Source organism: Triturus cristatus, chromosome 12 (genome assembly GCF_964204655.1).
Source record: "Triturus cristatus chromosome 12, aTriCri1.1, whole genome shotgun sequence".
NCBI classification, from domain to species: Eukaryota; Metazoa; Chordata; class Amphibia; order Caudata; family Salamandridae; genus Triturus; species Triturus cristatus.
Window position 1 is genome coordinate 377,098,936 of NC_140595.1, and position 144,179 is coordinate 377,243,114.

Consider the following 144,179-nt stretch of genomic DNA (forward strand, 5'->3'; position numbering starts at 1 on the left):
TTTATCCTCTTTCGGTGGAACATGTGCGTTCAGTTCTTTCTGTTGCTTTAACAGTTGAAATTTGTGTAGGTTGGTTACAGAGGGCAAACCTAAAGGGATAGCTTGTCTGGATCTCTCGGGGTCAGAACTCACATCCAAACTGGAATCCGTTGAAGTCTTGTTACGTGGTTTTAGTTGATTTATGAATTGACAGTCCTGTTGTGCCCAGTCAAAACATTTAGCATAGGTCAGAATTCTCCCATCTGCATAGTCTCTTTTATCATCTAAGAACTTGCATTGTTTTTTGATTTTTATAGCGTCTTCATATAACTTAAGGCGCCCCTCAAATGATTTTTGGAACTCAATGACCACTTTGTCTTCTTTGTGGGCATCTAGTTGCGATCGAACAACAATTAGTTTCTCTCTCTTCTTGCCCAGATAAATCTTGGCGTATTTAACTAAGAATTCTAACATTCCTTTACATATTATGGCCATGTATGATGCCCATTCAATTAGGAGTTCTGGGTTTGGGTTCTCATAAGTTGGCCTGATGTTGATCTTGTATATTACTGCACAATTATTTCCAAGGCTTATATGGATACATCAATTCATGTTTTATGATTACTAGCACTGAAGGTAGTGCAGGATTTTTTTAATTTCCATGTACACGTTAGCGGCATTTAATGGCGTGCAATACGAGTGTTTGGTAACTCGACAAAGGCCGTTCCAGCCGAAACGCGTTGTTCTTCTCCAATAAATATACCATTGGTTGAATTGGTGTGCCGCCTCCTTCCTGACTAGGATTTGGATTTACATTGATATTCGTGGCTTCTGCTGCCACGGCTGGCACCGACAAGTCATTGGCAGGTTGATGGCGTGACAGGCAGATTCCTTTGAACTTGTACAGTTAACGCTGTCCCAGCCACTCCAGCAGGGATGCTTTCCGTTTTGGGATTTGCCGATCTTCATTTTGGATCAAGCGGTGAGTGAGACTTGTGCGGACCCCACGGGGGCATCGGATTGTATATATATATATATTTTTGCGTCCAATATTTAAAACTTGATATTTTTCCAAAATACTCCTAACTCCTTTCCCTGGCACAAACACATGTGCCAAATGTGTGATATTGTGAAGTCAGTACAGTAACTATAGTGCAGGCCTGGGCGTAGTTCAACTATGCGGAACTCCGCAAAGTGACAAAATAACTCCTCGAAGTTCCACAAGTGGTGGAGTGCAGTGCGAACTGCCGTTCCCGCTGGTCTTCCTGCCTCTCAGGTAGAAATTCTACCCGAGCGGCAGCTCCCGTGGACTTACTGTTCATGAGCGCGAGCGGGGAAAAAACTCTGCTGCACTAAGCGGAGCGGAGTTTTCTGCACTCCGCGAGCTCCGCAGAGCGTGACGTGCAGAAAACGCCGCAAACTCTGCAAACGGAGCGGAGTTCACCACCCAGGCCTACTATAGTGTCAATGTGATGGACGTATGCTCAGAATTTTGGTCTGATACTTTTCCATGTAATAGGCCGATTCTTACATATGATGTATTGTCTTCATTTAGAGAACTGCAGGAACATTGCTGTTTTGAAGGTCCCTATCAAAGAAATTTTGATTTTTTTCTATCTATATTTTGACATTTGCAAAAATGGGGTATTCATGAAATCCACATCACTGTGGATTCCACTATGTTTCTAGTTTTAAGAAATATCTGGGGTTCCTGCGGGCACAAGGCAGACCCCGGAACAAAATAACGCAGACATCCCCCATGGAATGTCTTCCATTAAAAATTCCCTGATATTTAGTGTATGAATCCCTTATCCCTACTCACACACCTGTAATCCCCACACAGCTCTTCCTTGGCACGAATCTGTTCATGCACAATGGACACTGACAATCATTATGTTCAGTGCAATCTCCTAGTCAGGCACCAGGGTGAGAGAGGTATGGCCCCCGCAATATAAACCTTAGGATGTGTAAATGTTAACAATATATGTTTGTGATATATTTTAATATAGTTCTGGAGTGATACCTGCAACCAAAATACAATACAGATGTGCTAAGTTTAACATCTGTCATGAAATGGATAGTGCACCTTATTGAGTTAGCCACAATGTCAAGATCCATGCTAATAATACATCATTGTTTACGCACCATACATTCCCTAGAAAAACCTACACAAATGGCCATTTCCAGACTCTAGATATTCAGGGCAACATTTCTCTCATTAGTGTTCCAGGATTTATGTTTGTTCATTTGAGACATGCAACAATAGATTAAGTAAATTTGTATAAGAAAATAAAAACATTTCTACATTTTTAATTATATCTTGAGGCTGCAAAGGTATATTAATGAGATATTGTTATAGGGATTTGCCAATACATAGCTCTGAATGTGCTAAAAAACACTTCGGCCAAGATTTACTCAGGGCTTACATCCCTGTAGCGTCACACTAGATGACTCAAGCCCTTAGGTCAGAATTACTATGCCACACAAAGCCACCTTGCATTGTTCTGCTTTGCATAAAAAGTCTGGAGTTACACAAGGTAGAGAAAGTTGCTGCCTTGTATTATTTTGCGCTGTGAAGGCATTCCATAGTTGGAGCATGGGTGTTCCCACACATCCACCCATGGTTTCTGGCTCATTTCCAGATGTATTAAGACTAGTAAACCTTGGAATGTGTCATAATGCTATATCTTCCCAGATGAGGTGTAATGAGCTGAAATATGTTCATTTCTCCTCATTTTTTCCTCTTTGTGTGCCTGCTGATTTCTGTTAGGAAACAGGGAAAAGCCTCAGAGGATGGTTTTGGTGCACGAAGACAATGGTGCTAATTTTATCAACCTGGTAAGGATGAAAATTTGCTCAGGGACTAGAAACTCCCCACAGGTTATGAGAACAAGAGTATGAGGTAACTTCATGTCACAGTGAACTTGTGTTTTCTAATCCATGGACTGTTTTTCAGAAACCACAGTTCAATTAGTACTTTACTCTGAAATTTGAAATGACTAATGTCACATTTCCCTAAATTAGTTTGTTTACACTGAGCAGTGTACTCGCAGGTCCACTGTCCTGAGCTTACCCTTTACAAATCATTGTTACCATAAAATGCATGCTCTTCCATCCAGGGCACGCTCCCTGGGTGGTGTGTTATCCATCTCAAAAGCACTTGACAGCCCTGTTGGAGGTAGGAAGCGGTATGCAAATGCAACTAAAGCACAAGTCAGTAACTATTATTAGACGTGGCAGTGCAACTGAAGCGAAGCAAGAGTGGAACTCCAGGACCTGACAGTACCAAATGTCAACAAGTCATTTGGTAACTCTACTGTGAGCCCACTGAGCTATGGTAAGAGTTATGCCTCCCTGCCCTAACAGGAGTCGTATGCTGCTGTGTTTTCAATGTAGAAATCTTGGATTCAACAGTAGGAATTACCCTTGTTGGGATGGTGCTCTCTCTCTCTTCCTCTCTCTCTCAACCACCTCTAGCTAAATCAATATTATCTATGTACTGCAATCCTGCAAAGCAGCACCAATTATGCTGTTGTTTCCTTTAAAAAACAAGAATAAAAATAAAATATTCTGAAGATCAGTGTCCCTGAGTAAAGATCTGCCACAGGTCACCTTGGATAATAGAGGAGGAAATTTTGACTTCGAAAACTTCAGAACATTTAAGCTTGAGAGTGTACCTGCTGTGTATAAATCAGGTGCACCAGTAGGCCACTGGGTGGACGGTCAGTGGGTTAATGCATATGAGGTGCAATTCTTTGTATTGTCCCCAGGTTAGAAGTCTATGCAAACATGTTTCTTCTAAAGTCATCAATATAACTATTACATTTAGTAATAAAGTTAGGGCACATGGTCACATGGGTGGATAGTTTATCGTAATATGTGCCCACTGCAGTGATCTCTGAGTGAACACAAGTTCATGTACTCAGCCTTTTATATCAGAAATGCCATTTTGAAGTACATGCCTTTGATGATGGGATCTAGTGGGCATGTGAAGTGAGGGCACTGCATCTGCCAACGCGTAGTCTCAGGGCAAGACTTGTAGTTCTGGCTTTCTACATTCTGTTCACCTGCTCTGGGACCTGAAGACACACCTTAGCCATGTGATACTGAGTCAGATATGCAAAAGTGTCAGCAGCCATTAACAAGAACTATCTAATGAGAGGACTGCAATCCACTCTCTGTGTCCCACCTCTAATTCTCGGGGGGGGGGGAAATGTATGAGAACTTCCAGGTTGGCACCAGAACAAGGTTGGCACCAGAACAAGTACTGTTCTCTCAGGTCAGCTGCAGTGTCTTCTCAGCAAAATCGGAAATCCATTAACTTCACACCACACTCTTTCACCGCAAGTAATTTCTGGTTCAAGCCTATGCCATCTGGAGGAACAAATCCGTGTTGCAAGCCTCTGTTTTCGCAGGAATCCGAAGAGGCAAGTCATGCACCCAGTGGGAAGAGCAGTAGAAAGACCCAAAGAGGCTGACTCTCTGTTCAACAAACAAGCTGTCCACAGGCTTCCCTACTCTGCTCCTGCTGGGTGATGGGATGCTTCTCAGTACTGCCCAGCCCAGTGCTGCAACTTTTTCCCACCTTTGCTTCAGTTTTACTCATATGGAGGGGGGGGGGCTGGGTCATGTAGGAGCTGTGCTGGAGTGCAGGGGTCTTGGCATGCGCCTTCTCACTTTGTCTGTCCCGGTGTAGTGTTTGCATGTATTTGTAATTGTGTCTTTATGTCTATGATGTGGAGCGTGGGGTGGAATGTACATTGTCTCCACCAGGTATTCCAACCAGGACGTCAGTTGTAAGTCGAGTCCTGAGCTGGAGGTTGTACTGCCTGGCGCTCACCTGTTTCTTTGTAATAAACCTTACTCTATAATCAACGTTTCCCTCATCTTTACAAGTGGCGACGAGTTGGCGGAAAGAAGCAGCTGGCTATTTAACCCAAGGAGCACGGAACATTTGAAGAGGAATTATCATATTTATCGGCCAGAATTAATTTGGGGAAGCACTTCGTCGTGACTGGATCTGCGCACAAGGAGGAAAATGTTGTGTCGTTCCTTTGGGAGAAAGGGGTTGCTAGTACTTCTAATTGCAACAATGAGCTCGCTCAAGAGGGCGATGAGGTTGTTGTAGCTAAGAGGAAAAGGGTTCTTTCAGGGTGGTTGAGTGAGTATGTTAGGGAATAATTTTGTTTTTGTTTTGCTGGAACGGGGTTTTAGGTATTGTTATTTGTTTATGTAGATATTGTGCTTTTCTTTTCAAAGGGAGGGGGATGTGTAGTGTTCGCATGTATTTGTAATTGTGTCTTTATGTCTATGATGTGGAGCGTGGGGTGGAATGTACATTGTCTCCACCAGGTATTCCAACCAGGACGTCAGTTGTAACTCGAGTCCTGAGCTGGAGGTTTTACTGCCTGGCGCTCACCTGTTTCTGTGTAATAAACCTTACTCTATAATCAACGTTTCCCTCATCTTTACACCCGGGTTAGTTGTTAGGAGTTGCTGCTCCCCACATTGCTACCTACAGCCTTCAGCACAGGGGCTGATGCAGTTGGTACCTATACTGTCATGCAGGGGTGTAGCCAGCGTGTCTTGGGCCTTATCGCAGTGATTGAAATGGGGACCTTGGCCCGTAGTGGCTCCTACGCTAAGGAGGAGGAGCACCGCCTCAATGCTTTTCAGCAGTGTAAAAAAAGGAGAAAAAATTGATAATAAAATAAAATGATAATAACTTGATGTTAATTTTATTTTATTTTTTCCCTGCAGAGGCAGTTTTATGGGGTGGGTGGGGCTGCTCTGCTGACAAAGAAGCAAGGGGAGGAGTGGTGGGCACTCTGTAAGTGCACATGACAGTTTGGCTGGCCGTCTTGGGCCGACCAAACAGTCATGCTCACTTAGCATGTTCACCACCAGGCTGTATTACAATCTGGGTGGAGAACATGCACAGGATCATAGTCCCTGTCTTAGCGAGGAACCATGCGCTCAGACCAATCATGACGCTGCTATGAGCAGCATCGTGATTGGCTAGGAGAGCCTGCGAGCTTCCTGCTTCCGTTTCGGCTAGGGAGAGACGACGGAGGAGATGATATGGAGAGGAAAGTTTATTTATTTATTCTATTTTTCTAAACCCCACCCTCCCGCAACCTCCAATCAGTGCCTGCCGGCACTGACCATGGCTGCTGTTTCAACTGGGAAATATAGCCGCAATAATCAGGTTTCAGTGGGTCCCTCAGGTCTCTGATCCCCAGTGCCACTGCACCTGCTGCACCGATAGAAGGTACTCCCAAGCTCTCATGTGACACTGGTGCTCTGTGAACGCACACACTCATGAAACCTCTCTGGTCCTCAGTCATGGGATGGTAGGGAACTATTAATAAAGAGAACTAACACTACCATTTCCTGTTTAAATGTACTCAAGGGAATCTACTTGTGGGCTGAGCCAAGCCTCTTCACTCAGCTTTTTTTATTGATCACATAGGGTCAAATGCTCTGTCTAGCGAACCCTAGAAAGAGATGAGGCAGGCTTACCTGAAAGGAGCCAGCTGATAAAAAATAACAACTACATTATCTAGATCTTTTATTTCTGACATCTCAACTGCCATGCAAATTCCCTCAAGAAAAGCATGGAACAAGATATGAGAATGCATACAACCCTTTTTAAAGTTTAAACAAATCAATTAGTTCCTGGAGAGCAGGGGCAAATGGTTTCCCAGCAAATGAGCATAAACTTGCATTTTTGTTTTGAATAAAATCACTGGGATTAAATGTGATAGAAATACACTATGAGAGGACAACCTTATTTGTGACAGAAAATAAATGACTTTATTGGCTCCAAAGTTTTCAAGAGCATTCTGCAAACGAATGTATACTTCAAATATGTCAATATCCTTCTTTTTTGCGTAGACTTACACATATTTCATGGGAAAGGGCAATCTTCAATGTTGTCTCCTTCAATAAGCAGCAGGCAGAAAAAGTATGTACTGAAGAAGAGTGAGGATCAATAAGATAGATTGTTTGACAAATGAGCTGAAACATTGCGGAGACTGTGGGAAGCAGATGAATACTTTTGTGATCATGTTTCAAAACACAAAAACTACAGCAGTCGATCAGACAAGCACCGGGAATTCAGGTGTGCAATTCGTCTATTAAAATAATTTTACAGCACATCAAAATGTCAGTCAATCAGACTGACAGAGTGAATGCAGTTTTTTTCATTCACATTCTGCATATACTGAAGTGTGTTGCTGCATCGTGGACCAGGGGCAACACAATCTTTCCGCAATAGAAATATGCTATTTTGACACATGTTCCTGAAAAATAAGTTATTGCTACTTTTTCAAGATGTCCTAGATATTTCACAGAGATGTTTCTTAAAAATAACAAATGTATCCCAAAAGTCATTGCCTCGTGAGTATCATTTATAGCGCACTTCCGGTCTATTTAAACAATTGCTGTAACTTTACTTTTCACATGGGAAACACTTACTATGTAGGAGCACCATAATACATTCATAAGTATTTCTAGTTTCTATCAAGTATGCTCAGTCAGAAATATATTGCCATTTCTCCCAAATAGCTACAACAGCGCTGTGGCAGTCGGCGGTGGGTCCTCTGTAATGGCGGAGGAACGTCGCCCCACTGCGCCAGCAGATGAAAACTAAAATGATAATAAAACAATTTATTATCATTTTATTTTTAAGTGGGTGAGCTGATCCAAGTATAGGGTAGGGTAGGCAATCCTTAATTGACAGTGGCAGGGACTGGGAGGAGGAGTGGTGGGGGCACATGCCGGTTTGGCTGGCTGTCTTAGGGTGGCCAAACCAACATGTGCACTCATATTTCTCCAAACTAGCTGTGTTGCACAGCCGGGTAGAGATTAGGCGTAGGCTCTTAGTGAGCGCCTAAAAAGCCTACTCAGACCAATCCTGGCCCTGCTCTCATGCTGGTTAACAACATGAGAGCAGCGTCTAGATTGGGTGCGGAGTCTGGGAGCATATGCTGGCCCATGGACTTCCGGGAGCAGAGGATCACTGAGGTGGCAAGCAGCGGAAGCAACAGAGAAGTCTTTTTTTTATTATTATTTACCCCGCCCACGCTGCCCCAAAAGTTTGTATTGGCAGCATCCACAACTAGTGGCAGTTTCATTCATTTATGAATGCCAGTCCATTGAAATCATATTTCCTTTGCAGCGAATGCTGATGTTTGTGGTTCATATTGTTATGAACCTGAATTAATTCAAGGCTTTATTGATGGCCTGCAGAGCTCTTCATTTGCTCCTTGTACAATAAAAAGTCTTGTTTGTGCTGTGGGCTTAGAGCACTTCATAGACAAGGACATTCAAATTTGGTGGTTAATTTTTCTCAGTGTAAGAGATCTAGGTCCCTTACATGTTCTTCAAACTCCGTGTGAATAGAGGGACATCCTTAAGGCATGAAATGGCCAACCCCATCACCGCTGACAGACTCGGGACCACCTGGTCTTCGGTAGGGCCCTGACATCTTTCCTTTTATGTCATCTCTTTTCTTCCTTTGATGGGTCTGCAATTTCTTACATCTGCTTATCATTGAAGGTTTTTTTTTATTTCTGTCACCAATCCAGTGGCGGCTGGTGAAGTGTGAAAGCTGTGACCCATAAATAAAAACATAACTTTGCCTGAGGACGATTATCCTGAAGGGGGTTTGGCAGGGTTGTCCCCATGAGAAAATGATCTTTGAAATAAAAGGTAAAATGGTTCATTTTGTAGCACAGTTTCTTCAATAATATGACTAAAAGCAATAGTTTTCACAGGCATTTCTAAAGAAACAATGTGAAATGTATATGAGTATGCCCTTATTGGTCCTGCTGATTAAGGTTCTTAAGCAACCCTCCAGTGCCTCGGAAAGAATATGATACATAGACTAGCGAATAAACACCAGCAAGGAAGATAGCGTCAGAGGTGAAATGGAGTGCAAGTTTAAAAGGTGTGGGTAGGAAAGAGAGGTGGGGCGGAGGAAGAAGATGATGGAGGTAAGCGGCACAAAACAGACTGCGAAGAGTAAGGCCACAGTTGAAACCATAGCATGGGGCCTCTTGGAAACTTTGCCTAAATACATGAGTTTTGGACAACACAATTTATCTGTCTAGGGTGGCAAAAATGATATGTACAGCAGCAGGCAGAGGTTAAATACAACACAAAAGATGTTATGATGTCTTAACTTTGCTAGTGAATACAGTTACCCTCCTTCAGCAATGTCTTCAACTATGAAAGAGTACCTTTATTAAGACCAGTTGCTGCTACTGTGGAATTTCTTTTTGCGGAACAATTTAGTGCATTGCTGGAAACTGAAACAAATACTGCAGGAACCCACAAATTAAGAAGGTGAACATGGAGTCACGTGGTGGTGTAGATCATGGTTCATTTATGACCGCCAAAATGTGTACATCGTTTTTTTAAACCTCAGATTCCTAATTTAGACAATAAGTATAAATACAATGCTTTTAACTTATTCTATAGACCTTCATAACAAACTTTTACAGTTTTCAGAGCACTTTAAAATGAAAAGTCGTACAACTAACAAATATGGCAGCATATTAACTTCAGAAGCAGGTAAGGCTGTGTTTTCCCTGCTGAGATTTAAACTTATGTTCTGTTATCATCTATATGTCAGCAGCAAGCGTTTAACTCACTGAGCCATGCTGCATAGCAAAGCTTCTCCAATTAACTTTATTGACCACAAACAGGCCATATGTTAAAATAGCCGGAGGCTTTGCAGGTCTCAAGGCATAATCTCAGTTAGCTCTGGTGATTAATGATGTAGAGATTTGTGTGTGAGCTGCATATTATAAATTTGAAAACAATTAAATAGTTTGCAATGTTAATGTACCCACTATACATTATTTAGTGTAACCAGCAGGTCATAAGTTATATACACGTACAAAATCTTCATGAGTCACTGCAGTATCTGCTGAGGTGCTTTAGTAACTAACATTTCACACGCTCAAATGCCGCTATACACTGGGCTACGTTAATGTGCCTATGGCCATAGCAAACAGTTGCATGTAATCTGCATGTAATCTGCAAGGACACAGTCTGTGTCAGTTGTGAAGCACTCTTATGTCCTTGGGAAGTTTCACTCTATGTAAAACCGCCAAAAATAAAATATGGATCCTGCCTGTCTCCCATACTCTGACCTCATTCTCCTGGATAAAATATTAATTAATCTTTCATTTTAAAAAGAGATACCGTTCTAGAGGATGAATTGCACAGTGCGAAACTGGGGTCTATCCTGGCTTTCCTGTTTGACCACCCTGTGTAATAGTCAAATAATTTATTTCAGTAATTTTTCTTTTTGTTCATTATCGCATCTGAAATCATCTTCTAATATATGTCTGTTCAGGATGTGCATTGTACTTGCAATTTCAGTGGTTTTTTCAGCTGGAAATCGCACGCATTTCCTCTCCTTTATTGTGCCTTTTTTACACAAGACTTAGGTTCTTATTATGACTTTGGAGGTCTCAGAGCGGGCCGCCATGCTGCCGCCCTACGCCGAGACCGCCAAAGCCATTAAAGACCGCCCGCCAGAGTACAGCTTATTTTTACTCTAACGGTCCCACTGAGGTGCCTTTGAAAAAGGCATTGCAATGGAAGAGTCAAAGGCAGTTCCTGCAGGACATGGACTGTCAAGTCCATTCACTGGAGCAACAAGGGGTGAATGCACACGGGGGGCTCAACAGTATTTTAACCGAAAAAGCAGTGAAAGTATTAATGGTGAGCTGATACGAAGACATGGTTGTGGAAATGTGTTGCCTTTGTTTCTCCCTCAATCTTCTCGATTGGTGGTGACAAATCAGTGCTATTAATAAAACACCATGGCTTGTATTCTAAGCCATTCCAGCCATGTAGTCTATGGAGAAACTTTTTGTGAAATCTCTTAACCTCCTGAATCATCAGGATCTTAGTTGAAACATATGCCTTTTTCCAGTTGGTCAGGACGGCAGAAGATTTCAGAAAACAGCGTTGTCATCAGGACAGCAGCAGGAATATTTCTCAGTTAATGTTTAAAAACACTTAGGGGCATATTTGCGAGCCCCTTGTGAGACGCCCTGACGGCACAAATCACAAAATTAAATCACAAAATCATTTGTGACTGCACAAATTACAAAATCATAGCGCCAATGCAAGAGTGCCTGCATTGGCGCTATACTGACGAAACAGCACCAGAGCCAGGCTAGAAGAAAGGATTGCACCGTATTGCATAAATACAGTGCATTCCTGTGCTTTCACTTTGGTCTCGGGTGGTGCAGCAAGCTGACCTGCTGCGCTGCCCTACGCCAAATCCCCAAAATGAGAGCCATAATTAAATAAATACCACACAAATATTCTGATACAGGAAGACAAAACTACTGCTTTGCTTGCACGTTGCAAAATATTTACAGGGCTCAGGTCCTGCACACACTCTTAGAGCTAGTGTCGACCCTCACCCTTGGCTCTCACTTTGAATCTTTGCTGACTTACCCACCTATTAACTCGCTTCATGCCTTACCTCTCTGGGGCTGGGAATGGTCACACAGAGCCAGACTGAAGGCTAAACAGCTTTCCTCCACTCCGCAATGCGACGTGTCCTGCAGAATCTCTACAGCTGAATTAGTGGTGCGGGAAGCTGTGAACCAGATTCCGTGCAGTACATCATCAAGACTTGAGCTGATACACTGAGCATAATCCAGTGTTCAGCTTGCTGCAGCCTCTTAACTCACCCTTCCCGAATTCATGACTGAGTGGGTTGGGGTCCGTGAACCTCCATGACACCATCCCACTTTGTGATGAGATAGGGAAGGGTGGAGTGCCATTGCTCCATTCCAAAAAATGACTTGAAGCTCCTGGTAGTGCTGGGGTTTAGCCTGAAGTGCTCGGTGGCAAATTTGAACAAAACATCATTAAGAGGTGGAGATCAGCCCAGGAAGCTAGTGTTTTGCCAGGTTGATGACCTCACAGGCCTCAGAGTTGTTAGATCGTCTACCCATCAATTGATTGATGGAAGACAGGCTGGTGAAAGTGCCCATGTCTGCCATCCAGAAATTTGTTGTACCTTGGACAAATGGTAAGTGCGTGAGTGCTATGCATGCATGTGTGTGTGTGTGAGAGAGTGAAGTTATGTGGTTCAGAGTGACTGAGGGCACGAATGAGTGTCACGTGGCCCATAGGGACATTGTCGTTTTTTACTAACTTAGCATGGGAACTTTGCAGCTTGCCTGCTGCTTTGCACATGTTACTACACATCTTTATTTTTTGCAATAATTTCAAAGACTGATTTTACTTGAGAACTCATCGCTGTGTTCACTCTCTGCATGTTCTTGGGATTTTGACTGAACATTATGTGCAAGGTCGAGCAACAATGCCTTGTGTATTTTGTACTGGCCAATCCTTAACCCTTAGACAAAACATACAGATGCAGCTTTTGTTTGTACAGCGTACTTGTGTTTTTAGAGGGGTGCACGAATAGGGTGACACACACTTAGAGAGGGTCATTTCCAGGGAGAAGAGCACCCATAATGTAGAATCTACCATCTATATGCTAAGGTATGGGGTCAGCTGACAAAGCCCCAAGATCTTCTAATATATAATAATACTTCTTCTTAGCAAGGGGAGGGAGGTTAGGCACTATAGCGCTTTCTCCATTGTCTTTCTATGATGACATCTCCCTTCATGATTTATGGACTGATTGCTATGCTGACAATATTTGTACTTTGCATTTCCCTGATTGTTCTGGCTTGTTTACTGCATGTTAGGGCACGTTGGTTAAAATAAATATTTTATTTAGACCTCACGGAGAGGGGGGGTTGGGGATCCCTGATCTTGACCGCTATTATAAAGAGACACAGTTGCGGACTCTCTTAGAATGGGCTCAACCGGAGTCTGACAAGAGCTGGGTCTTCATGGAGCGTGCGCTAGCAAAAAAGGCTGTCTGAAGGGTCCTTTTCTTTGCAAGGTCTCCAGGCCCCACCGGCTGTATGGCTCCCCTGTTGCTCATGCCACACTGAAAGCCTGGGATGCAACAGCTCTCTGCAGTGGTCTGACAACTTTCCCCTCACCTCTTACTCCTATTACGGAGAACCCGGATTTCTCCCCGGGCCTTAATTGGGAGGCATACCGCCAGTGGGACACAGCTGGGCATAGGTCTATAGGGTATTTTCTTTACCTCAATGGTCCCCGATCCTTTAAGGATTTCAAGTCTGACTTCCGCATACCCAAAACGGAACGCTCTAATTATTTGCAAATAAGACACTGGGTCCTGCAACCCCAAACCCACCTAGGAGTTCCTCACTCAATATGAGAGCTGGTTGCTTTCGAAGCAATCCACAAAGCAACTTATCACAGACCTCTGCCACATCCTGAATCCCCTAGAACCAGTGGTCAAGTCAGCGGGCCAAAGACGGTGCAAGGCTGAGCTCGACTGGACCTTGACCCCTAAAGAATGGTCTGTTGTTTATTATAGAGCCCGACACTCAGAGAGTAATACATCTAGCATTGAAACAGCCACTAAAATTATGACATACTGGTATCTTACGCCCTCCCGACTTCACAAAAGCGACCCTGACCATTCCCCTACTTGTTGGAGAGGGTGCAACGCTGAAGGCACACTCCTGCACCTGTTGTGGGAATGCCCTACTCTCACCGCCTACTAGTCACAGGTGCTGGACAAGATTGATAGCCATTTCGACACTATGGTATTATGCTTTCCTTCATATGTGGTGCTGGGAGTATCGGATAGACTAACCTTTCCCCTCAAGTCCCGCAAGGGCAAGCAATTAGGTATAGCATTAGGGGTGGCCCTACAGGATATATTATCACACTGAGGCATGAATAGAACACCAACTGTGTAGGGATGGCTACACCGCTTGTGGTAAGTTCTTGGCATGGAACGCATCTCCTTCACGCTTCAAGGTGGCGGGTCTTCTTTTGCTGATATGTGGTGATCCTTTGTCTCTCTGCCATGCACTGAGTTCCAGGAGCTGTCCTGCCCAAGATATTTATGGCTGCTCCCCCTTCCTGAGATGAGCCACAGCATAGATTAAATGGCACTATTCAACGCAACAGAGTTCTGGGTCTGCTTTTCGTTTTTTCTGTCCAGGCAGGTTAAACGGGGAAGGGGACGGGAGAGGGGAGGAGAGGGTAGGGATAGGGAGGTTCTTTTTTGATGCTCTGTAAAGCAACATGACAGCTGCTGGCCTATGACCTAGGCCTCATTATCTATTGGATTTGTTTGTTGATAACTCAATAAAAAGATTTCAAACAAAAATAAATATTTTAAACTGTTTTGTGTCTCGGTCAGATCTTATAGTGGACAAGTACAAGAGAGTGGGCGAAAAGGTGTGTCTTGTTACCGCGATTACTGAGCGATATGGGAGTGTTGTTTTTTAGGGTGTCGAATCATTTGTTTCTCTGTGAGGGATTAGGAGAGCATGTGTGACACTATAGGTAGTCGGTCCTGGGTCGTGGGTACTACGGTGGTGGGAAGACTCAGTCCCTATACACCAAGGTCCCATTTCCTGTGCATTGTTCTGTATTTGTGCAGAATCCCTGCAACATGAGTGATGATGTAAGCATGTGTGTGTGTGTGTGTATTTTTGTAACCCAAAAATAAAGAGGGCGAAACTCCAGCTCCCACTAGATAGAGCCGCTGCTCCCAATGATAAAAGACAATTGCCTGTTTACGTCAAGATTAAAAAATATCTAAAATCAAGACTAAAAGCATCAATCATAGAAGACATGGATAAAATATTGCATTCTATTACTTTGAAAAGTGATACGAGTAGCAATGTTCTTCAGTATGATTATTTTGTAATCTGTTGAGTATTGCCTCAGTAAGTCATTGTACACTGGATTCAAAATTCATTATTCACTACTCTAAAATAAGTGGTGCACATTCTGAGGTTGTGTTTTTTAAGTTCTTACCTAGGAGCAAATAAAACCTGCATTTTGAATGTAGTGCTTGAGCAGTAATTATCTACTACAAAAGGGGCCAGTGGAAGACAGATAATAGTTCACATTTGTCCCCACCATCCCCCATCTCTCTCTGTCCTCTTCAGAACTGAGGGATACAGGGATATGCCTGTGTTGCAATATTGTTGTCTACCACCTTTTCTCTTGCCCGTTGAGGTTCAGGGAAGGCCCATTAATGACAAGGACTCCCTGTAACACATGGCCTCGGCCTTATTACATCCATTTTCTAAACTGCTCCTTCTCTATGCTCCCCGTTGGGAGTTAGGAGTATTGGAATGGCCCGTCGGATTGTGAGACAGGATGACATCACTGATGAAACCTAACAAGGCGGAAGCCAGTCTGGAGTTGCTTGTGTTCTATTTTTGAGTTGGCCTTGTCTGGCAGTTCACAATGGACTATTCTCATGAGGAGCAGTGGCGGGACTCATTTGCATAATGCTGGCCTCTCTTTAGAGTTGCACAATGTGTAAAAAATGATGGGTTGGAATGCTACCCAGAGCAAGTGTCAATGGTTAGACTATTTGCAAACATTCCTCCCATCATCTTTTGTGTGCTTTATGTGTGTTTTATGTAACGCGTAATGTGTAAAGTGGTCAAGGGTATTACCAGACATGAGTCCTTGCTAACTGCATCCCAGGATGTCATTTATACTTTATTGGAAAGGCTGAAATTGGCCTACTGTTGGTTGTCTTCCTTTCTGGCAAGGGCCTCGTAAGAGCCTTCAGTATGGACTAGTCCCATAAGGGCCAGGGTGAGTACCTATTTGCATAAAAGGAGACAATGTATAGGGTGGCACAGTGTGTGAAAAAGGATAGGTTTGAATACTACCCAGATTGCTTGCCAGTGGCTAAACTATTTGTTAGCATTCTTCTCATCACCTTTTGTGTTTTCGAGGGTGACATGATGCCAAATACTGTCTATTCATTTACTTCAGTTGGATGGTGTTATTGAGTTGAATGATTATGGTAGGATGCCACACATTCTTTTCCACCTAATGCACTATAAAAAAAGGAGAAGGGGGCGTGACCAAGATGGCGGCGCAGTGAGACGTGTTTCTCTGTCTCTCCCTCCGGCCGCCTGGGACAGCGTGAGTTCTGGGTCTCGCTGGGCCCAGCCTGCTGTTTTTTTTAAAGCCTGTAGTGCCGCTTGCCTGGGGGCTCTGCCCGGTTCCCTCCGCGGGCGTCCTGGTTGAAGCGGCGCCGAACAAACAGCGAGGCCTGTGACTAGGCCTGACGCACTGGCCTCCAGTGACGGGCGCTGCCGGACAAGAGAAGCCCCAGGGCAGTTTGTGATCACTGGCGGTGTGTCCGGAACTGCCAAAGCCCCCACAACAAGTGGAGAGCGGCCTGGGTTACCCCGCTCCCTGCCTGAAAGAGTTGCTGGCCCAGTGAACTGTGGTGGGGGCCCAGATCGCGCTGCCCCCCGGGACGTGCCATCGCTGCAAGCCAGTAGGCACCCTGCAGCTACCTGGCCAGGCCCCGGACAGCAGGCCCAGCTTTGGTTGGTGAGTGCTACCCCTCGGTTGGCCTGCCCAGTAGCGCATAGCCTGCTCTTCACGCAGCCCTCATCCTGTGACTTATGGGTTCCACACAGACACTGTGCGCCTTGGTGACCTGCATGAACTGCCGAGGTGCCTATCACTCCGGAGGCCCTTGACTGCTCTTTCCAGGACCTGGTCGCCCTTCGCTTTGGCCCATACGGAGGGGTGCTGGAATGGGGTTGCTGCTGGGAGCTCCTGCGGAGGGGGCCTCATTCCTACCTTGGTGGTCCCCTGCTGGGAGCCTGGAGGTCTCGCCTTCGCCGCTCTGCCTGACTCTGCTGCGCAAGCCCTGGTGTGACGCATGGCAGCGTGGATGGCCCCTGCAGCTTCTGAGCGACCACCAGCCCCGCTGACCCTTGGGGCCCAGCACGCTGAGATCCTCAATGCACTGGACGTGCCTCCCCTGGGTTCTTGAGCTGTGACGTCTTCCATTGAAGCCTTTTCCCACACACAGAGCCCTTCTTGACCCTCACCTGGCCACACCAAATCTCCAGACCTAGCTGCTATACTTGCCGTCCCTGACTTCCCCACGTCTCGCTAACACCATGTCCTCTACCCGGGGCAAGAAAAGTAAAACGCTCCAGGAACTCTTTGCTCGCCCTCAGGGGAGCGCTCCTGCGGACCCACCCGGGCACCCTGGGCCAGCGGTTACACCCAGGGAGGACTCAGGAGAGGAACCGGTCACACAGACCTTTCTAGAATCCTTGTTTATGACCCTCCAAGATGACTTGCACATGGTGAAACGGGAGCTCACGGCCGAGATCAAGGAGGTTCGCAGAGAGATTGATGGGATTGGGGAGCGTGTCGCGACGCTTGAAGACATAAGCGACACACGGGATGCTGAGGTCTCCTCCCTCCAACAGGAGCTCCTACGCTTACACGATTAGCATCTAGAAGACCTGGAGAATCGTTCCAGGCACCACAACGTCCGGATCCGTGGGGTTAAGATGAACGAGGAAGCTGGCAACATATTTAGGTATGTAACTGAGCTCTTCAACCATGTCTTGGGCAACCAGTTGGACACAGCTCTTACGATTGATAGGGTGCAGAGAGTTGGCCCACCTCATCCTGCCACAGCTCCCCCTGCAGACATCCTTGTATGCATCCAGGACATTCGTACTAAAGAGGAGATCCTCCGTAAAGCCAGAGCCCTGCACCCTCTCACATTTCGAGAGCAAACACCAGTCCTCTAGCAAGACCTTGCAGCTATCACCCTCGAAAAGCGCAGACTGTTCCGGCCTATCACCACTGCCCTGCGCCAACGAAACATCACATATTCCTGGGGCCACCCTTTCTGCCCTATCTTTCGATATGACGGCAAGCTCTATCAGTTATGCTCCTTGTCAGAAGCTAGCAGGCTTCTAGTTGTGGACATCCCTGAGGGGGGAGAGGGCAGCGATACCCCGGAACAGAAGGCTGGTGACATGCAACCACGATGGAGGCAGCAGAGAAGGTTGCGCCGCCTTAACCGGCCTCAGCGTCCAGACTCGGTTGAGATCTTAAAAGGACAGTAAGCAGCGTTGGAGACCCTACCGGAGGTCTTAGCACAGTCACAGCCTGGCTGATCGACCCAGACCCTGTTTTCCTATCCATTTTTACTTCCTTCCCGGACGTACCCCGAGGGGGGATGGGGTACACACTTGGCCACATGTTCACCCCACTTCCGTTTGACCTGATCTTCCATGGAAGATGGACTATTACTGGAACTTATATTTTATTTTGGCACCAGTTGTGCCAGGGTCTTTTTTCCGCTTTATCCTTCTCTCTTCTCTCTCCTAGACACTCTCCCCCCAGCTGACACTATACTAGGCGCCACCCGCTCCACTTCTTCTAACATGCCCTGGCGGTCACTGCTGAGCCCTGCCCATGCTGCCCAGCCATGCTTGTATTTGAGGACACCCTACTCCAAACTCTGAATGCCACCATACCATCTTAAAGTTCTCACGGTTAACGTGAGATGTCTGAACAGCCCCATTAAATGGCGAGCGATCTTAACTCACCTGGAAAGCATGGGGGCAGATATCTGTCTCTTACAGGAGACGCACCTGTTGGCGAAAGATTGTCATAGGCTTCGATTCTGCGTTTTCCCGACCCAATTCTTCTCCTCAGGGCCGACTAAATCTGCTGGGGTTGCCATTTTGATTGCCAAGATGTTTCAGGGTAAGGTCATACAAAAGGAGGCAGAGCCAAAAGGTAGAATACTTACTTACCAATTTGCCGTCGGCAGCCACACACTGATCATTGGGTCTATCTATGCCCCTACAAAGGACAGGAACGTTTTCTCCATGACGCCCTGACTGAAGCGACTGCAACCCCTGTACGTAAGATCCTATTGGGAGGGGACCTTAATTTAGTTTTTAACAATGAGCTAGACAGATCTGCACAGTGCACAGGGCAGGTTGGGGTCCTCTCCCGCTCTGGGCTTAGTAGGTTGGAGGACCTCGGGCTAGAGGACCTGTGGAGATATTACCATCCCGGAGAGCGGGAATACTTTTACTACTCTAACGCACATAAGACGTACACCTCACTTGATTACTTTCTGGGCTCTAGGCCGGTCAGGGACTTCACATCTGCCTCTAATATACTAGCTGCCGCACTGTCAGACTATGCTCCGGTAGAGGTGACTCTGACGTTTCCCCCGACCTAACAGCCTGCACGTCGGTGGCGTTTCCGCGATACGCTTCTGCATCGTGTTGATGCTGTAACACAGATACAACACACAATAGAGGACTTCTTTGCACATAACGACAATTCAGACACGCTCATTTTCACGCAATGGGAGGTCCTAAAAGCGGTAGTACATGGCGAAGCCATCGCCATTTCCTCCGCCGAGAATTTTACACACAAGCACAAAAGGGAGGAACTCACGCTGAAGTTTCGCGAATTGGAGCGGATGCACAAGCACACTGGGGTTTCCCGGATCTGGCAGCAACTGAAAGCAGCCAAGGCGCAATTGGCAGCCATAGATCGAGACAGAGCAGAGTACGCAGCACCACACTTATGCCACTCTTTTTATGTTGGCGGCAATAAGTGCGGTCGGCTCTTAGTGCACAAACTGCGAGAGAAAAGGATGCGAGGGGGGTTCAAGAAATCGGGGACAATGGAGGCCAGGCCCATACTGCTGACCCTGCCATAGCAGAGACGTTCTGCACCTTTTATGCCCAGCTCTATGATGCACAACGTCTGGAGCCAGAGGATATAAATGAACACCTGGGCCAGGCAAACCTCCCTACTCTATCTCCCGCGCAGGCGGAATATATCGAACGAGAGATGCGACCTGAGGAGGTCATATCTGCTATTTCCTGATTGAAAACGGCCAAATCCCTGGTCCTGATGGCTACACAGTGGCCTTTTACAAACAATTCTGCTCTGTCCTGTCCCCCTTCCTCACTAGGCTATTTAACTCATTTGCAAACCCTGGCACCAGCCCCCTGACGATGTTAGAGGCGGCAGTTGTGGTAACCCACAAGCTGGGCAAAGACAAACTGCACTGCGGAGCCTACCGGCCTATATCACTTCTAAACATCGACCTGAAACTCTATATCGGTATTCTGGCAGCCTGACTTGCTTCTTACCTGCCAGGGATTATTGACCCGGATCAGGCCGGGTTTATCCCAACTAGGCAAACTAGCGATAATACGAAACGTGTCCTGCACCTCATCGAAAAGGCCTCCCGTATCCCCGGTAATTACATGCTTCTCACTATGGATGCCGAAAAGGTCTTTGACCGCGTCCACTGATCTTACCTGGAGCAGGTCTTAATCTGATTCGGCTTGGGGGAAAAGATGCAGACGCACATCTTCAACTGCTACAGCGGCCCAACCGCAACAGTGCGAGTGAATGGCCATACGTCTAACTCATTCCCTGTTCATAGAGGCACTCGGCAGGGGTGCCCATTGTCTTCCCTGCTCTTTGCCCTATATATGGCACAGAGAGTCAGAGACCATCCCCAGATCATGGGCATACGCTTTGGTAGTGATACCCATGTCATTAGCTTATACGTTGATGATATCTTTGTCACCTTGAACTACCCGGCCACAGCTCTGGGCGCCTTACTTGGGGAGCTGGACCCTTTGGGCGGGCGTCCAGTTTTCAAATAAACATTACTAAATCTACGGCCCTCAATCTCTCCCTCTCCCCTTTGTCACTAGTGGAACTCCGGGATCGCTATCCTTTACAGTGGTCCAGTGACGCAGTTCCATACTTAGGTATTCAGCTGGCCCCCACACTACAGGATATAAAGGCAATCAACTATAATGCAGTGCAGGCCCATATCAGGGCTGATCTACGGCGCTGGAAACATTTCCCCATTCATGATATCTAGTCTGATTCCTATTACAAGATCTTCCTCTACCTACATAGGCTATGGTGTCCGACTGTCCTGTGGGCAGTCCTGACCCTTCTTCCTCGTTTTGTTCGAACTCGTCTACCTCTAATCGCTCTTCCTGTAGGCGTTCTATTTCTTTACGGATCTTTCGGCACATGGCTATTATACAATTTTGTTTATCATGTCTCCCTTCTGATATATTCTGGCTCCATCTTGTAAGAATTTTCATTGCTTCCGGGTCTACCCCCGGTCGGTCTTGATTTCTGATCACACAGTTTATGAGGAAACGTAACAGTTCCCCCTGTATCTCTACTTTCTGGTATTCCATAGCTCTGTAAATACATTCTGGATCTCGCCCTGTTTGGACAAAATGATATATATTATCTAGATGCGCAGTCATTCCTGGTAACTTCGCTAAATACACTGCGGCTCGTCTGATACGCAATGATGCTAGGGTCATTTCGTCCTCCTTTCCAGGCACCGGGTCATATCTACAATCTATAAGAAGTTCCTTAAGCGCACGGGCACTAAGGAGTTTGGGTGTACGTGAATGCGCTGACTCTTGAAAAGTAAGTTTATTTATTCTGGGTGGCGTAGAAAAGATATTGGTAGCTCCTCCCGCGGCCCCATCTGGGGCGTCGGGTGTAAAAGGATTCGTTGAACGTGACACAGCAACTACAGGTGTGGACACAGCCATAGAAGTAGCTGTAGGAGCTGATACAGAAACAGATGTGCTTGCCGGAACTTGTGACTCGATTTGTTGCTGTAGGGATACGGGCGCTGGATCTTGGCGTTGAACCTCCCTGGTATGCGGTCTATGTGGGGCGGAATTAGCATACTCGGGAGCTGCGTCATCTAAATATGAGGAAAGAAAAACATCTTCTGCGGTTCTAGGATGCCCCTTAGGATGTACCTTTATTGGGAACAATGGGGTTGGCAAGTCTTTTGGTGTTTCTGGAGTAGCCTTAGGTAATCCTTCGGCCAGAAGGGGATACATACCATTCATAAGGGCATTTCTTTGTCTGTCTACTTGTTCTGATTTCACTCGGATACCTTCCTCAATTAATAGATTCTCTCGAACTTTATTGGAATTCTCTTTACTCTTCTCTTCCTGTCTACGTGCTTTTTCTGTTCGTCTATGTGATTCTTTACGCCATAATTCAACGGCGTCTTTCTGTGACTGTCTGACTTTCCTTTTCCATAACTCTTCCTCGACTTTCATGATGCACTCTGCATCCCAGGTCCCCGCTGTGGGCCACCTCTGACTTTCTGGTAATCCCTTGGTATAGTCTACCCATAAATCAAGAAATAATATAGCGTCTAAGCCATGTTTGTGATACATAAAGTGCCCTGGAGTGTCCCTAGGAGGAATAGGGACGGCTTCTTCGAGAACCCCTTTTCTGGTAGTGATCTGTCTTAATTTCGAAAAGAGCGGCATATTGAGAACTGACCTTATACTTGATTTTGACCTGATACTTGAATTTGAACAGACTTAATACAATAAACACGATAATGAACAGTCATTCATACCACGATATACAGAACATACTTAAACACTTTAAACATTAAACATTAAACCTTTAACTGAAACAACAATGATGATCGTCTGCATAACTAATCACCAAGCTTAATTCTCGACAATAACTAGACAATAACTAGACACTTCGGAATACTTCGGAATACTTCGGAATACTTGATATACTGCTAAACAGTACAGATACACTGCTAAAACAGTGCAGACCGGATTTGTGTACCCAAACCCGTCTTGACCGGCACAACCTATGTGCACGTCAGAAATGCCTCCCCAGCAATGGTACTCACCGGGTAGCTTCGGAAACGGAAGGCCTCAGTAACTTGAACTTGAACCGGACTGGACTCGACTCGACTCGACTCGTCGGACACCGGGCTTGACTTCGGACTGGTGGGTCTCTGTATACCTCAGATCTTGCTCTCTCAGCTAGGCTCTGGTCGGGATACTTCGCACTTCTCACCGCCTCGTCTGGGTGTTGATCGCAGTCTCAGTCGCCCCCGCTTGACCGGAGGGAGATACAGGAAATCCTGCTGGTACGCGTTATTGTCCGTCCAGCTGTGGCAGGAGACCGGGCCTGCAACGCACCACCGGCGCGTGAGATGAGAAAGTGTCCCTGTTCGGGCGCCATCAAATATGTGGAAATATGGATTTTTCTGGTCAGTTATGTCCCCTATCTTGGACCCCAACAGTTCTATGTGCATGTCACAAGTACCTGTGTGTTCCCTCCAGTTCCAGTTATAAAGACGCAAACACATGTGCGTCCACCGTCAACATGTCCTCTGTCAGATCCGCCATGAATAGGCCGGATATTCCATTCCTAAGTATGAAAAGCCACCGGCTTTATATGGTTCACTTATGCCATTTTACAGTCCAGGCAAGTAGGCCCTGATTCTGTCATCAAACTCTTCTTGCCTTCTGCCTCTGAAAGCCCCAGTCTGAGCCTGCATCTGTGACCATGAACTTTGTCTCATTCTCTGCGCGGCTCACGAAGCCTGACATCAGCCTATTCTCTGCCAAGAACTGTATTTCACCTTCGAATTATCTGCTTCCCCCTCAGCCGATGCATTCCTGCCTAGTAGCTTAAGTAAACATTCTTCCAGTTACCGAGCAAAAGGCCGGCTTCTCTGTCCTCATGCAAGTAATTCATAGCCTTGTTACCATGGAATATTCCTACCCCCTCGCATTTAGTGTAGACACTTAGACGCTTGTACATGCACGCACAGTCAGTATAGAATAGATTCTGTCCGAGAGTCCTTCTTTTATGGATAACATAGTTCTTTAAACATAGGATGTTAGATATGATTTGGGATTAGGTTGACTTGACCCCCCAGACTTCTTGTCTCCACATGTAGAGCTAAATGTCAAGTCCCCTTCACCCCCTAGTTACACGTCAATTACACGTCAGACTGCTGCGCGCGCATCCATGCCAAGTATTATCTTATAGATCCACCTATACATGACATCACAACCAATTATGTTCCTTTTTTCGCCTTATTACACCCATTTCTGGTTACGCAGAACAACTCGTCATTTTCCTTATCAATTGTTACGCCTACTGCATTTACTTCATTGTCATGTATGTACTATAAAAGTCATTTCTTGTCAATAAAGTGTGTGCTTCACTTCCTGAACCTTCGTGGTGACGGAACATTGGGAGCAACCGATTATAATCGAATTAATGGAATAAAGCCCATTCCGAACCTCTAATACCACGGATTCTGCCTCTCATTTTATTGAGCTATTTTACTATGTTCCTGTATCAAATTCAGTCCCGGTAAAGGAGAAATATTTACCACATGATGGCGCCCGAACAGGGACACTTTCTCATCTCACGCGCCGGCGGTGCGTTGCAGGCCCGGTCTCCTGCCACAGCTGGACGGACAATAACGCGTACCAGCAGGATTTCCTGTATCTCCCTCCGGTCAAGCGGGGGCGACTGAGACTGCGATCAACACCCAGACGAGGCGGTGAGAAGTGCGAAGTATCCCGACCAGAGCCTAGCTGAGAGAGCAAGATCCGAGGTATACAGAGACCCACCAGTCCGAAGTCAAGCCCGGTGTCCGACGAGTCGAGTCGAGTCGAGTCCAGTCCGGTTCAAGTTCAAGTTACTGAGGCCTTCCGTTTCCGAAGCTACCCGGTGAGTACCATTGCTGGGGAGGCATTTCTGACGTGCACATAGGTTGTGCCGGTCAAGACGGGTTTGGGTACACAAATCCGGTCTGCACTGTTTTAGCAGTGTATCTGTACTGTTTAGCAGTATATCAAGTATTCCGAAGTATTCCGAAGTGTCTAGTTATTGTCTAGTTATTGTCGAGAATTAAGCTTGGTGATTAGTTATGCAGACGATCATCATTGTTGTTTCAGTTAAAGGTTTAATGTTTAATGTTTAAAGTGTTTAAGTATGTTCTGTATATCGTGGTATGAATGACTGTTCATTATCGTGTTTATTGTATTAAGTCTGTTCAAATTCAAGTATCAGGTCAAAATCAAGTATAAGGTCAGTTCTCAATATGCCGCTCTTTTCGAAATTAAGACAGATCACTACCAGAAAAGGGGTTCTCGAAGAAGCCGTCCCTATTCCTCCTAGGGACACTCCAGGGCACTTTATGTATCACAAACATGGCTTAGACGCTATATTATTTCTTGATTTATGGGTAGACTATACCAAGGGATTACCAGAAAGTCAGAGGTGGCCCACAGCGGGGACCTGGGATGCAGAGTGCATCATGAAAGTCGAGGAAGAGTTATGGAAAAGGAAAGTCAGACAGTCACAGAAAGACGCCGTTGAATTATGGCGTAAAGAATCACATAGACGAACAGAAAAAGCACGTAGACAGGAAGAGAAGAGTAAAGAGAATTCCAATAAAGTTCGAGAGAATCTATTAATTGAGGAAGGTATCCGAGTGAAATCAGAACAAGTAGACAGACAAAGAAATGCCCTTATGAATGGTATGTATCCCCTTCTGGCCGAAGGATTACCTAAGGCTACTCCAGAAACACCAAAAGACTTGCCAACCCCATTGTTCCCAATAAAGGTACATCCTAAGGGGCATCCTAGAACCGCAGAAGATGTTTTTCTTTCCTCATATTTAGATGACGCAGCTCCCGAGTATGCTAATTCCGCCCCACATAGACCGCATACCAGGGAGGTTCAACGCCAAGATCCAGTGCCCGTATCCCTACAGCAACAAATCGAGTCACAAGTTCCGGCAAGCACATCTGTTTCTGTATCCGCTCCTACAGCTACTTCTATGGCTGTGTCCACACCTGTAGTTGCTGTGTCACGTTCGACGAATCCTTTTACACCCGACGCCCCAGATGGGGCCGCGGGAGGAGCTACCAATATCTTTTCTACGCCACCCAGAATAAATAAACTTACTTTTCAAGAGTCAGCGCATTCACGTACACCCAAACTCCTTAGTGCCCGTGCGCTTAAGGAACTTCTTATAGATTGTAGATATGACCCGGTGCCTGGAAAGGAGGACGAAATGACCCTAGCATCATTGCGTATCAGACGAGCCGCAGTGTATTTAGCGAAGTTACCAGGAATGACTGCGCATCTAGATAATATATATCATTTTGTCCAAACAGGGCGAGATCCAGAATGTATTTACAGAGCTATGGAATACGAGAAAGTAGAGATACAGGGGGAACTGTTACGTTTCCTCATAAACTGTGTGATCAGAAATCAAGACCGACCGGGGGTAGACCCGGAAGCAATGAAAATTCTTACAAGATGGAGCCAGAATATATCAGAAGGGAGACATGATAAACAAAATTGTATAATAGCCATGTGCCGAAAGATCCGTAAAGAAATAGAACGCCTACACGAAGAGCGATTAGAGGTAGACGAGTTCGAACAAAACGAGGAAGAAGGGTCAGGACTGCCCACAGGACAGTCGGACACCATAGCCTATGTAGGTAGAGGAAGATCTTGTAATAGGAATCAGACTAGATATCATACTGACTCAATACATCCGATATGTCCAGATAATAACAGGAATTTTCAAATACCTATAATTAATATAAGGTCTAACGAGCATTCGTTCCAAACCGCCGACAAACTACTCCGAGAACGAAGGGGTTATCATTTCCTCGATTCTATGGATGAACAAGATTTAGCCAGGGCAGCTGTCCATTGGGTGGACAGTCCCGGAAAATATAGTGATGATACAGTAGTACGCACATTTTTGAATCTCACCCCAGATGAACAAAGGTTAGCTGGGATTTATATGATTCAACAACTCATTATACTATATCGGAGTCAGCATTCGGACCCTGGTCCCTTGCCTGACATACTGACTGAATTACTTATGAATAAATGGAGAGGTCCAGGTACTGAATTAATTAAAGAAATTCTAGAATCAAGAAAGCAGTATATTCTTTTTGTATGTTCAGAACATGTTCCATTGTCCGTCAAGGAAAGAACTACGTATCACATAGATAGACAGAATCCCTTACGAGAAGTGCACCCAATAAAGGGTGAGGACAATCAGTTTAAACGCGTATTTGTATATACGCCCATATCGAAAATAGAATTGTTACAAATGAAGAAAGTGGTACCCAGTCATGACAAAGACCCAGCGGGTTTTCACCGAGAAATTAAAGACATGTTACTCATGGGAGAGTATACCTACCCCGACATTATGACAATATTAAATGTATTGATGCCTGCTGGCATTTATGAAAAACTCAAGGAAAAAGAGTGGGAGGTAGGAGACCAAAAGATAGAATGGTCAGTGTTAGAAGCTGAAGAAAAGGCCCGAACTGCAGGAGCAGGGCTTGGGGACAAAACTAAGGCATTACCAGGATTACTAGTACAGGTACTGCCGCGTTTATTAACTACGAAAAAGGAAGATTGGGGTACAATTTCAGCCTGTAAGCAGAAGCAAGATGAAGACACTAGTGATTACTATGCCCGATTTGAAAAATGTTTTGGTATAAATAGTGGCATAAAAGCAAGTAGCGAATCATACCCACATCTGTTTGTAACAAAATTAGTAGAAAATGCTCTGCCCCCAGTAAAGAATAGAGTATTAAAATTCGAGAGTACCTGGCAAGGTAACACTCCATCACAAATGTTACAAATGTTACAGTACCATCACAATAGAATTAGAGAGGAACAAGAACATGAACACAGACGCATGAAAGACACGAAAATGAAAATGTTAGTTTCCCAGACAGTTCCAGCTGAAGGGCATAAAAGGGGTATGACACATTCCGATTCAGCAGGACCTGTAAAAGGGACATGCAATTATTGTAAAAAGCCAGGCCATTACGTACACGATTGTCCAGTTTTAAAACATAATATCGCCATAGGTAAAACACAAGAAAGATCACGGCCACTCAGACAAGATCAGAATGAACAAGGAGCTATGCAGCATGCCCAGGCCATGCCAGCCGCACAACAGCCAATACAGTTTGTGCCAGCTGCACCCCCATTGCCTGTTGCTGCCACACAAACAACAACACGACAAATGTATCAGACCGCACAGTATGAATATCCCGAGTATCAGCGTTACGCATGAACAAGCCTAGAGAGGGAAGTTGACTTACCCCTTATTGAAATCCCAGTAGACCAAGAAGGACCTTATGTACATAGTGAATTATTAGGCCAAGATAGAAAATTTCTACTCGATACAGGGGCAAGTCGAACGACCATAAAACGTAGTGAAGTTCCAGGGGCACCCCTCTCAGGCTCACAGAATATTTCCCTTGGTTTTTCAGGAAAACCTATTGTTAATGAAGTGTCACAACCTCTGCCACTTACGATAGGACCTTTGACCCGAACTACAGATTTATTGCTTACTAAATCATGTCCAGAAAATCTATTAGGAATAAAAACGTTAAAAGCTCTAGGAGCTATAATATGTTGTTCTCCGGAAGGAGTAAGATTGTTTTTACGTGATTTTAAAGGTCACTATGTGTCTAGAGACATGGGTCCCCGATTACAGATTTTACCTACACGTCTATGGGCACAAGGCCCTACTGATGTTGGATGCATGAATATTACACCATATCGAGTCACATTAAAGGCAGGAGTGGTGCTACCACGAATGCGACAATACAAGTTACCACCAGATGCTGTAGTGGCTTTACTACAAATCATTGACGAGCTCATTGCCCAAGGAGTAGTTGTGGAAACAGACTCCAATATATGTAATTCACCGATAATACCGATTCTTAAACGAACAGATCCGAAGGCCCCGCCAGTATATCGATTGGTTATTGATCTGCGCGAGTTAAACAAATGCATTGTGCCACAATTCCCTGTGGTCCCAGATATCTCGTCATTACTGACAGCTATTGATTCCGAAGCGACATTCTTCACTGTAATCGATCTCAAGAATGCCTTTTTCAGCGTCCCAATAGATCCGGAAAGCCAATATTTGTTCGGATTTAGTTTAAATGGACGTAGCTTTAAATTCTCACGCGCACCTCAAGGATTTACAGAAAGCCCCAGCATCTATAGCCAAGCACTGAAACGAGAACTTGACAGTATCCACATGCCAGTTAACACTGCTCTGCTTCAATACGTCGATGATCTGCTGATCACCGCCCGAAGCGAACCTGAATGTGAAAAAGCATCACTGACAGTTTTACAATTTCTAGCCGAAAAAGGACACAAGGTGTCCCCTTCTAAGCTGCAATTCTGTGTCCAGCGAGTTATTTATCTTGGACACTCGCTGTCCAAGGAGGGAAGGCAGCTTACACCAGACCGCATTCAGTTAATAGCTAACATGCCAATACCCAAGACACAAAAGGAGGTGCGGGCTTTCATAGGCCTCACTTCATACTGTAGACAGTGGATCCCGCAATATGCATTTCTAGCAAAACCACTCATTCAGTTGACAACCCAGGAGGCAGCCACATCGACTGTTCTCCCTTGGACTCAAGAACATACACAAGCTTTTGAAAGCCTAAAGAAAACTTTATGTCAAGCACCTGTTTTAGCAACACCATGTTACAGAAAACAGTTTACACTCTTTGTTACAGAACGCGAAGGTACTGCTTTGTCAGTACTCACACAGGATCAAGCAGGAGCACACAAACCATGTGCTTATTTTTCTAGTACATTAGATCCCGTAGCTCAGGCTTTGCCTGCATGTCTGAAATCAGTGGCAGCGACAGCTTTAGCAATCAGACAAAGCGATGCCATAGTGTTAGGACATCCATTGACAGTTCAAGTACCGCACGCAGTAGAGGTTCTTGTAAATAGAACACAAACACAACACTTGACCATAGCACGACTTACAGGGTATGAACTTACATTGTTTCAGCCACATATAGAAATAAGACGCTGTAACACATTGAATCCTGCCACACTTTTGCCAGTAACCGGAACAGACCCACTAGCCCATGACTGTATTGAAGTTATTACTGTAACGACAAAACCCAGACAAGACTTGACCGATGTTCCATTGTCAGATCCAGACTTGACATTTTATGTAGATGGTTCATGTATGAGAACAAGTACAGGAGAATTAGTGGCCGCTTATGCAGTCACAACAGATACTGAAGTCATTGAAACTAATCGTATAAATACTTTGTCAGCTCAAGCCGCAGAGCTCATCGCTCTGACACAAGCCTGTATTCAAGCCACGAATAAAAAAGTCAACATATACACTGATTCACGTTATGCATTCGGAGTTGTACATGACTTCGGCGTGCTGTGGCGAGAGAGAGGTTATTTAACTTCCCACGGTGCCCACATTCAGCACGGACCCCTCATTCATGCCTTATTAGATGCAATACATCTACCTACTGCAATATCAATTATGAAATGTAAAGCTCATACGAAAGTTACTGATATTATTTCCCAAGGCAATGATCTAGCCGACAGAACGGCTAAAACAGACTGCTCAAACTCAAACTCCCGACATGACAAAGACAATAGTCCCGATGCCGACACATTGTATGACAGTTAAAGATCCTACTCTTGACGTAATTGACATACAGACACATGCTACACCAGACGAAATAAAGAAATGGACTGAATTAGGAGGGATCCAAACGGACCAAGGATGGATGATGAAGGAAAAGTCTGTATGGTTCCTTCCTGATTCAATGGTCCAAGTTATAATTAACACGATACATAGTCCGGCACATCTAGGAGAAAAAGCTATGCTAGACAGCATTCAACACATTTGGTTTAATAAACATTTACGAGCAGCAGCCAAACAAAAGGTCCGTACCTGTATGATCTGTTGCCAGTTCAACCCAGGAAAAAGTGTTCCCGTAGAACAGGGTGGATTTCATCCTCCTGATCACCCTTTTGAAGTCCTACAGATGGATTATATCCAGATGGAACGATGTCGAGGATTCAAATATGTTCTCGTAGTTGTCTGCGCTCTGTCCCGTTGGACAGAGGCGTACCCGGTTTCAGATTACACTGCCCCGACTACTGCCAAACAGTTGGTTCGAGAATTCTTCCCACGATACGGTTTACCACGTGTTGTTCACTCAGATAACGGCCAGCCGTTCTCATCCGAATTAATGAAACACGTTTCACTTCTGTTAGGTTATCAGTGGAAATTCCACTGTGTCCGACACCCCGAAGCAGCAGGTCTCGTAGAAAGACATAACCAGATACTGAAAATCAGAATGTCCAAAATATGCAGAGAAAAAGGTATCGACTGGGTAGTAGCGTTACCCGTTGCACTCTTTTACATGAGAATGGTAGCACATTCACGAACAGGGCTATCCCCGTATGAGGTGATCTTCGGTAGACCACCAAATATGTGGGGGACGCCTATACCACGCAAAATAACTGATATTGACTGTAATATGCTGACAGATTACTTGGCTTCCTTGATGTCTGCACTACAATCTTGTCGTTCACAGGTAGCTGCAGCCTTTCCTGACAACACTGAGGTGAAACCCCATGACGTAGTTCCGGGGGATCTCGTCTTTGTGAGGAATTTCGACCGAAAGACTCAGCTGGAGCCCAGGTGGAAGACACCCAAGTTGGTTCTGCTGACCACAAGAACAGCCGTGAAGATCGAGGGCCGCAAGGGCTGGATTCATTCAAGCCATATCAAAAAATTTCATGGACAATCCTCGGATATAGACATTGTGCCCTGCACTCCCTCACAGACTGATTCAAAACTTCCTTTGGTGGAAAAAACTGAAAGCGAACTTTACAAAGTTAAGTTAAGGCCTAGGACGTCAGACGGTTTGATTGTTTAAGTCCTCTCCTAGGTGAAGCGGTTGAATCTGTCTCTGACATGTATCCTCTAGACCTGAATCATGAACAGTCGCGAAAAATGATGAAACGACAGGCGTATTGTAAATCACTGCGTAGCCATTGTATAGGGACATTATTAATTTTGTTTTCCTTAAGTCTTTTAATAATTATTACCAGTATGTTGTTGCACATATATTACCCTATTGCCAGAAATGTTCACAATGTTATTGCAGAACATTCTTTTAGTGACTTACCCCCGCATGAATTGTCCTATAGACTTGCGCTGCGCAATAACACTTTCATTAGTATGTTACATCATTCCCATCAGACTAGTAATGCTACTAATTGTTGGGTGTGTGGCCGACTCCCTCCCTATCAGAATTATGAAGGAGTCCTGCCATTCTTTCCACACCCATTTACACACAATGGCTCCTGTGGAACATGGTTCAGTTTAATCAATTCCATAGACTCAGACACAGCAGTTTACCAAGATCATTGGATATGGGGAAACCTGAACCTAGTTTTACTCAAAGTCTGCTACCCTGACAAGGAGGGTCGCCCCAAAGGAACAGGAACTGATCTAGAAAATGAAGTGTATGGATTAGGTAATTTTACACCTAATCTCATGATTCTAAATGTCGTATCCGAAGTTGAGCTAGTCTTACCCACCATGTCCGTATTCCCAGCAAAAGGTGAATTGTGTGTGAGAAAGGTTGGTTCCATACATATGGGCCATAGTCAATGCACTACTACAGTAGAATTCAGTGATCAAGGCAAATCTTCATTCAGAGCTTATCGCCACTCCTACTTTATATGTGGTCAGACTGCATATATGCGTCTACCTCTAGATTGGGATGGTACCTGCTACATAGCATTCCTTTTGCCACCTGTTTTCCTAGCTCCTCCTGATTATTATAGAAATATTCATTTAGTACACAATAGAGAGCGGAGAGATCTCCCAATTGTCGATTATACTGAGACGGCATGGGACAAGTATGTAGATTTCAATAAAGGCATCTTTCCCTATATAGGTACAGTTACCAATAGTAAGCTGATACGTAGATTAACTAGAACCCTTGAAGCAGTAGTGAATGAAACTATTTCCGCCTTAGGCAATTTAACAGAAGAGCAGTCTGCTATGCGGATTGTTGTGCTTCAAAATCGTCTTGTCCTTGACGTCATCCTGGCTGATAGAGGCGGAGCTTGTAGGGTCATCGGATCAAGCTGCTGCGTATTCATACCAGAAAATTCGCCATCTGTATATAAAGCTATAACTCGCCTTCACAAGATTGTAAGCCAGATGCACCAGAACCCAGGCACTTGGACTTGGTCCAGTTGGTTTTGGAATGTGATATCAGCCTGGGGATGGAGAGTTCTATCCTTCCTAGGTATTGGCCTTCTCCTACTATTCAGTTGCTGTCTATGTCTACAATGTGGACCAGCGATCTGTGGTCTGTGTGCCACATCGTGTATTCCACCACCAAGATTTCATTCGTCACGGAAGAAGAAAGAAGAACAAATGATGCTATATGAACAGATCAATGGATTAATGAAGATTGATATCTCTTAACGGGCAAGTAGGGGACAAGGAGGGAATGTGGAAATATGGATTTTTCTGGTCAGTTATGTCCCCTATCTTGGACCCCAACAGTTCTATGTGCATGTCACAAGTACCTGTGTGTTCCCTCCAGTTCCAGTTATAAAGACGCAAACACATGTGCGTCCACCGTCAACATGTCCTCTGTCAGATCCGCCATGAATAGGCCGGATATTCCATTCCTAAGTATGAAAAGCCACCGGCTTTATATGGTTCACTTATGCCATTTTACAGTCCAGGCAAGTAGGCCCTGATTCTGTCATCAAACTCTTCTTGCCTTCTGCCTCTGAAAGCCCCAGTCTGAGCCTGCATCTGTGACCATGAACTTTGTCTCATTCTCTGCGCGGCTCACGAAGCCTGACATCAGCCTATTCTCTGCCAAGAACTGTATTTCACCTTCGAATTATCTGCTTCCCCCTCAGCCGATGCATTCCTGCCTAGTAGGTTAAGTAAACATTCTTCCAGTTACCGAGCAAAAGGCCGGCTTCTCTGTCCTCATGCAAGTAATTCATAGCCTTGTTACCATGGAATATTCCTACCCCCTCGCATTTAGTGTAGACACTTAGACGCTTGTACATGCACGCACAGTCAGTATAGAATAGATTCTGTCCGAGAGTCCTTCTTTTATGGATAACATAGTTCTTTAAACATAGGATGTTAGATATGATTTGGGATTAGGTTGACTTGACCCCCCAGACTTCTTGTCTCCACATGTAGAGCTAAATGTCAAGTCCCCTTCACCCCCTAGTTACACGTCAATTACACGTCAGACTGCTGCGCGCGCATCCATGCCAAGTATTATCTTATAGATCCACCTATACATGACATCACAACCAATTATGTTCCTTTTTTCGCCTTATTACACCCATTTCTGGTTACGCAGAACAACTCGGCATTTTCCTTATCAATTGTTACGCCTACTGCATTTACTTCATTGTCATGTATGTACTATAAAAGTCATTTCTTGTCAATAAAGTGTGTGCTTCACTTCCTGAACCTTCGTGGTGACGGAACATTGGGAGCAACCGATTATAATCGAATTAATGGAATAAAGCCCATTCCGAACCTCTAATACCACGGATTCTGCCTCTCATTTTATTGAGCTATTTTACTATGTTCCTGTATCAAATTCAGTCCCGGTAAAGGAGAAATATTTACCACAGTGCCAGGGTCTTTTTTCCGCTTTATCCTTCTCTCTTCTCTCTCCTAGACACTCTCCCCCCAGCTGACACTATACTAGGCGCCACCCGCTCCACTTCTTCTAACATGCCCTGGCGGTCACTGCTGAGCCCTGCCCATGCTGCCCAGCCATGCTTGTATTTGAGGACACCCTACTCCAAACTCTGAATGCCACCATACCATCTTAAAGTTCTCACGGTTAACGTGAGATGTCTGAACAGCCCCATTAAACGGCGAGCGATCTTAACTCACCTGGAAAGCATGGGGGCAGATATCTGTCTCTTACAGGAGACGCACCTGTTGGCGAAAGATTGTCATAGGCTTCGATTCTGCGTTTTCCCGACCCAATTCTTCTCCTCAGGGCCGACTAAATCTGCTGGGGTTGCCATTTTGATTGCCAAGATGTTTCAGGGTAAGGTCATACAAAAGGAGGCAGAGCCAAAAGGTAGAATACTTACTTACCAATTTGCCGTCGGCAGCCACACACTGATCATTGGGTCTATCTATGCCCCTACAAAGGACAGGAACGTTTTCTCCATGACGCCCTGACTGAAGCGACTGCAACCCCTGTACGTAAGATCCTATTGGGAGGGGACCTTAATTTAGTTTTTAACAATGAGCTAGACAGATCTGCACAGTGCACAGGGCAGGTTGGGGTCCTCTCCCGCTCTGGGCTTAGTAGGTTGGAGGACCTCGGGCTAGAGGACCTGTGAAGATATTACCATCCCGGAGAGCGGGAATACTTTTACTACTCTAACGCACATAAGACGTACACCTCACTTGATTACTTTCTGGGCTCTAGGCCGGTCAGGGACTTCACATCTGCCTCTAATATACTAGCTGCCGCACTGTCAGACTATGCTCCGGTAGAGGTGACTCTGACGTTTCCCCCGACCTAACAGCCTGCACGTCGGTGGCGTTTCCGCGATACGCTTCTGCATCGTGTTGATGCTGTAACACAGATACAACACACAATAGAGGACTTCTTTGCACATAACGACAATTCAGACACGCTCATTTTCACGCAATGGGAGGTCCTAAAAGCGGTAGTACATGGCGAAGGCATCGCCATTTCCTCCGCCGAGAATTTTACACACAAGCACAAAAGGGAGGAACTCACGCTGAAGTTTCGCGAATTGGAGCGGATGCACAAGCACACTGGGGTTTCCCGGATCTGGCAGCAACTGAAAGCAGCCAAGGCGCAATTGACAGCCATAGATCGAGACAGAGCAGAGTACGCAGCACCACACTTATGCCACTCTTTTTATGTTGGCGGCAATAAGTGCGGTCGGCTCTTAGTGCACAAACTGCGAGAGAAAAGGATGCGAGGGGGGTTCAAGAAATCGGGGACAATGGAGGCCAGGCCCATACTGCTGACCCTGCCATAGCAGAGACGTTCTGCACCTTTTATGCCCAGCTCTATGATGCACAACGTCTGGAGCCAGAGGATATAAATGAACACCTGGGCCAGGCAAACCTCCCTACTCTATCTCCCGCGCAGGCGGAATATATCGAACGAGAGATGCGACCTGAGGAGGTCATATCTGCTATTTCCTGATTGAAAACGGCCAAATCCCTGGTCCTGATGGCTACACAGTGGCCTTTTACAAACAATTCTGCTCTGTCCTGTCCCCCTTCCTCACTAGGCTATTTAACTCATTTGCAAACCCTGGCACCAGCCCCCTGACGATGTTAGAGGCGGCAGTTGTGGTAACCCACAAGCTGGGCAAAGACAAACTGCACTGCGGAGCCTACCGGCCTATATCACTTCTAAACATCGACCTGAAACTCTATATCGGTATTCTGGCAGCCTGACTTGCTTCTTACCTGCCAGGGATTATTGACCCGGATCAGGCCGGGTTTATCCCAACTAGGCAAACTAGCGATAATACGAAACGTGTCCTGCACCTCATCGAAAAGGCCTCCCGTATCCCCGGTAATTACATGCTTCTCACTATGGATGCCGAAAAGGTCTTTGACCGCGTCCACTGATCTTACCTGGAGCAGGTCTTAATCTGATTCGGCTTGGGGGAAAAGATGCAGACGCACATCTTCAACTGCTACAGCGGCCCAACCGCAACAGTGCGAGTGAATGGCCATACGTCTAACTCATTCCCTGTTCATAGAGGCACTCGGCAGGGGTGCCCATTGTCTTCCCTGCTCTTTGCCCTATATATGGCACAGAGAGTCAGAGACCATCCCCAGATCATGGGCATACGCTTTGGTAGTGATACCCATGTCATTAGCTTATACGTTGATGATATCTTTGTCACCTTGAACTACCCGGCCACAGCTCTGGGCGCCTTACTTGGGGAGCTGGACCCTTTGGGCGGGCGTCCAGTTTTCAAATAAACATTACTAAATCTACGGCCCTCAATCTCTCCCTCTCCCCTTTGTCACTAGTGGAACTCCGGGATCGCTATCCTTTACAGTGGTCCAGTGACGCAGTTCCATACTTAGGTATTCAGCTGGCCCCCACACTACAGGATATAAAGGCAATCAACTATAATGCAGTGCAGGCCCATATCAGGGCTGATCTACGGCGCTGGAAACATTTCCCCATTTCTTGGCTGGCATGCATTGCAGCCGTCAAAATGACAATCCTCCCCAAACTCCTCTACCTTTTCCAGACTCCCCCACTGGAACCCCCTACGGGGTGGTCCCTCGGATGCAATCGGAGCTAGCTCAGTTTATATGGCAGGGCCACAAACCACGACTGAAGCAGTTAGTGAGTGCCCTCCCTCTGCACAACGGTGGTCTGGGGATCCCGGATCTTGCGCTTTATTTCAAAGCAACACAACTGCAGTACTTAGTCGAATGGAGTCGAGCCGAGTCAGAGAAGCACTGGCTTTTCCAAGATGGAGCGATTGCTGGTACCTTGTTGAGGAAGATTCTGTTCCTCCGGAAGTCACAGCAGCCCCCTAATTTATATGCCTCTCAAGTGACCCACACCACCCTTCGGGCTTGGGACCGGACAAACAGTAATCACAACCTTATGACCTTCCCTTCCCCGCTCACTCCCCTCTTTGGCAACTCCGACTTCGGTCCTGGGTTAGGCGAGACCTCCTTTCCCCTATGGAGAGACTCAAGTTGTTTGTCCTGGGCCCTCTGTACTACTCGAAGGACGTTATACCATTTTCCCAACTCCGTAAGGACTACGGTCTTCCAGATTCAGAACGCTTTCATTACATGCAGTTGCGGCACTGGGCGCTGCGGCCGGAGTTTCAATCCCAGGCCCAAAGATTTCTCACACCCTATGAACGATGGCTGATCACTCGCTCTTCAGACAAGAAACTGATCTCCAATTTATATAAAATGCTTTTATCCCTATATACTCATACCTTTCATGCTGGCCGTGCCAGATGGGAAAGCGACTTGGGCCGAGAGCTTACTAGCAAGGAATGGGAAGGGATATGCTATAGAGCGCGACATTCTGCGACCCACATAGGGCTCAACGAAACGTATACCAAGCTAGCGTACTACTGGTATGATACTCCAGAGAGGCTGAACTAATTCGACAGTACACGTAGCCCCGACTGCTGGAGAGGGTGTGGGAAGGTTGGTACTCTCATTCATTTATTATGGGACTGTGAACACTTGACTGCATATTGTAAACAGGTCCTCGACGACATTGATAAACACCTGGACACAGAGCTTCCCCGACTCCCAGAGTACGTACTACTGGGTGTTCCCAACCCCCTTACTTAACCCTTAAAATCCAGAAGAGGAAAACAGATAGCACTGGTGCTAGGTACCGCCACACAAAACATCCTTACTCATTGAAATCCACACGCATTCCCACACGTATCGGCTATGGCACATCCTGGGTATGGAGAAGATCTCGCTCACTGTGGCAGGCAGGGCCTCAGGATTTGGAGACTTTTGGCAGCCTTTCTTGTCCCTCCTGGCTCAGGACTTTAGGGAATTAACTTGTCCTGCTTATTTGCGCCTCCTTCGCATTGCATCTCCGGAGGCCTCGGCTGCGGACTCAACGCGCTAGAGCCAAGGGTACCTTCCGCACATCGAAGAGCTGGAAGTGGGCGGGAGATACGGAGTGGATTGTCTATTACTCTTTCTTCTTCTTTCCTTTTCTTGGGGTTAGGGAGGGGGCATATCTATCCTTTCCTTGAATTTCGTCTTATTTTGTAAAATTTGAATGTCTTGCTTTCGCTTGGAGTCCTGCGAGGCCCCTTGGGCTGAACGGCCCTTGTCATGTTGCTTTATGATGCCTGACATTTGTTTAAAAAAAAAGATTTAAACCATAAGGAGGGAGAAGGAAAGGATGACCAGTCAAAGGTAAGGGAGAATGTAATGAGGAAGTGAGAGTGGCACAAATTTACTAATATTTGGCAAACATTGCAGTGCATGTAAATCTCCAGCAGTGCATTGTGCGCAACATAAAAATTGCTCACTACCGTATTTATACAGAGAATTGTGCACCATGATTTAATTGGATAGACTCATTCAAAAGTGTTGTTTTAATTGTGATGCTAAGGGTTGTGCTATGGCACAAAAGTAAGATTGGGAGGTCTAGTGTGATGTTTGTACTCAAGGTACACCCTCTAGTACACATTTGAAAGTGATGACAACCACTCAAGGGTAACTGTGTAAGATGTAAAAATTTCACATAAATAAGATGTTGTACATGAAAATACTGTACAATATTCCACATTTCCATTGTTTGAACTTTGTTTTATTTGGTGTAAAATCCTGTGGGTGTCTGAGCTGTTCTTACTCCTTTACTCCCCTTTCCCTTTATTATCTATGAATTCAGTACTACATGAAGCAAAGATATTTGGCTTTTCACGAACTCCACGCCACAAAATATATTTTGTAGAGGGAAAGTTGATCAATGTTAGAATGTACACCACTTTGTGTTACCTAGTATCACTTTGCATCATATAAGCGCCTAGGCAAAGGCATAGTTAATCTGCAATGTGTGGCTCATTCCTGATTTATGCTTACCTTTACAGGTGAAGGATTGCATAATTTTCCAAGAAGTGTTGTCATAGAGAGGGGCATACACAAAATTGGATCATCGATGGGCAGCTATCAATAGCAAATGGTTTTCAGGTTGGACTCAGATAGATCTTGTTATCTATGGCATCATGTTTAACCCCTCTTTTGAAACAGAATCTGTTATTGATGACTACCTTGCTATTACTCTGCACATTATATACGGCTTCCATTCGAAGCCATTAGCGTGAAAGAGCCCTGGATTGAAATCCAGCTATTTTCTTCTAGAATGTAACAACAGTGGGATACAAAACGTGGGAGCTGAGAGGGCAGCTTTGAATAGGGAGGGAAGGGGAGATGCAGTGTGGTAGGTGGCCAGGCATTTGTTTTATATTTTGGTGGGGAGGGGGAGATTAACGTAGAGGGTGGTGGGAGTTAATGGCATGAGGGCAATATTTTCTTTTACATTTTTGAGTGGGTACGTCGAAGCAGTGGTTGGCACATCTTCCGTATTAATCCTCTGTCACTGCATAGATGTTGAAAGAAGGGGTAGATGTTTTGAGGGCGATGCCTACCATACAATTATAGATGGGTAATCAGTGAATAGTGAGGATCACTGATTAGTTCTGAGTGACATCACCTCTATTTGAAGCCATTACAATGAATACATTCTGGATTGAAATACAGTTATTCGCTGCTATAAGGCAACAATAATGGGAAACAAAGAGAGAGCTGACAACACAGCTTTTAATATGGAGGGAGGGAGAGACAAGGAGTGGGAGTTAGTGGGCAGGAAGCCAATTATTTGTGTTATATTATGATTTGTGGAAATGTGGTGGGTGATGGGAGTAGGTGGCAGGAGGCCACCAAGTATTTTTTTTTTCTTTAAATGTCGTAGGCATGTTTTGTATGGCTCACCTATTACCCCTTTGCCCCTGCATAGCTGTTAAAAGTAGGGGCAGATGTTTAGGAGGGCCATACGTTTTATAAAATTATAGATCAGTAAATCTTGTGGATTGTTTTCATCTCTCAGTTCTGAGGGATATCACTGACAAATCGAGCTTTACTCTTGTTGTCTATTTGATGTCAGTCAGAATGCCTTTGTGAAAAGCATTCCCTTTATTTGGTTACCCATGTATAATCTCACATATTGAATACGGCTTCCATTTGAAGCAACTATGTAAAAAAGTGTTTTTGGCAGCATTTTTCAACCAATGTGAAAGCACTACAGATGACAAACGGGGCAGCAGCAGCATATCTCTTGCTCTCACCACATCATGGACGTGAAAAAAGTGGGTTAAAGATACTGTTGCTGCCATTTCTTCAGATATTACATGATGGAGGTATAATGAGCTGAGTACTGCAGTGCTACCTAGCCCATAGTCCGCTCACATCTTGTGGGTATAAAAAGACCTAAAGGAAACTGGAGCCTAACATGAGGCATGGCACTGCCCCCACTGTCTTCTGCTGTCCACCTCAAGTATACAAAAAACAGCAAGTGCCTGTGCTTTCTGGTGGCTTTGCCACAATGACTGTGGTGCTCCAAGTATAGGGACCTCTTTAGCTACCATGATATAACCCCAGGCTCTGGATAATTTTTTGGTTCTTTGAATTTTCTAACTTTCAGTTACCTACCACCAATTATAACTCCATCAGTCTTCAAGACCACAGCCACTTTTTGAAGAGTCAGTTTCTGATCTAATTGTAGAACTTGATATTCAAACTATGTACTCACCGATATTAGGGACTTTAGTATCTTGTCAACATGCTTCCAGCTATGAATAATGAAAACATAAATTGTCAATGTGCATTCTATCAGCCCCAAACCAATATCAAACGGCATGCACATGATATTTTCTACAGCGAAAACCATTAGTAGAGTGAGTGCACCTAACATTGACAATTTTACTGTTAAATTCAACTCACAATTGACCTTGCCTCATCATTCAATACCATTCTCATCTGACATCTGCATGAGATTGGAATCCAAGGTACTGTCCTATGCTGGATAAGCTCCTTCCTGACTGGAAGGACTCAATCAGTCAACCTGGCCCCCTACTCTTTGGATGTCTGCAACCTCATCTGCAGAGCACCTCAAGGGTCTTCTCTCCACCCAACCCTATTCAATACATACATGAGCCCACTGGCAGGCATCATCCACAACCACAACATTGACATCCTATTGTATGCCGATGACACCTAGCTTATTAAAAAGCACTATGGCAACACATTCACATCCCTGTATCCATCAGGTCTAAAGAGACTGAGAGAGATGGGAGATGAGGTGGAGCATTGTGAACTATCATCTGTCTTCCACTGGCCCCTTTCGTAGTAGATCAATCATTGCCCAAGCAATACTCTCCCTCTCAGACAAGAACCCCAAAGCCCAGAACAAGTTTGCTGCCTGCATGAAGTCACCAACTGAATGAAAACCAACTGTCTGAAAGTCAACAACTACAAGACAGAAGTAATGATCTTCAGGAAGGACCAGTCACAGTGGAATTCCACCATGTGGCCTGTTGAGTTTAGACACATATCATACCCCAAAACCCATGCCAGAAACTTCTGCATCATCATCGACAGCCAACTCAGCATGTCCATCACAGCCTCCTGTTTCCACTCTCTGTAGAGCATGAGAAAAATCTTTAAAATGGCTCCCAAACACAATTCGCAAAATTGCCACACAGGCCCTCACTAGCTGACTAGACTACAGGAACACCCTGAACACCTGTACATTGGGATCAGCAACAACTCACAAGATTACTTCAAACCATTCAGAATTCGACAGGCAGAATCACACTCAACTGACCAGACAGATTGCACAGAACACACCACACCTTAAGAAACTCCACTGGCTCCCAATATTTAAACAAGTCAATTTCTAACTGCTCATTTGCACCTTGAAAGCATTCCATAGCACAGACCCATTCTTCCTCAAACTACAAGCAGGCTTCAGGTACAAGACCAGTGCAGTTGACCAGCCTTCCACTTTCTTTTGGCAAAGTGGAAGGCGGTCGACCTGACTAAGGGTGACATTTATGCTGCATCCCTCACCGAGTTCAGGAGTGTACTCAAGACCTGGCTGTTCAAATAGACTCACATCAGTCTAGCGCCTGGATACCCCTCAGGGTAATTAGCGTGCTATACAAAAGGCTGATTGATTGATTGATTTATTGACCTCCATGCTGTGTTTGACCTTGTTTTTAGAGGGAGATCATTGGAAGTGCTCCACAGGATGGGGATAACCCCAGATCTCCTGCACGTGATCCAGCGGCTCCACGAGGGGAATTATGCAAAAGTAAGTTGCGGTGTGAAGGGAGGATTAACCAAGGCTTTTCCCATAAACCAAGGTGCGTGCCAGGGGTGCTAACAGGTCTCAATTCTATTCCTCTTATATATTAACAATCATATTGCCTACTTATTAAGTTTTGCCTAGGACTCCCCAACCCTGATGGGAGAAAACACCGGCACTCCTCTTCACGGATGACACATTGTTGTTGTCCAAAACTAGGAGGGGCCTATAATACATGATTGATAGCTTCAGCCCGTTCTGTGAAGACTTTGGGCTTCAAATTAATACATCCAAGACCAAATATATGATTTACACCAAGAGAGGCAGAGCAAAAGGGGTTATCAAGGTGGGATCTGAACTGTTGGAAAGAGTCTGGGAGTACGATTATCTGGGTATCAGGCTGGACGATACTGGATCACCAAGAGCACCTTAATTTTGAGACATTGAGCTGCAGTCATGCATACATTTTACAAAAAAGCAGCTTGGTCTCATGTTCATCCAAATAATTTAAATTTTCAAAGCACAATCCTGGGGGTGCACTATTTGTGGAGGAACTGAGGGGCCATTGTAATACGAGTGCCTTGAGCACAGCAGAAAATAACTTCCTTAGGGGCCTTTTGTGCTAAGGACAAAGCACACCATTGGTCCCTTTTCACCTTGATTTGGGGATCAACGAGATATCGGTACAGAAAGCATTGAGACCCTTATTGTTCTGGGTTCAGATTTGAGGTACCCATGAACTGTGACACCTGTGACACCTTAGGGAGGGCTTGCTGGAAGTTATTGGGTCCAATTGGGTGGGGAAGGGCAGATTGCTGGGGTTGCTTAAAAATGCCTGGATTGAGCTAGAGAAATTTTGGAGAGAGACACAGTCTATTTGTTGAGGTGATGCTCTTAGAACAAATCTAGTCCAGGACAAAGTTATTAACAGTAAGGACCGTTCATACATGCTAGGTTGCCTAAAAAGTGCTTTCCTTCTCCACAAATCCATTACCAAAGTGGAGGAATTCTTAGCTTGTGTGTGCCGGATCCCTCTTTCTTCAATTTAGGTATGGGATACTCCCTGTAGCAGCTTTTACTGCTAACTGGTGGAAGCGGAAACAGAGATCTGATCATTGTTCCTACTGCAAAACTCTCCAAGAAAGTGATGAGCACTAGTTTTTTTGCCCACTCTATCTTAATCCTAGAAACAATCTAATTGTCCCTCTGTGCAGATCCCTTAGCTTATAAATTTGAATTGAAGCATATAGAATACATAAAAGTGTAATCTCCTCGACTGTGGCTGTCTCTAAATTCATATAGCCTGGGCAGTTAGAGCCAAAGCATTAGGCCCAGTGCAAGCAGCCATGCCCTCAATGATTTATGCACAAATCTGATCTTCAGGTGACCTTAACTGTTTGATGATGTACTTTATGCAATTTTAAAATTATAATTGATGTTGTAGTTGTTTTTAAAGTGTTTTAATGTTTTATTTATGTATCTTTGATGATGAGACTGACGTCTTGAACTATCAATAAAATGGAAAATGGAAAGAAATTTGATGATGTTAAATAATATTTACTGGCATAGTAGAATTATATTTGGATATTCTCTGATGTTCTATAGGGGAGTTTTTTTTTTTTATCATGAAGTCATTAAAGAACCATAATACAAATAATATTAACCTTGTCCATCTCTAACCATATGTAAAGATTTTTGACTTTTTTTTGTTACAAAGTTGTAAGGATCTTATGGTACAATAAAAAAGACACAAATGATGAATGAGGGTACCTGATTGGTGTCTGAGAATAATAGAAGTCTACAACTAAGCACAATGCAATTATTGTGCAACAAGAAACTTTAAATTATGCAGGGTGTCATCTGACCAGTGCTTAATTTGTAAAATATTATAAGTGCCAGGGCTCTGACCAGGAGGCCACTGCAGCTTGCACCATCCATCGCTCTTGTCATCGCTGCCAAAACAACTACTAATCATCTCTCTCGCATGTCAATGCAACAGTTCAGGTTATTCCAGGTCCCCAAAGCTAAAGGAATGGCAGGAGAGGCAGGTCTTAGCAATTTTAATGTATATTGTATCCCTAAACAACCATTGTTCTGCTCATCTCTAAATTAGATGAGCAGCCCCACCAAGTGGTAGACTGTTCTATGTATGATGGTGACAATTAGGGGCTGGTACCGAGCAGCGGAAACCAATTAAGTGCCGGTGCTTAACACCGGAAAGCCTCGGCTCAAATTAAGCACTGTATCTGAGCAACTTGTGCAAAAGGACTGACGTAGTTAAACAGGGTCAAAATAATGCACTAACAAAGACTCCAGGGTCCCAAGGGGGAAAAAGGAAGTGACCCCATGAACCCAGTTAGATTGTAAGAGAGCCACAGTGTGATGCGTCTTTGCCACTGGGCCCCAGCAGCACTGTACCTTCTGCACTAATTATAGTTATGCTCTAGGAATAAAAAGCATTTAAAGTAGCACACTCTTTAACACTGTTTAGTAGTGGTTAGAACATTTTAACAATTATCAAAGTGTATCTCAAGGCTGTTTAATAAAGACAAGTATAACTATATCTGAAGAGGTATACTATATCCTACATTTTTCAGTACTCTCCTCTCTATCTCACAGACTAAGGGCCCGATTCACAAAGGTAAATGTACAGGTTTGTGTAATTTCACTCTTTTTTTGGTATTTACAAAACTGCAAATTAATACTAACGTTATGTGCGCGGAGACTCTGCAGTCAGGTCAGAGATAGGACGGGCCTATCTTTGCATGTGTGGATCTCTTTGCCCTGACTGAGAAGTCTCCACAGTTGCAAAATTAGTATAAAATTGCATTTTTGTGAATACATAAACAGGGCAAACTTCTACGACTGTGTAAGTATACCTTTGTGAATCAAACCCTAAAATTGTTTGTGTGAATTGAAGAATCCAATCAAACTTCTTGTAATAAAACACAGTTGTCTTATTTACTGATCATGACTGCTTTTCTTCAAAACCAGCTTCATGAAGCTCACTTTAAAAGGCATTCTCTCGTCACACCATGATGTCTTCTAGAAGTAACGTTTCCCATCAAGAAACAGCAGTACATAAGATCATTGCACATTTTATATGTATTATCTAAGTAATTCCCTGGAGGGTATGTCAGGATTTAAGACTTCAGACATTGTAAAGGGATGCAAAATAAACAGAAATATTATTAATCACAAGTACCCTCTTGAAAGCATTGCTGCTTTCAGAATAATAATGTTAAATTACATTAGCGTCAAACTTAAAAACACATTTTCATGAATGATGTCACACCCTTTTGTCACATGGATTTCAATGTTTCATAATAACTTCCATTTGAGAAAAACAATCAGTGTGATCTTATACAGTGCTGCAATGCCTCAACCTTTTTTTAAATGTTTTTTATTCACTGCCTCATAGTATTAATTGCTGTGAATTTATATTTGTTATATATGTGTGTGTGTTGTCAAATGCATAGTCCTAAGATTATCATGATAGATGAGGCACATCAGAATCATCCTTATGTGAATTGTTTTTTGGAGCTAAATACATGGAAGTAGTAAATCAGTCTGAAGACAACCAAGACATAGACTGCAGAGGTGGGCAAGCATCTAAATCATAATTACAAGATATGAGCACCTCAGTGGGCACTTTACCAACGCCACCATGAAAGGACAGAAAAATGGGAATTTTAACTATTTAGACTTTGCAGATGGAACTCCCAAACAGAAACTGTATTGATGATTGGATTTTTCTAAAATGTATTAATTGTTGGATTGACAAATCTCCAATCTGATCGGTGATAAACAATGTCAAAAAATGAAATCTAGTATTAGTTTTCTTATAATTAGTTACCTCAAAAATTGCAAAACTAGTTTATTTAAAATATGACCTGTGAATTTGTGTCTCAGTTTCCTCATAGTTCAAAATATGTCAAAAGGAATGGTGTGATGCTTTTGTCCGTGTTCAATGAACAGTGAGATTTGCTTGTATCTATTCCTGTTCCGTATTCAAAAGCGTCCACACAGACTTTAAATTTATTTATGCTATTCCTCAATTACTCATTAATCTTAGATTTAAGGAAGTAAGGGGCATATTAACAAGGAACAGGGAAAATTAACGCTAAGGGCGCTTAGCGTAAATTTTTTTAACGCCCGCTATCGTTAGATAATATTGCCTGGTTATCGCGTTATTAACAACGCTAACCGCCTAGGTGAATAAAAATCCAGCGATAGCGGCATTTTGGGAGGTTATCGCTGGTAATGCAGCGATAAAACTACAAGGATAGGGATATCCTTGTTGATAGCCCATGGTGGACTTATCCATGTAATCCACCTCCCATTGGATTACATGGCTAAATCTGAAAATTAGCAGACGTAAAAAAGCAGCGTTAACCATGGTTAGCGCTGCTTTTTTTGTCTCTGACAGGGTTAGAGTGAAGCTTGATAATAGGAGAAATGTCGCTTAGCGACAGATCTCCTATTATTTGGCTCTGGAACGCCCACTTTGCATCTCATTAGGGATGTAAAGGGAAGCGTAGTGAAAAAGGGTGCTAACATGCGATTTTGCATGTTAGCACCCTGTTGTTGATAGGGCGATATTTTTATCCAAAAAAGCGGAGATAAAGCCCTTGTTAATATGCCCCTAAGTTCTTGGAGTTCTTAATGCATTGGTAGAAGTTTGTATTCTACCAAACAAATACAAAACAAATATATTTGATATAAATGAAGAGATACTATTTCTTATACATTCAACCAGCTTTTAGTGCTGTACTGGCTGTGCATGTTTTGCCTTTTCATGTGTGAATTTTTTTTAACAAGGTCTTTTAAATATTGAAAATAATATCAATTGCAATAACATGTCCACTGCATTCCCCGTTTAGGTTTGTGTATTCTGTTTGCTATTACTGTCATAGTTTGTACATACATTTTTTATCTGACCACTTTTAACTTGGAAATCCCATCAAATGAGACTTTGACTCAAGTGAGTCCTGATTTTCATCCTTTTCCTTCACCAATGTTAATAAAGAGCATATTTCAATCTGGGTGTTATGGAACTTTTCATTGGAACATGCTCTATTTAAAGGTATTTCGCCAAAACAAGGCTGCAAGTAATTGCATTTGTTCAGTATTATTACAATGAAGAAACCTTGTTTCCCTGTGTAAGGTAAATGCAACATCCAATCTGTGAGGCAGTAAACAGAGTTTTTCTCATGCCAATTTTGCTGCACTGTGGTAATAATCTCAAATTTGTTTTTTGCACTCTAGTACAAATGTGCAAATGTGTGTTTGTCAAATTGATGGGCAAAGAGGGCCTTGGGATGGGCATGAAGTGGGTTAACTCTCAGAAAAAGTTAGAGATATTTTGATGGTTGTTCCCGGAGTACTACTCCCATGGGATTGAAAATGAGAAAATACTGGAACCTGATTGATTGTGGAAGATGTTTTCCCATCGATGACTTTGGTACCACAGGAGTGGTGCTGGTCCCTTCACACTGAAACAAGCGGATTGGCTACCACAACATCAGACAAAATATTATGGCTGCCGTTACAGACTTGGGAACTCAGTCTCTTCATTCTGAAGAAAAAGCTGGAAAGGCAGATAAGAGGGCAAGGTGAGCATACCATGAACCCTAGGGCCATGTTGAAGGGTGGGGTTTGGAACCCCCTGCCCCACAGAATAAATTAATCATAAAGAATTTAAGAATTTGGTTTTGACCATTACCACAGTACTACAGCAGGACTCAAAGAAGTCCTCCATAAATTATTGCAGTAATCCCGCAGCCCTCTTAGTTCTGCAGGAGTACTACAGTACCAATAGTAATGTTATAAAAATACAGAATTGCAATTGCCTCATGGGTTGGACACAGGGCCTGATAGGGGTGGCCAACCCCAACCGCACACATTTTCTATATGTCTCACCTAAATTGACCCAGTAAAGTGAAAGTGTTGAACACAAGTGTAGGGGAGAATACTGGGTAAACTACCCCAGTCTACCACCTGGGGAGATCTGAAAGACTCTTTTGCCCATTCTGGGATCGCAGCACAGCTGAACAGTGCTCCCTTTCTTTCTTTTATTTTTTACTTTTTCCCCTGGGGCTTAGCAGAATACTGCCCTGCAGGGAGTAAAATTGGGGGTAAAATCTCCACCATATTGAAGACTGTTGGGCCCATTATGGGAAGAGGCCCAGGCCTATGACTGGGCAGGCAACCTTCACCCCTTCTTTTTGTTTTTTTATATTTGTTTCCCTGAGGGCTAGAAGGCTTTCTGCCATCCTGGAGGGCAGAATGGGACTAAACCCCTCCAGTCTGCCACTGAGGGCAGAAATACTGTTGGGGCACCCTACAGTGGGGCCACAGTCTAATGCCTAGGCAGGTTGCTCCAACCCTTTTTCTTTGACCATTTGCTACCTGTGGCCTAATGTTTCACCTAGGGGGAAGTTTGGGGTTAAACTCCTACAGCTTCTCCTGGATGGGAAGAAATAGTGTTGGGCCCATTCTGTGGTGGAGGTACAGCAATCCCTATTTCTGATGATTTTTACATGGCATTTAGTGGTCTTTCTGTCCCTCTGTGGGGGCAGATTGGGGCACAAACCATTGGACACTCTCCAGAGGGTCGGAAAGACGGTTGTCCCTGGGGCGATGAGGGAGCACAAGCCCATACCGAGTTAGGGCTCCCCTAAAAACAATAACAGAGGTCATTCCTTGGTGTGTGTTCTATTGGGCTTTCTGTCCCCTTAGAAGGCGGGTTGAAGTGGTTCAATGCTTGGAATTTGCATGCCAACTGAAATACTCAAGCAGGGATTCACAAGGGAGAGACAGTGCTGGAAAGGAGACATTGTCCCCTTTCTACCTCGACATCTCCTTTGCTGATTGATGTTTCTGGCACAGAATTATGCCCAACAGCACCTATCAAAAGTGAGAGAAGACTGTGCGATTAACACAGTCTGCTTTCATTTTTGTTTTGCTGTGCAAGCCAGCATTAAAGCAAAACAAAACAAAATCATATTTAGGAACCCAGGAAACACGTTGCTCACTTTCTTACTTTGATTCTTGGAAAGAAATGTTTTCATTTTTCCACCACAACCATTTTTTTTTCCAAGTATATAGAATGATACATTGAGTCCTATGAATTAAAAAGGTAGTGCAGAAAATGTCAATGGGTTGTATCCTGCACTAAAGCAGTTACTATGTTTTAAGAAATTGGGTTACTGGTTGACTGGAGTGTGAGCCCTGTCCAAGCAGCAACCATAATCCTTGTCAGTGTAAGCCACAATGTGTGAAGTATTCGTGCAATACTTCGAACACTAACAGTGAAAACACACCATAAAAGGATCTCATATTGGTTTAGAAAAATAAAGAGGAATTCAGTAAATAAAACAAGACCACAACAACAAAAATCCAGTCAATAGAACTTTAATTATGGATTTCTAAGAATTTATGTATAAAATAGCTCCAAAAAGCACAAAGCAGTAACCATTGTTATCTGGTTGTGTGATACCGGGAGCCAGTCACAAGTTCAGGCCAACTGCGATGGAGTGTGGGTCGGGGACAGGGATCAGGTTACTCCAGCTGTAAAGTTAACTTCTATGTCCAGCGGCAAGAGTCCTGTTCGCGGTGGAGTGGGCCGCAAGGAGCAGGGAAGCGTCACGGATGGTCGTCAATGTAGCACAAAGAGCAGAAGGGTCGGGCTGAGGGATATTTGTGTTGCTGGGCTATGCGAGTGACAAGGATTCAGAGCCACTGGTTCCGTTTGTGCTCACGTAGATCCCAAAAACTTCAATTCAGTTGCTCTGAGGCCAAACCAAGTTTCCAGGACCTGAAGGGAACACTTGGGGGGTCAGGGGCTTACTCCAGCTGGATATGGGTGCTAGTGGAGGTGGTTGGGAGACTGTTATTTTCCCTGTGGGTAAGAACAGAAGGCTAGCAGACTATGCCTTGGAGTCACTCTGGTGGCCTGGGTTCAAGATGTGCAGGCCCAGTTCTTCTCGCCCAGGCAGAGAGCAGGGTAGCAGTTCATTCAGAGTAGCAATCCAGCAGAGTGGCAGTCCTTTCAGCATCCACAAATCTTGAAGTGTACTGAAGAGTTAATGATTAAGGTCCAGCATTTATACGCAGTTGTGTCTTTGCAATGGGGAGAAGCATCTAGAGGTTTCCCTGTGAAGTCCCTAGGCATACTGCAGCCCCTCTCCTGGCCCCAGCCCAACTACAGGGGGGTATGCAACGCTTTGTGTGGATACAGGACACAGCCTGTTCGTGCCCAGTTCCTCTCTCCCATCCTGCCAGTACTGTCCCATCAAGGCATGCCTAAGCTCCCTATTGTGTGTGGCTGTCTAGGAGGAATACACAAAGCTCAACTGACAGCTATACCCAGTCATGTGACCCAGGTACAGGCTGCAGGCACCAAACGGCTAAAGCAAGAAACTGCCAGCTTTCTGAATGTGGCATTTTCAAAATTGTCATTTAGAATCCAACTTCCCCATAAGTTAGGATTTTAAATTCCAACTCCAGAGACACCAAACATGAACGGGGTACCTGTTCCCATTCAGAAATTACACTTGTAAAATGTAATAAGGTAACTTATACTGTGGGAGAGATAGTCATTGCAGTAGTGAAGAACACATTTAGGAGTTTTTTTACTACCAGTTCATGTAAAACTTCAAATGGCATGTCCTGCTTTTTAAAGACATTGCACCCTGCCCTCTGTGCTATCCAGAGTCTACCCTAGAGGTGACTTATATGAATTAAAAGGAAAGTCTGGGCCTGGCAAAGGGTTTATTTTGCCAGGTTGACATGGCAGTTTAAAAACTGAATACGCACAGGCTGCAATGGCAGGCCTGAGACATGTGTAAAGTGCTGCTTAGGTGGATATCACACTCAATGCTGCAAGCCCACTAGTAGCATTTAATATACAGGCCCTGGGCACATGTAGTACCAATTTTCTGGGGACCTCTAAGTAAATTAAATATGCTAAATGGGTATAACCCAATCTAATATATTTTAAGGAGAGAGCAGAAGCACTTTAGCTCATATGAGCAGTGGTAAAGTGTGCAGTGTCCTAAAGCCAACAAAAACAAATTCAGCAAAGATAGGAGGAGTGAAGGCAAAAATGTTTGGGGATGACCCCGCAGAAAGGTCCAAGTTCAATACATGTTATTTCATGTATTTGATAGACCTTCCCTTTTCAAAATAGTATACATACTTAAGCTGCTTACAGACAACAACTTCTTGGGAATTTTAGTTTGAGCTAACAAAAGCTGTAAACATCCATTGTGAAGGCCACCACCACTCACCGAGGACCCAGCCGTGCCTTATTGGCTTGCTGTGAATTCCATGACTTACTAAGTGCAGAAAAAGAGAATGACCTTCTCAGTACAGAACAAGAGGACTGATGTCCAGCTAAGGTGTGTGGTTGATAGGCATCCCCAAAAACTCATACAGGCCATTTTGGTGCTAAGGCAGATTAACTAAGAGCAAAAAGGGAGGGGGTTGAAGCACAGAGACTGGTTCCATCTTTTCATGCAAGTAAATTCTGAACCACCTATGCAATGTTGCAGTTCTTTTAAATATTTTGTTAAATATTTTGTTTTTTATTCACTTTCATTATCACTATACTGTTTTGTTTCATAGTTACAACTGTACGCGTTATTTGCATTAGAATAGGGCATTGCTTTATATGAAATTATCAAATATATTCATAGTGTGTATTCTTGCGTGTGTCTATTTATGGTGGAAAGATATTTGGAACTCATCATCATCAAGTTAAAAGCAGACAAGGAAATACAAAATGTAAAAAAACTAAAATACATTGTGCAATAGATAAAAATATAAAATATCCCGATGTACACATAAAATGCTAATACAATATATATTTACAAAAACGTAAATTAAAAAATAGAAGCATAAGCAAATAAACTTCTCATTCTATTCAAGTCCCCTGAGAACTAGATTTTAGTCTAAATGTAACTCTAAAGTTACATAAAGTGCCAGTCCTAACCATTTCCTAATGAGCCACACACAGAATAAAAACCTACTTAAGGAAAACACAGTGGGAGCAGAAGATTTGAGTTGAAGAATTCTTAAAGTGGACTAATACTGACGAAGGCCCAGGCGAACACAAATTAAAAGACTCAACTTCCTCCTTGCTGCAGAATTGGCAGGGCAGAAGAATAGTAATGGCTCAATATTTTCTATGTCGGGATGATTATATAGAGAACAGCAAGTACTGGAAGGTTGGGTAGGAGACCACTTCGATGTGTAACTTTTCACATGAAGAATACCAAACCAAAATTTCTAATTGAGAGTCTTTGCTAGTGGAGGATACATTTCTTCGACAAATACCTCTGGTCAGTGTAATCATTTAAATTCCAACTATTTGGCTGTGGGACTTTTCCATGGAGCACTCAATTGTATCTGGCCAACTACGTAGGCCCAGAAGGACTTTTTTTTAAATACCTTTAGAAGCAGATGTTAAATGGTCAGTCCACTAATTGTCCAGCCTAAACATGCCTAACCATACTTTTATAAGACATAACCAGGTTAAAGTGTTAGGAGTATCAAGTTTTCAAATTTCAATAAGACTGCCCTTGTAAGAGGCCAATTCATCTTTTGACCATAATCTTACCCAAAAGAAAAGAGGATTCAGAATGGACGAGTGCTTAATTCTGTGTAACCCGATATCGAAGAATAAAGACATCAAAGGAGTACTTTACAGCAAATTGAAGATAGATCTGGCAAAAACATTTTCCCCTTTGGTCAAAATTGATGTATTTTCTTAGCCCCAGATCCCTGCCCCATAAAGGGCAGCATATTGTACTTGAGTGTTGTATACTTTCAAACCTGCTGAAACAGGTCTAGAGATTACTGCACATTGGAACTTTAAAGGGGTAGCTGCCCTATGCTGTAAAAGTAATTTGCCCTATTCTATTTGTGTGGCCCAACATAGCTTACTATCTACCTTAATGGCCAACTAATCGAATCTTTTCAACTTATCTAAACGAGTCTTATGTGGATTCATGGCCAAAAACTTCGATTTTGAGATATTCATTTTTAGGCCCTTGAGATCACAATAAGATTTAAACTTAAAAAACCAATAAGAGTTCTAGATAAAATAATGGTATCATCTGCAAACAATACAGTGGGTGTAAATCAATCGTTTAATTTGCCAAAGGCATCCCTAATGTAGAGGAAGAAAAGAGTGGGGGCCAGAACATGCCAGTCTAACCCCTCTGTATAGGTATTCGTTAATCTCCCCTGTCTACCCCAATGTACCTGTGCATCATCGGTCTCGTGTAGTCTGACTATCATGGATAGTAGTGGAGCAGGTACCCCCATAGGCATATGAAATTTCCATAATGAGTGTCTCTGGACAAGGTCGAATGCTGACTGTAAATCGACAAGCACAATATACAGATGATCTTTCAAAATACTAACCTATTGCCATTGAATAGGAATGAAGCAAAAAATATGGCCAATAGTCCTCACTGTTAGTCTAAAGACAGACTGAAAAACTCATAAACATTGACCACTATCCATAGCTCAAGTAGATTGAGAACTTTTCTGTCAAATACCTTTTGTATGCTATCCACCAGGCTTATTGGTCTATAATTGCACGGCATTCTTTTTTCCCCCAGTTTTGTAAATGGGAATAATTTTGCCCCCCATCATGTATCAAAGATATCTGCACATCAATGGTAGCAAAAATCCAGAAATGGGCGTTATGGTGAAAAGAGAGCCCCTGGAATCTTTTCAGGGCCCGGGGCTTTACAGCCTTCAGGGTATCAATTACAGCTTGGGTATCTGCCATAGAGAAAGATGGGTAAGTCTCTGGAATGGATGCAGTATAGCCAAGCAGAGGATTGAGGCGGAGGAATAAAGATTCCCAAAACGGGAAACCCATACCGATAGCTGAATAAAGTGATCCGTAGGGGAACTTCCACTCCGCTACCCTGGGTAATTATGTAATTTGTCCTAGAGAACTGAACAAAATTCATCCAGACAGCCTGATCCTATTGTCTTTGCTTGCATTATGAGTGCACTTATAGTATGATCTGACTTCTTTGATCACAAACCGAATATAAGATTTGGTGGCTTAAATGAGAAGAGATTTTGTTTTAAGGCGACAATTAGTGTACCACGGATTACTCTTATTTTGAACATTAAGCACAGCAGGGATAAAACTAATTTGCTGCTGGAAAAAATCCATTGGTTGATTAAACAATCATGGCTGTATACATAATAGGCATTTCAGGCCGTGCAAGATCAGCAAAATGATCAAGTGCCAAATAAAAGGAATCATAAATCTAAATTTAGACTTCCCAATTGGCCTGCACATTAGGACACTTAGGGGCAGATTTACAAGCCACTTGCGCTGCCAGTGCGTCACTTTTTTATGACGCACTGGCAGCGCATTTCTCTGCCCCATATTTACAAGGACAGGAAAAGCCACCCTGCCTGGCTTTTCCCGTCTTTGTAAATATGGCCCCTTTACACGCAGCACTTTGCGTGAAAGGGGCGTTCCATGGGTGTTGCTGTGGGTGTTCCCACGTAACACCCATGGAACCAGACACATTTCCAGATTTACGAGAAATCGTGAACCTGGAAATGAGTCAGTTTGCTACACCACCCTAGGGGTGGCGTAGCCAGGCGCAACGAGGAGAAATGTTTAATTTCTCCTTGTTTTTTCATATTTCAATGCATGTTGCATTCTACAGCACACATTGAAAGAGGAAAATGGCTGTAGTGATTGTTTTTGTGCAGTAAGGTGCCGCTTCCTGCACAAAAACAATCTCCACATGGTGCAGGCATCCTTGCACAATGGTGCAAGGGTGCCAGCGCCGGCGCATGGCAGCTGTTTGTGCGCCAGCACAGGGGAGAGCACAGGAATGCGACATATCATTGTAAATATGCCGCATTCCTGTGCTCTGAAAGTGCTGCAGCGTGGTGCAGCCAAAGGGCTTGCAGTGCCGCGCTGCGGCACTTTCTTGTAGATCTGCCCCTTAATTTCCCAACAATTGTTACTTATTAAAGTCTCTATTAAAATTGGATCGCTATTGCCTATGTAATTAAAAACAAGGGTAGAACTTAAATGAAGTTACATCGTGCTATGGGCGGTATCGAATCTTTGAATCACTATAAAGTCAAGCATTTTCTCCCATAAAGTTGTGTCTAAGAGAAAGTAATCTAGCCTACTTTTGTACTTTCCTCTGATTAAAGTATGTAGGTTTGCTTGATCGGATTTTGACTGGCCATTACAACTGCCTAAGCTGTGGAACAGCGAGCTGTATGGCCCCTAGGGTGGCAGATATAAACGGGCAAGAATGAAGAGATGGAAAATAATACCCTTTACTTTATATTCTTCCACAGTTGCCATGTACATACTTTCAAGGGTCTCAAAGGTGAGATTTGAAACTCACTAACAGAAAAAATACCCCTGTGAGTCTCTCAGGACTTACTGTTACCCAGAATACCCTATCATCATATAGTAAGCATGAGGTTCAATGGTCACTGTCAGCCATCTTTCCTTTTTTAAATTGCTCAGTTGACATTCAGCCTGTCCCTTTGCCAGAGTGTCCAGTAAACCTAGTACTGCAACCTACTTTGTTTCAAATTTCCCAAAAATATCATATCAAGACTCATTTACCAATTTCCATGAATTTTCACCATATTTACCACAGAAATAAGTGATCTGAATTTGGAAGTCTCCTCCCTTTAAAGACAAAATGGATCAGGTGAGGAAACTCTGCCTTAGACTGGACTTAAATATGTTGTCTTGCTTTTACTTCAATCAAGGCTAGGCTTTACCATTAATAATGCCCATGGCAGGTTCCCTGAGCTTAGGCGATAAAGACTGGAAGTGCTGCTTTCAGATCACATAGCAGTTAATAGGCTTGCGACCTCAGACTATTTTTGCGTAAAGATGCATGTACAAGCCCATCACAGAGAAAAATTGACAAATCAGTAGGATTTTCAGAATCCTGCCCTATTAATACTAAAGAGACAGGATTCTGCTTGGAAATTCTCCCCAAAAGGGCTGTTAATGTTCATATGGAGGGAGGTCTGTGAGGGAAAGCAGACTTCCATCTCTGCACTCATATTAGAAATATGCATGTTTTTTTTTCTTGGGAGAAGAGCTGTAATAGAAAATGCATTTGTAGTACAAAAGCATAAAAAGACCAAAAATAGGAAAATACTGTTTCAAGAACTGACAAAGTCCATGCCACATGTACTTATCAACAGGACAGAAACTGCCTCCTTCCACGAGCAGTGCCTGTGCCAATACTGTTTTCGAACTGATCGCACATAAGTCATATGGGCCAGATGTATCATTATTTGACACGGCGCAATGCCGCAGTGCAGCAAAACAACTTGCTGCACTGCATCAATGCCATATTTACCAAGATATGGCACATCCTTGCTCTCTCATTGCACTGGTGCCCTATATGCTACCTAGTGGCAGCACAGGCACCCTTGCGCCATGGTGCAAACGTACCTGCGCCGCAGTCAGGATTGTTTTTATGTTGAAAGGAACACTTTCCTGCACAAAAAACTATCTTTAGAGGCGTTTTCCTCTTTCTACGTGTGCTGTAGAATGCAGCACATTTAAAGAGAGAAAACAACAAGGAGAAATAAATATGTTGGCAAGATGTACACTTTTTACACATTCCCACATTTACTAGTCTTGGTAAATCTGGAAAAGCACCAAAAAGCATGTGTGGGTGGGTAAGCACACCCATGGTCCACCCATGTAATGTCTTCAAGGCACGGAATAAAGCAAGGCGGTAACTTGCACTGCCTTTTTTTACTCCAGATTTACCAAGCAAAGCAGGGCCATGCAAAGTGGCCTTGCATGGCTTAATAAATCTGACTTAAGGAATGCGTTGCAATTATGTCACCATGATTGATGTAAGGCCAACGCCATTCTTTGATAAATCTGGGCCTATGTGATCAAGTAATAACCACCTCACTTTGAAATACAAAAGCAATACTCTCACAGTCTTGGGACTAAAACAATAATTCCCCCTGAGTGAAAACCCATCTAGATCACGAGCATCTCCTTACTGAAACAGATCACAGCCATTATTGCATATGTAACCCTCTCAATCCCCAACCCTCTCCAGATATTAGTTAATTGTATCCCCTCCCTGTATATCCCTGTGTCCACTTCCACATCAGAGCGAAGGAGAGAAGAACAAAGATTTGCATTAGCCAAACTTCCTCTGGAGTTATGTGCCACAACTGAGCAATCTATTTTTAAGAAAAAATTAAGACATGGCTTTTTCAACAAGCTTAATAGACCGATCTGTGTTTTGCAGGTAGCTTCTAATCCAGTGGCAGCACACTCCTGGGAGTATCTGTGTGCTTTATAAATTTCATATCCTCATCATCATCAAAGGAGGTAAAGTGGGGAAATACAGTAAGGTTCCCGGCTCACACTATTTGTGACGTCATTGTCTTTTAATTTTGTTTTTTTCTAAATACATTTGCCAAAAGCCACCAGTTTAACAGGAAGCTCTGAAAAGAAACTCTTGAAATATGCCAAAATGTCCTGCAGGAAAAGTGCACAACTGCAGTATAATCATAAATGTTCTATTAAGCAACTATGAGGCATATTTACAATCCCCTAATGCCACCAGAGCTTCACTTTTTTTGACGCTCCAGTGGCACTGTGTGCTGGTCCATATTTACAAGGCCACACAAAGCCGTTTTTGAGTGGCTTTACACTGCCTTGTAAATATGGTCTCCTTTCACACAGTACTCTGCGTCAAAGGGCCGTGCCATGTGTGTTGCTGTTGGTGTTCCCACCCAATACCCATGACTTAATGACACTGCCCAAGATTTACAAGGATTCATAAATCTGAGACAGAGACAAAAACTAATACCTTTTCAGGGGAGGCATCAAAGTGGCACAATTAAGAGAAATACTTTAATTTCTCCTTGTTTTTTGGTATTTCTATGTGTGCTTTATTATGCAACATACATTGAAGGAGCAAAATGCTTTTAATTATTGTATTTGTGCAGGAAGGTGACCCTTCCTGCACAGACAAAATCATCCCTGCTATGAAGCCAACCTTGCATCATGGTGCAAGGGTGCCTGCACTGACACACAGCTCCTGTTTGTACGCGGGTGCATAGGTGAGCACAGGGGTGCGCTGTGTATTTGTAAATATGGGGCATCCCTGCATTTTTGAAATGACGCAGTTCGGCGCAGCAAAATTGCTTGCAGCGCCATTTCAGTGTAAATATACCCCAGTGTATTTTCCCCCAGCTCATCCTTATCATCACTGCATCAACATAACCAATCTAGCCCTTTAAACTGCCAGCAATCCTCCTGCTATATAATGTTTTTTCTCTGATCATTCAAAGCCAGTCCAGCCCTAGAGTTTCAGATATTTTCCTTTGCTGCATCGAGTGGGCAAGGCAAAACGTTTACACATAGTTCTCTCCTCCTTCCCATGAAATTGTCTTTGTTTACTGCCCTTCACTCTCCAAAGCGTAGCACTGAATCTCCAATTACCTCCCTATGCATTGAAGAGAGTTTAAGTGTACTTCACATAGAACAGAATGGAAAAAACATTTTGCACGAGATGCAACTAATAATTGCTAGAATAGCTTCAGGCAAGCCTTCAGATAGGTTAAGTGGGACCTAATTAAGAGCACACTTCTCTTGAAGCACCATTTTATAAATAGAACAGTGAAAATCCAATAAACACCTCATGGTTAAATGTAGCCTAGAACACAGATCTCAGGGTTTAAGGAACATTTCAAATGTGTGTATTCTCTCTGCCTAGGGAAAGTCTTTATTATTATTTTTCAAGATGAGCCTTCAAGTGCAATCCTGTAAATAAATAGTTTGACAAGTGTTTGACAACCTCTGGCCTGCTTCATGTCTTGTAATATTGATAAATGCTTTATACAGATAATCCAGTGTCACTGTAGATATTAAACTTAGTGTACAGAAATGGTAAATAATATATGAACGTCCCATTAATATAGACTTTTCCCTATTGCGCTACGTGAGCTTGCCAGTATGAAACACTGCTACCATTGCTATCATTACTACCAGCGGCGTACAATGGGCCCTATATGCAAGCAAGGAAATTGGGATCCTATCTCATGGCTTGGCAGTAAAAAACTACTACTTACAGGGGTGAAGGTGGCCCCTCAAACCTCTGGCCCCCGGTGCCATTGCACCTACTGCACCATTGATAGCTATGCCCCAGATTACTGCATTTTTCAGCTAATCTAAATGACATCCGCCGTCTACAAGATGGGTAATGTGGTATGTTAGAAATGGGATTTCTGGTTGGCTAGGGCTTGCGCAAAAGCCAGGCAGAAACCACCACTCTAGTCAGGGTTGGGGAGTTACACGCCAAAGATAACCCCTGCTCACCCCCTTGGTAGCTTGGCACGAGCAGTCAGGCTTATCCCAGAGGCAATGTGTAAAGCATTTGCGCACGCACACAGCAACAACACCCCAGGCACACTACAAAAGGAACTCCACACAAGGTTATATCAAAAATAGCCTTTGTATTCTCATAACACATTAGAATAGTAATCACACAATATACACTGTGCCAACTGGCACTGGGCAATATTTACAAGGGATTATTTACACGGGACAGGGCCACATGGACCACTGTCAGAATTAGCACAAATCACCAATTGTAAATGTACAACATATACTAACTGTAACACAAATTATCACTGTAGAGCACAACCAGTAACTACTGGCGCAATAATGACCTCAGCGTCATCACACTAGAATCAGGTATAAAACCTATCCTGTATCCATCACAGGGGCATAAACACATTATGCAATTTCTCATTAGTCTAACGCATTAGACCTAACCACCTAAGTATAACTACATTAGGGGCATAACTCACTCAGGGGAACATAATCGCCCTAGCATAAACCATGATATGCAAAACAACTTCATAATCCTAAAAGACCACATTTAGTGGTATAACACAGGGTGCGTAAAACATACTGCATGGATTACATTTCCTAGCACCAAAATCACATTATAGGTCTAACCGCATTAGACACTAACATCCTAATCATAAATCACATTTAGCAAATAGACAATCCCCAGAACATCATAACATGGCATTAGGCATATCACATTAGGCCCATACCTCATTAGCATAAACACTTTATCGTAGATACCATGGGCCTAAATCATTCTTTTGGCAACACTCCTAGTAATAGACACATTACGCAATTTGGTAGAGCCTGGCACTCTACCAATGTCACCAAACTGCCCCCAGGCCAACTGGCCTTCTCAAAGGGCTTGAATGTCCTATGTCCCAATGTCACGGCTGGCTGCCAACGCAGCAAAAGAAAGTGTGCACAAGCCTAAACTTTGCAGCTGCCCACTAATTGCTGGGCAGCTGTGGAAAACTGTAGGTAGGGGCAATCCCATGTCCTGAGTTCTCCACTGGGACTCTATCAACAACTGTGGCCAACTGGGCATGGGCCCCACAGGGCCCTCCGGACCCCCACTGGGGCCCTAACATGACTGTGCCCCTCGCTGGAGCCACACAGGCTCTGGAAACTCCATGGCCCCTAAGTAAATGGCACTGCACCCACGGTGCCGTGGAAGCCCCACTCCGGGACTCCCAAAGCAACTTCTGCCAATGTTGCAGCTGCCCTCTGACAAACGGGGCAGCTGTGAGGGGAGTGAGCACCGACCACGTGCCCCGAAGCAGGCACCAACCATGTGCATGTGAGCTCTTCTGCAAAACATGCCCCCTTGTTTGAGCGGCCCACAATGGCGGGTCCGCTCATGGAAAAGAATGGGCACTGGCACCAAGTGTGACGGAGGAGCCCCGTTCACGGGGCTCCTCCTGGGACCAAAACGCTCTGTCCCCCCCCGCGTGCAGCCAGTACGAAGCCAAAGGGGCAGCCCCACTCACCGGGCTGGCTCAGGCCTCCCTCGGCATCTCTCCTCCTTATTAGAATTATTATTATTATTATTAGAAATTTTTATAGAGCGCGTAGTCACCCTGAGGTATCCCAGCGCTAAGGATCCCTACACCTGTGGGGTCGGGGGTGAGAAAAAAAGGGGGGGGGACAGCAATTTTAAACAGATGTGGTTCAAAAAATTAAGGGAACAAGTGTGTTTTGAGTCGTTTCCTGAATCGCAGGTAGTTAGGTTCTTTCCTCAGGTCTCGGGGGAGAGCGTTCCATAGGCGAGCTGTGTGGATCGAGAAGCGCCTTCCACCCGTGCGGGCTTTCTTGAATCTCGGCAAGATGATGAGGGACTCCTTGTCCGATCGGAGGGATCTAGGGGCTTTATACGGTTGTATAAATTTTCTCAGAACGGGGGGGCCCTGATTCTGCAGTAGTCTATGGGCCAGGCTTAAGGCTTTGAATATTACTCGTTCCCTTACTGGAAGCCAGTGAAGGAGCTTCAGAGCAGGTTTGGCTGAAGCTCTGGCAGGGGTGTGCGTGAGGATCCGGGCGGCAGCATTTTGGATTTTCTGTAGTTTGTTTAGGGTTGCTTCGGGTGCGCCCAGGTATATAGCGTTGCTATAGTCAAGCCTGGACAGTATGAGGCCTTGGATGAGAAGTCTTTGCGATGTGGGTGGAAGAAGGGGCAGGATCTTTCTCATCGATTTGAGTAGCCCGAAGCAGGTGCCTGCTACTTTTTTGGCCTGCGTGGAGAATGAAAGGTCTGTTTCAATCCATACTCCCAGGCTTTTTACTTCCTGTTTGGGGGCAGGGGGGGGGTCCCAAACAGGGTGGCCAGATGTTCAAAGGGAAGGTGAGTCCTTTCTGACCCAAAAGGAGAATGTCAGTTTTAGAACCATTCAGCTTTAAGGCTGAGTTATTCATCCACCCTTGGAACTGCGTCAAGCAGTTAAATAGGTCCGCAGGCTGTTGACTAGGGTGGGAAAGGGAGACAACTAGTTGTGTGTCATCCGCATAACTGACAATGCTCACTCCGAACGGGGTGACAACCTCCTCCAATGGGGACATATAGATGTTAAACAATGTGGGGGTCAGGGAGGAGCCCTGAGGCACGCCACATTGGAGGGGTGTGTCGGAGGAGCGGGTGTTATTCTCCCATATCTGGAAGGAACGTTGGGCCAGAAAGGAGGAAAGCCAGGATAGAGCAGTGCCTTCTACTCCTACCTTCTTGAGGAGTTGGTGGTTGACGGTGTCGAAGGCCGCGCTCAGGTCGAGGAGGATCACTGCCACTGATCCTCCCTCGTCCAAGAGCGCTCTGGCCTCCTCCACTGCTGCCAGGAGGGCGATGTCGGTGCCCTGTCCTGGGCGGAAGCCTGTCTGCGAATTTTTTAGCAGATTATTGGATTCAAGAAACTGGGAGAGTTTCTTATTCACCAGTTTCTCAGCGACTTTGCTGGTCCCGGGGAGGAGGGATATTGGTCGGTAGTTGGCCAGTTCAGCTGGGTCCAAGGAGGGTTTTTTTAGCAACGCCTTAACGACTGCCGCTTTCCAACTAGGGGGGACGACTCCCTGTTGAAAAGAAGCGTTAATCAGATGGGTGAGGGGGGGAATGATGATGGGAGCGACTTCTTTGAGGGTTCGTAGCGGTGCGGGGTCCCTAAGGGATCCGCTTTTGATGGATTTGAGCGTGTTCTCCACTTCTTCGTTGGTTATTTGTCCCCAGGAGGTTAGGCGCGGACCGATCCCAGTGTCGGGGGGATCATCAGTGTCGCTCGGATTAGTCAGAGGGATGGAGTCAAGAATTTTTTGGATTTTTTCTTGAAAGAAGCTGGCTAGCTGGTGACATTTTTCCTGGTCTGCCTTTGGATCTGGGGGATTTCTAGGTGCGGGGTCGGGGACCTTAAGAAGTTCTTTCAGGATGGTATAGGTTTCTTTGCTTGAACAGGCTGCTTTTTCGATTCGTTCCTGAAAGAATCGACATTTTGTCTTGTCGATCATAGATTTGTAGGCTGATAAGGAGGTGGAGTAAGAGTCCTTATTAGCGTTGGATTTTTCCTTCCTCCATGATCGTTCAGCTCTTTTACAGTCCTGCCGTAGCGACTTGAGCTCTGGAGTATACCATGGGGCTGAGGGTATGCGTTTGTTGTGTCTGAGGGTGGCGGTTTTGGGGATAAGGGTGTCCAGAGAGGAAGTGATCCAGGAGCGAAACTGTTCATCGGCCTTTATGGCGTCGGAGGAAAGCGCCGGGATAGTGTTGGAGAGGATGTCCGACCATTCTGATGGTCTGAGTTTATGCCATCGTCTGTCAGTGACATTGATTTTCGTAGGCTGGGTGGTAGCAGTGGGGGCCTCCCATGAAATGGGGACTAAAAGGTGATCCGTCCATGGCAGTGGCAAAGGTGAACTGGTGGTGATATTGGCATTAGTGAAGACGGGATCTAGCAGGTGTCCTTTAACGTGGGTGGGCTCGTTATTGACCAGCCTAATATTAAGTGACAGAAGGTCCGCTAGCAGGTCAGAGGCAGACCGGTCAGTGGGATCTGTAAAGTGGAGGGTCAGGTCGCCAACGATGAGAAAGTTGGAAATGGAGGCGGCTAGTTGAGAAGCCGTTTCGGTGACTGCATTGAGAAATTTCCCAAGAGTACCTGGGGGCCGGTAGATTAGGAGTCCCGAAAGGGAGTGCGTCGGGGAGGATTGAAGGGAAAATTGACAGCTTTCGGAGTCATCAATTTGGGCGTCACTGGTTCTGCAGGTGAGATGTTCCCGGTAGATTATGGCCAACCCACCTCCTCTTCCTCTTGGTCTATGGAGGGTTTGGATGAGATAGCCTGGGGGGAGGGCGGAGACAGCATCCGCATCGGTGCTGTCAGAAAGCCAGGTTTCTGTTAGAAATAATGCATCCAAGCCTTGGTCTTGGATCATCTCATTGATTTCAAGAGCATGCTTGGGGAGGGAACGGCAGTTGAGGAGACCAAGCTGTAGCCTGGGGTGGCTGTGGTCTGAGTGGATGGATAGCAACGCGTGCAGCTTATAAAGGGATTACCTGCATCGTGAATATATCGACAGCCGAGGTTTTTTTCGGGTCGGAGCTCCAGTAGCGTGTCTGCTAGGTACATCAGACGACAGGGAGGTGGATCTGGCAGAGTCCCTGAGCCTGGGACCGTCCGGGCCCGGACGGGCCCAGACGGGCCCAGACGGGCTTGCCTTTGGCGCGCCTGCGCGTACGTGAGATGCACATGTTTAAGTAGGCAAAGAGGGCGTGGCCTCGAGCGAGTGGGCGTGGCCACAAGACCGGCTCACTGGCTGTTGGCGGCGAATCTGGGCGTTCCCGCTGCAGCGATTAGCTCTGCTGCTTGGGGCAAAGAGAGGCGATCAGCCCAACAAAGGCACGATCAAGTGAAGGAAGGGGGGGGGCAGAGACACAGTATACACCACACAAGTTTTTTAAAATTAACAAGTTACAAGTTTCTAAAAAGCGCTCCCGGCTGTGCCTCAGGAGTAGTGATCTGACCAGAGCTCGTGATCAGCTCTGTTTAAGTAGGCAAAGAGGGCGTGGCCTCGAGCGAGTGGGCGTGGCCACAAGACCGGCTCACTGGTTGTTGGCGGCGAATCTGGGCGTTCCCGCTGCAGCGATTAGCTCTGCTGCTTGGGGCAAAGAGAGGCGATCAGCCCAACAAAGGCACGATCAAGTGAAGGAAGGGGGGGGGCAGTGACACAGTATACACCACACAAGTTTTTAAAATCAACAAGTTACAAGTTCTAAAAAGCGCTCCCGGCTGTGCCTCAGGAGTAGTGATCTGACCAGAGCTCGTGATCAGCTCTGTTTAAGTAGGCAAAGAGGGCGTGGCCTCGAGCGAGTGGGCGTGGCCACAAGACCGGCTCACTGGCTGTTGGCGGCGAATCTGGGCGTTCCCGCTGCAGCGATTAGCTCTGCTGCTTGGGGCAAAGAGAGGCGATCAGCCCAACAAAGGCACGATCAAGTGAAGGAAGGAGGGGGGGGGGCAGAGACACAGTATACACCACACAAGTTTTTTAAAATTAACAAGTTACAAGTTTCTAAAAAGCGCTCCAGGCTGTGCCTCAGGAGTAGTGATCCTTCACCCGGGCTCCCTCCTGGGACCCGGGGCTTTCAGAACATGCGCGGGGCTCTCTCCGCGCATGGGAGCCGCGCGAGGCCTCACAGTCTTCCGGGCCGTCTTCTCTTCGGCGGGCGGGGCTTCCGGACTCCAGGGAGGCCCCGCCCATGTCACAGGCAATCTCTGCCTGACTTCCGGAATGGCCGCTGCGGTGATCTTTCCAAGGCGGTGAACGCGGGGTGGGCACCCGCTGTCAAATTTAATCATAACGCGGCCCCGTAGATCCGCATAAATATCGGAATAAAGCGGGGTAGGCTCCCGTTATCACAGGCACTATAATGCGGGGTGGGCACCCGCTCCTGGCAACATCACGGGGGAAGTCCCTCCAGTGGGGATTTCCTCAGGCAGCATGCAGCGGCGCGCTGCAAAGCTTCCGTGCCTCTTCAGGAACCCAACCTCAGCGCTCCCCGGGCGCAAACGCTTTTTTTCTTTTCTTTTGATAACTTTCTTTCGGTCAAAGACCATAAAAGCACAGATAAAATATGTACATACAAAATAAAATACATAAATAATTAAGCACCTAGAGTAAGAAGTTATTAAACAAAAGTTATCAAGAAAGACATAGTAAACAATTCAATTCATCAATATTAAGAACAATTAATCAGGGCAGACCTCCTCCGCCACATGCCATATAAAAAACGAGAGACAGAAAACACAATGGGGGGTGAGGTGTCATATTTTAAGATCCTACAGGCTTGGGCACATTGTTTTAGGCCCAAATTTCTACACAGTGGCACCAGCCAGGATCTACGTATTGCGTTATAGGCAGGGCAGAAGAATAGAACATGTACCACATCTTCTTTGCTTTCGTTACAAACTGGGCAGATCCCCTCACCACGTCCAGCCCATTTGCAAGTCAATGCCCCAATCGGGAGGCAACCATACCTTAGTTGTGTATATAGCTTTTTTGCCATAGGGGGTTGAATCAAATCTAAAAACTCCTCCCTCCTGGGCACCAATTTTATTTGTAGGAATTCTGTGGTCAACCTACCTATATATGGCGAACGGTGTAGCAGAGTTAGTTTATGCTGCCTAAGTAGAACCAACAGCTCCGTTCTCCGTACCGCTGCGCAACTTTCCTTGGGGGTCTCCCATAATTGAGGCAGGCCTATCTGGTATACTACGGCTTTAATATGGGATATATTTCTGCTCTTCAGCTGATCCCAGATTGCAGAGAACTCAGCTCTATAGTCACCGAGTTCGGGTGTTGTCCACAGCCTTCTCCAATACAGGAGAGGTCGGCTCGATAAAAGTTCAGAGATAGGCTCTAAACCTAGGTCTAGTCTCAAGGGTATAAGCGGAGTGCTCTGGGGGAGCCCTAACAGGTTCCTAATAAATGTGTGTTCAACCTTGGAAAGGGTCAATATACGAGTATGACCCCAGAGCTCTGCGCCGTACATTGCAGCAGGTCTAGCTTGGGCACCATACATTTCAAGACCTGGTGAGACTGGTTTGAATTGGGTTTTCCTCTGGAACTTATTGATACCTCCCACTATCTGTGTAAGCCTTAGGGCAGATTTGGTTACCTGGGGGCCCCAGCTGAAATCTTCAGTCAGGGTAACACCCAGATATACAAAAGTTCTGACCCTTTCAAGTGGGATACCATTTAAAACTGGGCAGGGGCGGGTGCGCTTCGGGGGACCGAAGATCATAAACTTCGTCTTTTCTAGATTGATCTCAAGTCCCCGCGAAGCGCAGAATGATACAAAACCGTCCAATACCCTCTGGATGCCTGTGGAAGTTCGAGACAACAATAAGGTGTCGTCTGCGAACATCAAAGCAGGCACCCGTCCAGATGACAGCCGAGGGACATCGCTATCCCTAACAGTATCCAGCTCACCCACCAGACCATTTATATAAAGGCTAAAAAGCGTAGGAGCCAGGGCGCAGCCCTGGCCTACTCCTCTAGTAACAGGAAAGCGGTCCGATAGTTCCCCATTCTTCCCACATCGTACCTGGGCATAGTTCCCTTCGTGGAAAGGCTTCAGGACATCTAATAGGTAGGGCGGAAGATTTAGTTCTTTCAAAACCCTCCATAGATTTTCCCTGGGCACAAGGTCAAAAGCGGCCCGTAGATCTACGAAGACCAAGTAGAGGCTACCACCCTCAATACTTACAGTCTTCCAAAAAAGGACTTGTAGCCTGAAAAGCTGGTCCAGGGTCGAAATCCCAGATCTAAACCCAGCCTGGAGGGTAGTTATTATTTCATTCTCATCCGCCCACCTAAGTATTCTATCCAGAACGATCCAGCCCATGAGTTTCTGGGTAGTGTCCAGAAGACTTATCGGCCTGTAGTTTGAGGGAACTAAGGGGCAGCCTTTTTTAAAAATAGGGACAATCTCGGCCCCTGCCCAGGTATCTGGCAGTTTGGCTCCTAACAAAACCGCATTAAACAATACGGTTAAGTACGGTGCCCAAATTTTGGGTTGGGAACGAAAAAGATCGCCTGGCACCTTATCGAGGCCTGGTGCTTTATTGGGAAGCTGTCTAGCAATTGCAGATTCAACTTCCTTAATTGCGATGCTCTCGACACTTCCAGAAGCCAGCCTCGCCCTGGTGTCCATGTGGACTGTCTGATCTCCACAGTCCGAGGCCCCCCGCAGTCGACACTCGTGCGGGAGGTCTAGGTCCAGCGGAGTACAGAGGAGGTCATCTAATTGCATTGTCATATCCCTGTTCAGATGTTCAGATATGACAGCCAAAGGAGAAGTATACAATGCGGCGAAATGTGTCTCCCACACTGAGGCAGCAATATTTGGTAGAAACGATTCCCCACTATCTCTCGTGGCGGAATTTACCAATGCCCAGAAAATTTTAGCGTCCTTTGACACTAGGGCGTCCCTCAATTTTTCCCACCTCTCTTCTTCCCATTCCATCCTGCCCCTAGACAATTCCTTCCTATATGTCTGCCTAGTAGCCCTGATATTCAATTTATTTTTTGATTTAATTGCTGCAAGAAGGTCCTTTTTTGATTTCCTGCAGGCGCCGTTGTACCAGAGGTGGGTTTTCGGCACACACCTCTTGGCTCTGCCTACAGGGTAAAAAACATCTCCCAGCACCGTAACTAGTTGTTTGTGTGTTTCCGATACCTGTAGATGTCCGGTTGCAACGGCCATCTGGGATATAAAGGGTATTACAGTTTGGTAGATTTTTGCAAGCTGTAAAGGTGACTCTGCCAAGTGGGGCCATTTCACCCTCCTTCTATTATTAGTTAGTAACAAGGGGGGCATTGCCATAGCAGATTTGGGCTCAAAATTATTTAGTCCGAAGGACCCTGGGTTGAAGGTTAAGACCAGGGCATTATGATCACTGTCCTGTCTTTTTTCTATTCTAAAATCCTTCAGCTTGCCCCAATTTTTAGCTTCTACCATTACATAATCGATGATGGATGTTTTATTAGCCCGATTGAATGTTTCTGTTGCTGGGTGATCAGGATCCACTCTCCCATTGCACTCCCGCAAGGACGTTGCAAGGGAGAGGGATTTAACTTGTAACACCAAAGGTGTCCAGGCTCTAACTGGGGCAATATCAGGGTCCTGGATGTGCCATAGCACATCTACTTCATCCTGGTCGCCCAGCTCGACACTTCCCAGTGGTTCGAATTGGCAGTTAAAGTCCCCACCAAGAATTATAGCAGTAGAAGGGTCTAGCCCTAAAATAAATGAGCCCAAATCATCAATTGTGTCTGATTCTTTGCCGTTTCTAGTTGGTCTCGAATAGACATTTATTAGTGCTACTGGTGGGTTATTTGGGGGTTTTAATAAGACACATTGGAGATCCAGGGATTTTGTTGGTATTTGCGTTGCCTGGATTCCCAAATGTGTACCTATCCAAATTGATAATCCACCAGATGGGCGGCCTTTGCCTGCGGACACTGCCAAAATGTCAAAGGTAGCAAAAGTCGGGCTAGAGCTCTTTTCCAATGCCCAGGTCTCTTGCATTAGGCAGATATCAAATTTTGCCATAAATGCAGCCCACTCTGGAGTATGCAATTTGTTTTTTAGGCCGGCTATGTTCCATGAGACCAATTTTACGCAGCCTTGTACCCTGTTATCAGAGCCCTCGATAGCCATACTCCCTCTAATGCTAGTCCTTCCCCCAGGTGTCTGATCAGTTTGTAAATCATCTCTGAGATTTGATGGTGAAACTTTCCCCTCTAAGGTCCCTACCCGGCTAGGGGCTTCATTAATGACTTGTTGAGTTGGATTTACACCTAAACTAAGTCAATCCACCTCTTCCAATACACTGAATCTGTTCCAATGCGGTTGTAACGGGAAGAGGGGGGCATGGGCAGACCAACCTTACCTGTATGTCCCCCCGTTTTCCGGGTTATGGAATGAGAGGTGGCGCCCCCTATTGACAAACCTGGCTCTGGGGCGGTGTGGTTCCAAGCTGGGGGTAGGGTAAAAATATGAGAGATGCAGTGGGCTTATTTGGGTGTTTTGCCTATAGGTAATAGTGCTGCATATATACTCTACAACAGAAGCATCCCTGAAGTTTAAAATTATTACATCCCCTGCCACTGTCTTTGGGTTCCTCCCAATCCAACCCACTCTTCTGGCCATCAGAATTTCACCTGAAGCATTTGCTGGTAAGGGTCTATTTACCGTGAGCCACTGAATGCACTTGTTTTTTAACTCATTCCCCCTTTCTCTTTTCCCCTCACTTAAGGGTGGTACACCTACAAGTGCAACGACAAATGGTTGGGCTTCAGGGGGTAGATTAATTGTTGGCAACTGTTGGAAAGTGGTTCTTGATGTTGCATTACTTTTCATAAATGTATTGATTTTGTCCCCCAATTCACCTTCCTTTGCCTTAGTTGGAACTTTATCTACGGCACTTGCCAGATTTCCTATAGTTTGGCTACTCTTTTTCTGGGAATCAGTGCTAGGTAAGGCTTGCAGTAGGGTGGGTGTGGGTTTTTGGATACCTAACATTGCTCCTGCATTGGCAATCTGTGCTGGTGGACTATTATTTCCAGCTGTTATATTACAAGGGGTGTTATGTGGTGGGACTAGCAAGGGATGCGGAAATACTTTGTGAGTTGGCTAACTCAGTTGTCCCTCCACCCCTGGTATTCACAATAGAGATGAGTTTATCAAGTTTTGATATCAGAGGCTTAAGTTGGGTAACAATTGTCCGTTCCAAGGATGCTTGTAGGTCCGAGACCATGTTAGCGACCCAGCATGGTATTCCTAGCATAGATTCAGCTAAGTTGCTAGATGGGGTCACCAAGTCATGGTTTGTGAGCTTATGTTTACTTGGTTTATTTAGGATATTTGCTCTCTTATTCCTAGGACAAGGCTTACATGCATCTAACCTTTTCTCTAAGACAGGAGGAATCAGAGTAGTGGGTCGGTCTTGGGGATCTATAGAATTTTCTGCAGGCAACTGGCTACAGGGCAGATCTATATAAGATGAAGTCATATAGGAGCTAACCTCCAACGCTTCAGCCATAGTAATTGAAGTGTCTCTTTCCTGTATTGGCATACATAGTGATGGTGTAATAGATAGCCGTCTCTCTGTGTTCTCAATGGCATTTGCCACAACACCGATGGTCTGTTGCAGCATTTTATCTATGGCGGTCAAGGTGGGTAGAGGTTGGGAGTCTGCTATCAACGACTTAGTGTGTGACCGTGTGGCTGGAGTTTTAGTTTTAACTTTCTTTCCCCGATTTATCATTTTTAAAATTTTAAAACACAAAAGATAATATACAATATAACAAAAAATCTAACACTATCGAGCAATAACTCGTTTTTCTCAGAGGATAACTAATTTCTAAACAATAAGTGGTTAGCAATAAAACACACTATGCACAACTGATGGCTGGTTTGTACATATAACAACAGTAAGTTTAGTCAATTAAGTGTCAATGAAGGGAAATTCCGAACTAACCCAATGTCAGGAAGCAAGAAATGTGGCCCAGCCCGGCCTCCTTCGGCCTTTGACGGGCAAGGACGGGCCCGCCCTTGGCCCGGGCTTCTTCTGGGCACTGCCTGCGCTCGTCCCGCGCTGCAGGAGGCGCACCGGCCTTAAAAAGGCTTTCCCGCCTCAGCTGGCAATGTGCGTGTGACAAGCGCAGGGGCCTCTGGGGATTGTAGTCCGTGGCACAATGACGCCGTTCCCCTCACGGCTTGCAGGTGATATGGAAATAAGTGTAGCAGGCAAGAACTCGGCCGTTCCCCTCACGGCAGGAATAATCGACTCCAAGCGCGCAAAAGCAAGAGAAAGCAACAATGCGCTCACCAGGCACTAGAAGCAAAGCCCACAGTCCTTAGGGACAAAGGAAAAGCAAAAAGGTCCCAGCCAGGAATGTCCTCCAGGGGCTGGGCAGGGCCCAGGGAGGCAAGCCTTCCCCTGGGCCCCAGCAGCATCACGCACCTGGTAGATTCATGTCAGAACGCAAGAACATTTTCATGGGGTCACTCACAGCCCCTCTTTTATACACCAAATCCTTTGTCTCCAAATGTGCAGGGAAGGGGCGAACCAGATGCAACTGGTTCCTGAGCACTTTGTTTTGCTCAGTCCCTCTCCCTATTCACAGGACAGGCCAGGGACATTAGACGCACCACAGGGGGTGGAGCCAGCATTGTGTGGGGAAAGCCCAGCCCTATTCAGGTCCCAGGTGTGCTCCTCCCACCCATCTGGCTGCTGACCTCCCCATTCACCACTGGGTGACTAATCCTGACTCTGGGGATTCCCTAGCCCATCACATGACCTCAGCCAGCCAATCGCCAGACAAGGCACCCATCTCACACTGCACACAGAAATGCCAACTTCTAGAAGTGGCACTTCCACACTAGGTACATTGATGCCGCACACATCATCGCGCAGCATTTCATCACACGAGTCCGCACATACCAAACTCGCACCTGCACTCCCCACGCATCAGGAACTACCAGGGACACATACATTCCCCCATGCATTCCTATGGGATGGCAGGCCAACCTCACTACATGCACACACTTTACCCTGGGACACAGTGGTAAAGTGCGCAGAAGCCAAAAATCAGGTCACCATAAAAAGCAAAAAGTTCAGGGGTGAACCTGCCAGAAGGGCCGAGTCCAACACAACCCCCTTCCAGCCAAAACGCACTAGAATCAGGTATAAAACCTATCCTGTATCCATCACAGTGTCATAAACACATTATGCAATTTCTCATTAGTCTAACGCATTAGACCTAACCACCTAAGTATAACTACATTAGGGGCATAACTCACACAGGGGAACATAATCGCCCTAGCATAAACCATGATATGCAAAACAACCTCATAATCCTAAAAGACCACATTTAGGGCCATATGTAGGTAATTTATTTTTACCGATTCTTAAATACCGAATTTTACCAATTCGGTATTTATGAATCGGTAAATATAATGTAGGTAAAAAATCGGTAAATTTTACCGATTCGGTAATATTCGGTATTACTGATTCGGTATTAACCGAATCGGTAATAAGGAATACCTTCCTATACATTCCTATGGGCCTGGAGGAGACTAGGAATGAATGGGAAGCCATTGACTATTACCGATTCGGTAAATACCGATTCGGTAAATTACTGAATCTTTAACACCTGCCTCCTACATTGGAAAGGGCTAAATACCGATCGGTAACAGGAAAATTACCGATTTTCGGCCGTTACCGACCGGTATTTAGCTATCTACATATGGTCCTAAGTGGTATAACACAGGGTGCGTAAAACATACTGCATGGATTACATTTCCTAGCACCAAAATCACATTATAGGTCTAACCGCATTAGTCACTAACATCCTAATCATAAATCACATTCAGCAAATAGGCACTCCCCAGAACATCATAACATGACATTAGGCATCTCACATTAGGCCCACACCTCATTAGCATAAACACCTTAGCGTAGATACCATGGGCCTAAATCATTCTTTTGGCAACACTCCTAGTAATAGACACATTACGCAATTTGGTAGAGCCTGGCGCTCTACCAATGTCACCAAACTGCCCCCAGGCCAACTGGCCTTCTCAAAGGGCTTGAATATTCTATGTCCCAATGTCAGGGCTGGCTGCCAACGCAGCAAAAGAAAGTGTGCACAAGCCTAAACGTTGCAGCTGCCCACTAATTGCTGGGCAGCTGTGGAAAACTGTAGGTAGGGGCAATCCCATGTCCAGAGTTCTCCACTGGGACTCTATCACCAACTGTGGCCAACAGGGCATGGGCCCCACAGGAACCTCCGGACCCCCACTGGGGCCCTAACATGACTGTGCCCCTTGCTGGAGCCACACGGGCTCTGGAAACTCCATGGCCCCTAAGTAAATGGCACTGCACCCACGGTGCCGTGGAAACCCCACTCCGGGACTCCCAAAGCAACTTCTGCCAACGTTGCAGCTGCCCTCTGACAAACGGGGCTGCTGTGAGGGGAGTGAGAACTGACCACGTGCCCCAAAGCGGGCACCAACCATGTACGTGTGAGCTCTTCTGCAAAACATGCCCCCTTGTTGGAGCGGCCCGCAACGGCGGGTCCGCTCATGGAAAAGAATGGGCACTGACACCAAGTGTGACGGAGGAGCCCCGTTCACCGGGCTCCTCCTGGGACCAAAACACTCTGTCCCCCCCTGCGTGCAGCCAGTACGAAGCCAAAGGGGCAGCCCCACTCACCGGGCTGGCTCTGGCCTCCCTCGGCATCTCTCCTCCTTCACCCGGGCCCCCTCCTGGGACCTGGGGCTTTCGGAACATGCGCGGGGCTCTCTACGCATGGGAGCCCCGCGAGGCCTCACAGTCTTCCGGGCTGTCTTCTCTTCGGCGGGCGGGGCTTCCGGACTCCAGGGAGACCCCGCCCAGGTCACAGGCAATCTCTGCCTGACTTCCGGAATAGCCGCGGCGGTGATCTTTCCAAGGCGGTGAACACGGGGTGGGCACCTGCTGTCAAATATAATCATAACGCGGCCGCGTAGATCCGCATAAATATCGGAATAAAGCGGGGTAGGCTCCCGTTATCACAGGCACTATAATGCGGGGTGGGCACCCGCTCCCGGCAACATCACGGGGGGAATCCCTCCAGTGGGGATTTCCTCAGGCAGCATGCAGCGGCGCGCTGCAAAGCTTCCGTGCCTCTTCAGGAACCCAACCTCAGCGCTCCCAGGGCGCAAAAGCAAGAGAAAGCAACAATGCGCTCACCAGGCACTAGAAGCAAAGCCCACAGTCCCTAGGGACAAAGGAAAAGCAAAAAGGTCCCAGCCAGGAAAGTCCTCCAGCATCCAGGGCATCCAGGGGCTGGGCAGGGCCCAGGGAGGCAAGCCTTCACCTGGGCCCCAGCAGCAGCACGCCCCTGGTAGATTCAAGTCAGAACGCAAGAACATTTTCATGGGGTCACAGCCCCTCTTTTACACCAAATCCTTTGTCTCCAAAGGTGCAGGGAAGGGGCGAACCAGATGCAACTGGTTCCTGAGCACTTTGTTTTGCTCAGCCCCTCTTCCTATTAACAGGACAGGCCAGGGACATTAGACGCACCACAGGAGGTGGAGCCAGCATTGTGTGGGGAAAGCCCAGCCCTATTCAGGTCCCAGGTGTGCTCCTCCCACCAATCTGGCTGCTGACCTCCCCATTCACCACTGGGTGACTAATCCTGACTCTGGGGATTCCCTAGCCCATCACATGACCTCAGCCAGCCAATCGCCAGACAAGGCACTCATCTCACACTGCACACAGAATTGCCAACTTCTAGAAGTGGCACTTCCACACTAGGTAAATGGATGCCGCACACATTATCGCGCAGCATTTCATGACACGAGTCCGCACATACCAAACTCGCACCTGCACTCCCCACGCATCAGGAACTACCAGGGACACATACATTCCCCCATGCATTCCTGTGGGAGGGCAGGCCAACCTCACCACACGCACGCACTTTACCCTGGGACACAGTGGTAAAGTGCGCAGAAGCCAAAAATCACTAACATCAGGTCACCATAAAAAGCTAAAAGTTCAGGGGTGAACCTGCCAGAAGGGCCGAGTCCAACATGGTAAAATGCATAATGGTCTAGCATTTCTTAAGCAACATCCTAGAGAAGGTTTTGAAGAGATAGCTCCAAGAGCGTACAGCACTAAAACACATCCTCCGTGACATAAGTCCGGTTTGGACCTGCGAGGGGTACTGAAACAGCCATAGATGATGTGAGGGAACAATGCCCACACTCATTGGATAAGGACCTCATAATCTTTGGTCTGTCTGCAGCATAACACTCGAGCCCCTGCACAATGTTGCTAGACTGGCTAAAAAATGAATGTGACTAGCAGACACTGCCCTATCGTGTGCCCAATCCTTTCGTACAGTGCTGAAATTGAGTTGGTAGATTCCGGTGTTTGGCAACAGCACTTAATTGTCAACACCAGCACTTATGACAGTCTATCATTTCTGACACTGTATGTCTAATTTAGAGATAAGCACAGCAACAGTTGCTAATTAATTTATTGTGCTTAAAAAATGTTTAATATCTGTTCCCCGAGCTATTCCATTAGCTTTGGAGGGCCTGGAATAGTCTGAACTGCCACACTTGTAGGAGTGTGATGGTATGTAGTTGTGTTGGTACTGTCATTGGCAGCACGTACAAGGGTAGTGCAAGCTGCAAGTGGCATTCTGATGTAGGCTGTGGCACTTACTTTTTGTTTTACAAATTAAGCCTGCGACACACCAATCTCCTCTCCATACTGCCTCCCCTCTGCAGACTTCCCAGGCGAACCGGCGTCTCTCCTGAGGCCCTACAATCGAGACGCAGAGACTGCCATTTGCTCGCACAGAAGACCCAGCTCCACTGCCATTGAACATACCGGCCCGGGGCTATCTCTAGCCCCTGTGAAAAATCACTGTGCCCCTCGTTTTGAGCACGGCTGTGATAAAGCTGCATTCGGCCGCAGGGACCAACACAGCACTGTAGCTCAAAACGCCACTGCCTGAGCATTGAAAGTCTCCCTGCGTGTGTCACAGGCCAGCATTACACGCCTCATCAACACAGAGATCACTCGACAGCAACTTGACCCTGCGTTGGCCTAGACCACCTCAGACAGAGCGAGTGTAGCCCAAGCCCTTGCTCAGACTTCTCTAGGCATTCTCAGTGCCTACGCCACCGGCCATCCTTCCCTTTCGCTTCTTCCAAGACTTGCAGGGAACTCCTGCGCTCTATTTAATTCGGCCTCAGCTGCTCTTGGGCTCCGCATAGCCATATCCACAACTGCCTTCAGCGCCCACTGTCGCTCTTGCTGACTGGAACGGCTGCCACACCTACCAGACATCATCGCACCTGTGTCTCTTAGCCATCACCACTGTGCAGACTCCTGTCTAAAACGCCCTGCTCCAATGAGGCTTATCCAATCCTTATCGCAAAGGCGATTGCAGGAGACGACAGCCCCCACTGCCATCACTCCGCAGTGACGAGGACGCGCCTCTGCCCTTCAACAACCAAATCTTACTGTTTGGACACCGGCACATTCAGTAGGGCCAGCAAAGCAGGCTCCATGGGGAAGATAGATGGCAGACAACCTAAGCTGATGTTTGATCTCCACAAATCATCCAGAACGCAAAATGAAGCTGATGAAGATGCGACAGACGCATCCACCGCAAACACACCCACATCTACAGAAGATCTGAACGATCTCCTCCTCACAGTGAAATCCAGCCTCACCTCCATAGAGGCCAAGATGAACTCCATAAATGCTCATCTCGTCAGCGTCACGCACAAGATCAGCCAGCACGAAGAGAGGATTAAAGATACCAAGCAGCGCCTCTCTGAACTAGAAGTCACCTCCTACGACAACACTGAGAAACTACTCAACATGGAGAAAGTCCTCAAAGTCATCGCGGCCAAGAACGAGGACCTAGAATCAAGGTCGTGCAGGAAAAATCTCCGCATTCTTGGTGTATCAGAGTCCACCAACACCAGGAAAATGGAGGAATATGTTGAGTGCCTGCTTACCACGCTCTTTGGCAGAGAGGCCTTCTCCACGCTGCTGGTGGTCGAATGAGCGCACAGGTCACTGGCCAACCGCCCTCCTCCAGGAGCCCTTCGGAGGCCGATCATAGCGAGGATCTTAAACTACTGCGAATGCGATGGCGCCCTGCACCTGGCGAGGGAAAAGCAGCCGCTATCTTTTGAGGGCACAACCATCATCATATTCCCCAATTTCACCATGGCCATCCAGGAGGCTCATAAAAGGTTTCTGCCCATCAAGAAGAAAACTTCAGCAGGCAAACATCGCGTACGCCATGCTGTTTCCAGCACGGTTGAAAGTCACATATCAGGACAGACAACACTTCTTTACCCATCCTCAACTTGTCAATAAATTTTTGAAATCCCTGCCCAAGAGATCCTCTGGTTAAACATCGCCTGGAACTTCACGCACCCCCACCACCGGCCTATCTGATGTAGAGTGATTATGGCACTAAGGCTCCTTTGTTAACAACCTGTGGAGCCTGGCGGTGCTCAGCGCTAACCTTATTCGCCATCACCTGACTTCACACCACTGGAGAGACACGGCAATCTCTCCCTACTTCGACTATGGTGCGAACGAAGAGAATCCCACACCACTGCGATGCTACATTGTGCCATCAGAGACACTATATTCGTACCTGAGCACCCTCGTATCACCGAGGAGGCCCTGTGTCGACCTTTAGCTTATACCCAAAAGGACATCCCTCACATGGTTCGGCGCTCTGATGTTACAGATTTACGCACTTGTTCCCCTGTTGGAAGCACTGTATTGGGGTTTATTGGGAAGAGAGGGGGTATACACCAAAGCAGGATTACGCTGCTGATGTGGGAGGGGGATGGGTATTTTTGTTTACACTTCGCTGGACGCCACAACAGGGACAGCTTGCCACACCTCTACCAATCCACCGCAAGATTCACCCAGGATACCCTTAGTCCAACATAAACCATGCACTTTAGATGAATCAGCCCAGCCCCCCTAGCTATAATATCCTTCGCAGTCTCGGAGATCCCCGCAAACGCAGGCACATCCTAACGTATTTAGCCAGACACAACACACATTGTGCCAAGTTGCAGGAAACTCACCTTGGTCCTAACTCCTAGCCTGCCTTCGCAGCCCACTGTGCTGCGCACCACAGCGTTTCCTCGTATTCCACATATGCAAGGGGCACCACAATCCTGATCAAACACACTCTTCCATATACCGCTATAGGCTCTTACAATGATTCATCAGGGCGATATTGCCTATTGTGGGGGAGAATGGAATCTCATTCCATTATGTTCACCTGCTGGTATGGCCCCAACATAGACAATCCCAAATTCTTGTGCATCCTATGAGGGAAAATTCTAGCCTTTGGCTCACACCATACGGTCTGGGGAGGGGACTTTAACACCCCAGTAGACCCACCCATGGACAGATGCCACGCTCAAGCCCCATCACTACTCTAACACTCAGCGCTGCCTTCAAGGAATCCTCGCAGATCATGATTTAACAGATGCGTGGCACTATCTCCACCCTGCGGACAGTGAAGGCACCTGCTGCTCCACTGCACACTCATGGTCCCACATAGATGGGTGGCTCCCATCTAGAGGGCTGGCACAATGGCTTACCCATGCTACACATCTGCCGCGCACTTACTTTGACCACTCACCCGTACTCATAACTCTTTTCCCCCCTTACGTAGACCTGTACAGATCCTGGCGGTTACCCAACAATGCACTTTTAGACCCCATTTATAAGGCTGAATTAGAAAGCGAGATTGAAGACTTCTTCCCCCGCAACATGCAGTCAGTGCCTCAATATGCCACTGTATGGGAGGCATTCAAAGTGGCCATCCGCGGTGTCTGCATTGCCAAGGGAGGGGGCATTCTAAGGGACATACTGTACACTCTTCATACGTTAGAGAGAGATCTCAAACATCTAGACGCCCAAATGCAGCGGGAACCCTCCCCCGCATTGCAGGATAAAATACAGGACACTGTCACCGAATATCAGGAGACTGCGGAGAGGGACTGTAAATTCAAAGGGAAGTATTTTCGGGCCCGGCAATATGGAGAAGGGGATCGCCCAGGAAGAAACCTTGCTTCATTAACCCGACCCCCTAGATTCTCCAACGCCATACTTGAAATACTCGACGAGGAAGGCCACATCCATAGAAGCACCCCCAACATTCTAGCCGTCTTTCACAAATTCTACAGCACACTATACAAGTTCTACAGAACACAGATGGCGGAGTTTACACCTTTCTTTGAAGACACGGCAATAGGCTGGCTGGGTGACACCCAGCGTGAGTTTCTCCTGGCGGACTTCGAGGATGATGAAATTAGAGCTGTGATTATGCAATTACAATCTAGCCGGGCCCCTGGCCCTGATGGGATGACCTACGAATTCTACAAAACATTTAGCTCTGTCCTCATCCCCATTCTCCGCCAGGTCTACGAGCAAGCCAGAGAGACTGGGACCCTCCCCCAGATAATGCGCAACGTGCTGATCATCTCCCTCCAAAAAACGGGTAAAAGCGCAGACCAATGCGACTCATATAGGCCGCTGTATCTCATTAATGCAGACGCCAAAATTCTTGCCAAGATCATAGCGAATCGTATCAACCCCCTTATGACTGCCCTGGTATTGCTGGACCAATTGGGGTTTGTCCCCGGCCAGGGAACATTGCATAACCTCCGGACTCTATTTACTGTCCTTCAGGATATCGACCCTACTGAAAATGCGGTGGCTGTGTTCTTGGATGTGACCAAGGCATTTGATTTCCTGGAATGGGATTATCTGGACTTTTTCCTGAGAAGATGGGCTTCCCCACACCCTTCTTGGCGTGGATTCAACTCCAATACACTAACTTACAAGCTAGTATCCTCATTAATGGCACCCGGTCTTTGGCCTTCAATATTGCGAGGGGTACAAGATAGGGGTGTCCTTTGTCACCCCTTCTCTTCACTCTTGCTACAGAGCCCCTAGCGGCAAAACTGTGCCAGCACCATCGGGATTCTGCCCTCATTTACCCTGAGCGGCAACTCCTTGTCTCCTTATATGCAGACGATCTCACTCTTTATCTTCGCAACCCAGCCGACAGTCTAAACCCGATCCTCAGTGTCCTCATTCACTTTGGGAGGCTAACTGGCATCAGCATAAATTGGGGCAAATCTCAACTATTTCCTCTCACCACTAATACCACACATTTTGAACCGGACATCCCTCTCACATGGTGTGCAGACACGCTCACTTACTTAGGCATTGTGATCACAAGGGACGAAGATGAACTGATGAGGGCCAACTACGGGCGGGTGCTAGACCTCTTCAAGGATAGAATCACTCGTTGGATAGCCATGCCACTCTCTATGGAAGGTAGAACATCACTCATTAAGATGGTGATCCTTCCAAAACTATTATACCTCTTCCTTAATATTCCATATGCCCCCAGTGCATAGAGAGGGGAGTATACACCACAGCAGGATTGGGCTGCTGATGCGGGAGGTGAATGTGCATCACCGGTCAGCCTGACTTCGCAGTAGCTCCCACCACACGCTTCTCCCCAGCAGCAAATCCTGTTCAGTGGAACCTCGGAATGATGATATCCAGCCTTTGGGAGCCCTCTTTGGCTACGATTTTCAACTTCGTCCCAGTGTTTGTTTTCAACTTCCAAAAAGTTGTCTAAGCCTGAAGATAAAAATCTTCACCTGGCTCAACAGTGGCAGACTTCCCATCAACGATGAAAACATCCTTGGCTGTGAGGCCCAGTTTTCCCATCCAGAGTTTTTTCCTGCCATTGTTGAGTGCTTCACGAAGTCTTTGTCCAGAGGCTCCCCAATGACAACGACACTTCCTAGGGCACAGCCTGCTGCATTGCCCCACTCTACCTTCTCCTGGAAATTTGCTTCAGATTTTCATTTAAGTCTGATGGTAAGCTGAGACTGGGCCCAATCAACCTTGTGCATTTGAAACACGTCCCATCGCGATCAGCCTTAACTTTTGACTTTGTCCCAGTCTTGTGTGACCAGATACCCGAAGTTGATACTTTTAAGTTTTAGGTGCTAGATTTCAATAAAATCTTTAGGGATTACTAACTGTGGTTCTGGTGATTGGATTTAACTTTTGTGTCACATTTTTAATTAAAATGTTTCCTATTTTTCTCAAATGGCAAGGGATTTTGATTGCTCTTGTTTTGGGTTTTCACTTTAATACTGTTTGAATCAAGTATAAATACTTGACACAGTACCTCTAAGGTAAGCCTAACTGCTTTTGTGCCAAGCTACCAGAGATATTAAATACATGTACATTTTGTGACCTTTGTGGTTCACCCTGACAGGGACTGTGGTGGTGGCTGTTGCTTGAGTAAGGTTTTCACCCCCCTCAATCAAAAACACAATTTCTTACAGCATGTCCTTAGTATACTCATGTGAACGTTCTCCAGAGTGTCTAGGGGGTTAAATAGGTATTCGTCAATCAGAGCTTTCTGTTGGATCCCATGACAAGGAGCCACAGTTGCCCATAATCCATCAAGTTTACCCATTTAGGGCATCTAGGGCTTGTTCTACTTCATCCAATACACCAATGTTGATTGTTGACTTTCTATTGTCTCATATAGGACATTCTTTGATTTAAAAAATATATAGATCAACCCTACATGTCATTATCTTGATTTTTATAATTGTGATAGAATTGATTTAGAAAATGTAACCCATTTCTAACTTTGGTGTTCTTGCACTAAGCAAGTTGTTGCTACTTGTGCAGTTTCTTGGAATGAGAAGCTTTTTCTTATAGAAACCCAATTACATAATAGGAGTCAGACTGTGAGAGGTCAGAAAGCTTACACCAGATATCTCTCTCTCTCTCTCTCTCTCTCTCTCCTGTAACTGAATAATCAACTTCCATAAAGAATGTATTTGATATCCTCCTTTCTTTGTGTTTTCAATTCACTTATTGAAATGAAATACTGCTTTGACTAAGAAAAATTAAATTAGAGTGAATATTAAATTAATCAGATTAAAAGGATAATTAGTACACTGTGTTTTGTGGTAAAATGATTTAGATCACGGTCAGTGAAATTATGAAGAAGTTGTAGTCTTCAGGATAGTGGTAGTTTCAACAAAAGTGACCAAGTGTGTAACACCGTAACAAAAACACCACATTCAACTTATGTGACCTTCATTAGATGATGTGGGCAAACAGGCTTGTTGAGGTAGTGACATCTGTGGTCAACGCCCACCACAAGGAACCTGTCTCTCCTAACATCATATGTTACATGTTTCATCGTAAGACAGCCATGATGGTATGACGTATAGAGCACAGGTAGTTAAAGTACAAATTCTGATATTCAGAGTAACCTTAAGGCAGTTTGCCACCAGAATTATATCCCCACAATGAAGGAGAAGAGCACTGAACATTTCTGCATGCTTCAGCAGAGGTCTCTGTGGTGCAGGAAACATGACGTCCTAAAAGGCTCCTAAATCAGCCCCTGGCCTTTGTACATCTCTATACAACTATTTTGTATTAAAACTCACAATATTTCTTGAAAAGCACTGCTTAATGTAGTAGCCACATGTTTCGCTTCTTAAAGTCTAGGCGGGGAAGAGGTCACAGGCATAGAGAAATGACAGCATTGATCTTGAGTTGTATATTGAAGGACACCATTAGAGTGCATCATGAAAGCCAAGGAGCAAGTCAAAGCAAGTCAAAGCCAAAGTAGCATTCAGATTACATTACGTTTTAATAGGTTAAACCCCACATCTAGTGTGATATATCACTAGACGTTGTTGGCATACAGACATTTAAAACTATTAGAAGGAGGCAAGACAGAATAAATCTTTTATGTACACAAAGTCTCGTCTGTCAATCACGACACCTAAATGACACGACACCTAAATGATATTGCCAAACTCAGCAAATGTACTTTAAAAAACTTCATTAATCCCAGTTATTTGTCCAATATTTATAATGGAGCCACGGTTCAATGTGTATATATACCTGATTATAAACATTCTATGAAGACCTTCGACATTCTGAAAAACTTGTGTTAATTGTACTTTCAACTCTACTAATTATACAGACTAATTATAAATGTGAAGTCATAACATGTGGTGTTCATTCATCTAAAAATTAAAATACTAATTAGCCACAAGTGCCACATTGTCTATACCAGCAATAATTTAAGATAAGCTCTGAAATACCCATCAGAAGCACCATGCAAACGAGTTTTCAAATTTTAGTTGTGAATACATAAAATTACAGTGCTTTTCAGCTGTATCAATGGGATTTACTTATTCATTGCAAAACAGCAGAAAAAGTGATTACATAATTGCTGTTGCAATTTCTACATTACATCCAATTATCCACGAATATGTTTATGTAGTGATAGTGTGAAGGCAAAAACATTGTTTAATAGAAGCAACACACTATTGTCCCGAAGCGACCCCATTTACGCACATAATGTCTGTGCTAATTGATGTTGCCCAATAAGTTTTGTTAAAAATATGTACACCTTACCAAATCACAATGTCTTGTGTAATGTGTGGGATCATATTTTGAATTAAAATGATTAGCACATAAGTGCACTTATTTAGCAGCATATTAGTCATTGTAATTATGTGCATTTTTGACTGATTACTAGTAATGGATGATTTTATTAAACATTAACTTGTTTGCTCTAAAGTTGAAAGAATATATTTGAGGTGACATCTGCCCACGCAAAGCATTCAGAGCATGTAAGTCTCCCTTAGAGAAATGTACCTCATCTAAACACTTTGGGCCTGATTCACAAAAGTAACTTACATTTTTAAGTAAGTTTACACTTTTGAGTAAGTTTACTATATTTCATATTTCATAAACTGCATATTTGTAGTAACTACCACTTTTTTTCTAACTTACACTTTTAAACATTTTTTTTGTATTTCATGGAATCATGCTCATTGCACTTACAAGGGTAATGAATTATGCATCAGTTCAACAGCCATATTATAAATACATAAATATACAGCCATATCAAAAATACATATATATACAAAACCTTAACATAAAATGAATCTAAATCTGATCCTGCTTCCTCAACCTAAAATATGCCTGCTGTATTCTACTCAATTCCAAGCTTTATTCAAAATCATTCCAGAGTTCAACATACTTTTTGGTTGACCTGAACCTTAACCATCATATCTGGGTCGGACTGCACACCTTATATTTGTATCACGTTCCTCCTTGTTAAACCTTAATTGTGCAGTTTGGGCTAAGCACGTCACAACGAGGAATTTAAAGGTTTAACAAGGAGGAACGTGATGCAAATATAAGGTGTGCAGTCCGACCCAGATATGATGTTTATGAATATATACCCTACCGGATTAGCACCCACAAAGAACACTATAACAGAAGAATAATGTTGGAAATCATGCCGTGACTCTCATGCAAGGCGGAAACATCAGTGTTCATGAAGCATTGTTTTTAAAGGGGTCCGATGAAGATTGAATTAGCAGCAAGAAATATTGGACAGATCATACATTTGTAAAATTGTCACTGGGTTTGAAATATTCAAACGAGTTGCAAATGACTTTCATAACACATGCAAATAAGAGTAGAAATACGGCATCATTACGCGAAGTAAACGCGTGTATTATGGGAGATGCAGTGTTCCCAGGCAGATTCGGAAGAGTAACGGGTGGTTGAGGTGGAAATCACGTGGCTAAAGTAATAGGTCACCCGGGCTGAAAGCCAGGTTCAAATTTGGGTGGTGGTCTAAGACAGGCAACATTGTTTTGGAGATGGACAGAGAAGGACGGTTGTTAGAAAGCATGGACGTTCATGGGGAGTGAAGTGAAAGCAGGATGGGGAGGGAATGGTATTCACGTTTGCATGCAGAGGGGAGATAAGGATTTATGAGCAACAGTAAATGAAAGAACTGTGTTGAAGGTGGGGAAGTAATGAGTAGAGAGTCAGGGTAAGGTTGGAGCAAGGAGGATATGCATGAGTATTAATGAAAGGTGTTTCAACGGGGGAGGAATGCAAACAGGGAGTAGAAAGGGAAGTGCTTGGGGAAAGGGTCGTGGAGAGAGGAGAGGGGAGAAAGAGAGGTTAGGTGGGGTGTTGCAGTGAAAATGGTTTCACGCATGAGATATCGAACGGGTGGAATCTGGTTACATAAAAAAGTAAACAGACTGAGTGCTGCCAGAGGAAATAGATTATCTCTTAAAGTCACATCATTGAATTGCATGTGTTAATTAAGGAGAAATGAAGGGCATTATATAAGATAAAGATTTTTTAATGAAATTTTGCACATAAATTGGAGGATGATTATTTAATGTATGTTTTACTGTTACTTTCAGTTGCCCCTGACGAAGGGCCCACAAAGGCCCGAAATGCATTGGGTTCAAATGAATTGCTTCTTATGAATACAGCGCTTGTACGTGTTCTCAATTAGAGGTTCGGATGGCCCATTTTGAACATTAGAAACCTAGGAAATTGCTTTCCTTGCATGATGGTTTGAAGAGTTTCAAGAGCGAAAAAGTGGATAAAGAATGGAGTAAACAGGAGTAAAATGGCACAAAAAGTAAAGAGAAAAATTGCAAACGCAGCATTGGCAGTGCCATTGGTCCTGGGGTGAAAAGTCACCCCAACAAGATGTGACCTGTACCTTAAATCTTTTACTTTCAGCATCTTAACTGTCATTGTCCCGGGGACCACTACATTCCCGGGGCATTCATCAATTAAAATGTGGGGGTCCGTTATGGACTGCCGGCCCTGGGAGAATGATTTCCCTGGGGCTTTAAATTTGATGGATCACGCAGTGTACCTTTAGGAACTTTCCATGGCCCTGGGGATCGCCACCCCCGAGGGCCGGTTCCACCAATATCCTGTGGTGCCCACTCCCAGGACATTGCAGTTTGCTATATTCTGCAATACTATTTAAGAGGTGAGTTACAAATTTTAAATGTGTTATGTATTGTGTAGTAGTGCTTCAGTCTTTGTAGTGATATTTTTAACTTTGAAAGCATTATTTATAAAGTTTTGAAAGTATTAGAGAAGTGTGATGCTTGAAATATGTTACCAAATGTATGAAATTGTATTGTAGTTTTTTTTATTGTACTGAAATGAAGATTGAAATAGGTTGTGCATAGTAATACGTGTGCTTTTTGAGTCTCTAATGAAAGTAGTACAGAAAACTTATGTTTAATTCATATTGACAGATGTATTAAACTATATCCCAGTCTATATAACTCTATACCCATTTTCCCTATATTATGATCAGAATGGAATACATATACTTCCTTTTACATAAAATTAGAGAGTACGGCATCTGACATACAGATATTCAAGTATTTCTATGTTTTTTTAATGTGTCATGTCACTAGCAAAAGGCACAGACATACGTATGCATACGTTCAGAAATATGGTTAGTCTTATAACAGTGACATGAAGGATTGCTAATTTAAATTTGGTAGGTCTAACATTGTAAGCAGTCAGTGAAAAATGAAGCTGCAGCAGAAAAGTGAAGTTTTAGAGATGTTGGCAGAGGAATTAGTGATAAGGGTACTTTGTATGAATCTCTGGAAAGGTACACTTGAAGTATGCCAAATAAATGTAGGTGTCTGCCTGAAATGGTAAGTGCAATCTGTCAAGTTTTAAGGTCTGCATAGTCTTGTGACTGAGATATGTCTCTACTTGTACATGTATACTCACACATGTTATACACTATTTGTATGTTTCTTTTATGTATGATGCCACTAACAAAAGACACAGACACATGCATGCTTTCAGGAATATGGTGAGATTTAGAACAGTGACATGGGAAGGATTGCTGTTTTAAATTTAGTTGGTCTAACATTCTGAGAAGTCAGTGAGAAATTAAGGTAGAAAAGAAAAGTGAGCTTTGACACATGTTGGTAGAGTAATTACTGAGTAGGGTAGTTTGTATGAGTCTCTGGAAAGCTACACTTGAAGTAGGTGCTATAAATGTAGGTGTCTGTTTGAAATGGGAAGTATAGTTTGTCAAGGTTAAAGGCCTGCGTGCTCTTGTGACTCAGGTATGTGGCTACTTGTACATGTATTCTCACACATCTTTTGCATCTGAAGTTGCAAGACGTCTGAAACACATGTATGCAATTATTTGTATGTTTCTTTTATATATGATGCCACAAGCAAAAGGCATAGAAACATGCATGCATGCTTTCTGGAATATGTGTTACTTACAACAGTGACATGGGAAGGATTGGTACTATAAATGTCTGGTTGTTTCTGTACTTTCTTGTCTCTTTGTGCACCTCTGTTGCTTCTTTGTGGAGTTCTGTTGGCTCTTGCTGTATCTCTGCTGCTTCTTTCTGTACTCTTCATGTCTCTTTCTGTACCCTTCTTCCCTCTCTCAGGTCTCTCAGCACCTCTGTTGCCTGTTTGTGTACCACTCTTGAGTCTTTCTGCATCGCTCCTGACTCTTTCTGCACCTCTCTTGTCTCTTTCTGCACCGCCCTTACCTTTTTGCATCTCTCTTGTCTTTTACTTCACCTCTTGCCTCTTTTTGCACCTCTCTTGCCTTTGTCTACACCTCTGTTGCTTTTCTCTGCACTCCTCTTCCCTCTTTTTGCACCCACTTTCACTCTTTGCGCATCTCTGTTGCCTGTTTGTGTACCTCTCTTGCTTCTTTCTGTACCCATCTTGCCTCTTTATGCACCTCTTTTGCCTCTTTCTGGACTTCTCTTGTGTCTTTCTGTAAGTCTCTTCCCACTTTCTGCACCTCTCTTGCCTCTTTCTGCACCTCTCTTGCATCTTCATGCACCTTCCTTGCATATTTCTGCAACTCTATTGTCTCTTTCTGCACCTCCCTTACCTCTTTCTGCACCTCTAGTGTCTCTTTCTGCACCCCCCTTGCCAATTTCTGCACCTCTCTTGCTTCTTTTGGCACATCTCTTGTACGTTTCTGCTCCTCTCTTCCTTTTTACTGCACCTCTTTGCCTCTTTCTGCACATCTCTTGCCTTTTCTGCATCTCTGTTGCTTCTTTCTGCACTCTTCTTGCCTCTTTTTTCACCCTTCTTTCCTCTTACTGTACCTCTCTTGCCTGTGTCTGCACCTCTCTTGCCTCTTTTTGCTCCCCTCTTCCCTCTTTCTGTACCTTCCTCATCTCTTTCTACACCTCTGTTACCAATTTCTGAACCTCTCTTGCCTTTTTCTTTAGCTCTTTTCCTCTTTCTGCGCCTCGCTTATCTTTTTTGGGACCTCTGTTCCTTCTTTTTGCACTCCTCTTGCCTCTTTCTGCACCCTTCTTCCCTCTTTCTGCACCTCTGTTGGCTGTTTGTGCACCTCTCTTGGATCTTTCTTCACCCCTCTTGCCTCTTTGTGCATCTCTCTTGCCACTTTCTGCAGTTCTCTTGCCTTTTCCTGCACTTTTTTTGCCTGTTTGTACTCTTCTTTTGCTTCTTTTTGCACCTCTACTGCCTCTTTCTGCACTTTTCTTGCCTCATTTTGCACCTCTCTTAGTTCTTTTTGTGCCTCAGTTGCTTCTTTCTGCAGCTCACGTTCTACTCTCTGTTCTCCACTTGCCTCTTTCTGCACCCCTCTTCACTCTTTTTGCACCTCTCTTGCCTCTTTGTGCACCATCCTTGCCTCTTTCTGCACTTCTCTGGATGATTTTTGCACCCCTGTTGGTTCTTTCTGCACATCTCTAGCTTTTTTTTCTGCACCCCTTTGGTCTCTTTCTGCACCCCTCTTGTCTTAGTGACGAGGGTACTTTGTATGAGTCTCTGGAAAGGTACAGTTGAAGTACGCTGTATACATGTAGGTGTCTACTTGAAAAGTGAAGTGCAGTTTGTCAAGTTTAAAGGTCTACATGGTCTTCTGACTGAGGTATGTCTCTACTTGTACATGTATTCTCACACGTGTTAACCATCTGAAGATGCTAGAAATGTGAAACATAGGTATACAACTAATTGTATTTTTCTTTTTGTGCATGACGCAACCAGGAGTATGGTGACACTTACAACAGTGACATGGGAAGGATTGGTGCTTTAAAGTTCCGGAGTTCTCTTGGTTGTTTCTGTACTTTATTGTCTCTTTGTGCACCTAGTTGCTTTTTTGTGCAGTTCTGTTGGCTCTTGCTGCATCATTGTTGCTTTTTTCTGTATTCCTCTTGCATCTTTCTGCATCCTTCTTCCCTCTCTCTGCTCTCTCTATACCTCTGTTGCCTGTTTGTGTACATCTCTTGAGTCTTTCTGTATCCCTCTTGCCTCATTCTACACCTCTCTTGTCTCTTTCTGCACCTCCCTTACTTTTCTGCAACTCTCTTGTCTTTTAGTGCACCTCTTTGCCTCTTTCTGTGCCTCTCTTGCTTTTGTATGCACCTCTGTTGCTTTTTTCTGCACTCATCCTCCCTCTTTTTGCACCCTTCTTTGCACTTTGTGCATCTCTGTTGCCTGTTTGTGCACGTCTCTTGCTTCTTTCTGTACCCCTCTTGTCTCTTTCTGCACCTCTTTTGCCACTTTCTGGACTTCTCTCGTGTCTTTCTGTATGTCTCTTGCCACTTTCTGTACCTCTCTTGCCTCTTTCTGCACTTCTTGTGTCTGTTTCTGCACCTCTCTTGCCTCTTTATGCACCTTTCGTATATCATTCTGCAGCTCTATTGTCTCTTTCTGCACCTCCCTTACCTCTTTCTGCACCTCTTTTGCCAATTTCTTCACCTCTCTTGCTTCTTTTGGCACATCTCTAGTCCATTACTGTACCTCTCTTGCTTTTTACTGCATCTCTTTGCCTCTTTCTGCACCTCTCTTGCCTTTTTTACACCTCTGTTGTTTCTTTTCTGCACTCTTCTTGCAGCTTTTTGCACACTTCTTCCCCATTACTGTACCTCTGTTGCCTGTTTCTGCACCTCTATTGCCTCTTTCTGTATCCCTCTTTCCTCTTCCTGCATCTCCCTCGCCTCTTTCTGCATCTCCCTCACCTCTTTCTGTACCTCTCTTGCCAATTTCTGCACCTCTCTTGCTTCTTTTTGCATGTCTCTTATGGGTTTCTGAACCTCTCTTGCCTTTTTCTGCAGCTCTTTTCCTCTTTCTGCACCTCTCTTATCTTTTTCTGGACCTCTGTTTCTTCTTTTTGCAACCCTCTTGCCTCTTTCTACACCCTTCTTCCCTCTTTCTGCACCTCTGTTGGCTGTTTGTGTACCTCTCTTGGATCTTTCTGCAGTTCTATTGTCTCTTCCTGCTCTTTTCTTTTCTGTTTGTACACTTCTCTTGCCTCTTTCTGTACCTCTCTTAGTTCTTTATGCACCTCAGTTGCTTCTTTTTGCATCTCACTTTCTTCTTTCTGTACTTCTCTTTCCTCTTTCTGCGCCCTTCTTCACTCTTTCTGCACCTTTCTTGCCTCTTTGTGAATGTTTAATGCCTTTTTTCTGCACTTTTCTTGCCTCTTTTTGCACCTCTATTGGTTCTTTCTGCACTTCTCTAGCTTGTTTCTGTACCCCTTTTGCTTCTTTCTGCACCAATCTTGTCTTAGCGATTAGGGTACTTTGTATGAATCTCTGGAAAGGTACAGTTGAACTACGCTGTAAAAATGTTGGTGTCTGCTTGAAATGAGAAGTGCAGTTTGTCAATTTTAAAGGTCTACATGGTTTTGTTACTGAGGTATGTCTCTACTTGTATACATATTCTTACCCATGTAATGCATCTGAAGATGCTAGACATGTGAAACACAGGTGTACAACTAATTGTATGTTTCTTTTTATGTATGACACAACTAGGAATATGGTGACACTTACAACAGTGACATGGGAAGGATTGGTGCTTTAAATTTCTGGAGTTCTCTTGGTTGTTTCTATACTTTCTTGTCTCTTTGTGTACCTCTGTTGCTTTTTTGTGCAGTTCTGTTGTCTCTTACTGCATCTCTGTTGCTTCTTTCTGTACTCCTCTTGCCTCTTTCTGTACCCTTCTTCCCTCTCTCTGCTCTCTCTGCTCCTCTGTTGCCTGTTTGTGCACCTCGATTGAGTCTTTCTGCACCCCTCTTATCTCTTTCTGCACCTCTATTGTCTCCTTCTGCCCCTCCCTTACCGTTCTGCAACTCTCTTGTGTTTTACTGCGCCTCTTTGCCACTTTCTGCACCTCTCTTACCTTTGTATGCACCTCTGGTGACTTTTTCTGCACTCCACTCCCCTCTTTTTTCACCCTTTTCACTCTTTGATCATCTCTGTTGCCTGTTTGTGCACCTCTCTTGCTTCTTTCTGTACCCCTCTTGCCTCTTTGTGCACCACATTTGCCAATTTCTGGACTTCTCTTGTGTCTTTCTGTACATCTCTTGCCACCTACTGCACCTCTCTTGCCTCTTTCTGCACTTCTTGTGTCTGTTCCTGCATCACTCTAGCTTCTTTATGCACCTTTCTTGTATCTTTCTGCAACTCTATTGTCTCTTTCTGCACCTCCCTTACCTCTTTATGCACATCTTTTGCCAATTTCTGCACCTCTCTTGCTTCTTTCTGCACATCTCTTGTCCCTTTTTGCACCTCTTTTGCTTTTCACTACTCCTCTTTGCCTCTTTCTGCACCTCTCTTGCCTTTTTTATACCTCTGTTGCTTCTTTCTGCACTCTTCTTGCCTCTTTTTGCACCCTTCTTCTCTATTACTGTACCTTGTTTGCCTGTTTCTATACCTCACTTGCCTCTTTCTGTGCCCCTCTTCCTTCTTTCTGCATCTCCCTCATCTCTCTCTGCCTCTCTCTTGCCAATTGCTACACCTCTTTTCCTTCTTTTTGCATGTCTCTTGTGAATTTCTGAACTTCTCTTGCCTTTTTCTGCAGCTCTTTTCCTCTTTCTGCACCTCCAATCTTTTTCTGGACCTCTCTTCCTTCTTTTTGCACTCCTCTTGCTTCTTTCTGCATCCTTCTTCACCACTGTTGGCTGTTTGTGCGCCTCTCTTGGACCTTTCTGTACCCCTTTTGCCTCTGTGTGTACCTCTTTTGCCACTTTCTGGCATATGCTGGTCACTAGTTATAGTGGCCACCTTGCACCAGTCCAATTCGAATCTTATGGTAGATAGGTTTAAGACAACCTTTTAAAGAAAGCTATCCTAGTGGTAGCTGTGGAGAGCAGCCTTCAGGCTAAGTCTCAGAGGAATGTAAAGCAGCTTGTTTTACCTTATAATCTCTTGAATTACCAAATGAAAGGACACCACACAGGTATATATCAAATATATATGTATTTATTTCTAGACACACTCTACTAATCTCTTTATGAGATTAGAAGTCAGGAACATATGCAAATATCAACGTTTCACAATAAGTTAAGCACAAACATGGCTGGGGCCCTAGGGGCGTACCAGACCATATACTAAAAAAGAGGTTTAGGAAAGTTGACTTGCAAGGGGACAAGGCCTAGGGCCTGTAGAATCGCTGGGGCTTCACTAATCCACCCAAGGCAGGTAAGTAAAGGACCCACGGGAGATGCGTGCAGTGTGAGAACACAGCCGCGGGTTCCCTATTGATTTCAATGGAGCAAGTCGTGGTTGGATTTTTAAAGTTTAAGGGTACTTCTAGGAGGTTTACAAGCAAGTCACTTACAAGGTAAGTAGTTCGAGGGCCAACACCCCCAGGAGCACCGGAGTGCACGAGTTACCTCACACAGAGAAGCCGGGTGCATAGGTGTCTTTTGGTGTCGGGTCGCGTCGTCATTTTCTATGGAAGCCGAAGACGTTTTGCTGCTTGTGAAGACTGAAGAAGTGTCCGGTGGAATCCATGGCTGGATTCAATATGAAGAAGACCTGAAAGCAGAAGGGACAGTGTTCACAGTCACTTGCCAGTGACCCGGGGCCAGGAAGATGGATGCCCACGGAAGTCGGGTGATTTCAGGTGATCAAGGGTGTTTTGACTCTTCAGCCACGAGGTCCAGGAGGCGTCGAGGACAACCAGGATCTGGATTCAGGGTGTCCCACAAAGTCTGCAGCTTACTAGGGTGTCGTCAACTGGATTGGAGACAACAAGCCTTGGCAACAGCAAGTCTTGTGGAATTTGAAGAAAGTCAGCGGTGCAGACTAGCAAGGTCTGAGGGACTCACCCAGTGACGGTAAGTGAGGACTGGCCTGGAGCAACCAGGGGAGCCCTTTGGTTTGATGATAAAGTCTTCAGGGGATCCACAAGCCAACAGGCAAGGGATCGCAAAGACGCCTTGTGAGGATTCACTTCACAGGAGCCCACGGTCACTTGGGACGAGGTAGGCCTCTGATTTTCAAGGGAAATCCTGCTGGAGGCTTGGACCACACATGGACCAATGCACAAGTTCATAGAATGTCCTGAAGGGGTTGCACTCAACAATAGTGCACGGTACCCGGGAATTGCTGTTCCTCATCACTGATGGGGTTCACTCACCTCAGCTCTGCTGGGGACTCACAATGGCCGTTGAGAAAGTCAGGAAATCTACTTCCGGGGCTGCATGGGACTTCAGACTCCAGCGGGAGCGGGAAAGTTTGCGACCGTTGATTCAAGTTTTTGGTGCCTGCCAAGCAGGGGAGTCACTCCTTGACTCCAAGGGAGATTCTTCTGTCTTCCAAAGGTAGTGGAACGTCGAAGGGCCAGGATTTTTCTTGTAAAGCGTCGTCCAGGGATTTCTGACTTGCAATGGCAAGGGTTCCCTAACTTATACTAAAAGAAAGGGAGGGACTAGCTCTATGACCACTCCTCTGGGAGGATCAGGGGAGTGGGCGGTTACACCCACTACCCTTTGTCCAGTTTCGCGCCAGAGCAGGGGCAAGTAGCCCCTGAACCGGTTTGAGCTGGCATATGCACAGAGGAGCCTACTGCTCCCCCAGTGCAGGACTTCAAAGCACTCTAAGAGTGCACCCACCAAGCCCCAATACACTAAATCCTGTCTGGAATGTGGTGACACCTCCCTGTGACAGGATGCCTATTGTTGGGCCTCCTCCACTGCGAGTTTCAGTCAGCAGCAGGAGGGCAGCCCAGTGTCTGTGCTGGTGGCATCCATTTTGTGATGCCAGGGCTCTTTCAGATTTCTACTGTGTTTCCACAGTGGGTACATGTCGTCCCCTCTAGAAGGGTGGGATCATACTCCCACACCAGTTACTGTTGTGGGGATATGATTCCAAGTTGTTTGACACCAAACACGACATGTTTTGATGCAGTCATTTCAAAGTTAGCATTTACCGGTAGGTTATAATGCACTTAAGAGTATATGGTTTAACCGCATCCCCAAACAGCCACAGAGGATAGACTCTGCCAGCTGCAGAGGGGTCCTGCTCATGCAGAGACACCCCCTCACATTGTAAACCAAGCACCCTGCCCTCAGGATTGATAGGGCCTGCCTTAGGGGTGACTGATAGGTTTATATGTGTGTGTATGGTGAGATATAGGAACCTATACCTCAGTGAGGAGTGCTAACACTACCTCACCCAGGCTGCAGTAGCAGGCCTGAGGTGTCAGATGTAGTCTGCTTCCCAGGGGTGGCATAATACATCCTTCAGCCCCTGGTAGGCCTGTGAAGTACCTATGCCCTAGGTACCTAAGGTACCATATACTAGGGGCTCATAAGGTACCACTGTATCCAATCACTCGTGCATCTAATATGCACTCCAAGTTGTTTAGAGAGAACAGAGAGACTGGGGCCCTGATTAGCAGGGACCCAGCCAGACTATAGCCAGAAACCAGTGTTAACATCAGAAAAAAAGTGGGGGCAACATAAGTGCAGATCCTACTCTCCTACACAACCCCCCCCCAATGCAGGGACACTAAACTAACCTTGACCATCATTTAAGGGGGTCACTATAGATCCATATCCCTTAACAAACCTCCTATAGTACCCAGTCAGGCATAAAAAGGCTCTCACCTGTGTCTTGGTGGTTGGAGCTACCCATTTCATTATGGTCTGGATTTTGCTCTACAATGGTTGAACCTGCCTCCACCTACAAGTTGGCCCAGGTACGCAACCTGACTGTGCCCTATCTGGCACTTAGTGGCCTTGATAGTGAGGCCTGCTTTTTGCAGGGCCTCCAAAACATTTCTGAGGTGGACCAGGTGATCCTGCCAGGTGGAACTAAAGACAGCAATACATCTAGATAAGCTGAGCAATAAGTTTCCATACCTGTCAGAACTTTGCTCACCAACCTCTGAAAAGGGGCAGGTGCATTTTTCAAACCAAAGGGCATCACCACAAAGTGGTAGTGCCCACCAGGGGTTGAGAATGCTGTTTTGGCCTTGGCATCATCAGCTAACTTGATTTGCCAGTAGCCAGCTGTTAGGTCAAATGTACTCAAATATTTGGCTGAGGCCAAAGTATCAATGAGCTCATCTGCCCTGGGAATTGGATAGGCATCAGTCCTGGTGACTGCATTGAGGCCTCTGTAGTCTACACAAAACCTCATTTCTTTCTTACCACCCTGGGTATGAGGTTTAGGCACAAGTACTACTGGACTAGCCCAAGGGCTATCTGAAGGCTCAATTACACCTAGTTCCAACATTCAGTCCTGATACAGTCCCTGACATGGTCAGGTTGCCTGTAGATTTTGCTCTTGACAGGCAGACTGTCTCCAGTGTCCACCTCATGGGTGCACCAGGAAGTCTGACTAGGGGTTTTAATCTGTTGACATGGAGCACCCTAAGGGGGCTCCTGGGAGTTACCAGATCCACCAAGTAGGTGACCTCTCCCTTTTTCTCAACAATTGTATGGGGGCCACTCCACTTGTCTTGGAGAGCTGCTGGGGCCACAGGCTCCAACACCCACAGTTTCTGTCCTGGCTGATAGACAGTCAGTACAGCCTTTTGGTCATGCCAAGCTTTTTGTAGTTCTTGGCTTGCCTCCAGATTTTTGGTTGCCTTCTTCATGTATTCAGCCATCCGGGAGCGGAGACCAAGTACATAGTCCATCACATCCTGTTTGGTAGGTTTGAGAGGTAACTCCCAGCCCTCCTTCACCAAACATAATGGACCTCTTACAGGATGCCCAAACAGAAGTTCAAAAGGGCTGTAGCCAACCCCCTTCTGTGGGACCTCTCTGTATGCAAACAGAAGGCAGGGAAGTAAAAGGTCCCATTTTCGCCTGAGCTTTTCTGGGAGGTCTTTAATCATTCCCTTGAGGGTTTTGTTGAACCTTTCAACTAACCCCTTGCATTGTGGGTGATAGGGAGTAGTGAACTTGTAGTTTACACCACACTCCTTTGACATTGCTTTTAGATACCCTGACATAAAGTTGGTACCTCTGTCATATATAACCTCCTTAGGGAAACCCACTCTGGAGAAAACTCCAATGAGGGCTCTTGCCACCACAGGGGCTGTGGTGGTTCTGAGGGGAATTGCTTCTGGGTATCTGGTGGCATGATCCACTACCACCAGGATAAACCTGTGCCCAGATGCTGTTGGAGGGTCAAGGGGACCAACAATGTCAATCCCTGCCCTTTCAAAGGGTACCTCCACCACAAGTAGTGGTATCAGGGGGGCCTTTGTTGTGCCACCTGACTTGCCACTGGCTTGAGAAGTGACACAGGAGCGACCAAACTCCTTGGTGTCCTCTGACATGTGTGGCCAATGAAAATGTGGAACAAGCCTATCCCAGGTCTTGTTTTGGCCCAAGGTGTCCTGCAAATGGGATATCATGTGCTAGGGTCAAGAGGAACCCCCTAAACGTCTGAGGTATTACCAACCTCCTGGTGGCTCCAGGGGTAGGATCTCTAGCCTCAGAATATAGGAGTCCCTCATCCCAATAAACTGTATGGGACCCACTAGCACTCCTAGCAGCCTCAGCAGCAGCCTGCTGTCTGAGGGGTTCAAGAGAGGGGCAGCACTGTTGCTCCTTACTCAGATCTTCCCTGGAAGGTCCCCCCGCCCCCAAGAACTCAACCTGATCAGGCTCAAGTCCCTCTGGGGAAGTTTCTTCTTCAGGATCTGCTTCTCCTCCCCAGGAGGGGAATCTGAGATCTGAGACAGAGGGGAAGGCACTGCCTTAGCCCTACTGCTCCTCCTCTTGGGTAGCATCAGGTCCATAGTTTCAGGATCCAGAGCTGGTTCAGGTTTATGCATTTTGGCCTGTGACCTGGTCACAGCAAATACTTCTGCAGGTATGCTCAACATCTCAGCATGAGTCCATAACTCTACTTCAGACCAGGCTGAAGTCTCTAGATCATTGCCCAATAGACATTCAACAGGGAGGTCTGCACTGACTACTACCTTCTTGAGGCCAGTTACCCCTCCCCAGGAGAAATTCACAACTGCCAGACTATGGTTGGTCCTGACCTTGCTTTCATTGGTAAACTGGTACACTTCACCCAGGATGATCTGCTCAGGGTCCACCAGATCCTCTGCCACCATGGTGACACTAGCACCTGTGTTCCTGAATGCCAAAGCCTGTTTGCCATTTATTAGAGGCTGCTGTTTGTATTTGCCCAGATTACTGGGACTCACTAGGAAGGACATATCAATGTCACCCTCACAAACCAGCAATGCCTGAGTGGGCACTCTGACTAGGCCAGAGTCCACGTCAGAACCCAGGGTCAACCCTACAACACCCTTATTCTGAGTACCACCTCCACTAGTAGCTGAACTAAGGGGAACAGATGCCTTAGGGGCAGGAGTGGTGGTGGTTTGGTCTTTGGACTGTTACAATCAGAAGTCCAGCGCCCTTTCTGTTTACAGAATTTGCACCAAGGCTTGTTTTGGCCTTTTCCCTTTGTAGACTGTGAATCCCCACCAGATGCAGATTTTAGTGGCCCTTGTGAAGACTTCTGGTCTTTTGACTTATCCCCACCTTTCTCAGAGCCTTTAGGATCCTGCTTCTTAGTGTCACCCCATTGGTTCTGGGTTTTCTGCCTCACCCTGGTTCTGACCCATTTGTCTGCCTTCCTTCCCAATTCTTGGGGAGAGGTCAGATCAGAGTCCACCAGGTACTGATGCAACAACTGGTTTTGGCAATTATTAAGGATCTGTTCTCTCATCATAAGATTATCCAATCCCTTAAAATCAGTAACTCTACTACCAACCAGCCAACCCTCCAGAGCCTTGGTTGCACAATCTACCAAGTCTGTCCAGTCCTGATTCTGTGCTTTCTGGGTGTCTCTGAACTTCAACCTGTACTGCTCAGTGGTTAAGCCAAACCCATCTATTAATGCACTTTTCAGGACATCATAATCATCAGCATCCTCTTCTCTAACAGTGAGGAGCTTGTCTCTACCTTTATCTGAAAAGGAGAGCCACAAGATTGCTGCCCACTGTTTCTGGGGGACCTGTTGTACTTTGCAGGCCCTCTCCATAGCAGTTATCCACTTGTGGATATCATCCCCACTCTGGAAGGGAGGAACAACCTTGGACAGGTTCCTATGGTCTGGGATATAATATCTAATTCTAGGGACACTGTTGCTGCCACAGGGGGGTTCTAATCCCTCTTTTCTAGAAGCTCTCTGGAGCTCAAGGGCTTCTTTATCTAATGCCAACTGCTTGGCCTTAAGGGCAAATCTTGCTTCCTCATACTGCAGCAGATTGTACATTATTTCAGTGGAGTTCTCTCTTATATTAAAGTATGAGCTCCTCTGATGAACAGATTATCTTCTAGAGTGATATGAGTCGTCAGATTCCCTTGAAGGGGACCTAACCCTCTCTTCTACTCTGTCAGTTCTCTTAGGGAGAATTCCTCTGTTCTGTTCAGACCCTTCTGGATCTGGCCCTTCAGTCACAGAGTCCTGGTCATCATGATTTTCATCATCTGACCGAGACACTGTAATTGACCCACTCCCTGATTCAGATCTGTTAGCTCCTAGAGCCAACCTCAGATCATCTGTTGTTAGCAGATCTATCAGGCCTAGTGTGGAGGTACTCTGTCCTAGCTTCAGGTGTCTTGCAACACACATGGCCTTCAGGTCAAAGAAGGCCAAGTCCTTATACTGAGGCTGAGTGGACCCACTGGCTCCACCCTTTGAGGACATTCTAGTGTTGTGCAGTGTTGTACTACCTACACTAGTTTGTGGCCTACTGATCCTAGCTTGAGCTGTAGCAAGGGTGTGCTATCCCTTCACAAACAGCTCTAAGTTCAGTAGAACTTATTGATACTAAGCTTGACTTTTTATGTACCTTGAGTACCTTTAGTGGTTTTCAGTTAGTAATTCAAATAGAGATTTTCTGGTAAAACAATGGCAAGCTGGAATCCCACACGCTGCCCACCAATATGAGAAGTTGGCCTGGCATATGCTGGTCACTAGTTATAGTGACCACCTTGCACCAGTCCAATTCGACTCTTATGGTAGATAGGTTTAAGACAACCTTTTAAAGAAAGCTATCCTAGTGGTAGCTGTGGAGAGCAGCCTTCAGGATAAGTCTCAGAGGAATGTAAAGCAGCTTGTTTTACCTTATAATCTCTTGAATCACCAAATGAAAGAACACCACACAGGTATATATATCAAATATATATGTATTTATTTCTAGACACACTCTACTAATCTCTTTATGAGATTAGAAGTCAGGAACATATGCAAATATCAACGTTTCACAATAAGTTAAGCACAAATATGGCTGGGGCCCTAGGTACGTACCAGACCATATACTAAAAAAGAGGTTTAGGAAAGTCGACTTGCAAGGGGAGAAGGCCTAGGGCCTATAGAATCACTGGGGCTTCACTAATCCACCCAAGGCAGGTAAGTAAAGGACCCACGGGAGACGCATGCAGTGTGAGAACACAGCCATGGGTTCCCTATTGATTTCAAGGAGCAAGTCGCGGTTGGATTTTTAAAGTTTAAGGGTACTTCTAGGAGGTCTACAAGCAAGTCACTTACAAGGTAAGTAGTTTGAGGGCCAACACCCACAGGAGCACTAGAGTGCACGAGTCACCTCACCCAGGGAAGCCGGGTGCATAGGTATCTTTTGGTGTCAGGTCGCGTTGTCATTTCCTATGGAAGCCGAAGAAGTTTTGCTGCTTGTGAAGAATGAAGAAGTGTCCGGTGGAATCCAAGGCTGGATTCAAGATGAAGAAGACCTGAAAGCAGAAGGGACAGTGTTCACACTCACTTGCCAGTGACCCGGGGCCAGGAAGATGGATGCCCACGGAAGTCGGGTGATTTCAGGTGATCAAGGGTGTTTTGACTCTTCAGCCACGAGGTCCAGGAGGTGTTGAGGACAACCAGGAGCTGGATTCAGAGTGTCCCACAAAGTCTGCAGCTTACTGAGGTGTTGGCAACCGGATTGGAGCCAACAAGCCTTGGCAACAGCAAGTCTTGTGGAATTTGACGAAAGTCAGCGGTGCAGACCAGCAAGGTTTGAGGGACTCACCCAGCAAGTGTAAATGAGGGCAGACCTGAAGCAACCAGGGGAGCCCTTTGGTTTGATGAGAAAGTCTTCAGGGGACCCACAAGCCAACAGGCAAGGGATCACAAAGACACCTCATGAGGAGTCACTTCACAGGAGCCCACGGTCACTCGGGATGAGGTAGGCCTCTGATTTTCAAGGGAAATGCTGCTGGTGGCTTGGACCACACGTGGTCCAATGCACAAGTTTGTAGATTGTCCTGAAGGGGTTGCACTCAACAATAGTGCACGGTACCCGGGTATTGCTTTCCTCGTCACTCGTGGGGTCCACTCGCCTCAGCTCTGCTGGGGACTCACAATAGCCATTGGGAAGTCAGGAAATCTACTTCTGGGGCTGCAGGGACTTCGGACTCCAGCAGGAGCGGGAAAGTTTGCAACTGTTGATTCAAGTTTTTGGTGCCTGCCAAGCAGGGGAGTCACTCCTTGACTCCAAGGGAGATTCTTATGTCTTCCAATGGTAGTGGGACGTCGAAGGGCCAGTATTCTTCTTGTAAAGCGTTGTCCAGGGATATCTGACTTGCAATGGCAAGGGTTCCCTAAATTATACGAAAAGAAAGGGAGGGATTAGCTCTATGACCACTCCTCTGGGAGGGTCAGGGGAGTGGATGGTTACACCCACTTCCCTTTGTCCAGTTTCATGCCAGAGCAGGGGCAGGTAGCCCCTGAACCGGTTTGAGCTGGCATATGCACAGAGGAGCCTACTGCTCCCCCAGTGCAGGACTTCAAAGCACTCTAAGAGTGCACCCACCAAGCCCCAATACACTAAATCCTGTCTGGAATGTGGTGACACCTCCCTGTGACAGGATGCCTATTGTTGGGCCTCCTCCACTGCGAGTTTCAGTCAGCAGCAGGAGGGCAGCCCAGTGTCTGTGCTGGTGGCATCCATTTTGTGATGCCAGGGCTCTTTCAGATTTCTACTGTGATTCCACAGTGGGTACATGTCGTCCCCTCTAGAAGGGTGGGATCATACTCCCACACCAGTTACTGTTGTGGGGATATGATTCCAAGTTGTTTGACACCAAACACGACATGTTTTGATGCAGTCATTTCAAAGTTAGCATTTACCGGTAGGTTATAATGCACTTAAGAGTATATGGTTTAACCGCATCCACAAACAGCCACAGAGGATAGACTCTGCCAGCTGCAGAGGTGTCCTGCTCATGCAGAGACACCCCCTCACATTGTAAACCAAGCACCCTGCCCTCAGGATTGATAGGGCCTGCCTTAGGGGCGACTGATAGTTTATATGTGTGTGTTTGGTGAGATATAGAAATCTATACCTCAGTGAGGAGTGCTAACACTACCTCACCCAGGCTGCAGTAGCAGGCCTGAGGTGTCAGATTTAGTCTGCTTCCCAGAGGTGGCATAATACATGCTTCAGCCCCTGGTAGGCCTGTGAAGTACCTGTGCCCTAGGTACCTAAGGTACCATATACTAGGGGCTCATAAGGTACCACATTATCCAATCACTAGTGCATCTAATATGCACTCCAAGTTGTTTAGAGAGAACAGAGAAACTGGGGCCCTGATTAGCAGGGACCTAGCCAGACTATAGCCAGAAACCAGTGCTAACATCAGAAAGAAAGTGGGGGCAACATAAGTGCAGATCCTACTCTCCTAAATGTTTGTACTTTTTTTTCCCTTCTTGTTGCACCTCTACTGATTATTTCTGCACAGCTCTTGCCTCTGTCTGCCCCTCTCTTAGTTCTTTTTGTACCTCAGTTGCTTCTTTCTGCAGCTCTCTTGCCTCTTTCTGTACCTCTCTTGCCTCTTTCTGTACCTCTCTTGCCTCTTTCTGTACCCTTCTTCACTCTTTCCGCACCTCTCCTGCCTCTTTGTGCACCTTTCTTGCCTCTTTCTGCACTTCTCTTGGTTCTTTCTGCACTTCTCTATCTTTTGTTTGGCAACCCGTTTGCTTCTTTCTGTACCCCTCTTTTCTAAGGGACTAGGGTACTTTGAATGAGTCTCTGGAAAGGTACAGTTGAAGTACGCTTTATAAATGTAGGTGTCTGCTTGAAATGGGAAGTACAGTTTGTCGAATTTAAAGGTCTACATGGTCTTGTGACTGAGGAATGCCTTTACTTGTACATGTATTCTCACACGTGTTATGCATCTGAAGATTCTAGATGTGTGAAACACAGATATGTAACTATTTGTATGTTTCTTTTTATGTATGACGCCACTAGGAATATGGTGACACTTATGACAGTGACATGGGAAGGAATGGTGCTTTAAATTTCTGGATTTCTGTTGGTTCTTTTGGGCAGTTCTGTTGGCTCTTTCTGCACCTCTGCTGCTTCTTTCTTCACTTCCCTTTCTTCTTTCTCTATCTCTTTTGCTTCTTTCTATACCCCTCTTGCCTCTTTCGGCATCCGTCTGTCTTCTTTCTGAACCTCTCTTGTCTCTTTGTGTACTTCTCTTACCTCTTTTTTACTTCTCTTGCTTCTTTCTGTGCTTCTCTTGTCTCTTTCAGCACCTCCCTTACCTTTTTCTGTACCTCTCTTGTCTTTTACTGCACCTCTATTACTTTTTTCTGCACTCCTCTTCACTCTTTTTGTCCCCTTCTCCACTCTTTGTGCATCTCTGTTGCCTGTTTGTGCACCTCTCTTGCCTCTTTCTGTACCACTCTTGCTTCTTTATACACCGCTCTTGCCACTTTTTGGTCTTCTCTTGTGTCAATCTGTACCTCTCTTTATACTTTCTGCACCTCTCTTGCCTCTTTCTGTACCCTTCTTCCCTATTTATGTGCCTCTCTTGCTTCTTTGTGCACCTTTATTGACTGTTTCTGCACGTTTCTTGTTGTGTTTGCACATCTGTTTGTTCTTTCTGTACTTTTCTTGCTTGTTTCTGCACTTCTCTTGCTTTTATCTGTAACCCCTCTTGCCTCTTTTTGCATCCCTCTTCCCTGTTTCCGCACCTCTCCTGTGTCTTTCTGCACCTCTCTTGTCCATTTTCGTACCTCTGGCCTCTTTCTGCACCACTTTGCCTCTTTTTGCAGATTACTTCCCTTTTTCTGCACATCTGTTACTTGTTTCTTCAATCTTCATGCCTCTTTCTGTGCCCTTCTTCCCTGTTTCTGCACCTCTATTGGCTGTTTCTGCACATCTCTCGCTTCTTTCTGCACCTCTATTGCCTCTTTCTGGACTTTTCCTGTCTCTTTCTACACCTCTCTTGCCTCCTTCTGCACTTCTCCTGCTTCTTTTTGCTCATCACATGTCACCGTCTGCACCTCCCTTACCTCTTTAGCCAATTTCTGCCCCTCTCTTGCTTCTTTCTCTACGTTGCTTGTCCCTTCATCTACCTCTCTTGCCTTTTACTGCACATCTTTGTCTCTTTTTGCACCTCTCTTGCCTCTTCCTGCACTTCTCTTGCCTCTTTCTGCTCCTCACCCTCTTCTTTTTGTACCTGTGTTGCTTCTTTGTGCATTTCTCTTGGCTCTTTCAGCACCTTTCTTTTTCTTTCTCTACCTTTCTGCACCTTTCTGCACATTTCTTCCTCTTTCCGCAGTTGTCTTGCTCATTTCCGTCCTTCTCTTTCTTTATTTGTTATGAAGAGAATAGCAATGAAATTGTAAGTAATTTATTAGTGGTCATTATGAATATTTATATGGAATTCATTTAAAATTGTTAATTGATGTAACAAACTTTTGAAACTGTTCTTTGTTTTTTAGAAATTTATTTTATTTGGATCACAAATTGAAGATGGCAAGAAAACATGAAAAGAGAAGAGAACAAAGAAAACAGTATTACTTAAAGAAAAGTAAAAAGAGTACATTAGAGAATGACCAAAATGTTGCTCAGGAAAAAATCTCTTCTGGTTAGAGCACTTAACAGTTTCTTAAAACAGTTGTAGAAAGATTTTAAAAAGTCAATAATAATTAAAGCAAAAAGAAAACATTTACAACAAACCAGAAGGAAAAGAAGAACTGTAACAGTAAAAAAACATTAGTTTATGGGAACACAACACCTATTATAAGAAGGCAAAAACAATGTAAGGAGATATATATATATATAGAAATATTTAGAAGTAGAGTAATTCACAATGTATTAAAAGGTTGCAAAAAATATAGAAGAAGATCAGCAGTGTATACGAAAAAGCAATATATTGAAAATGTAGTAGATATTGCTTTTGAATTGAAATGACAATTTTTATATTAATATTAAAGAGAATAAGAACATTGGAAAAACAATGGTGTTTATGAAAGAGAAAAGAAAAAGAAAAAGACTTGTTATTAGAGGTAACTTTTGTAAAACTTTTACTGGTGAATGGAAGTACACTTCCAGTACGGAGCCTTTCTCTAATGAAGAAAGCTATTTTCAAACGAACACATAGGTACATGCAGTTGATACTAGTGGTAGATGCTATGAGATGAAAGATGGTTCTCCCATTCCAAAAGAAATAATGGTTGTTAGGAATGTGGAAGAAGTAGTAGCTGAAGAAGTTTAAGGGAGGCATACACAAGCTCCTGTATATAAGTGGGATTGTAGCAGTATTGGCAGTATTCAACAGGAATCTATTGACATATTATGAATTTTTTCACAAGAATATGCAAAGAAAGTGTTAAACAGAAGATTAAGATGTTACATTATCTGGCTTGTCTTTCAAGAGCAGTGTGCCATAGTATTTTTCATCATTTAAGAATGTTAGCTGCACACCACTCTGAAATGCAGCCATTAGTAAGGAGACTCTACCATGTAAAAACTCCAGCATTATGTTTAAGGAAAATGAACACAGCTCTTTTGCACAGTTCAGTATCAGATGTACAAAATGTTTGTGATGATATACAGTTTTGTTTCTTTGGTTCACAAGAGAAGTGTAGAGAAAGTGAGAGTTTGGTAAGTGTAGGTTTTGAATAACACAGGAAAGAGATTAGTATTGATCAGTTTGCAGAAGAAATTACAAAGGTTAAGACAGTTTTGTCTGAAAAACCAAACTATGTTTACATTTGTTGTCAACATACTTACTATAGAAGTCAAATTAGGAATGTTGATTTATATTTTTTTTAAAAAGGAAAACAATGATAAGTGGCAGCAATTTGGTGCTTATTTGTTGGTAGAAGGTCAGTTTGAGTTGGCTATTGATCAAGTTATTTGTAAGTACTGTTACAACAAATTAGAAGAAACCAATATGCCAGTTAGAGCACTAACTATCTTGGTGGCTTCAGATCGGTATGGAGGGAGGCAGACTCTCTGGGTTCTGTTGGTGAGGAAGGAGGTGATCCAGTCCAGGGCTTTGTCGTGGATCCCTGTGTTGTAGAGGTATTTGCGAAATGTGTGGTGGCAGATGGTGTCGAAAGGCGGCTGAGAGGTGCAGGAGGATGAGAGCTGCGGTTTCGCCGTTGTCCATCAGGGCCCTGATATCATTGGTGGTGGCGATGAGGGCAGTTTTGGTGCTGTGGTTGCTGCGGAATCGGGATTGGGGTGAGTCCAAGGTGTTGTTTTCTTCGAGGAATTGGGTCAGTTGTCTGTTGACGATCTTCTCGATGACTTTCACCGGGAACGGGAGCAGGGAGATGGGCCGGAAATTCTTGAGGTCCTTTGGGTCTGCCTTGGGTTTCTTGAGTAGGGAGTTGATCTCTGCGTGTTACCAGCTTTCTGGGAGGGTGGCGGTCTCGAATGAGCTGTTGAAGATCTTACAGAGTTGGGGTGCCATGATGAAGCTCGCTTTCTTGAAGATGTGATGGGGGCAAGGGTCTGATGGTGAGCCAGAGTGGATGGTGTTCATGGTCTTGATGGGGTCTTCGTCTTTGACGTGGTCCCAGGAGATCGACGGCCGGTGTGACTGGGGGGCGGTGAGTCTAGGGTGTTGGCATCTGTTGGAGAGGTCTGGGAGTTGAAGCTGTCGTGGATGTCTGCGATCTTGTGGTGGAAGAAGGTAGCTAGAGAGTCGCAGAGGTCTTGTGACGGCGGGATGTCATTGGAGCTGGAGCTGGGGTTGACGAGCTCCTTCACGATGTTGAAGAGCTCTTTGCTGTTGTGTGCGTTGCTGTCTATGTGTTCCTTGAAGGAGGTCCTTTTGGCCGATCGGATGAGTTGGTGGTGTATGCGGCTGGCGTTCTTGAAGGCTGCATGGTTGTCTGATGTTTGCGCGTGGCACCATTTCTTCTCTAGTCTTCGGCAGGTCTGCTTGGATGTCTGGAGGTTGGTAGTGAACCAGATGACTCTTCTGTCGGAGGATCTGTTTGAGGGTTTCTTGATCGGGCGAGAGTGTTGGCGCAGTCGTCGATCCATTGCCTGAGGTTGTGGGGGACTGTGTCGGTGTCTGTGTGGTCAGTTGGTGGGTTTTGGGTGAGGCTGGTAATTAGCTGGTCTACAGTGACCTTGTTCCAGCTGTGGTGGGGGATTCTTTGCTGGTAGTTGTGTGCGGTGGTTTTCCTGAAGGAGAAAGGAGAAGTGGATGCAGCGGTGGTCGGTCCAGTGGAGTGTGGTGGTGTGGCTGACGGAGATGTGTCTGCTGGCGGAGAAAATGGGGTCGAGCGTTTGTCTGGCGGAGTGGGTGGGTGTTGTGACGAGTTGTTTGAGGCCGAGGTTGGCGCGGTTGTCCAGTAGTGTGGTGGAGTTGCTGTTGTTTGTGTTCTCGAGGTGGAAGTTCGGGTCTCCGAGGAGGATGTAGTCTGTGGAGGCCAGGGCATGCGAGCTGACGGCGTCGGTGATGGAGTCGATGAACTGTGCCCAGGGGCCAGGGGGTCTGTACACGAGGGTTCCTCTGAGAGTGGTGTTGGGATCGATGTGGATTTGGAAGTGCAGGTGTTCGGGGATGCTGACAGCGTCTTTGGTGTTGGTTTAGATTCTGAGGGTGTTTCTGTGTACGATGGCGATTCCTCCTCCCGGTCTGTTGCTGAGGTCCCTGCGGGTGATCTTGTAGCCATCCGGGATGGCTATGGCAACATCTGGCGCTGATGAGGTGTTCATCCAGGTCTCTGTCAGGAAAACGACATCTGGGGAGTATGAGTCGAGCAGGTCCCAGAGTTCGATGGTGTGCCTGTGGATGGAGTAGGTGTTGAGTAGTATTTCTGAGGTGGCTGTTGCCTGCCTGGGCAGGACGTGCTGGTGTACGCTGGCTGGTGAAGCTGCAGTTTCGGCAGGTGAATGGTCCTGTGGAAGCAGGCGGTAGATCGGCCGGCATTCAGTACGTGGAGGAGGTTGGCGTCGTAGTGGCGTCTGGTGATGCGGTGTTCGCAGGGGCCAGGGGGTCTGGCGCTGGGCGCGGTCCAGGCACGTATGGGCGCAGACGGGCTTGCCTTAGGCGCGACCGCACAGCGATCGGCATTATTAAAGGGAGGGGGGGACCAGGGAAGGGAGGTGGGATTGGAGGCTGTGTCAGGGGGCGGGGGGCGGAGCCGCAGGGGAGCAGCGGCGGGAAAATACACGGAGCGGGAAGCGAGCGAGTGTCCAGTAACAGGAAGGGAATCACAGAAAAAGGCAAAAAATACACAGGGAGCAGGCAGGTAACTGAAGGGGGAGAGGGGAAAGCACAGAGGAGAAGAGCGGTAGTGGCGGGAAAAAAAAATGGGAGAGCGACCTGGGGAGCGTTGCAGGCGCAAGCTAGAGCTGGTGAGGGCTACGAGCTGGAGCAAGAGCTGCTGGGGAGTGCTGGCCTGGACCAGGGGTCAACCCGAATCTATTGACTGGGGGTGAATGTTTGATTTGATCTGTATTCCATCCATAATCTGTGTGTCTTTTGGTTTCTCTCGCCATAAGTGCGCTGAGTATGCCCAGACGTGGGTCCCGACCTCACTGTGCCACTGGATTCAAACTAGCCTGGCTGATGAGGGGTGATGCCCCGAAACCGGTCCCAAGATGCTTGTTTCTGGTCCAGGGAGCACCTGGCTTGGCAGTTCGGGCTGGAATGTTCCCATGAGACACTGGGTCAAGACTGATTTGCATATGACTGGTTCTAAACTGGGGTGGCATGGTGAGCAAAAGAACAATGGATTTAATCCAGATCTATTCTCTGGGGGTGAATGTTTTATTTACTCTGCATTCCATCCATCATCTGTGTGTCTTTTTCATTCTCACCCTAAGTGCACCGAGTATGCCCAGACGTGGGTCCCGGGCTCATTGTGCCACTGGATTCAAGCTAGCCTGGCTGATGAGGGGTGATGCCACAAAACTGGTCCCAGGATGCTTGTTTCCAGTCCAGGGAGGACCTGGCTTGGCAGCTCGGGCTGGACTGTTCCCTTTAGGCACGGGGTCAAGACTGATTTGCATATGACTGGATCTAAACTGGGGTGGCACAGTGACCAAAAGAACAATGGATTTAACCCAGATCTATTGAGTGGGGGTGAATGTTTGATTTGCTCTGCATTTCGTCCATCATTTATGCAGGGTTTTCCATAGGGCCTTACTAAATTTGAGAAGTCAGTGGATAACCTTTGCTGCAACTTGCAAGAGGTTATGTGCATTCTGAGTTTTTTACACCACAGGGGACTGAGCACTGGACTTGCCTAGTGTCCAACTTCCAGTGCACATGGCCAATCACAGAGTAATGGTATAATTCTATGATGCCATGCATGATCACATAAGTGATCCCCCTTGAGATGTCATTGGTGATCCATTTGTGTCAGCTTAAAATATTATGAGTCGTGTTATATGTGAGGTCACAAGCAGAGTATAATGGTGATGCAATTCATGGTTAGTTAACTGAACCATAGCTGGCAAATTTATGAGGATTTTAATCTGAGGATAACAGCAATTAACTGTGTGCTTTCAGTGAATTTCAGAGGTTTTTTTTCATCATGCAATATGATATTATGAACAAACCTAACCATAACCTCACTTTAACCATTGACTCATCTAGAAAATATCTGTGTTGTTTTCATCATATTCAACATGCACATATTTTTTGCACCTCAACCTAAAGTAAATTCTAACCATGGTTGTGCACAGATGTTGAATGTGAGTAGTAGGAAATAGCTGCAGTCTCTGTTGAAGACTTTGGTAGACAAATTAAACATTAAAGGACATGGTTTGTAGACATATGAAGCAGAGGCTGATTGAACATCATATTTTATGGTAAGCCCTTGCATTCTCAGTATGCTTGCGATTGTCTATGCAAAGCTGTTCTTAAAACTCCACAAACAGATACTCTGCAGTGTGTACATCCTTTGTTGATTGCAAACCACCATCATCAACAGGCAGCCTTTGGCTGTGTGCAGCGGAGGATAAGGGACAGGGTGTAACCACTGGCTGGTCCCTGTAACCCATCCTCCATTGGTTCTAATGTCCTTAGTGGATGGCCTTTGATTGTCTGCAGTGGTGTTGAGACTAGTTGTTACAAAATTGTTCACTACATGGGTGGAGTGCAGGACCTGTGCTCTGGCCACACCTTCTACCTTACTTCCATGGCCATTATACCCCATTCCAGAGAGCCTTCAACTATTGTCAGTTGTGTGGGCTGAAACGGCCTGGCATACTTTTAGGCCCTTTACTTCATCATCTCCAGATTTTTTACTGTTGTTATTCACTGTCTATGACTGTACACACCATGGGTCTGATGCAGGGCCATATGTAGCCAATCCCCGAATTCGATGAGGCTTCCCGGTTTTTGTGTGCTGGGTGAACTGTAGCTTGGTGGTGCTATTTTATATCATGTCTCCTGGCTGTATTCATCCATAAAGGTTGCACATGGTGGTGGTGTATCAGATGGCCAGATTTAAGCCCTTCACAGCTGAGCCCCTTGTGTCTGTGAAGTTTGCATTGTGTGGAGGTGTACCAAGCAGGTGGTAGTAGCCACTCTGCAGGCGGAACCCTTGACTCCATAAAACTTGCATCTGGTGGTGATGTAACAGGCGGGCAAAACTAGCCACTTCCCAGCTGGCTCTCTTGAGTCAGTGAAACTAGAAGCAGTTGGAAGTGTACCTGGTGGGATGTACTAGCCCTTAAGGCTTGCTATCTGACCTTCACTGTAGTCAGTGACCCTTGAGTCAGTGATGTTTGTATTGAGAGGCAGAGTACCAGGCAGGCATTACTAGCCCCGTTAAACCATGAAGCGTGCACCCACTGATGGTATACTGGACAGGCATTACTAGCGCCCTCACAGCTGGTCCCTTTGAGTCTATTTAGCTTGGACCCAGTAGTCGTGTAACGGGCGGGCAGTGATAGCCCCTCCACTGAAAGGCCCCCTGAGTGCTCGAGCTAGCACCAAGTGATGGTGTACTGGACAGGTGGTACTAACACCTCAAAGCTTTGTTCATTGAGTCCAAACAGCTTTAATAATATTATGGTGTACCAGGCAGGTGGTAGTAGGGCCTCCTCAGCTGGACCTAGTGTACTAGTTGGTCAGTGCTAGCCCCACAGCAGCTAGGGCCCTTGAGGCTGTGAAGCTTGCACACAATGGTGGTGTACGGTTCAGGCAGCAATAGAGACTCTGTGGCTAACTCCACTGTGAGTCTCCTGCACAATGGCATTTGGCCACAGGGTCTGTTCAATGACCAGAACCTGGTATCTTCTATCAATTTTTTTTTATTGATCCATGGATCCAAAATGGAATCCTCAAATCCATAACAGAGGCATTGCTAGAATTTGTGAAACCAGTTGCAGGATATGCACATGACATGAGTCCTGGACACTTGTAATGTCTGTAACAACATTTTCTTTCAATTTTGCAGGAGGCAATCAGATCCTTATTGATCGGAGGCTCTGAAATGGCTGATGAGAGAAATATCCTTCAGTCAATAGGTTCTGTTTAGTTTTTTAATTTTGAGATTCATGGATTCCCACAGATCCTCAATGGTCCAGATATCACAAGCTTTTTCTTGAAATTGACTTCATCATACCCAACCTGAGCCTCTCTTTAAATGTTAATTTCAAGAAAACTACTGAATTAAATCATACTAAACAAAAGCAGAATCCATGAGCAATATTTTACCTTCAAACAAAGATTGGTGTAATTCTTTTCAGCTGTTTGTTTATGCATTGGTAAGCAAAATCTCTGATGTGAATTAAAATGGGAAATCATACTTTTGGTCATATAGCCTTTTCTTTGACTCTGCTCGACGTATCGGCATTAATCTTCCCATGATAGAACCAAAGCGGTTACATTTATAAAAATAAAAAGGTTTGATGCATATTCTGTAAATGGCATCAAAGTTGTTATGAAAACAAAAATTGCCTTTCCTATGGAAACTCAAACTGAACCACAAATACATGCAATTGCGACCAGCGTAATATATACATAAACAAACAGCTGTGGCTAGTAGTTTCAATAAGGTAAAAGCAATAGGGAAAACAAATGTGCTAGAAATGGGGTTTCTGGTTGGCTAGGGTAGGCACCTAAGCCAGGCAGAACCTACCACTTTAGTCAGGGCAACTGAGTTACACACCCAAGATAACCCCTGTTCACCCACTTGGTCATTCGGCACAAGCAGTCAGACTTATCCTACAGGACGTGTGTAAAGCGTTTGTGCAACACACTCACACCAGTAACACAATAAATACACCACAAAAGAGACTCCACACAAACGAGCATATAAAAATATATAGTATATTTTGCACATAAACATAGACCCAAATGACATGAACCATAAATACTGTGCAACTCTGCAAATCCTGAGATTATACTTTTTATCCTGACAGTGCAAGAATCAAAATGAAATACATCATCACATCAGGGCATGAAATGCAGTAGTTAGATTAGATGAAAATACATAAATCATATCTGTAACTTGAATAACATCAGGCCCAGTGTGTTTGCACTCTTCCCAAAAGGCCACCACACAAATAACACCAAATATTACCAGCAGTGCATGGGGCACTTAACAATACCCTGAGTATAGGGTATAGCACATCTGCACTCCGACAGCACTTTATACAGTAATTATGGTAACAAGATGCCCCCTTTAGGGATAAATGGGGATATTTAACATTTGCCACAGAAGCTCCTGCACGCCTACTACAGGTACTGCAGTAATTTACTGGTTTCTTGAATGCGGACCTCTGAGGGCCTCTGTCGAGGTTTCCCCACCCCTGTCTTGCCACCATTGATCACTGTACAATCAAGGACCAAGACAATTCAGGTATGCGCCTGCAGGCTTCCCCACATGTCACACTGCAGGCTCTCCCAACCACAGGTGGACCACCTCGCAGGGGTGGGTAAATAAAGTTTTCCCCAAACGAGAGCATGCCTGGAACCTTCCCAGGTCACATGGACCACATCTCCCGCTGTGTGAAACAAGGGGCTGTAGTCTCCTACAATATTCGGGGTGCCCTCGTGCTCCGATGTCAGCTGTCACAGAAATGAATCATGGCCTTGGCAAGTAGTGCCTCCACTCAGCACAGGCAAAGTGAGTACAGAGACGCCTGTAGGTGGGCCTTATAAACGGGGCCTATGTCCCGAGACTTCTGGCCTTCCTCTGCATGAAAAGGGGGGGAGAGTGTACCTTCCGAGCTGCACTGAAAAACACCTGCAGGAATACCGGCGACCTTGGAGCAGTGCCGCCTCCCTTAATCTTCAGCCTCCACGGTCTGATCCCATGCGATGCTCAACTGGGGTGGAACCGCCCTCATTCTCCTTCTACCTGCAGCGGTGCGGCCGCTGTGAGCCGAGTACCACTAGGATCGTCACTCCACTCTCTCTAACTGGCAATCCCACAGGAGGGCAATGCTCACTTGGGGACCATACAGGGGGAAGTATACCCTGTACTTTCCTCATGAGAGGAGGCAGAGAGCTCACCAAGCGCTAGATTGCAGAAGGGAGCGAAGACTTGAAGCAATCTCCCCTTGCAGTTCTTGGGGTGAAAAATAAAGCACTCACCACACGCTTCTTTGTGAAATATCAAAATGAAGGGCTCACCATGTTCTAAACTGCAGAAGAAGCCAAGGAGCAAGAAACACAGCTCCCCACGCATTGGGCTCCTTGGGACGCACTAGAGGGGCACACAGGGGCAAGGCAGGCCATAACACTGAAGCAAACACACTCTATGGTGATTCCTCCTGGCAAGCCAACAGGACAGAGCACACCCAAAGTCTGGGGGCAACTGGCAGCAAGGCAACAAGCAGAAAAGCAATTCAGTGACTCCCTTAAGCCCCACAGCAAGTAACAGGCAGCGGGGCAACAACAGAAGAGCAGTCCAGATGAGTCCTTTGCACAGCACAGTAACCTTTCTGACAGAGGTTCCATCCTAGTTCCAAAAGTGCTCTACAAATGTGGGGTCAGAACCCCTGCACTTATACTCAAAATGTCTTTGATGTGGAGGTAACTTCAACAGAACTTTAGAAGGGCACATCATCTCCATTTAATCCCAGCTTTGGCTCCAGACATCAGTTGGGGGGTAAACAAGCCCTTTCTGTGAGGACAGGACACCGCCTACACAATGTAAGTGCACCCGCCTCCCTCTATCCCTGCCCAGGAAGACCATTCAGTATGCAGATTAATGCAGGTGCAACCCTGTCACACCCAACACTCCCTGTGTGATCACTGACTGGAATGTATGCACAAAGCTTAACTTTCACTCTGCCCTAGATGTGGATTGGAGACTATCTGCAAAGCACATGGAGTTATAAGCACAGAGAAATGCTCGCTTTCTAAAAGTAAATCCTACCCTTTATTTACACAGCATCCTGTCCATAAGGCCTACTTTATGGGTGATCTATATGCATGAAAAGGGGAGTTTAAGGCTTGGCAAGTATTTTAAATGCCAAAAACACAGGCCCTGCGATGGTAGAAGCCTGAGACAGGTTTGAAAGGGTACTTCTGTTTCTCGTAATCATTCATGAACATGGTGCCTAAAATTAATTCTAGAACCTTTGAAATTTCCTACACCTCCGATGGGTGGCTTTCAGTTTTACTGAGCTTACTGTGTTAGGGACTTATAAGTGCATTAAAATAAAATGTATAAACCACATTCAGTCAAAAGCTCTCCCAAATAATATGAAAACCCATGTATATGTCTACTTTTGACAAACTCCAGACATTTTGGGTGACATTCCCTTGGTTTGCATGCTTGGATTTATGTTTGTCCATTTGACAAATAAAACACAATATTGATCATATTTGGGTAAAAAATGAAAACAAATGCCACTTGTTCATTATACTTTAAGGCTGCACCGTGATAGTGATTCAGGACTTCAACCTATACAAGATCCTGAATATGCTGAAGAAAACATATAGTTTGCGCAACAAGACAGAAAACCTACATCACTTTAAAAATTCTGGGGAAAAAACTCTGGGACGGATGTGCACAAACAACCCAGCAGCAAGAATCAAACATAAAACTTTAAAACATTTCTGTCAACTTGCAGCTTCTGAAAATAAACATTTTCCAATATAATCACAAGATTTCTAAATCCACTCACTATAAACCATTCAGTTACAATTCACAACCACTCTTTTTGTGTCCTATAAATTATCTGGGTAGAAAGTGCAGTCTTTACCATTCTGCTTTGATTATGTGGTATGGTTTGACCTTCTCCTGCATATGAAGGGTAGATTTGTCAGCCTATTTGATCAACAGTAAAGTAGAAACTTTGCACAATGGGCCTGATTCCCAAAAGTAGCGAACACTTTTGCGTAATATACACTTTTAAATGAGTTTACTTCTTGTTGGCTGTTCACAGAGTCCAAGAATACATCATGTTTGTGGAGTACATTTACACTTGGATTATGTGAATAGGCAAAAAGTAATAAACTTACTCAAAAGCATAATTTGTGAATGCTGATCATTGTGTTCCAACATATGTTGCTCCTACAGAACTTGGTGAATCAGAAAATGTGCTAGGGGACCAGTGGTGTTTCACAGTTTAAGGATTGAGATTGATTGAAACTTTTTTATGATGGTTGTTATTGCAACCGCATCACAATTTCTCAATCTGGCTCTCAGTAAATTGAATACCAAAAGTATGCAATAGTAACTACTGCTATTTACTGGGTTAAAAAATGGTTGAAGTCAAGTAGGAAATGCTATGTCAAAATCAGGTTATTAATGCTATTATAGTGAGATCCTTGGACTGTACAACTGCATGTCTCCTACAAGTCAGTACCAGGGACAGACTTAAAAACCAAAATCAGCCCTAGCAAATATGCTGACACCAACCCCAGTCCCCTTGTCTCCTTCGGCAATCACTCTTTTTCCATCCATGCATTCTTTCTTTCTTCTTCTCTCCTTTCTCTTCTCCCTCTCTGATTGTTTTTTATCTCTACCTTCCCCTCCCTCCCTTTCTTCCTCTCTTGAAGTCTTCTGTGCCTGCTGCAAATAACCTCGGGGAGCTGGGAAAGTGACAAAGGCACCAGAAGTCAAAATTGAATTTCTAAACTGGTCTCGATGGGCTCCAGTCCACTGGGGAAATGCCAGCTGGAATAAAAGAGCTGTCAAGCTCTAACTAGTTCAACAAAGCACCTTAGGCCAACACTCACACATGACCTAAGCATTGTTGAATGTGTGTTTTCTTACTTATATAGTGCAAATCTAGCTGGGGAGCAACTGAGTGGGGTGCATCAAAGAGAGCTGAGAAATTATTCAACATTGTGCATGACTAGTGGCTTTTCTTCACTGCTTTTTTTTTTACTAAGCATGGGTAGGCACCCTGTGACTCTGGAAAATCTCCCCGATGGCCCACAGCGCTTGAGAGCCTTAGGGGTGATTAGTTTGCGCTTTACAAATACCAGGGTATTTATTATTTATTATTAGGTAGGTGTCAAAGTACCCAATTCAAATCATTGTTTGAATAACACCAATGAAAGTTCAAATTAAATCTGTCAAACTAATCTTAGGTTGGTTATGGGGTCGTTGTAGGCAAAGAATCAAACAGGTCTGATTTGAATTGCTGTATACAGTTATGTAGGATTTTTTAGGACATTTTCTCAACACCATGATGATTACATTCTCAAATCCTTTTGTGTGAATTAGTAGTCTAGTTCATAAAAAGAACTCTGTCAAACTATGCTCGGTCAACTTGTACATCTATCTGGTCATGCCGCTTGAACTATTTGTTTAATATTTTAAGCTGTTAGAAGTTGCTATTCCAATCTGATCAAACCATTTGAAAACCTATTTCGTAGATTTACAGCAATCAGTTTTGACCTCACTATCTATCCTTTGGTTCAATACATTCAAGTTTTACCTATTCACGAGTTTCATGTATGTGGAGATTACATGATTTATCAACAATCACACTATTCCTGCTCACATGTAAGGGCAAGATCAGAACCTAGGATCTTCAGTTACCAAACCAGCCACTTACTCACTAGAGCACATTTCATCTGTGTACCTCATTTAAAATGTCCCTCCTCAATTCAGCATAGAAAGTAATTTCATCACATTTCATGCCTTTTAATGTTCTTCCAGAAAAATGTGATTGCTGGCTACCTTATTTCAAGTTCTATACCATCACTTTTATAACTGAGAAATCCTAAGTGTGAAAGGTGTGTTCAGGTATTGTCCCAGTGCTCACATTTTAATTTGTCTTGAGGAGCGGCATCTTGCAGAGTTGGTAAAGCCCAACTATTCATCCGTGAGGATCTCAATGCACTGGGGGGAAGGGGGGTGGCTCCCTTGAGTGCTGGGGTCATCCGATGAGCCAGGTCTTGAGGTCCTTCCTGAACTGGAGCAGTGTCGTAGCTTACCGGAGGTGGAGGGGGAGGTCGTTCCAGACCTTAGCTGCGAGGTAGGAGAAGTACTTTCCTCCCATTCTGGTCTTGTAGATGAGAGGTCAGCTGATTGGAGGTGTCTTTTGGGTAAATGGAAGGAGAGGCGGTTGTTGAGGTATTTTGGTCTGGTGTTGTGGAGGGCCTTGTATGTATGAGTGAGGAGTTTGAAGGTTATTCTTCTTTCGATAGGGAGCCAGTGGAGATCGCGAAGGTGTTGGGTAATGTGGCTGTGATGAGAGATGTCTAAGATCAGTGTGGCTGCGGCGTTCTGGAAGGTCTGGTAGTAGTTTCTTGTTGATTCCGGCGTAGAGAGCATTGCCATAGTCCAGTCTGCTACTGATGAGAGCGTGCATGACAGTTTTTCTGGATGTGGATGGGATCCATCTGAACATCTTTCGAGTATGCAGAGGGCGTTGAAGCAGGCCGAGGATACAGCGTTGATCTGTCGGTTCATTGTGAGTGATGAGTCTAATAAGATGCCGAGCTTTCGTGCATGGTCCGTCGGGGTGGGGGTGTTTCTGAGGGCAGGGGCCCACCACTAGTCGTCCCATATGGAGGGGTTGGAGCCAAGGATGAGGACTTCTCTTTTTTCTGAGTTGAGTTTCAGGCAGCCCTTCATCCAGGTGACGACGGCTTTCATCCCTGCTTTGAAGCTGTGTTTTTGAAATGTTGGGTCCGTTGATGAGAGAGAGGATAAGCTGGGTGCTGTTGGCGTAGGAGATGATGTTGAGCCCATGGTTTCCAATGATGGTTGCGAGGGGGGCCATGTAGATGTTGAAGAGGGTGGAGTTGAGGGAGGAGCCCTGGTGCACTCCACAGTTGGTCTCTGTTGTCTCAGAGAGGAGGAAGAGAGTCTGGCTCACTGAGTGCTGCTGGTGAGAAATTGGCATATCCAGTCAAAGGCCTTTCCACGGATGCTGGCGTTGTGGATCCTGTTGGCTAGTGTGTGGTGGGATACAGTGTCTAAGGCAGCCGAGAGGTGTGTTGCAGGGATTCTGCACATACACAGAACTATGGCCAGGATAACGGGACCTTGGTGTATAGAGGCTAAGCCTTCCTACCACCTCAGTACCCACAATCCCAGGACCAACTAGCTATAGTGTCTCAATCGCTCTGCTAAACAATCGCGAAGATACAAATTGTTAGATACCCCAGAACACAGCACTCCTGACTCTCTCAGGAATCGCAGTAGCAAGACATACCCTTTGGCTCACTCACTCGTACTTGTCCATAATAAGAATTGATCGAGACACTGTTACAGTTTAAAATGTTTATTTTAACTATCATGCTGTATAACGCAGTATACAAGCCACTACCAGCAGCAAAACGCATAAACCTAAAACAGTTAGCATTGTAGCAAGTCCATATACTATAAAGGGGGATGCCATATAATATAGACAGTGGATAAAGGACTATAAGGCCTAACCACCCTCCCCTTGGTAAGAAGAAGTATCATTATATAATAGAAGATCTCTGGGCTTTGTCAGCAGACCCCATACCTTAGTACCTAGATGGTGTATCTACATCATAGGTATGGTATGGCTCTTCTACCTGGAAAGGACCCTCTCCAAGTGTGTGTCAACCAAACATGCCTTCTCATAATATTAAAGCACGAGTCTTCAGCAGTCGCAGCTGTGTTAGTATTTTATGTCTAGGTGCTAGGGACTGGCCAGAACAGAATAACAATGGGCATTGTTTATCGACCTTGCTCACCCTGTTCAGACTAAACTCCAGGAACAGACCGAGAACGCACAAAGCAGACAGTTCTCATGCGAAAGGCATAAACAGAGTCTTGCAAAATAAAGTCATGTCTTAACGTGTGCAAAAGCAGCATCATAGCAGCAGAGCTCATGCCAACTTAACGATGTCAACAAAGACCTTATTGGCCATATGACAATCCAGGAGGATGGGGGTGTCCGTTTGGCCCAGGTCGAGAAGGGCGTGGATGTCGTCAGTGCCAGGGAGTAGGGCAGTCTCAGTGCTGTGGTTGCTGAAGAAAACAGATTGTGAGGGGTCCAGGACATTATTAGCTTCAATGAAGTCTGCGAGCTGGGTGTTGAATTTGGCTGTGAATGGAAGCAGGGACATGGGGCTGGAGTTTTTGATGTCCGTTGGGTCTGCAGAGCTTTTTTTTAGGAGGGGTTTGACTTTGGCGTGTTTACAGTCATCGGGGAATGTGGCTGTTTTGAGGAAACAGTTGATCATCTGGCGTAGTTCAGGTGCAATTGCTGTGGCGGCTCTATGGAAGATGTGGGGTGGGCAGGGGTCCGAGGGTGCTCCAGAGCAATGTTCCCTCTAATTTTTCTTTCTTATGTGCGGCGATAGAATGTTGGTGTGCACTCTTTTATTGCCTTTGTATGCAACTGAGTGATAAGATGTGCAACAAGGCAAGTCGATCCGCTACCACTTATAGGTAAATAAGAAGCACTGTCAATAAGTCTGTCTTTTAATTTAAAGTGACTTCTTAGTCACTGATTGGTTTAAGCACTGAATAAGTCATCACACATGCACCCTGTCAATCATCCTTGCACTTGTGCATCCACAAATCACTTATTCATTCTTGCATTCACCAACTTACACAACCACAAGTTGAGCCACATTTGCAAGATAAATTGAAAGAATAAAAGTAGAAAAAATACAACATGCTATTGGCTAAAAATGGCAGACATATGTGTGCAAAAATAAAGTTAAACAAAGCAGCTCATTTCTTTCCCTCTGTTTGTGCCTTCTCTGCTCATTTCTTGCCCTCTGTTTGTGCCTTCTCCGCTCGTTTCTTGACATCTTTTTTTTTTTTCTGCCCATTTCTTGCCCTCTGTTTGTGACTTCACTGCCCGTATCTTGCCCTCTTTTTGCCTTTTCTGCTCGTTTCTTGCCCTCGGTTTATGCCTTGTTTGCTCATTTGTTGCCCTCTGTTTGTGCCTTCTCTGCTCATTTCTTGCCCTCTTTTTGCCTTTTCTGCTCAATTCTTGCCCTCTGTTTGTGCCTTCTCTGCTTGTTTCTTGCCCTCTTTTTGTATTTCCTGCTCATTTCTTGCCCTCTTTTTACCTTTTCTTTTAACTTCTTGCCCTCTGTTTCTGCCTTCTCTGCTCGTTTTTTACCCTCTGTTTGCCTTTTCTGCTTACTTCTTGCTCTCTGTTTTGCTTTTTTCTGCTCGTCTCTTGCCCTCTTCCTGCCGTTTTCCTCCTCCCGCTGCCCAGTGCCCCTCCCTCCCCAGGACACCTTCCCAAGCGGAGTTCAGAAACAAACTCTAAACTTGGCTTTTTGACGGAGGTCTTGCATCCCAGCACCCAGATATCCTTAGGGGTGACAGCGCTGCACACTAAAAATGCTTATTGATTGATTGATTCAAATAATGATGCTTTAAAAAAAGTTATGATTGATTGAAAAATGTTGATTTGCAAAGTTTCTAATGGAGGTGAGTGGGAGAACTTGGTGAAATGGCTTGTGGGCAAAGGCAAAGGCCTATTGTTTGGGAAGTCCACTGCCAGTCCTAGCTTTCTGGCTCACGTTCCGAAGTACTTGACGTTTGTTTTTATAATCAGATAAGTAATATTACAAAATAATTCCCCAAATGCCCCTAAATAGGTGATGACTTTTTAAAAACTTAGTGCCTGGGCAAGTATTTTCAGTGGCCACTTAGAGTGTACTCTCGCTAAGCTTAAAATGTTTGCCCTATTTGTTCATCCTTTGCTGTGCCATGTGTATACAGTTGGCAATAACCTGTTGCACTAATAAAAGATATGAAAAGGGCACTCACTTGTTCCTAATCTGTCTGGGCCCCCAAAAACCCTAGAACTAGCCCTGCTGCTGTGTGTGTAATCGCTACCTAGGTGTCAACGGCACATACTGCAGAGCTCCTGGCAGTTTAGAGAAGTGGAATGAAAAACTAACATATTGAGCAGTTTGAGGTGGGAGACACGAAAGTGAATGGCAGCATGCAGTAGGGAGCATTTTAGGAGTCACAGCAGACTGACTAACAATAACAGCTGAAGGTGCTATACTGGATGAAGGCATCTTACAAACAGTAAAAACACATGTGAAGCCAGTGACGCCACACAGTGCAACAAAAAGAGAAGAACTGGACAAATCAGGAGGTAGCCTGGTCGGAGGCAGTGATGTAAGGTCCAGCACGCTGTTGAAGAGCGTTTAACAAGTCACTGCAGAGGTGAATGGCCAGCAAAAATAGCAGAGGCTGCTGAACTGAGACCAACCAACATACTGACTGATAAGGCCTCAGACAAGCATGTGTGATGCCACAGCCAGATACAGAAGGAGAAAACAAAAGGTGGCGGCAGCTCTGCCAAGTACCACGCATTAGGCATTAGACAAACGCATTTCAGTATGGTGATCGGCTTCACCGCACTGAAATGCAAAGTCATGCATTATGTTGCCTCAGCTGTAAAGCTGAGAGCGCTGCTATAATTATAAAGCACCATACAAGCTGCAGTAGCCGCACGCGGTTTGTGCTACTGATGGCAAACTAAGGGTGCTCTTTGGCTGAGGTATAGCTTAGTTCAGCTGTGCAGAGTGGTGTGCTACAATATTACAAAGTTACAAATACACCAACGTGCCGCGATATCCCTGACGTCAGAGGAAGACGGGTCATAGCCCAATTGCTACCTAGTGTCTTGACTGACAAGTGACTTTAGGTGGGCCTGGCTCCAGCTTCCTGAGGCGGGAGCGGGTGGGCCGCCAAGCAGATCAATTTTGGCTGATGGAGCAATCGTGATACCATCCCCATGGCTGACTGCCGCAAACAATAATGGCTTACTTTTAGTAGCTTGCACACCTGCGGTATCCGGCAGCTGCTACTGGACCCGACCCCACCGGCGCCGCCATGGATACATGTGTGTGTAATCATGGCTGAGCAGTGGAATTATTGCCACAGAACTGAGCCAGTCAGTTTGCGGTACTCAGTATAATCATTGCTTAAGGCCAGCGGGGCCGCCAATTGCCATTGTCCATGTTCCCAGTCAGGTGAGCTTTTTTTTTATATTGATATATTCTCATGGCCTGTGTTCCGCTGCGCCTTGGGTGTCTCTAGGTGGAGCCTTGGGAGAGCGGGTATCTGAAGCGATTTGTGGCCTGTTTAATTTCTAGGTCAAGGAGCCTCCCCCCCCCCCTGTTTCCTGACAGTGTCAAGTCTCTCAGAGGGCAAAAAGTCAGAAGCAGCACATGAAGGTGGATTTTTCACTTAGTTAATCCAGAAACCCTCAGTCTGCCTGGCCGGCCACATCAGCTATCACAGCACAGCAAACCATCTCCCATAGGGACCGAATATTTATTAGAACATCTTGTAAAATAGCGTAGACTGTGTCCGGTTTATTCTTGGTGCCCAATTAAATGGCACAGTTTACTTTCGATTTATTAGGGCATCTTCTTAAAATACAAAGAATTTCGAGCAATTATTCTAATGGAAATGGACAGTACAAACATAGGTGAACTGCTCACCCAGTTGTACGTGTAAAGTGTGGATCATGTCAATCACAGTGCCTTCCCATAAAGTACAGCTGCCTGCTTAGTTGTGACCTAAATGCGTGTCTCCCGCTCTCAGTTTTCTAATGCAGCTGTGCTTACTGCTCATGTCGCTGTGTGTGAGTCTGCAAGTCACGCAGCTTTCAGTGTCGCGATTAGAGGTACGAGTTACTGTGGACTTCTGCTCACGAAGCACCTGGTAAAGGGCTTCCTTGCTCCTTACTCTGTATTTTAAAATTGTATTTTAAATCTGTCACGAAGCGCCTGGCAAAGGGCTTCTTGCTCATCTCACCGATCTTAAACTGTGTCACGAAGCGCCTGGTAAAGCTCTTCTTACTTATTGTCACTGTTTTTAAACTGTATCACACACGCCGGGTAAAAGGGCCTCCTGCTCATTCTTACCTGATTTAAAACACCGCACTACACTTACTGCATCACTTGGTCGCCAAGCGTCTTCCCCGGTCCACCACGGATTCTTCCGATTGTGTGGAGGGAACCACGACGCAGACCGGAAGTAGTGCAAAATCCATTGCGGCGGTCAGCAGTCTAGTTGTTTAGATTAACTTCTTAAAAAGGGATGCTCGCCCAGACGCGCAGCGGACGCGATTAGAGGTACAAGTTACTGTGGACTTCTGCTCACGAAGCACCTGGTAAAGGGCTTCCTTGCTCCTTACACTGTATTTTAAAATTGTATTTTAAATCTGTCACGAAGCGCCTGGCAAAGGGCTTCTTGCTCATCTCACCGATCTTAAACTGTGTCACGAAGCACCTGGTAAAGGGCTTCTTACTTATTGTCACTGTTTTTAAACTGTATCACACACGCCGGGTAAAAGGGCCTCCTGCTCATTCTTACCTGCTTTAAAACACCGCACTACACTTACTGCATCACTTGGTCGCCAAGCGTCTTCCCCGGTCCACCACGGATTCTTCCGATTGTGTGGAGGGAACCACGACGCAGACCGGAAGTAGTGCAAAATCCATTGCAGCGGTCAGCAGTCTAGTTGTTTTTAGATTAACTGCTTAAAAAGGGATGCTCGCTCAGACGCGCAGCGGACGCGATTAGAGGTACGAGTTACTGTGGACTTCTGCTCACGAAGCACCTGGTAAAGGGCTTCCTTGCTCCTTACACTGTATTTTAAAATTGTATTTTAAATCTGTCACGAAGCGCCTGGCAAAGGGCTTCTTGCTCATCTCACCGATCTTAAACTGTGTCACGAAGCGCCTGATAAAGGGCTTCTTACTTCTTGTCACTGTTTTTAAACTGTATCACACACGCCGGGTAAAAGGGCCTCCTGCTCATTCTTACCTGATTTAAAACACCGCACTACACTTACTGCATCACTTGGTCGCCAAGCGTCTTCCCCGGTCCACCACGGATTCTTCCGATTGTGTGGAGGGAACCACGACGCACACCGGAAGTAGTGCAAAATCCATTGCGGCGGTCAGCAGTCTAGTTGTTTTTAGATTAACTGCTTAAAAAGGGATGCTCGCCCAGACGCGCAGCGGACGCGTGCAGCGGGCGCGCCGCTAGCGCGCCGAAGGTGCGCCTAAGGCAAGCCCGTCTGCGCCCGTCCGCGCCACGACCGTGCCCCGGGCCAGGAACCCTGTCCCAAACAACTCAGTCAATCCCAAGAAACCCCTATTCTATTCTAGCTCCCAGCTGATAAATATTGCCCACCTTTCCAACACTACCTCCTGCCCTTATCGCCACTCCTGCAAGCTAGACACCAACATGCCCTTCAGCTGCCCCGTATGCCTCTATACACTCAACACCATTGACAGCCACAAGATCTCAGGAATTACTCAGATCCGACAAAATCACTCCGAACAGGAGGACATACATGCCGCACTGGTAAACGCACGCTCACTCCCCAAACACAAATACGAACTAGCAGATTTCATAACCTGCCATAACTTAGACATTCTATTTATATCAGAAACATGGGGAGACCCCTCATCCGGCCCAGACTTCTGCACTGCTTCCCCGGATGGTTTTAGCGTAGTAAGACAGGACAGAAATAATAGAAAAGGGGGTGGTCTGGCTATAATACACCGAGATAAATACCTTGTAAGAACAGAAACCCTCCCCAGCATGTCCTGCGAAGCTATAAACTTTTCTATAAAAATTAATAATTCATACACCTTCAAAGGAACCCTCCTATACCGCCCCCCAGGCTCGCGATCAGGGTTTCTCACCTCCCTAAACAGCTTGCTGGAACCCGTAGCAGGAGAAACAGACTTCACCATTCTAGGTGATTTTAACTTCCATTTAGAAAACCCTGACGATAAGGATACAGCAACCCTACTCACTGAGCTAGATGCCATCACCCTCCAACAATTGGTCACCAGAACCACACACAGAGCTGGCCACACGCTGGATGGGCTTTTCACGAACAACGCCAATATATCCATTATTAAAACTTTACCCCTGACCTGGACCGATCACTGGGCAGTGTTATTCAACCTCCTTGTAAAAAAAACCTCCCACTCCCACAGACCTAGAAGGCCCACACCATTTAGAGCCTGGAGCCAAGTAGACCAACAGCTCCTTAAGGCTCAATTGTTAGCTTCCAACTATGAACCCACAGCCAATCCCTCATTAGTCTCCTCCAGATACTCTGATTGGCTAAACAACGCCTTAAAAATACTGGTACCCCTCAAAAATCTCTCTAAAAACAGAACCTCCCCTTCGGCACCTTGGTTCTCCGAAACCCTTAGATTAGAAAGACAACGCTGTAGGAACCTCGAGAGACACTGGCGCAGAGATTATAACACCTCCGATAAAACACGCTATAAAGAGGCAATTCACCAATATAAACAGCTCCTAATCGCCGAGAAAAGTAAATACTACACCAATCAAATAGAAGCAGCCCAAGACTCCACCAAAAGCCTCTTTCAGGTAGTCCTCAAACTATCAGGATCCACAGCAAACCCCCCACCTGCCCCCACCCAGGAACTATGCAACGCCTTGGCCAACACCTTTCAAGACAAAGTCAACAAAATGTATGACATCTTCGCCACGCAAACAAAAACCGATCATCAAACCCCTCCCGAAAATAATGATAACTCTCCATCATTATCGCATTTCCATCAAGTCTCACCCGAACAAATAAAAGACTACATCTTAACTATAAAATCAGGCTCTCCAACTGACCCCTGTCCACCCACGGTACTAAAACTAATTCCCGACCTACTAGCCCCTAACCTTACAGACATCTGCAACGCCATGTTTGACACAGGCATCTACCCCACTGCCTGGAAAAGGGCAACCATCAAACCCCTGCTAAAGAAAAAGCATCTGGACCCGCTAGATACCAAAAACTATCGACCCATCACAAACCTTCCTTTCCCAGCAAAAATGTTTGAAAAAATTATGAACACACAACTTACTAATTGCATTGAAGAAAACAGTCTTTTGGATGATACACAATTGTGCTTTAGAAAGGGCCATGGGACAGAAACCGCCCTCATCAAAGCCGCGGATTAAATTAGAGCTACCCGAGACCTAGGCGGATCAGCTGTCTTGATACTGCTAGATCTGTCAGCGGCCTTTGACACGGTCGACCATACCACTCTGATCGACCGTGTCTCAAGCATAGGCGTCAAACTTAAAGCAAAGGATCTATTGGCCTCCTTTTTATCCAACCGTACTCAGCTGGTGAGTCTCGGCGAATTCAACTCTCCCCCATTTACCCTCCCTTGTGGAGTGCCACAAGGGTCATCCTTGAGTCCGACACTTTTTAATATCTATGTGTCGGACCTGGCCAAGGTAATTAAAGCTCACGGGATGAGGTTGACATCCTACGCCGACGACACACAGCTCGTACTTACAATTAACAACGACGGAGAAGCAATTGCAGCCAACTTTCAGACAGGCATGCTTGCCATCAGCTCCTGGATGGCTAACAATTGTTTAAAGTTAAACTCCGACAAAACGGAGGTCGTGATCTTCGGCAACCTACATCCAGCTTGGTCCCCCACTTGGTGGCCGACCACCTTGGGACCTCCACCCCTCCCTGTATCCAAAGCTAGAAACCTGGGGGTCATATTTGATGACAAACTAACCTTCTCAGCCCACACAAACGCCATCGTCTCATCATCATTCTACACTCTCAAAATGATCAAAAAACTTTTACCGTTCCTCCCCCCTAATGCAGGAAAAACTCTGGTCAGCACGCTTGTGATGTCGAAAATTGACTACTGTAACGGGCTGCTCATCAATGCCCAACAAAAGATTACCAACAAATTACAGATGGTGCAAAACGCCGCTGCCAGATTAATAACAGGCACCCCCAAACGCAACTCAATTTTCCCAGTGGTCCGGAGTCTGCACTGGCTACCAATAACAAGCCGCATCAAGTTTAAAGCCCTCTGCATTGCCTTCAAGGCAATCCACAACACTGGACCAGACTTTCTAAAAAAAGCCTTCTGTACCCATGTGCCTAATCGAACCCTACGCTCCTCCACCGCCAACATGCTGAGGGTTCCCCGCACTCACAAGGCATCCTGGGGTGACAAAATATTCACCATTGCTACTTCCAAACTATGGAATTCCCTTCCCTTTTGCATTAAAACTTGTCCAACGCTACCTGCCTTCAGGAAACTGATAAAAACCTGGCTTTTTAACCAATGAGCTCCACACTAAACCTCTACTGTCTGCAGTCCATAGCGCCGAGACACCCTCTGGTATTTGCGCGCTCTATAAATCGCTCAAATAAATAAATAAGTGTGCCTTATCTTTTGTCTGCAATTTTGGCTAGAGTCTGATAAAGCGAAGTCGTTTATATTTCTTACGTTTTGCAGCAGTTAACTTAGTTTCTCGTTGCTCAAATGGGTGATCTTTCTGATATTAATGTGTTCCCCTTGTCTTCATTGTTTAACTTTGCTCGCAAGACAGTGTCACTCATAGTCATTGAAATGCACTCATAATTACTCTAAAATTACGAAGATGTCACACATGCCAATCTGAAACCTTGGCAGCTATGCTCCTGGAGGAGCCATAGGTCCATGGACTTTGCAAATGGGACTCGGGCTGCAGAGAAAGCTCTGGGAATCATCTCCTGCTGTTTAATGACAGCCTTGCAGGCATTTAAAAGTCCCTCATTAGCATTTCTAAAGATGAAAAACACGTCTTTAGAAATGCTTTTGGAAGCACAGCAGCATCGCCATGAGCCGCACTTCAGAGGCTCCAGTGAAGTATTTACTGAATGCAGTGGAATCCTTTGTAGTGCACGCTGATTGTAGGTGTCTGTGCAGAGGGAACCTATGTGTGCGTGCCCGCTCAGGTGCGCAGTTTAGAGGGAACTATGGTCCAGAGTGGATACTCGTCATGGTCTTTAAGGTGTCTTCTGTTGTGTGTAGGGTCCAATAGAGCAGGGTCTGTTGGGTGGCTTCCCTAGGGGGGGAGTTGGAACAGTGCAGAGGTCTTGGTTTTCAAAGTTGTCGTAGATCATCTTAATCTTGAGGTGTAAAAAGGGTGCTGAGCCTGTTGCAGATGCCTTGGGAGGGTGGGAAATCTGTTGTTTCACTGCAGTGTTTGACAAACTCCTTGATGCTGGAGAAGACTTCTTTGGTATTATGAGGGTTGGTGAGGATTCTGTCTTTAAAGGATTTCTTCTTTGTGGATTTGACGAGTTGGTTGTGTGCCATGGTGGCTGGTCTGTAGGCGGCACGTTTCCAAGGTTTTTCAGTTTCTCCATGTCTTTTCGAGTCGTTGGTGGGAGAGTTTGGATTCTTGGAGTGCAGGGTTGAACCAACTTTTTTCTTGATGTGCCGTCCTGTGGCTTTCTTGAGGGGTGGGAGTGTGTCTGTGCAGTTCATGATCCAGAGGTGGAGGTTGCGTGCTGTGGTGTTAGCGTCTGGCGTGGTTGGTGGTGGAGTGCTCATGAGGGCAGAGGTGAGCTGGTCTTCAGTGACTTTGTTCCAGCTTCCATGGAGAAGGTGGTGGGCATGCTTGTGTATGGTGGGATTTTTGAAGGAGAAGTGGATGAAGTGGTGATCTGTCCAGAAGAGTTCCGTGGTGTGGGTACATCACTGTGATAATTTTATATTTGCACATGCTCCTTGTGATCCACAAACGAGCACTAGGCAATATATGAATACTTAGTTGTAAGGAATGCACCATATACTTAAGTATGCAAATAGGCAGTGTTTAATTTGAGCTGGTGGTTGTTGGTGAGAACCACCAGCACTCATTTTTGGAGTTCTGACTGGAGGCCTAGATCTGGATCTGCTATGTCTGCTATGTTCCAAACTAGATATGAGTTCAGGATGTGCATTGTACAAACATCTCTTTCGTTCGATTTGATAGTCTATAATGTTGCTCAATCTATAATTAGAATCAAGGCCACATTTAGGGTTTACAAGACTGCTGACTTACCTTTTTGTTCGCTAATGGTATTGTTGGGGGAGGTGAGCCATTACTGTTTCTAACTTCTTGTTTAAAAACTTTTAATAAATGGCTGTCAATTATATAATCTAATATACTAAGGTGAATCGGTTCCATGTATTAAATTTCTCACAATGTCTGTTGCAGGATATCATGGCCAACGCTTTCATGGTTTGCCTCCTGCTTGGAATCTTAGATCCAAGGCAAACCCATGGCTCGCTCGCCCTACTAATTTTTCTGCATGCCCATCCATATTTGCAAATCAGGCTTATAACATGAGGCGGTTAGCCGCTTGATAAAATAGTTTGTAAAAGGCAGGATTGGAAAGATGGAGTCCTGGCTACTTGCACCAAATTGATAACTTTACTATCAAGGCTTTCTCTTAGCAGAGACAAGGAGGAGCATGTGCAGTGAAAATACATTTAAGTGATCCCAAGGATGCCAGGCGAGACAGCCAGGGGTGTAGTTTCAGGGGGCATTTGGGGTATGACATCCCTCAGATGTTTTCTTTGCTTGGTAGTTGGGCCAAGGAGTGGAAAAATACATATATATAATAACTGTTTTGCAACAAAATAGTAAATCTGCACCCGCAGCAGTACTCCTTGGAAGGGTGCAAAAGTACTGCTTTTTAGAATCACAAACATTGTCAGTAGCAAACTTGGAAAGATGCATCAGTCTCAGGTTTCCAAGCCTTCAAATGGCAATAAAGCACTCACAAGATGATAGGATGAATGTATGCAAAAAGTATAACCACTGACAATCACCCATGGTGGCAGTCTGAACCATTGGTTTCGCTCATTGTGCCACTCTAGACAGTGACCACCTAATGCATATCAGTAATGCCTCTGGTGCCATGGAAACAGCCCATCCTGAACCTCTGTCATCTCACCCCTCCATTCTGCAGCCCACTGCTTTTTCAGGTAGAAGATTTGAGGTTCACACCCCCTAAATATCACTGACTAAGCTCCATCCTTGTTGGCGAATGGCACTTATTTTTCCTCATCCGACATTTACAGAGAGCAAGAGAGAAAAACACACAAAGGGCAGAAAAGAAGGAGGAGAAACATGGAAAAAGCATCACAAAGGGATAAAGCAGGAACCTGCAAGAGGGAGATAAAGGTGCAGGTAATGTCTGATAATAGATTAAAGAGGCATCAGTTAAATTCAAGACTATGCAGCCTTCGTATTTGGCACACTTACATTTAATAGCAGGGGCAGTGCCCTTCTGATCATTGTTTTTGGCACCAGCATTTATCATTTTAGAAATAAGGCAGTGCAAATAGGGCTGGTGTACATGGCACTATAACTGCAAGGGGATTGGTCCCCTAAGCACAGACTTAATTTGTGAAATGAGACCTACATGCAGGAAAAGAACACATCCAAATGTTGCATGAAACATCTTCTCCTTAAAAAATTGTGTTTACTTTTGTGAATCTGGCCCGATATATATATAAAGTAGAACATGGCAGAGGTGCTCTATAGATTCCTCATAGATGGAAATGCTTCACCCTCTGAAAGGAGACCATGGGAAGTTAAGTGAATGCTTATCTCATTTAGAGAAAGTACAACGAACTGGGAACCACACCTTAGGCTAAATGCTGAAAACTAATAACACGTACTTCTATGTCGATGGGTTGTTTGACTTTACATAAATCAAAGAAAAATCTCCATAGAACCTCCTCAAACTATGTAACATAGGGAAGATTTAATAAGCAATCTCCTGGCCGAGTTGGCCTGTAGTACTCACATTTCCTTTATTTCCTCATATGCTTAGGGATCCAACTACTCCTTTGTATATCCCGATGTATAGCTTTATAAAGTTATTCTAGTATATTGATAGAAAGATACGTCATCACACACGACCAAATATTAGGGGGTAGTATAGACTCGTACCAGCACCTGCCCTTCATGATAGCCCTGAACTTTAACTAAGAGTCATTGGTCAAACTTTTAGTAACTACGGGGCAGATTTATGAGCCCCTTGCGCCACTTTTGCGTCACTTTTCCCATGTTAAAAGTGACGCAAAAGTGGCGCAAGGGGCTCATAAATCTGCCCCGCCATATATAACCAGGGAAGAACAGATTCCTACAATATTAAAGTTATTACAACATCCCAGAGCCCCTAAATAGACAATATCGAATTTAATGAGTCATAAATTCGATTGGAAGTCATTGAAACTAACTATTTTGGACCTCCGAACACCACCACAGTTTCTTCTTTGTAAGCGACATAATTGTCAGAGAAAAAAATGAGCTTTAGTGAAAGTCAAATAACAAGCAAACGGCCTGACAGCAAATGTCATTGGCCACATCGGTACATGTATCCATTAATTTCGAAAAGGATTAAATAATTTAAATGTCTTAATCCATATAACAGTGATCAAATATGAGAAGGGGAAAGGATAATTCTCCAACCAGCACTTTCATTAACATTTATATTGTCTCACATGCTGTAAACAATAAGGATACAAGGATGCTGTGAATACATCAAGCTAATGTCAATAATGGTGCATTAAAACCATGTTTCATTGCTGACATAATTGTAATCTCTTTTCATATTTCAATTATGCTGCAATGCTACTTTGCATTATTATTCCTAGATTCACCAGAGGTCAAACAATAATAAAGTCACCAGCCAGGCTGTAGAAATTTCATATTTCCAAGATGATTATTGACACAATTAGAGAGCTATTTTATGTGGAAAGCAATTTGACAGGATGTAATGAAAGATTTTCCAGCAGCATAATGTACTTGTGTTTTATATAGTCGCCTGATTATTTCTTGTAAAACTACTACAATTACATTTACTTTACTATTCACGCATTTACATTTTTACGATCATTAGTATATAGAGTTGTTTCTTTTTCTCTCTGGCAACAATAATAAAAGAGAAAAGCAGCACCATAACCCTACACGAATGTGATTCAATGTGAAATATTGCACATTAAATTGCAGTGGGATTTGCCTCAAAGTATTTGCATGAATGTTTAAGACTCAAATTTCTTTCTTGTGTTGCAATTGAGAATTAAGTTAGACAAGCATTAGTGTGAAATAACTTTCAGGAGGTTGTAAATACCACAGAAGTACCCCATAAGGCACTCTAAAGACTGTTACTTTATATGCATATTTCATAGAACTGTCACTCTGTTTACTGTGCATCTGGGGGACAAACTAACGTTGCATTCAAGTCCTACCATTAACACTCTTCAATCTGAAATAAAAACTAACAGCTAGCTGTAATTCTCAATGGGTGCCTTCATATCATCACTTCATTATTAAAGTTTCAAAAGCATTGAAAAGGCATCAAAAGGAACCAGTGGAGTCATAAATGCTTCTGTAAATTTATGTTGTACTACACAATAGACCAACAGAAAAATGGAGCACATTCCCCAGTTCCAATAATGGAAGTGTGGAGGGCGCATTGTTGACTTGACCAGTTTCCTGAAATTATAATTTTTTTCTTTGCCAATTGCCAACTTTTTTCGTTTTCTAAAATAAACTCCCAAGGTGGAATGGCCCTGATCTGAAGGGAGTCATCTCCCACCATCTCCTCCACGCCCCCCCCCCCGCCCAGTGTCAGGCCTTTGATTAATTTCTATACTTGGGTATATCCCATACCAGTAAAATCTAGGAACTACCACTTTGCTCTTAATAAGGTATAGAGACTGCCACTGTGACCTGGAGGGCCAATAGCAGATGGGTTGCCAGGCAGGGGAGGCAGCTGGGCCAACTGAGGGTCTGTTTACTGAAATGATGCAGTGCTCTCATCTCTAAATGGAATGGGTAAACCAGTTGAGTGATTGGATGACCCACATCAGCCAAACTCAAAATGGCCCTCTAGTATTTTATTTCTCAGTGTTTTTAAAATGAGGATAATTCCTTAAATTGCATTCATCGGGTATCAATTGCAATACTCAATATGCATTCAGTGAGTATTGAATAACCTCTTTTCCTCAACACAGGCCTTTGGAATTTGAGAGCAGTCACGTAGCTTATGCATTTGAAACTGATCTTTCGAGAGATCTAACAGGACATTTTGAACCAGTGTTGTTCAAGTGTTCGTTTTTTATACAGGACTTAAATCTCACACTGGCCCACAACCAAGCAGCTGGGGAACCACACAAGGCTATTTCATCTGTCCATCTATACCTTCCCATCACAGATAGACCGATTGGCAAGAATGGAAATTCCACTGATGATTCCATTAACCAAAACCCAGTAGCATTAATTAATGATTGATTGAAATAAGTGCCCTAAAATGTTAACTGCACCTTGATCTTCAGCACGGGGGCATATTTATGAGATGCTTTGGCTGGCGGTACTCCGTTCTTGGAAAGTCATCCTGTGCCCTGGGCACCCCCCAACATTTTGCTGACTGGTACTGGTGGTAACTGACTCTGACTGACCCTGGGCTCTGCCTAACCAGGCCCGGGGCCAGTGCTATGCAGAAAGAGACACATTTAGAATACAGTGAAAACACCTCCATACACTAGGGTATACAATGGGTTGGGGTACCCCTGTGATTGGCATGACCTACCCTATAAGGCCCTAGTACATAATAGGGAAGGGGATTGAAACTACCTATCAGTCCTTAGTATATAATAGGGCATGGCATTTTAGAGGCCAACAGCCCTTTCTGCACTTGCATGTGTGCACTGCTGAAGCCTGTGGTCTATACCTTCCCATCACAGATAGACCGATTGGCAAGAATGGAAATTCCACTGATGATTCCACTAACCAAAAACCAGTAGCATTAATTAATAATTGATTGAAATAAGTGCCCTAAACTGTAAAATGTACCTTGATCTTCAGCACGGGCATATTTATGAGATGCTTTGGCTGGCGGTACTCCGTTCTTGGAAAGTCATCCTGTGCCCTGGGCACTCCCAACATTTTGCTGACTGGTACTGGTGGTAACTGACTCTGACTGACCCTGGGCTTTGCCTAACCAGGCCCAGGGCCAGTGCTATGCTGCAAGAGACACATTTAGAATACAGTGAAAACATCTCCATTCACTAGGGTATACAATGGGTTGGGGTACCTCTGTGATTGGCATGACCTACCCTATAAATCCCTAGTACATAATAGGGAAGGAGGATTTAAACTACCTATCAGTTCTTAGTATATAATAGGGCATGACATTTGAGAGGGTAACAGCCCTTTTTGCACTTGCATATGTGCACTACTGAAGCCTGTGGTCACTTTCAATGTGGCTGTGTGCTGCAGAACTGCTTTTAAAAAGCAAATTATGCCCAAACTCGACTTTGGTGTTTGGGGGCACTTAAAATGGATAACCTACAATGTTTGGGCATAATATGTATCCTAGGTGTCCCAAGGGTGGGGATCAGGTATTTATAAAAAAAGGACCCTCATAAAATGAGTTTTATATGTCCTGGGTTAATTGAAATTACACATTTCACTCCCCACATTGTGATAAAGTGCTATCAAAATCGACTTTGGTGGTAGGAACACTGTAGAGTTAGGATCCGCAATATGTTTACATATTCAGAACCCTTAAAGTCTCCCCTAGGTGTTCCTGGGGTGGGGGTCCTGTAGATATATGTAGAGTACTTATAAAATATGTTTGTATACGCCCTGATGCTGGAAAAATGGTCAAAGTCATTTTTCCCATTGCAAATCCCCTGCCACATAGGTTAAAATGGCTGGAAGTTATTAAGTAATAGCTCTTGATAGGAGAAGGATATAAGTACCATTCAAGGACTACCCAGAATGGTATTAATAAACTCAACAATATCATATTTTTGAATCTCTCCTAAAATGTTCATACAAGAAGTTATACGACGTTCTTGTTTGTAAGCCCAGATTCAGCCTTCCAGTGGTCTGTCCTGATTGGTCAGTTTTGAGTGGATTAGCCAGGCTGCTTTGAAGATGTGATAAAGAACCCCTGGGGTTGACCAGCTCTGCTGGGAGGGCAGTGATCTGTTACACAGGAATGCCATAACAGGGGGAGGAGTTGGAAACAAAGGACTTCATAGGAAGGGGAAGACCCCAGTCTCATTTACAAATTCAATCTTTTGAACCCAGCCAGATGCTAGAATTAAGGAAGGAATGAGCAGATGCAAAGGGGGGAGACTATGGATATTAGCCTTCCTAGGGGTGTGTTTAGGCAGATCTTCTCTCCCTGATGGAAAATCAGCCATTATGAATTTGGAAGAATTGGTGCACTTCGAGATAAAATAGTGCCACACTCTGCAGGAAGTGGTCAGAGCTGTGGGTGCTACCCTGCAGCCCATTGGACAGGAGGGACCTCCTGCGTGACCCAGATAACTTGGAATTAGTATCTGAGAGGGGAAGAGCCTTTCATATCTGCTGCTTGAAACTTAAGAAAGCAAGGCGGGCCATGCTGGAAGTTTGATGTGCATTTCCTAAGGCCTGCACTCTGAAGACTGCACCTTCTGCATCATCTGGAACTGCAGCCTGTGGGTTACCTTGCTGTAAAAGGACTAAAGAATGGCCTCCCTGCAAGCTACAGGTTAACAGAGCTCACCTGGAACATCACCACCAAGGATCCTCAACCTGGAGAAATACCAGTGGATTTGTAAGGGTTTTGTCCAAGTGGATTGTGGGAACTGAAGTTCTCAACTTTCAAGAACCATCTTGGAGATTCCAGATCCTTGGAGTGAGTTTGACACACGTTGGGAGCCTTTGGGGGACTTCAGGAAGAAGTTCCAGAAATTTGGAGCAACTTTGAAAAAAAGCTCCATAAGGGGACAGACTGAACCTGGCCAGCCAAGCTGCCTGCCTTCAACCGTGAGTCGGCCTGCCGTCCAGGTTCATCCCACTGAAAAGCTCCGTAGGTCCTACTTCCAAAGTTTGACCGGGAGTAGTCGAAATTCGAGGCCGATGAACCCTCACAGAATCCAGCCTGGAAAAGTGCATCGAGGGACCCGGTGAGAAAAAGCACCTAAAAGTTTCTAAGTCTGAATGAAGAATAGGTAACCCGGAGCAACCGCGAAAGCCAAGCCACCTGCCTTCAACTGCATGTTGGCCTGGATCCTTGGTTTGTCCCTCTGGAACGCTCCGGTGATCAGACTTCCAGAAGTTTGACCGGGAGCTCGTCGCAAGGCAATCCGGCAAGCCCTCACCGAAACCGGACTGGCTGAGATCTGCGAGAGACCCCGGGAGACCTACTGCGAGGGTTCACTGAGCAGGGCTCCATCGCGGTAGGCCTGAAACTTTGACTTTGACCTGGTCTATCGCGACGTGATGTCCCACTAAGGCGCTATAGGTTTCTATGTGCTAGAAATTGCTAAATCTTTGAAAATGCATATCTCCGGTTCCCTACGTTGGATGTTTGTCATTTTGGTGCCATTTTAACCCCTTCTGTGCCACGCCCTTTCCCCCTCCTGTGCCGGGCGTTGTATTAGTGGGTGGGGTTCATGACGAGATAGTCTCGTTATGGGCACAGCGCGACCGTGCTCCATGACGAGACTATCTCGTCATGGGCACTGAAGAGGTTAAAGATAAAAATATTTCCTATTTTTATTAAGTGGTGTTGGATTTGTATTGTGCATTGTGTCTTAATTATTTACTGAAATTGTGTTTTGAAATGCTTTACATACATGTCTTTGATTTTAAGCCTGCCTGCTCGCACCCAAGCTACCAAGGGTTGAGCATAGGAATAACATTCCAAGACCTATTCCAAGCCCTATACTGTGTTAGTAGCCTTATTGCCAGTGGCAGATATACATTTGCACCTACTAATAATCCACTTTCCAACATCCATATTTAAAAGATGATGCATTTGTCCAAATGTGTCTGTTTTTAGCCTTCTGCGTTGGAAACAAACTGTGCCTAAACCAGCAGAACGACACACAAATTAAAATATGTACTATAAGCATTCCGGAACAAATACTAGCGTAAATCTGATGCAATTATATTTATGGGAATGTCAATTTTCCAAGCGTCATTGGCAAGTGACAAGCAAAGGCAGGAGTGCATTACAATTCCTGCGCATCAACAACCCAGGCGAATAAAATGACGCAGTGGCTGTGGTATCAGACAAACCACACAAAACAATTTGGCAAGCTTAACTACACCATGGAGTTGGTCATTCTGCAGCTGGGAGTCACCAGGAGACCACCACATACACGGTGAAGGAGAGGGGAACCTGTGTTCCGGCAGCTCATATCCCTCATTGACCTCAGGGAGGTTGACGTTTATCAAATTTTGCAGACTCAGGAGGTAGTCTGTCATACTCCATCCTGAGTCATGCTGGCATCTGGTTCCTTCCAGATCACAACAGCCACGGTTGAAAGAACACCATTGTCTGCCTTACCACCCTCAGTCACAGGTGCCAACATCAGGTTCTCACCTCAGTACCTCCTATTCACCCAAGACCCATCAACAACAGATGGACACCAAGCAATTCTTCTATGCCAGTGCGGGATTTTCCCATGTCTTTTTGTGCCATTGGTTGCACATATGCAATTGGTTCCCCCATCAAAACATCCCACTGGTACAGGAATCGGAAGAACGACCTATGTGTCAATGCAAGAGCAATCATCACAATTTGTCTGACAAAAAGCATTAGCTGAAGGCTGGCAACAATTTGTACATTGCTACGTGTTGAAAACACACCACATGTAAGCAGCTAAGTCACAATCCAAAGTAAGCAAACAATTCAAAGGCTGTATCAATGTCGTATAGGCAAGTAACAACATCCAAGGTTTCACAAGGACATATGTATGTGCGAGTGTGCAACATGTTGGCACCACATAACCTACCTACGGATGATCATATGGGAGAAAATCAGATAAATATTTTTACAATTTGCACGTGTAGGGAGTGCATATAACATTGAGTGCTCAATAACTTTACAAAATACATATCACATTATTCTACTGCCTAAACATGAAAGTCAGCATGTACAAGTGTCCAAAATATCAGGTCATGGTCAACATATGCTAAGACAGAGAGAACTGGAAGAGACATTTCTAAACCAATGTTCAACTGTAGATATAAAACACATTTCATCAAATACTGTAAGAAATGTGTATGAGTTACTCAGTACACATAACACACATGGACAGGAATTTGGCTGACTCAATGTGCATAATCATTTGCACTTGTTTTTCTCTTGACTTTCATCTGACCAAGGATATGGTCTGTAGCCATGGGTCATGAACCCAATTGCACATCCTCAGACGGAGCCCCAATGACTGTACTTTTGGTGTTCTGAAGTCCAGGTTTCAATGCCTGGACATGTCAGGGGAGAGATTGCTATACTCGCTCTCCATGGTCTGCAAGATAATACTGGTATGTGCCATTCTCCACAACATCTGTGTACGCACTAATGTTCCGTGGGACTTGGAGCATGAAGAGCATAAACCATTAGAGAAGAAGGTGGAGCAGAGATCCAACACACAATGGCTGGTCGGTGACAACAGACCACACTGTGCATAATTTCTTTACTTAAATGTTTATTTACAAGATGTCTAATATGTCTGCAATTCACAGAAAATTTCAACATGAAATAAATAATTGAACTCCTTCATTGTGTTGGCTTTTATGTCAAAATCACTGTAAACATCAAGTCACTCATATATTCTCAACTAGAAGTGGGCCACAACATGTAACAATCATTTTGACAGAACTGTTGAGCAATATGCGGCCATGGTCCTCAAAAAGTAATCTACGAATGCAGAAATGCAAAGTAATGCACTGTACTGCATCCAAGGAACAAGGAAGGCTTGGCACATATTAGCATCAGAAATGACCATTCCTGTCCTCACACACTTGAGCAGTGGAGTGCTGAGTAGCTAGCATTCTTGCTGTGTTCTGTAGCAGCAAAGTGTTTTTCAGATGGTATCCAGTGAGTGTTGAAACACAAGCCATGCAAAATATCCATACCTGAGACAAGCCCCTCATTGTGTGTCTCTTCAAAGCGGTAGCATGCAGAATGACAGCACTTTGCTGGAACAACTGTTGTTGCAGATACCATCCAGGTCAAGAGTGACACTTGTCATGGAAAAAGGCCTAGTATCATGTGAACATGTGATAATGTCCTTTGTAAAGAAAGTATACATGCATGTGTGGCCATCCTCAAAACACAACACATGTGACTCAATTCCTGGCCATATTGTCCCATATATCACACCATGACACAGTTGACAATTCACACATTTACCATGCATTGCACTGCAATGCAATGAGGTTCAAAGGCCTGTAAACACAACACTTAATGAACAGATGAACTTGCAATGTGTGGCATTAGCCATAGAAATAATTCAATAGTGATGTTCTTGCAACCATCACATCACCTGGAGAATACAGAGATTGGAAATGTGTGAAGTGTCCATGTCACAAGTCACACACAAATGCATGTGTACATACACTATCTCATTTAACATGGTGCACGGTGGGGTTTTGGATACAAACTTACCTCTTCATGGTAAGAGTAGTTTACCCCTGCCCTGAGTGTGTGAACAAGTGCATAGTTGAGAGGATCATGAATCCTGTTATAACTAAATGGGGAAATGACACTAGAGTGTGAGCCATAACATCGGCCTCTGTTATGGAGTGCAGTTTACTTGGACCACGGGGGCTACATAGACCTGCCCTCCAAGTAGATGCACTGCTACTGTCTTCGACATGACTAAGACAGAGCAAAACTTGGTTGGCAGTATGATGTTTAGTGAACTGTATTAGTGAATATGACCATGTGACACACTCACCTCTGCTCAACATGATGTTGTTGAAAATACGTGTGCTTGATAAACCCATGTGCAGAATGCATGTGAATGTGTAGGACATACACAACACATAGGTTCCATTGTTGAAGAGTGTGCATATGGAGAATGTATGTGAACTGGTAGTGAAAGTCCAAACTCACTCAATAAAGTACAGTCAAAAGGAAGTGTAGTACCAATCAGTGTTTGTGCTACATGTTATAATGCAGGTGGTAGCTAAACAAGTGCATCACAGCATTGCAGCACAAATATCCTGTAACAGTAAACAGATGGATAGCATAGGAGCATGGCCACACAGTGAAGGGCAGGAAGTCCTCCTATTGCTCTGCTATGTGTGAAAGCAAAAGGGCAGGAATGTGCTGCATCCAATAGTATACAATGCATTTCTGCCTTTTCCCATTCATCAGTGATGTTTTGGCTGACTATGCCCAATGCAGCCCTCCTTGCACATGGGGCAAGGGTGCCTCATTTGCATGCAGGACTTTATTCAATCATGAAGGTGTGCCTTCCGGATAAGCAAAATAACCTGTGAGGCATAGTCCACAATGTAAGTACACTGCAGAATGCAGCACACATGGAAAGCTGAAATAACAAGAAGATCCTAATGTAGTACACATTGCTACCCCACTCCTGGGGAGGTTGTAATTACTGAGGCATTACCAAGTTTCCTAGTTTAGTACTTTTGGAAATGGGTCTCAAACCATGGAAGTTGCATGGGTTGACCCATGCAATGGTCATGGAACCACTCTGTGGTGCTGAGTAAAGCAATGCAGTGTTTTCTAAAGCATTGCATCACACAAGATGAATGGGTCCTCACAGGGCTATGCAATGTGGGCTTGGGTTGGAGAGAATATATCATATTATCCTCAGGTCCATCAAGTCCTATTCCCATTCCTTACTTATGAAGATAACCATCTCCCTGACAGAAAGAAAAAAACAGTTGGATGCTGGGACCCTTACCCCACCCCTCCCACTGGAAGTACATAACCAGTACTTCTCAGCACTCTACCTGTTCTTTTTTTCTGTCTGCCGACAGAATGGGACATGGTGTGCTGGTTGCTGGTCGTGCCGGGCGGGAGTGGTGTCTTCGATGACATGTGGTCAGCCTGCTGGGCTTTCCTGGACGATGCTTGGTTTTGCCTGCCAGGCATGCCGGGAGGCTTGCTTGTTGGCTGCCATCCATTTGCGGCCTGTGCACTGGGTCTGATAAGTGATTCCGGTTGTCAGCAGTGCATCTTCCTGGGGCTGGGCTGCGTGGAAGACACATTGCCATGGCTTTTTTTGGGTGGCAAACATTGTTTACACCGCATGCAACACAAAGCATGCCCTTACAAGCGGTCATTACAACAACCGAATTGTAACAACACATGCCATTACAATGCAAGTCGTAACAACGACTTGCTCTAGGGGTCAGAATGTTTTGGATTTAATATCCAACACCTTCCCTACTGCTGCACAGACTGGAGTTGGAATAGTAAACTATACTATTCCAACAACCAGCACCCTCTCTAGAGCAAGTCATTGTTCCAACCTGCGTTGTAATGGTATGCGTTGTTACAATGTGATCGTTGGAATGACCGTGTTGTAATGGCATGCATTAAAAAAGTATGCGATGCAACATGGCATATACATTTCAGGCTGCCTGTAGGAGCATTTTGTGGGCCTCTGCTGTGGCCTGCCTCCTTACAAACAGCCGCCGGTGCTCAAGTGCCCGGGCCTATACTGGTAGTAGTCACAGGAGGTAGCTACTTGGCCCATCATATTTGGCTGGGGGGGCTCCGCTTGGGCCTGGCTTCTGGTCTCAAGGTTGGCATGCCGGACTGGGTCCTGGTGCACAGGTCTTGGTGGGCTTGTGCGGTCCTGGGGCATTGTTCTTTTCTGGATTAAGTCTTATGCCTCATAGTGAGTACCACATAGTGTTTTTTCCTTTTTCTTCTCTGTCTGGCTGCTGCCCCGGCACTCTGGCTGGTGGTGCATGCCTGGCTAGCTGTTTGGGGCTTTATTGGAGCTGTCTGTGAGTGCAGGTGTGCATTGCAGATGTACCATGCTCAATTGTGGGTGCGCCAAACAACTCAGGTCACATATATCCTCCTGAGAGCTAAAGTGCCTGCGCCACTAGATGGAGGACCTTGCAGAGCTCTGATCGTAGCATTTGGAATTACACCTGATTATGGTAATACATCCTGGAAATGTGCAAGCTGCATGGTACATACTTATTTATTTATTTGATGAGTTTTATGAAGCGCGAACATGACTCGAGAGGGTATCAGCACGCTGCGCATAATGCAAACACGTCATACAATAAAAGGGAGAAAAAAATGTTATCTGTGCATAAAGCAGATAAGCCAAACACAAAAGGGAACAAAGCCGGAATAAGTAAAGCAAAACTGAATATATTATGATAATTGGACTGACAGATTCACACTCTAGAGGTGTCCACATGAATCTATTCAACAGAAGCATTTTAACTTCTTTTCTGAAGGGGGTTGTCAAGGGATTTGACCTGGTTTCTGGGGGCAATGTGTTCAATATTCTTGGGGCTAGACCGAATAAGGAGCAGTTGTAGGTTTTCTTTTTGCAGAACTTCTGTGGTTTGAACAGTAGGTAGTTGGCGCTTCTTAAGGAACGACTACCACCAGACAGCTCGAGTTTTTTGGCCAAGTAGACAGGAGTTTTAGGCTATCTTCAGCTGGATCCTTGCTTTGAACAAGAGCCATTTTATATGTTTTAGCTCCAATGTAATGTGGTCAGATCTTCTAGGAACCCATGATGAGCCTTGCTGCTGAGTTCACTGTGGCCAGTGCCAGCCTTGCTTTGAGTAACCCTGCCAGAGTAGAACTCCTAATCGAGTGATTTAATTGAGTCAATGACAAGGGGGCACAATTGAGAGCAGTAAGTTGTTTGTGCCATTCTTTCTTGGGGGCAGAGTGATTGTGGGGGACGATCAAGAGGAAATCAGTTTTGAGTGCATTGAGCATAAGTTGATTGAGTGTAGCCAATGTTAGCCAATGTTGGGTTTTTGAAACGGTGTGATTGAGAGTTTTGATATCCTTGGGTGAGGAAATTATCAGGTACAGTTGTGTATCGTCAGCATCCATGTGGTATTGAATGTTTTGAAAACTTCAGAATTTTGATGAGAGATTCCATGAACGAATTGAATAACATGGGTGAGAGCGTGGAACCTTGAGGCACTCCAATCAAGACTGGAATCATATCAGAAAGGGTTTGATTGACTTTTATGAAGGAATGAGGCAAACCAGATTAAAACAGGACCAGATAGACCCATCCTATTCTCCAGAAGGTAAACCGTGTTGTCATGCATGACTGTATCGAATGCAGAGGAAAGCTCCAGTAGTATAAGCATGCAATGCTCATTCTGATCAAGCAATCTCAGGGCATCGGCTACAATGTGTGTGAGAGCTGTTTCAGTGCTGTGAATTATTTTGAAGCTGGATTGGCAATGGTCATGGAACTGAAACTCCTCAATGTATTTGCCGAGTTGCAGGTGTGTGCATTTCTCAAGTAACTATCCAAGTGTTGGGACGTTGGTAATTGGACAGAAATTGTTAAGGTCAGCCAGGTCCACAATTGTTTTTTCAAGGATTGAGCAACCTTTCCTATCTTTAAGCACTCACAAATCAAGCCCTGAGAGAGATATACATTGACAATTTTAGTCCAAAGAGGGAGACATTGTAGTATGGGTGAGCCATCTGTGACATATCACAATGACGGGTTGCCCACACATGGCATGAATAGAGAGCCCAGCCAGATTCAGGAATACAATAGCGTTGCACATAGGCACTAGGAGCCATCTTAGAATTCACATATGAGTGTGGGGGACATCCAGGTGTGTACCCTGGTAATGACTTTGACAAGTGATGTGTGAGCCTACAACTCATAATATCAGTCTTGCTGTGCTCAATATGGCCAAGTCACATCAACTAGAACAAGATGTGCATCTCACTAAACAAAATTAAAACATTTGACAATATGACACATTTCTATAAACAGTTTTACAAGAATTCCTTTTATATAATGATTACTTCATCTCCTCTGGACAATTATATACACATATATGTAAGTGCAACTCACTGGGAGCAAAACAATGCCCATGAACAATACAAATCAGAAAGCTCTAGTTAAGTGAGCATTGTGCCCAATGTAGTTCGGGACATGAAAGTCCCTACTTCCGGGACAAAAATGTG